Source organism: Scomber japonicus, chromosome 16 (assembly GCF_027409825.1).
Source record: "Scomber japonicus isolate fScoJap1 chromosome 16, fScoJap1.pri, whole genome shotgun sequence".
Classification (NCBI taxonomy): domain Eukaryota; kingdom Metazoa; phylum Chordata; class Actinopteri; order Scombriformes; family Scombridae; genus Scomber; species Scomber japonicus.
The window spans coordinates 5822553-5952553 of NC_070593.1; the positions used below are offsets into that span (position 1 = coordinate 5822553).

General features: G+C 39.0%; 2 protein-coding genes across 3 annotated transcripts in view; both read left to right on the forward strand.

Moving 5' to 3' along the window:
* The first annotated feature begins 18629 nt into the window (after positions 1 to 18629).
* On the forward strand, positions 18630 to 121574 carry slc4a11 (solute carrier family 4 member 11). Of its 2 annotated transcripts, none has more exons than XM_053335673.1 (20): positions 18630 to 18746; positions 53352 to 53402; positions 58413 to 58529; positions 71027 to 71070; positions 74050 to 74278; positions 88347 to 88428; positions 89460 to 89583; positions 95156 to 95365; positions 98471 to 98555; positions 99454 to 99579; positions 101860 to 101973; positions 102679 to 102811; positions 103503 to 103576; positions 107376 to 107604; positions 108109 to 108215; positions 110794 to 110959; positions 114722 to 114895; positions 116185 to 116380; positions 118389 to 118558; positions 120659 to 121574. In XM_053335673.1, the coding sequence occupies exons 1-20, from the start codon at positions 18710 to 18712 to the stop codon at positions 120723 to 120725; spliced, it is 2535 nt and encodes an 844-aa protein (XP_053191648.1). In that variant the 5' UTR covers positions 18630 to 18709; the 3' UTR covers positions 120726 to 121574. The 2 variants fall into 2 exon arrangements, with proteins under 2 accessions (XP_053191648.1, XP_053191649.1); XM_053335674.1 differs by having other exon boundaries at positions 58418 to 58529.
* A 4990-nt stretch (positions 121575 to 126564) lies between these two features.
* rpia (ribose 5-phosphate isomerase A (ribose 5-phosphate epimerase)) overlaps positions 126565 to 130001 on the forward strand; it is an 8580-nt gene continuing 5143 nt past the window's right edge. The window contains exons 1-3 of the mRNA XM_053335600.1: positions 126565 to 126743; positions 128670 to 128730; positions 129363 to 129418. Coding sequence (XP_053191575.1) covers positions 126579 to 126743; positions 128670 to 128730; positions 129363 to 129418 — 282 coding nt within the window. The 5' untranslated portion in view covers positions 126565 to 126578. The remainder of the gene's footprint in view (positions 126744 to 128669; positions 128731 to 129362; positions 129419 to 130001) is intronic.

Sequence of the window (130001 nt, forward strand, 5' to 3'; positions counted from 1 at the left end):
ACCGGTGAAGCCATTAATCAATCAGCTCCGATACAGTCACCTCACTTCCAGCTCCTTCACTCTTTAATTGCTAAGTTGAATAAGTGCATCAGTTTGTTTGAGTTTAACTGATATTGGCTGAATAAAAAAAATATGGTACAGTATGAGACAACAGGATTTTGGTGTAAAATGCAAAATGTCTGGATACTTTTTCATTTAGTTTTCTTCGGCTCATTAGTCTACTTTAGTCTTTTAACTGTCTAAAATAATAAATCCTCATCACAAGTTATCAAAGCTCAGAGCTCTACAGATGATTTACTGAGTGTTAGTCCAGAAATACAAATGTAATCAGTTTACAATGAAATGAAAAATCACATTTAAAGCAGTTTGGAGCGAATATTTGGCATTTATACTTAATCCCTTAACATCAGAGTAAAATACAACAGTATCTGTAACCTACCGACATAAGCTATTACTTCATAAGCGTGATAACTATCTAATTTCTGGCTCATAAACTACTGAAAGCCAGACAAACAAAAGACAATCAAACTCACATAATTCATAAATTATGAAACAAAGACATTTAAAACTCTGTTGAAACTATTTTTAAACCTGCAGTTTTTTATATTGTAAACTTAATAATGTTTGAAACTTAGTTTTAAGCCAAAGCAAACCTGTTTTAATGCTATATTAAGTGATTTTTTTGTCACAGAAACACAAGCATCAAGCAGAAACGGAGCAACTTTAACTTATTGGAGTCTTGTGTTTATCCAGTATTCACTGTGCTGGTATTAATGATGATGATAATAATAATAATACAATTACTTCATACGTGTTTGCTTTGACACATCTGTCTGTATACTGTACAGCAGATTCTGTAGATCATAACTGCATGGTAATTAAAGTGACTGTAATGTGTGTATGTGGCAGTATCAGTCATATTTAATGTACAGATTCAGAGCAGCTTCTTGTTTCTAATTCAGCACATGTATTTGTCTACTGTCAGCTCAACCAATGCACAGGTTGGACAGTACTGTACAGTGTTTCCCACACATTCATTCTTTCGTGGCGGCCCGCCACGAAAGAATTACGTCCGCCACGAATAGATTTTTCGGCTTTTGGCTCGCTCGACCTCGCTCATAAAAGCATAATAATGGGACTCTGTCTGTGAATGTAGCTTGTCGTAACAATTCCGGGGCAGTAGGTGGCGGCAATAAAACCAAAGAAGACGCACTTAATTCACCTGGTCGGCCAGAAGAAGAAGAAGAAGAAGAAGAAGATGAAGATAGACATATGTCTTTGCTAGAGGCTATCTGCTGGTGTGTAGTGTGTATGAAACAGGAGGAGTTCACGGACGTAAACAAAACAGTCACGTGTCCCACAGATGCACGTGTAGGTCAGGAAGTGACGTGAAAGGGACCGTATATGGTTTGTTCCGTGTCGGTTTCCTTACGTGTTGGACTAAATACATGGACATATTGAGGAAAATATTTCGGTTTTATGGAAACGGATTTCATATTTCACCAGAATGGATACTTGGCGAGCTGTACAGAAAGTCCTGAGTCATAAGATGATTGTTGTGGATAAAGAGAAGACTTTGAAGGTATGTAGCATTATAGCTGTTAGCTTACTTTAGCGGAGTGGCTAGCCGAGCTAACCGCTAATACTATTACAGCTGTGAGCAACCATATAATTCATGAGCGGTCTTGAATGAATCAGGAGAATCTAAGCTTTCTAACAATGTACGGCATGAATATATATGTTTAAGGGTTGGTGTTTAAAACATTCAGAAGAACTTGTCGCTACCTCCCAACTTCCGGTCCGTCCCGTAGGCGGAACAGCGTGTTTTAAGTGTCTGCAGTTCCGGTCCTTCATGTTGGCTGAAACAGACAAGTCACCCTCAAATATGCTGAAAACCATGTTGAAGTTTGGCCTGCAGTTAGTCTTCCCTAATGTTTATGTGGCTTTGAGGATGTTCCTTACATTGCCGGTGACAAACTGTGGGGGGGAGCGCTCATTTTCTCATTTGGGGAGAATCAAAAATGAGCTGAGGACCACATCACCACAAATAGATGCCTGTCCTGTGGGAAACACTGCTGTACATAGACATAAATAATCTGAAGAGCAAATTTCATGAAGTGACACCTCAGGTCAACGTGGTCTTAAAAGCAATGAAGGAAATAATGCACCAGTATACACTGCTACTGGAGAAACTACCCTTAAAAGTATGATGTTGCCAGGAGAAAAGAAAATCAGGCTGTGCTTAATGAACCTCTTGGTCCACAAAGTCAGAGGTTTGTCTATTCTTTAAGGGATAGTTGAACATTTTACAACAGTGAGATTAAACTTCACTATGATTTCTTGCTTCAGGGAAGAGCATTGCAAGTTCACACATTGATTAAACCGTTGTGAGACTTTGGGTTTAAACATCAGGCTTCTTTCTCAAAGTGCATTTCATATAATGAAATCTTGACTTTGCTCTTTATTTGATTATTTGCAGGCCGCCATCCACTGTAGGTTAAAACTGAGCTTTATTTAACAACCTTAAAAGAAGCTGGGACTGTTAAACTTTATGGGAATTAAATGCTTTTGAAACAATGATACTTTGACATTTAAGAAACTTAAAAAAAAAACCCCAACCTAGTCTTTTATTCTGAAAATCTTCATCCTTCTAGGGGGTCCTGTAACAATAATTTTGGAGAATATGGATGGATTTATTGGCTAATAGTGAAGCAATTTTTTAATGTTTACTGGTCCTCAGTGTAAGGCAGTATTGTCAGATATTTTTCCTCTCACATACAGTACATGACCGTTTTTTTCCAGTCTTGAATGAGTCATAAGAGTAAAAATAGTAAAAAAAAAAAAAAAAAAAGAATGTATAATCACGATGATAACATCACAACAAGTTAATGATACCGGTGCGCTGATAAATCATTTGGGCACAGATCCAGAGTGTGTGCGTGAGCGGTAGAGTGCATGCATTTTGTTTGAATTTGCCTCTGTGTGTGTGTGTGTGTGTGTGTGTGTGTTTGTTAGTGTGCGGTTTCATGATAGACGCATTTTGTTATTCTCTTTGGCAAGCTGCACTTGGCCAGCATCTGAAAAATGGACAATGTAAGGCAGGAGCCAGTCAGGAGGAGAGGAAATCCCGCCCTGTGTTTGTCCACTAACTGTGTCTTTGCTGTCTTCCTGCTTGGAGCACAATACAACAAGGTGCCCTTTGCAGTTTATTGCAGTGGTTTAATGTGTTCTGTAGGTGCACTGAATTTTAAAGCTTTCAGCACACCGACTTTTTTTTTTTCCTCTCTCTTTTCAAAAGCAGGTCTGTACAAGCAAAAGAAAAGGCTTCTTCTACTTCAAAATAAGATGGGTTAATTTATTTTAATAATAGTGACGTGCATAAAGAAATATTAAATAACACAAAGTAGCAGCCTGATAAAATGAGAAACACTTCTGCAGACTGGACTCTCAATGACAAACATCAGGAAATTATGATTTTGCACAAAAGAGATGGATAGTGGGTTTCAAAATAATTATTTAAGCACACATCAGATAAAGTAAGTACCACATGCAGTATTATTGGATTTAAAATGACTATTAATCTATAGTAACGCTGACGGATTGTTATGGATAGAGTGAAATGTGAAGCACTGCTGATGTCCTCGAGGCTGTTACACAATTTTTGTTTAAAGTAATATTGTCATTGTTCAAGTAGTGCTCTGTTTTTGTAGTGGATTGACCAATAGGAGTTTTTTTTTCAATGGCTGATACAAATATTTAGAGAGCATTTTGGCCATGGCTGATATATAATACAAAGATCATGTAGTTGTTGTTTTTTTTGCATCTGATAAAATACAACAATTAATTAATAACAGCAACAAATGAGACAAAAACAATTCTCAAAACTAACATTGTGTGTGTTTGCTTAAGTGGATCTGCACTCTGTTTGAAGTGCACTTATTTTATAAATGTGCACAGGTCATCAAAAAACTAAACTTGGGGGAAAAAACACAACTATAAAAAAATAAGATGTAATGAGCTTAACAACAGCATTCATCAGCTGATAGCAGCATCCAGTTGTTTCTGAGAGAGATTAAAAAAAACCATTATAAACTTACATTTAATAAATAATAAATAAATAAATATGTTGGCTTGACTACAACAGTGCAACCAGGCCTGTTAACATAAATGTCCCCGACCCTGACTGACTGAGTGATTAAGTTACACTGTCGGTTTGACCAAATGCCACCACTTCTGTGTGCATTTCAAAGCCCTGGTTTCAAATTAAAAGCCCTCCAGTCACGTATTGACCCAATTAATTGGTCAACCCACTACTATTTAGTGTACTCATTTATAATAAATGTCGATTCAAACACGTAAACTCAATTTCCACCATCATGAAGTGTTGAAGCAGTTTATTAGCCAGGGTCCTCTTGTCACAGTTGGTGAGGCCAGAGGGGGCAGGATGGTCCGTGTTGCTGATTTGACCGTTTCACTCGCACACTTGAAAGTTAAAAGTGTCTGTGTCAGCATTGCTTCCCCATAAGGGCTTTTGGAAATGTAAAGACAACAAACATTTCCTGTGGACGGTGTGTGTGTGTGTGTGTGTGTGTGTGTGTGTGTGTGTGTGTGTGTGTGTGTGTGTGTATAGAGGGCATCAGACCAGCATGCCACACAGACATGGAGGGGGGGGGGGGGGCTGAAAGGGAAATGGGAGGTCAAAGGACATGGCCACTATCTTCAGTTCAATGCCACTTCTACGCTCTGCAGACTTTTGTATCCGACCAATCCAAATTTAGTCGAAGCTCACTAAGATTGAGGTTTTTTTATGTTGTACACTGTATACTTAAAATGTTACTATTTTACTGAAGGTATTTAAAACCTTTTTCTAAAATGGTACCATAGAGCAACCAGAGGAGTAAAGATAAACCTCCAGTGGTGTTCCTGTTTTTTAGCATCTGTATCTTCCAGCAGAGGGCAGTGTGTATGTGTCTCTGTGTCAGTGGACATCATCATTTGTCCTGTTGACTGGTTTTATATTATTTAAGATCTTTTGCTTAGAAATCCATTTCCTTTTGGGGATGATTTAGTCTTCATTTGCATGAATAGAAAGATTTTATATAACTGGCAGCCATGTATGAATCAACACACGCTTACTGTGCATTTTGTCAGCAACAAGCCTGAGAATTATTGATTACGTCTGCAAATCTGCAAGATTTATGTCACTTAACAGGCACCAATATATGAATTCTACTTTATCAATTATAGAGAAACTCTGCATTTGCATCAAAGAGACATTCATCCTGTAATGTCAGATTTTATTTGTCATTTATTAGCGTTTTTCTCTGCTCCCTGACTTTGTTTCCCCCCTTGAGGAATGATAAAGATCATCCTTATCACATTTTTATTTGGACATTATGAGGAATATTTATTGGTGCAGTCGGAGCCTCGAGGTTTTTTTTTGGGAGGTGTGTTTGTAACCAGAGGGTTGCTGGTTCAAATCGGAGAGCCTCTGCTAAGAACTAGACGGGGAAAGTCGATAGAAAGCAGTCACATGCCCTTTAGCAAAGCAAGCGTTTGCACTTCGCTGGCGCACATGGATATTATTGGACACATGTGACGATTGATTCTGTCAAAGTCTCTTCGCCAGCCTGGCATCCAGTATTTGGCCGCCTAATGAAAAGTTAACCAAAACAAACTTGTAGCTTGTGATGAGGTATGACCACTCTGGTGCTCGTAAACCAGCTGTGCTTTTGGAGGAAGTGGTATATCTGCAGCAGGAAGATGTTGGAGTGATGACTGAATGGTGTTTGTAGGATAGACAAAGTTATTTAATATCTTTAAAACAATATGAACGTATATTCTGTTTTTTTGTTTCCAGTTTTTCTTTAAGTCGATTTGTGTTCACGGTAAAGAAAAAAATATGGACAGTATGATTTTAATGTTGATACAGAAACCCTAACATCAACATTTCTGAAACAATTCTAGTTAAAGTGGACCCATGTTTGGTTAGGTTATGTAATAGTAACACTACTACTACTTCTACTACTATACTACTACTACTACTTCTACTACTATACTACTACTATACTACTACTATTACTAATTTGTATATACAGAACCTTTAAAAAGAGAATAAAAAGTAAAATAGCATCAAAACATAAGAGATGAAGCAAGATTAAATAATTGAAAGCAATTATAACAAATTCCATCAATTAAGAAAAAGCGGTGAGATTAAATGTTAATTAATAGACTGTAACAGCTTAATATGATGAAATGTTTACTAGTCACAATGGCTGGTTCTGGTTCTGCTTTGGCAAAGAATCAAGCCATTAAAGTTCGGTGAAGTTATTGGTAAAGTTTGTTCAGCCGCAGCAAAAACAGAGTGATAAGAAGTTGCCAATAATGATTCTGCCTTTGACCAAACCGGTTTGTAAAAGTGAACTTCAGTCTGTGAGCATGCTTCCTGTTTTCTGAGTGTGTGTGTGCGTTGCTGCACTCGACCAGCCAACTTCAGGACAATAGAAGGTCAAAGAGCAGATCTGTCTGCAGGAACGCTGTCACCAGACTCCAAAAAACATAAAACACGCTGCAGATAACCATCAACCCACCGTGCAGCAGGAAGAGCTCATCATAATATTAAATTATTCAATAAAGGTTAGTCTTTAAAGTTTGTGTACAGCAATAATAAATATGTGTTCTGCGTGTATCACCCACACAGGAAAATGTGTAAATCACCAAGTATGTAAAAATAGATTATTATTGTATATTTATAATCATACTTTGTAGATAAATGTGGGATTCATCCATAGACTGTATAAAAGAAATGGACGTAACATCCATGTCGTCACCCATTGGTTTTTGGACTCGGAAGCCAATAGTTTAGAATCTGGGCAGCGCCATCTTGAAAATTTCAGGTGCATGCTGGGAAAAATAAAAACACGGATTCTACTTATATGGGCATGAGGCGGGGCCATGGGCGGAGCGGGGGAGGTTGCGATTGGTTGCGAGGACTGTATCTTGAGGACATTGGTTAATCAACCTGTCAATCTCTACGTGAAATATAAAATCAGGGAGGCCAGAATTTCATTACTTCCACTTAACATCTGAGTGCACACTGAGAAGTATGGGAAAATGCAGTGCACTATGAGTACCTGGATGGTGCACTCAAAACAGTGGAAAAGTTGAGTGTGGAACAACGGACACTTCTCGCCCTCAGTGGTCTCCATCTTAGCTACGCAGTGGAAGGAGAGGGAACGCTTTTCTGACTGCTGAGGACGTTGTAATGACGGTGAACATCGCTGCGTTATACAAATGTATTATACATGTGTTGTTTCCACTAAGCACCACTAGACTGTTGTCAGATATAAACCATCAGTAGGTGTATTGTGTAAATTTGGCAGGCTGTAATGATTTAGTACCGTGGACGATAACGTGAATGCTAACGCTAGCTTGCGGCCATTTTTGATTTGAGACAAGACTATCCTGTCGAAATGTACGCACTATACAAGTAAATAATACTGAAGTGTACTAACAGAAGTCAGCCAATCTAATTTGAGACCCATTACCAGTTGTCTGATGGAAGTTTGTAAAACTGCCTGATAAATAGTAACTATGAGTAGTTGTGCCTTAGTGTTTATGTAAAGCGCTCATGCTAGTAAGACGTCTATGTCATCGAGCATCCATTTCAGGCCCACCCAAAAAATCCTGAACACCACAGAATTGGTGGAAAACAGTTTAACGCTCTAACTCATTGATTCTTTTCATGTTTTCAACAATTATTTCTTAACATGTGTCATATGTTTAAAAAGAACTTTGACTTTCCAGATTTAAAGATCGCAGCATCCTATGAGGTAATTCAATATCATGTTTCATATAGACTAGCAACCATTATCAATTTGTTTTTAGCTGATCAACTGTAAATTAATCTCCAACTATTTTGCTAAAGAAATAAATTCCAAATGATTTGACTCCAGGTTCTCAGTGTGATAGTAAACGTAATATCTGTAGATGATGGACTGATATTCAGAACAAGACATTTGAGGATGTCATTGGAAAACTAATTATCTAACTGATTCATCAACATTCACTAGATTAAAATATTCAACTATTAAAGAAAAAAAGACATTTTGCTCTCCTAAAAATTCAGGAAATACCACATTTGTTTGTTTGAGTCAGAAGTTGAGTTGTTTGCCCTCCCACTAACCCTGTCATTTTTCTATCATACGAATTCATACGAGCACAACGAATTATACAACACAACCACAGAGAGCACCGCCACCCTTATGAGCCTTTAATGAGGTGAAAAACAAGCAGTCTTCTTTCACAAAAACCCTAGAAGGAAAAAAATATGTTATCTCGTCGGCCTTGAGTTTTATTCTCTTCTCATTTGTCAGCGAGAGTATCAAGGATTTAGTTTTCTTGCTAAGTGTCCGTAATGATGTTTTCACGAGTTATGAGAATGTTCTTCCAGTGGCGGTGTGACGTCTGGTTCGACTTCATATTACCAGCGATCTCAGATTCATGCTAAACTAGCCAGTGTGTGAAAATGGACGTGGATGAAAGGTCTGCCAAACATGCACACGGTATTGGATGTTGAATTGTGTGTGTCATTACATCCCAGCATTATTGTGTGTGTGTGTGTGTGTGTGTGTGTGTGTTCACCTGTGTGTCATCTCGGTTACATTTCCCTCAGCCGTTTTTGCCTGAGAGAACATAATCAAGTTGTTCTTCTCCAAATTAAATCTGTAGCTAGTTTGTGACCTGAAATATGCCCTCATCCCCTTGGCAATACTTACAGCTTGGTACTGAACGCTGCTCTACACACACACACAGACACACACACACACACACACACACACACACACACACATACACATACATACCCATACAGAGGGAATTGCGGGAGGCTAAATTCTGATAGCTCCTGCAGTGATGTGTGTGTGTGTGTGTGTGTGTGTGTGTGTGTGTGTGGGCACCAGAGTAACAGAACCAGCTGCTCCCCTCATCTTCCTTCTCTTCCTCTTTCTCCTCCTCTTCATCATCTTCCTCATCTCCTCCTCCTCCTCCTCCTCCTCCTCCTCCTCCTCCTCCTCCCCTCGTTTCCTTCTTCGCCTTTCTCTTCCCCTCCTTTTATTCCCGAGTGTTATTATGATTATCACTGTGCCTCTCTCTTCCTGTGCCAGCGTACAGCATAAACAACAACAACAACAACAAAGACGACGCTGACAAGGGGGGTAAAAAAAAAAAAAAAAAAAAGATAGACCTCCCCTAATGCGTGCACACATACACACACATGCACACACACATGCATGCATATAAAAAACTGACAGGCACACAAGCTCACACACACACACACATGCATATAAAAAACTGACAGGCACACAAGCTCACACACACACACACACACACACACATAAAATAGAAAGACAAAACAGACGCCTACACATCGACAGAAAGACAAGATAGATGCCTACACATGCAGACACTGAGGAGTAGTTAAAATACATGCACACACACACACACACACACTCACTCTCTCACACACACACACACACACACACACACACACACACACACACACACACTCACACACACACATACAGTAGACACACTCACACACTCGGCTGCTAATGAAGGTTGTTCCCAGTCTGAAGGTAGGAGCAGGATTCCCTCACTGATTGATGACTCATTGAGGCAATAGCTGTCGCTGTTTGTGCACCATTACTCGCTATGCTGTATTACCTCTCATTCCTTCACTATTGCAGACGCAGCTACCTTTTTTTTTTTTTTTTAAGGAGTCCCTGTGGCTTCTCAAAACAGGGTCGTCAGGCTTTAAAAAAAAAAAAAAAAAAAAAAATCTTAACCGAGTGAAGAATCTTAACACTGGTGCAGAGACACGTTGGCATCCTAATGAGTTGTACACCACATCCTGACATCTGGCACAAGGACAAAAAGGACACCACATACACAGCAGCGGCAGCGGCAGCGCAGTCCTGTACAATACTAGACTACAAATCAGTTAAATCACATCATATCTTGCAAGCATAGATTCATAACGGCTGTATACGGTATAGTGTTTTTAGAATAAGTGGCTGATATTACATGATAGTTTCCTAGTGTGTGGACTGGGCTCTCTTAAATGGCAACTTGCTTTTCAGGGTTTTGGTTGTTTGTTTGTGACAGAGACTGCAGGGGAACAATTGTCTCACCCTGTAGGTCGAGTGTGAAAACAAATCTGAGTCTACAGCCACGCCAGCAGGTGTGTGAGCCTGTATTTAGGCACTGTGTGTGTGGGTGTGTGTGTTTTTTTTGTTTTGTTTTTGTTTTGTTTTTTAGATAAACGCTAACATCAACATGCTAACACGCTCACAATGACAATGCAAACTTGCCTGATGTTAAGAATATATGTATTGTTTAGCACGGGGATCGTTTTTAGTTTAGCTCGTCAGCATGTGAGCATCACCAGCACTCAAACACAGCTGAGGCTGATGGTGATGTCATTTCTTTATTTTAGGTAAAAGACATGACATCACCAGCAGAGGTGTCAAACTCATTTTAATTCAAGGGCCACATGAAGCCCAGTTTGATGCCAAGTGGGCCAGACCAGTAAAACCCATTGCATAATAACATACAAATATTATGTAATATATATACAGTATTATAACTTTACTATAATAAACCATCTATGTACTGTAAGAAATTAGTGCCAATTCAACAATATTACATTATTATATTATTATAATCTCAGATTTTATCAGATTATTTTCCACAGAAGCTGTTTACTGACAACATTTTGCACAATGTTTAATATATGAATGGTTTAAATATGACCATGATATGTATTAAATGTTTTTTCAGAGACATTTATTTTGTGGTGTGGCTAAAAATAAAACCTCTGAAGAAGCAGAAAAATTGGAATTACTTCTGCACTTTTCATATTTTGCAAAGTTATCCAATAGACCAGATTGGACCCCTTGGCGGGCTGATTCTGTACCGCGGGCCTTATGTTTGACAGCCCTGATCTAAAGTATTGGAAAGTCAGGGTCACCAAAGTCAGTAGGTTTCATGCTGTGGGGACAATGAATGCCTGTGCCAACCCTTAAAGCACAATATGAGGATATGCATTATATATAACAACATCATTTTAAACATTGTATTTAAATGTAATAGTTGAATAGATAAAGGGTAGTTCTAATAAAGAAAGAAGACATATAATCATAATGATCTACTGTAGAGGATTTATTATTCAGTCCTCTATCCTCCTCAGTCCTCTGCTGTCTGGCTCACATGAAATGTTTCCATTAGAGCTCTCGGTATGTTTGCATACTCTACAGTTTTATTTGAACTGTGGGAATGTCAATGTTCAGGTCCGGTTCCGCTGCTTAGAAAAGGTTTACACTGCAGCTTGTTGGATTATCTTAATGATTGTTGATTGTTGACTCTGAGGTGTGATGTTATCAAGATGTCTAAAAAAAGTGATTATATATCTACTGATTCCCATAAGGCAGGCCAAGCAAAGCAGAATCCTAGAACAATAGTCACATTATTTGTACGTTTTTTCATGCTGTCCTCTGCTGCAATACATATTTTTGTTTTCTTGTAGTATTGCCACTGTTTTGTGAAGGATGGTTGATAAGTAAGGTCTAAGTCAGCTCTCTGAGAAATGCTTCAGTGATGAGCGACTGCAGAAATGACGTGACCCAAATGAGTCTCTTGAATGTAGGTTGAACCTCAAAGCGCCCCGTTGGCCTTGTGAGTGTTACACCCTATCACATATAAACCTTTACTTTTTCTTATTAAAGCAGCAGGACGTCTGAGAGAGACACACTCACACACTCAAACCATATAGAAGATTCTGGCAGGATTCAATCCCAGACCAGCGGGGCGATACATGTGGCTCCAGCGGCGGGGATCCTAACTGCTAAACTCACTCGGTGCACCTTATTGCTTTTTAGTGGTTAAGGCGGTTCACAAGTGGTGATTCATCACTCACTAACACACACATACCAAGCTGTAAGCGTCCTGGAGGCCATTCCCACCTCCAGCCTCATAGCACCCGCTGATGACTTGCCACAGAGTAGCTGCAGGGTCATTCCAGACGCCTCCCTGTGCACTCGGTATTATCTGAAACTGAAATTTTATCTTTGTTTTTTTAACACACACAGACCTCCCACTCTGGGCATGTGATGGAACTATCTTTTGATGCCAATTAGCTGGCAAGAGCGAGCTGCAGTTTTTACTAGATGTGTCGCTCCGAGCAGAAACAAGAAGCAGACTTGGCTTCAAGCCCTCAGCTGGAGTCTGAGGCACAATGGGATTTTCTTTTTAGAGAGAGAGCGAGGCTGACAGCAGCCTCCGTTAGACTATAAGAACACATCTATATACTGTATATACTGTGTCTGTGTGTGTGTGCCTGGGCTAAATAATATAAAGTCATCCAGTAAAATGACAAATGAGACATGCTAAACATCATTATTATACGTATAATAAATAAAAATGAACCAGGCTGAAATAATTTTAGAGTTGCTGCTCTGCACTGCATACTGTATCTCTATCTCCATACAACATAACATTTTTAGCGCTATCAATCTTTGCTTTTGTGGCCATGTGAACTTTTTATCAGTCAAAAGAGAGACAACACTTACTTTTGTTGTGTGGCATTCACTTCCTCTGAAGCTTGAAATAGTGCTGCTAGTTTAGGCATCTAGTAAACTATTGGACATTGCAGTTTTTATTGCCATGGATTCACAAAGCTTAACACAAACAAAGCAGACATCAATCTAAATCACTGGTGAACTGCAGAACAACACTGTAGCATTCCTGAACCCTACAAATTATATAAACTATTTACAAAGAGCACCTGTCTCATATATTTGTGGACAACATGGCTGTGATGTACTGTAGGACATGTTTAACACATTTCACAAAATCTTAAGTTCACAGAGCCCCAAGCTGACGTGCAACACATGCAGTTCCTGTTATTAAACAATAAGGGAACAGTATTTCTTTTGTATATTTTGTGTGTTTAACAAAAAGAAGATTGGCAGTAAATCAAGGAAGACGCTGCATGCTGCACAAATGGTGCCTGCCAGGTGCAACTTTGTTGTTAGACATGGCTGGGAAGCAGCCTAAAAAGCACTTACTGTACTTTTCCTAAGCAGTAAACATTGACGAAAGCATTGCAAAAAAAAAAAAAAGAATAAACAGGGCAAAACAGACAAAACATATATTGTAGTGAATAAAAGAAAATGCAGTATTTAAACCCTCAGCGTGGCTCTCGTCTCTCCACTATGAGTCAAAGTAAGTAGACAGTAAGGGTCCAGTGTGTTGGACATTTGAAAGCAACATATGGCTGTGGCAGGTTATGTGAAGCCTCTCGTTTCCTCCACTTCGCCCAGTTTAAAATCTGATTGCATAAACCATCACCAGAAACAAAGCCTGTAAGTCTAACTCCAGTCTGTACGGTCCAGTCTTGTATATGTTCTTCACAACCTAAGTTTGGGTGGTGTGTTGGTGTAATAGAAATGAATGGATGAGGTAATGTAAGTTTAGTCTTGTACAAACATGGAAGCTGTTGTGTTTTTAGAAAGCAGCTCTGTACTGGATTCATCTTTCTGGCCACAACGTTGGCGGTTATAATTAGTATAACAAAAATTAGTTAAATATTTCTGTTTACACGACTCTGTCTCCCTGCTTGTGATATTATGGCTGCGACTGCCAACTCTCCTCTTTGATGAATCATTTAAGTTTATTTTAAGCAAAATATGCTTAAAGAGCTCCTCAAATGTAAATATTTGATGTTATGCTAAACTAAATATGTTGGGGATTTGTTAGGACAAAACAAGAGATTTATAGAAGCTGGGTCATTCAGTGTCGAGTCAAAAATGTGTCTGGCTAAGCACTGCGGTGTCGGCCAATCATCTTTACAGACACTTAAGGGCTGACACAGTTGGCTCATTTCTTTTTTAATAGTGTCATCTACAAAGGGTTTTATTTTCTATAATGGCAGAAATTATGCATAATTAGTGCTATAAAACACGCCTGCACTTGTAATGTTGTCAGCGACCTTGCAGATAATTTTTCTTTTACACGAATTTAGAAGAAAAAAACAAATCCTGTTTACAAAATAACAAGGAAATGTAATTTGTTGTATAGCTACAGTCTTTATTCAGGTCCTCTGAGTACAACTGTGTAAGCTGACATTTAAAGTGAACATTGTGGGAGGAGGAGGGGTTTCATTTCCCTTTTACTATTATACTTATTTACTCATATACTTATACAGAGATGCTTTCTAACTTTACTAGCCAATAGTGGGTCTGCAACTACAAGCAGTAACCAGGCAACCGTGGTGAAAACAGGAGTACTGGTTTAGGACAATAGGTAGTGCAGGTTGGACATGACACCAAGCTGCTGACCTCTGTCAGTCACCTGTAGACACTAAGTGGTCTCTCCACTTCAACCTGTCAAGACCAAACGCAAAAAAACATTCGATCTGAGATTACAAATACAGGAACAGAGAACGATGTTTAAGGGATATGAAAAACCTAAGAAGAGTTTTACGTAATAAAAAAAGGCAAGCAATCACATAACTGCACTCTACAGCTTTGCTCTTCAGTTTGTTTTTTCTTTGATTTATTCATGGTATGTTTTTGAGATTTGATTTGAATTATTTGGCATCAGCAAATGAGACTTTTTTTTTTTTTTTTTTTTTGTTTTTGGAAAGTGTCGAACCTCAAGGCTTGATTGATGATGGCACAAGCCCCATGTTTTTCCAGTCCGTCAACTACTAGACTCCTTCCTCCTCACCCGCTCCCTTCTTATTGACCAAGACATGTGACTATGTAGTGTAATCATGCAGCTTGGTGTCAAACTAGAGCAATGCCTGTCACAACACCTGGTTTTGCAGGTTGATGGTGGGTGCGGACTCTTGAATTATCCTTCAGGGGGAATCTTCCCCGGCTCACTGAGTGACGCATTTGCCCTCATAGCGTGTAACAGTTCTTATGCAAAGCAGACCCACTGGCCATACCACACACAGCGATGTTATATTTGCAGGCTTATGCAAATGACTGACCTTTCACAGAGCATTTACATCAGGGTGGGAAATTAACTTTTTGGACCAGCAGACTTTGTTCCAGTTGGATTTATATTATATTATTATAAACCAACCAAACTGCTCATTATTATATTACAAAAAAAATTTACTTTACTTTTTGCAAAATAAAGATATTAGACATTTTAAATCATTGGAAAGTGGAAATTGGAAAATGTTAATTATTTAATGGTGATTTCCCCTCATGACAGCCTTATTCAAGCAATTAATATAGCCTTATTTTGGTAATAGTAGTAAAAAAAATGCATAGATTCATGAATAAACATACTTTTTTTCTGTCCATTATAAATTAAACATGTTTTTGCTCCCTTCCTGCTTTTTAATTATTTAACAAATGGCACTCCTAAAAAACTTTAGATCATGCAGTGGAGTGTATCAGCTGTAGTACAACATGCAGAGTATTGTAAACAAAGCTTAACTCACCGTTGCAGTAGATCATTGATGTGATATAACAGTAGATGCCTCTGTCATAGAGAAAAGACACGGAAGTGATATGCAATAATAACTGTAGTTTATTTTGAGAGAGTTTATGGGCCTAACTATAACACATAGTCAAAGAAGCAGCGAGTTAGTTTCTGAGATGAGGAACAAGTGACAAATTAAGACATGGCTCACACAACCTGCCATTAGTGCTCATGTATTTGTTTTATTGGCAGTACAGCTCACACCTTCTGTCCGGTTTGTCGATATGCTCATGTCCCACCAAATTCTCATTGGTTGGACAATCGCTGGTGTTAGGGTGAGGTGGCAGCTTTAAATATTTTGTAACAGATCTGTCTGTATCTATGCTGACTTTAGATAAAGACCGTGTAAAGTGATTTAACAAACTGTGTTTCAATATTTCTGTGTTCAGGATTTAGTGGACGGGTGATTAGCATAAACCCGCCCCTGCTGCTGTAGAGGTATAGCTACATTCAGCACACACTACTACTATTACAGTCTACAGTTAGCCAGTTTACTGAGTTAGCTGCCGAGCTAGCACCCGAGTTAGCCGCTGAGTTAGCAGCCAGGTTAACCGCCGAGCTAGCACCCAAGCTAGCAGCCTAGTTATCCGCTGAGTTAGGAGCTGAGTTAGCAGCAGAAAGCTCTCAGACGTAGCGTCCATGTTTCTGGTAGAGGTGGTGACTTTGATTGACAGGTGACACTTGGTAGGGGGCGAGGCGTCAGCGAACTCAGAGGGCACCCCCACAGCGTTTGGGAGCAGAGAAAGAGAGTGAGTTTTACACAACTTTGAAGCCTAATTTCATATATTTGGCGATTTTTTTAATCATTCAAATTTGGCAGGGTGGTTAACAACACACTTTTCTGTGGTATGTCAAACTCAGAACACATATTTATTCTTACTTTACACGGACTTTAAACCTTCAATAATAAGTGCAAATTGTCTTTGGTTGATTACAGCTGTAAATGACAGTTATTGTAACCATAAAGGTATCATGGAGGTATGATAAGTAGGTGTAACAGCACTCACATGTAAAAAAAAAAATCAACTTATTAGCTTAATTAGTAGTAACAGCAAAAATACTATGGTTGAAGTCTCATCAGTGTGTAGTGCTTTACTGTGGTGCATTTCATTTCATGACTGTATTTAAATGAAACACCAAAATAGTAACCACACCGATGATTCATCTATAGAAGTGGTTGCAGTTGTGTTAATATGAGTAATACATTGTGCTAGATGGGTTTTTTTTTAAGCAGTGGTATCGTTACTATTAAAAGTTGAAGCAGCTATTGGAGTAGATTGATGTTGGAGTGTTGAGTGTTTTTGGAAAAGGAGGTTATGGAGGAGTGTGGAAGAAAAAGATTTAATGTAACAGTTCAGAGAAAAGAGGAAACTCCATACCTTTTTTTTTTTTTTTTAATTTGTTTGATGCAGCATTTACTAATCCAACATGAAATTTCCAAATTATGCTCGTGTTGTGACAGTCCTAAAGAAAGCCTCGGGTTTTAACAAACTGAACCCGATGTAGAAGTTTCGTGATGCATATATGATCAGATGGCTCTCTTTCACTGCCTGTGGGTCATCCTCTGGAGCCCTATTGAATATTTTCCAGGGTTATAAGCTTTCACGTCAAACCGTTTTAAAGTCAGAGTTACAGTGAAATGCTAGTACACTTCCTGATAGGGAGTCATATAGCAAAAAAAAACCCCCATCTCTGTGTGAGCTCATTTGATGAATGGAGAAAAGCAACATTTGTAATTACAGTAGATTTTGAAATGGGAGGTGAGGGGGAAGTTTGTGTAATTTGAATTGCAACCTAATAATGGGATCACCCTTACACTTCCAGTTTGTTTTTCTTTAGTACAGACCATAATTAATTGATTGGATTTGTGTGTTTGGCTGGTATGAGCTCACAATTAATGCACTAAATCAGGAGTAGAAAGCTCTCAGCAGCGGCTTCGTTTTGTGGGCAGAGTTGAGGTTATCTGTCGTCATGCAAGGCTGGAGATTTTGGGGAAGTTAATGCAGTCACTTTCGCCTTAGTTGGCTATGATGGATTTGTCCTATTTTGCCCTCTCTAGCGCAAGTTAGAAATAAATTAGATGAAATTAGCAACAACTCCTAATGTAGTTTACTCTGGATTGATTTACTGGTTTATTAGATTTTACTGCAGTAATAAAAGTTTGTCACCATCTTCTCACATCAGGGCAAGGTTATAAGGGCCGTAGCTAACAATTATTTTAATTATTGATCCATCTGTTGATTATTTTTGGTGTTAATCGACTACATGTCATTAAACAGTTAAGAATCACATCTTCCCAAAAGCCCAACTTGACACCGTTTTATATCATTTCTTTTATACAACCATCTGTTCAAAACCTAAAGAGTCCAAACATACAGCGACAAAAAGAAAGAAAAATGATAAATTAAATAATTGTTGATTCATTTTCTGATGATTGACACATTTATTATTCATCTAACTATATTTTTTAAAGCTTTAATTTTTAATGTGTTTCATAGTTTGGCTTTTCAGAGGGAATAGATTTATAGCTTTTATTTGTGTGTGTGTGTGTTGGCGAACTAGATGAGAGCTACATGTTATCCTTTAACAGTTCAATAGGTCCCTCATTATGATGGATGTTGAAAACTTTTAGCAGGTCTTAAATGAGTCTGTTTATTTTGTATACTGACACAAGCAAGAGTAAAGGCACAGACGTATGGGAATGAGATCATGGAGAGAGATAAGTTCACATTCAAACTGACTGAACAAGTTTAGTCAGTTTGAGCCTCATAAAGAGGCATTATAGGATCTGGCTGATGATAAGATGACATGTTGCATGTTAGGGTTTGCTGTCTTTAGGGGAGGTGTGTCTTGACGTTCGGTTTGCCTCGCTGCATGCTGGCCAACCATAGGCTGCTGAGCGGTGGGCTGGGATAAAGAAGCGGGGGGCGAAAAGAGAAGGCTCTAGGACCCAGCGGCAAAACCGTGAGTAGGCAGGCAGAATGGGGCTGAGTCACTGCATGTGTCTGAGAGGCAGTCAGAAACAGAGCAGAGCAAGGGAGCAGAGGTGATCTCACACTCATCAGCACAGGATAACACAACCATGATGGGTTGACTTGGGGGGGAGGTGGTTGGAGAGAGGAAGTGTGCATTCGCCACCACTTGCTCAGCTATGGAGACCAACAAAGTTCTTCATTTCGTGCCTTCGGGTAAGTGGATCAAAGCTCTCAGAGCTGCTCCTCAGCTGTGCACGACACAGCGTTCACTGGGAGAACCTTGGGGTTCCCTACCTAGTGAAACCTGAGAACCCCCCCTGTGCAAAACGTGCAACCCACCTCCACTTCCACGCTCAGGCACGCCAGATGTTTGTGTGTGCATGTGTTCTACTGTATATACTTGATGTGGGTTTTTTTTTTGTGCTCGCTCTTTCTGTGTACTTGGAACTGTAGCAATGTTCAGTTTGTGATAGAAAGCCTGTTTTTTGAATTTTTTTTTTTTTTTTCAGGGGAGGAGGGGTTTCAGAAGCCTTGTTGTGGTTAGAAATGCAGATGTTTTTGTGCATTTTTGTGTGAGTGTGCGCTTGCCGTTTTTCTTTATTTTTTTCTTGTTTATGTCTGGTATGCGACAGCAGAGGGTTCCTGCGTCGTAATTCTTCTTCAGTTGAGGAACCGAACCTTGAGAAATGATTGCATTGCAAACCCACCCAGAGAAAGGCAGTATACCTGTCGAGCAGGGACAGCTGGAATGCAGAAGGAAGCTCATAATGCACTTTCTCATGTGTTGCGCTGACGGGGCTTCATGCATGTGCGCATGCTAGACGGGAGAGAGAGAGAGAAATCTACACAAGCACAAGAAACAATTTGTGTGAATGTGTACATGTGTCTGTGTGTGTGTGTGTGTGTGTGTGTGTAGATGTTTTTGTGCATGAGAAATAGGGAGGGAAAAAAGATATCGCTGTGTGTTTTTTGTGCCGGTGTGTGTGTGTGTGTGTGTGTGTGTGTGTGTGTGTGTGTGTGTGTGTGTGTGAGTGAGAGAGATATAGAGGAAGACAGACAGATTAGTGTTGGTGACAGCCACAGGAGAGCTGCGAGTTCTCCCCTTACTGAAAGTCCTCTGAGAACCCAGATCCCATTTGGAGGTGTGATGCGGCTGCCTCCTCACTTTCATTTTGTCTGGGAAGGCAGAGCGGGATACTGCGTCTGAGTGTGTGTGTGTGTGCTTGTGCGTGTGTGTGTGTGTGTGTGTGTGTGTGTGTGTGCGTGCGCGTGTGTGTGTGAGAGATGAGGACGTTTTATGGGATAATGCCAGTGCGGGGAATATTATCTGAGCATGCATGTGTGTTTGTGTGCGTGTGCATGTGGGATAATGTGCAGTAATATCTTGGTGTTTGCATACATTTTTGTGTGTGTATGTATTTTTCAGAGTTCAGTCGTGCTCTGGTGTGATGTGTGAGAGCCTGTGTGTGTGTGTGTGTGTGCGTGTCCGTGCGTGAGCTTCATGCATCGTGCACACTAACTACATCTCTGAGTGTGTGTCGGGGCGTGATGGACACTGCTGTGGCTCGTCCTCTGAAGAGTAATTTGCATTCATTTGCTTAGGAGCTGATTAGAGGCAGAGAGGGCATGTTTGATCCTCACAGCAGAACAATTTGGTCGCGGGAACAGAAAAAGGTATTCAAAAGGTTTGTAACCAGTCACAGAAAAAGGTTGAGGCTGAGGTTTGAAAAGGGTTCGGTAGCGATAGGAGGAAATGTCTGATCTAGTCATGTCTAATCCTTTTTAATTACAGCCGTTTTCAATTTTCTGTGTCATGTAATTTAACCTTGGCGTTGCATATTAAGATTTTACTGCCCAGTAGAAGAAAATGACAAAAAATACATCTGCAGGATGGTGTTATTGATTAACACCAGCGACTCAACAAATACTTTGCCAGAGGATTAGATTTCCCCCCAGCTTTCCAAACTCACTTTACAGCTCTCCGGATGATCAAATAAGGCAGAGGCGAGCTTCTCTGCGCAGCACCTTTCATCATACGTAACAAGAACATGTTGTCCGTCAGAAAGCTCCAACCAAGCTGTCCATACAGATTACAGAAAATGTTTTTTATTGGCCTTGTCATGGCGAGCTTTATCAAACCCTTATCGCAGCAGAGCGCAAGTAATCTTCCAGATCGTGTCATTATCGGTAAGAACCTGCTGACAGGTGAAGGAGCAGCAGGGAGCCGTGTGGGTGGAGGTCAGGAGAAGTGGGATTCACTTTATGGAGTTGTAAATTACCGCAGAACTTTCCATAATTACACAACGGGATGAGATTGCAGTGAGTTGCTGATTTTAATGCTGGAGGTGTGTAGAGTGATTTACCTTTCTTGTTGTGTTATCGTGAAGAGATTTTGTTCTCAAAATTGCTCATCAACAAGACGCTGCCCCTGAGAGCGATTGTTTTAATTATTTATCACATTAATTATAATTAATCACAAGTTCTCTGAGCCCAAGATGATGATAGCTTGTTTTGTTTGTCAGTCCAAAATCCCCAAAGATGTTCATTTTACAATAATGTAAATAAGCCAAAAGCAGCACATCCTCATATTTGAGAAGCTGGAACCAGGGATTGGTATTTGGTATTTTGGCATGATGAATGAGTTCAGTGAATAATTTAGGAGAAGTAAGGAAGGAAGAACGGACTTACAAAATGGCTTCAGTGTTGAATATTAAAGTTTATATTTTTTCCATTAATCCGGTATCTCGATTAATCTCATAACATAAAAGTATCATTCAAAATAGAAATGGACAGTAATTGAGTAGTATTGTCATTAATGACTTTCACTAAACTGCACTGTTATAGTTCTGCTGTCAAAATTAACCATTAAAAGTCCATTTCAATTGAAAGTTAACAAAATTTGTTGCAACATTTTTGTTCCGCATCTCATAATTATTAATGTTATGTCATGTAAATGTGCCATATCGTGATATATTTCAAGGAAAAATGAATCCATGGACAGAAAATGATGCTGCAACTACTTTGGTAATTGATGAATCGTCATTTTTTTAAGCAAAAATGCCAAAAATGTACAGGTTCCTGCTTCTCAAATGTGAAGATTTGTTGCTTTTCTTTGTCATATATGACAATAAAGTGAATATTTTTGGGTTTTGGAAAACATAGATATCCTCCAGTTGTGAGAAATTATAATACATTTTCATTTCTTTTGGAAAATTCAATTGAAAATAATGGTTAGTTGCAACCCAAATGTTATTTAAATTAACTTTGTTATTAATAGTGGCATTCATTTTAACCATACCATCCAGGCCACAGTCTAAAGAGTCAGATACTGTATTTCAGTTATGTAATCTTACTTACTGTCTTTTTATATTGTAGCGTCTTGAAAAACTGTCAACTGAAGATAGAAAGATCTGGTTCAGCACAATCTGTAAAAAAAACCAAAAAACGACAAAAAACAAACACAAATCCAGCTACTCAAGACAAATTTCTTTGTCTTTTTTATTAAAAACAGGTCTGATTAAATATCCTAATCACAACATGAAAGTGAAATGTTGCAGCGTAGTCGTGCTCCGTGCTAGCAGGGTGTCAGTCTTCAGGTGTGACAGACAGCCTGATAATCAGTGTTGCAGCCGTGACCTGCAGAGCCGCAAAATATCAGCATGGAGGACACATAGTGGCTGTGTGAATTAGTAGTTCGACCATGTGGAAGTGGAGGTGTGTGTGTCTGTGTGTGTGTGTGTCTGTGTGTGTGACTGAAGATGGATGACGTGTGCCTGTGTGCATGTGTGTGTGTGTGTTTGTGTGCTGTAGATGTGACAGTGATCTCTGATCAGTATTCACCGCTGGCAACAGATCTCAGAAGCTCCAGCCTCTGAGCACAGCCATCTGGGCAGAGGAGAAACACACATAGACACATACACATACAAATTATTATACAGTACCACACACACACACACATGCGCACACACACACACACACACACACACACAGACATGCACACACACATATACAAATACACACTAGCACTGAAATATCAAGAAAACACATTCATGCAAGACACGACAAGACAGTCACATATGCACAAATGTATCGCACATGAGCATTTTTTTTTGTTGATATTTCACACTACACACACACACACACACATACACACACACACACACACACACAGATAAATACACGCGTGGACTGTGTCACAGATATTGTCCATACACACCACCGCTCTTAATTATATACACAATTCATACTATCTACATAATTTGTTGGTTTACACACACAAAACAATTATGTAGATGTGTCAACACAGACACTCGTCCTGCACAGTTCAAGGAACACAGAATGACGACCACACACTCATTACAGTTACAACTCACACTGACTCACACACACACACACACACACACACACACACACGCACACACTGACTCACACACACACACACACACATATGGTCACATTTGTTTGTTTTTATTTCTCTGTCTGACTATATATTTGTTTTTCTCCCATGCCCATATTGGCATGAACACACACTTTTATCTTCATCCTTCAATTACACACACACACACACACACACACACACAAAATACACACACAAACACACACCTACATCTTTCTTTTTTTTTTTGAAGGTAGAACAGGCGCAAGACAGCACTTAAAAAAAGTGTGCGTGTGTGTGTGTGTTTTTTTAGGCCTGCAGTACTGAAAGTGATGAAAACATTTCCTGTCACCAGAGAGGAGTCGTGCAGTCACTGTGAGACTGGTGTGTTTGTTACGACGTATATTAAGCTTTATCATAATTACAATCTTTTTAATCACCAAGTGGAGCAAACGTACAGCACTTTGTCAAGGTGACACATGACTTGTGTGGCATTAGTGAGCACTGACTTCTTTATGTCACACACACTCCTACGTATGTGAACAGTGTCTAATTTGCACTGTGGCGTCTGACCGTCTCTCAGTGATAAAAGATTTTTTTCTCACTGTGGCATCAATGAGGTGCAAGTAACAAAACAAGCACTGTTGCTACAATAAAGAATGATAAAAGGATTTAATCTATAATTAAAGCTGAAAGCAGTGAGGAACGGGGGCCCTTGCACCGAGGGAGAAGCAGTCGTGGTATCACACACACTGGAGGTCGTCTGACACGGCACTCAATTTTCAGTATTATGGGACTCTGTGTGAATGTGTGAAGGATTATTTCCTGTGTGCAGTGTGTGTGTGTGTGTGTGTGTGTGTGTGTGTGTGTGTGTGTGTGTGTGTGTGCGTGTGCAGAGGTGACATATTTGAAATTCATTTGACGTGTATACATTTAATCAGCTATATGTCATTTAGGCTTCACTTCTCGTCGCCTGCAGGCAATACTACGTAAGTGATATTAATGCGGCAGAACATTTTTCAGAGAGCAGCTGACATGCATACACAGTTTCATGAATATTGGACGTTGCACAAAGAATTTAATTATCCCTCCCTGTTTCCACTATGCGGCGCTAGAGAACACCCACTAATTATATGTCATGTTTGGGCTATTGACATTTAGATGTGTTCATGCTTGAAGTCTTATCAAGTATGAGAAATTTGGGGCATATTGGACAATTTTAAGTTAAAGCAACTTCCTGTTTTATGTTTTATGCAAAATTGACCGTTACGCCACATCAAGGATGTTTCACAAAAAATTCACAAGCTTCACAATTTAGCATTTTGTAGCTCTTTAGATGTCACCTACCAAATTTAAAGGTTTAATTATGAGTTAGGAGTTGCAAACGAATTGCACAGTAAACTCAAAATGGCTGATTTCTTGTTGGACTCAGGGTATTTGAAGGTGGGGGCTTTTACTTTGAAATGCTCTGCAAGACCCATATCAGATATCACATTTCACTACTTCTGATGCATGTGCAAAGTTTTGTGACTTTGAAAACGTACTTGTCAGGCAAAAAAAATGTCCAAAAAACATCTATCATGTTGAGAACGAGGAGAGCAATGATCCCACCGAATTTCATAAACATCAAAGCAACTTTATCCAAATATGTCTCTCTGATTGGAGGCACTGTGGAGTCCGCTGGCTACACCTGAGCCCAGTCACTGCAGACATGTTGTGATTTTTGCCAGTTCTGATGTGTGTGTGCCAATTTTTGTGAGTTTTCCAGCATCCCACGCCTTCAAAAATTCATTAGCAGACAATAAGTTCATAGGCCCTGAATCTTCTGTGCTCAAGCCCTAATTGTATATTCCATATTTTCTGTACATTCAGTATTGGAATATCACATTCATGTAATGTGAATGTTTTTAAAGTGAGAGACTCAGGATGGAAAATGACAAAGAAGGCGGGAAAAATTACAAAAACATTTATATCTACATGTATTTTTTTGTATACAGTCACACAATGGAAAGCGCAGATGTGCTTATTTGTATTTTTGGATTGTTGGGCTGTTTTTATTGTGTAGTCTGCCACCTGCCTGTTTACACCAGGTCAGCAATATGCATAGTCAGTGGTGAGATGTGACTCTTAAATCTCAACCCTCTGACTCCCACTCCCAAAAAAACCATACTACCAGCCTAGCTTACTTAAATGATGAATTACTGTTACATATTATTAGCAGTAGTGGTTTACATGGGAAAACAGTCATTGTGCATAATGGCAGCTGAGTTGGTACATTTTCAGATTGACCTGCAAACTTTGACTGAAGGATGAACCGATCCCGGTCAAAGGTCATGATCACTGTGACCTCACGTCCGTCCCAGTCTCATGAACATGATTTCCTCAGAAAAGGCTCGGAGGGAAGTTCATTACATCTGGAACAAACATCCACTCGGACTAGAGGATGTTTTTTAAGCCATAACTCAAGAATTCATACACTAATTATTACAAAGTTTCCCACATATTTCTCTAATGGGTTAAAATGATGAAGTGATGACATTTTATACCCAAAAGGTCAAAGGACTATTTCACTCTGACATCATAACGTTCTGCAAAAACACTTTTCTCACCATTACTCAACACCATAACTCAGAAGAACAGAAGGAGGGGAAGATTGTGGCCATATTTCAAATTTGGTCTGACACTGAATTGGTGATTGTAAATATCTTTTGCGCTGCTGTGTTGAAGATTTGTGTAAAGCACATTTTAGAAGTTAGTTTCTGAAACACTGTGTAATGTCACAGCTACAACTTTTACAGTTTTATTGGCCAAGCATTTGAAAACATACAAGGAAAATACACTCAATACCTTTTTATAAAATTCTTTCACTACAAATATTATGAGTGTGGACAGACACAGATGTAAACTACAGCTTCATTAGTTGGCGGAGGCATATAACCAGGAGGCGGTATTCCTAGTTTAGCCTTACATTGATGACGAGGCACCCAGACAGACCCCAGCTGTGTATTCACACTTGAATCTCGGCATGTTCTAGATTAATTTCCTCTTTGGAAAAGCTGATCGGGCCTCTCCATGTCATTACCAGCTGTCAGCACATTGAAAGAAGCTGATGGACTGTAATTGGCCACAATTGTCGGCAGCCCCTAAAGGACCAGATATGCTCTGGACACCAGACGTGCCTGGGATTATCTCTACTGTGGGCGTCTGCAAACACACGTGTTCACACATATTTGTTGGCATGTACAATCCATGTTAAATCCTTACAAACAAGCGTCATGCACACCGGATGTGGATGTGAAAAGGATAAATTGGTCCTAACAAATTCTCACATGCAACATATTACTATTAATTCTTCCATATTTCATCAAGTTTCTAAGTATGCTCCAGGTGTGCTTTACACCGCAGCACACCGAAATGCACCTAAAATCATAATCTAATAATTCATTTAATGGTTTCTTCTTTTCTAGGTTGAAAAAGGCTGTTTTTTAGTCTTTACCAACACAACAAATACCCATATTTCTTAAAAGAAGAAACCTTTTTATTGAATTTTAGTTGAATTTGATGTCCTCACTCATCCAGTGTTTTTGTTGCAACCCTATTCACCACAGTGTTCATGGCGCTGTTGGTAAAGGGAATACCTATTCAAGGACAAGACTAAATTGTGCCAATGCCTGAGGACTTTTCTAAGCAGAGGCAAGATGTTAAAGTATTAACACAAGCTGCGCAGTGTTCCCTTCGACCAGGAACCAGGAACCACATCCAGGACAAATTTTAAACTAACTGAATGACTAACGACTAACAGCCAAACGCTGCAATCATAGCTGACTGACAGACCAACCAGATGCAACATAAAAAATAGACAAAAAAAAAAAAAAAACGCATTCAAAAAGCATTCACAGGAGGCTCACTTTGCAAACACTGGCACACTGGTTGCTATGGTAACTGAGCGCTTAGTGCCCCCAGTCCGTTCACTTCAAACAACTGAATGAAAAGTTTTTCTGATCGACTTTAACAATGGATGCTGTTTTTTTTTTATCTGTTAAATAACATGAAGTAACACTGACAGATACACTAGCCAACACTGCAGCAGATTTCAGTGGGAAAAAAGGCTTTTATTCACAAAAAACAACCAAAGAAAGAGTAACTTGGGGGTAAAAGTTACCGAGATCCAGACATCAGGCTTTCACTGTACCTACAATGGTGTCAAGTTAGTTTTATTTGTATAGCACCAAATCACAACAGAAGTTATCTCAGGGCACTTCTTATATAGAGCGAGTCTAGACTGGACACTTTACAGAGGTTTTTTTACAGAGGTAATTTACAGAGGCCGTCCCCTTTTAACAGTAGGACACCTCGAGCAGAGCCAGGATCCAGGTGAGCGGCCATCTGCCTTGACCAGTTGAGTTGAGAGAGACACAGAGAAGCACAGCAACAACAACAATAACAGGAAGAACAATGATAATAGTAGAAATATGATGATGATGGTGATAATAATAGTAGTGGTTGCAGTGGGCAAAAATGACATCATCATAAAGGTCTCCTGCAAGAGGAGGAAGCACAAAACTACAGGGAAGATACCAGGTTAATAACATGTACTACCAGTGCATCATGGGAAATCCCCCAGGAGTCTAAACCAGTTGTCCAATGCAAGCCTGAGCCGGCCCAAACCATAAGCTTTGTCAAAAATTAAAGTTTCACGCCTACTCTTAAACATATAGAGCTAGTGTCTGCCTCCTGGACAGAAACTGGTTTTCAACATCCAGGCTAATTTTTTTGTATGTATTTTAGACAGGAAGAAGCCAAGTAATAAATTTAAGGATTCATGCCTAGAGCTAAATTATGCTGAATAGAGTTGATTGTCAACAAAACAGTCCATTTAGATTGGCTCCATAACATTTTCGTTGTATTTTGGTCGTCTGAGTTGTCCAAATATGCATCACGAATGTTTTTCCCGAAAATTACTAAATTCTATTCTGAATTCCTCCTTAATGTGGAATTTACAAGCTACTCAAACAGCCTATCCCCATTAGCACCATGTATAAAAATAGCCCTGTAGTCCCAACATGGTATTTAACGTGTTACTCTGGCAAACCATTTAATTCCACATGTCCTCATTGCTTTATAGCCCCTCCAGATGTGACTGTATAAAAAGCATCTGTTGTTGTGTGAGGATGCTAGCAAAACTTTTGTCCTCTTTATGAACCCCTCCCAGATAAAATGGGGGTTTAAATACTAGTGTGCTGCACCATGTGAGCAACGGCCAGTAGTCATAAATCAAGACTGAATCCAGTTACACCAGTTGTACGGCTATTTTTAACCCTAATTACAAAAGCAGAAAGTCTCACAGTCATTATTAGATTGTTCCTTTTTATTCACAAAATTGGTCGTTAAAAAAAAAAAAAAAAAAAAAATTCTGGATGTTTTCCGACAAATGTTTTTCCAGCCCCGTTGTATTTTTAGCAACACATCAATTTGAATTCAATAGTATTTAAAATGTTTTCGTTATGGGTGAAAGTGGAAGAATGAATGAAAACCTGATGTTACTTTGGCCCTTTTTTAACGTAGATTCACTCAAATCGGGTTAGGGTTAGGGTCAGGGTCAGGGTTAGGGTCAGGGTCTTATTTTAAATACAACAAATGCTTTTGTAAGGTTGATTGTCAGCTGCCAGTTTCCCCCCAAAATTTTAAGCAGAGTGTCATTCGCTGAGTCACACAAGCAAGAATAAACACATACAGATACAGACAGTTACACACACACACACACACACACACACACAGAAAGATTACGCTAATGTCGCTATTTTTACATACATAAATGCACTAGAAAATACAGAAAACACACACACACACACACACACACACACACACACACACACACACACACACATACACAATGTTGGTGGTCCTCGCCCATCTTTGGTCATGACATGCCTTTGTGGTTTGCCGATGTGTAATTAGGCTAGTTTACCGCTCTCCCCTCTCACACACATGCACAACCATTTGACTGCAGATGAAAGCTTTACACAGGTTACAGTACAGGAAGCAGCACTGCGTACAGGCGCGAGGTACTTGTTTCAGTTCCTATTTCATATTTCTCTCTACAGTCTTTCAAGGCTGCACAATGTTGCCACCACAGAACAATTTGTACAGCGCTGGCTACTTTCTCCCTTTGTACTGAATTTAATTTAAAACCAACAAACAGATCAGAGCAGAGTGGTAGACATGGTGCACTACTGCTGCCTTATATATATCTATATACACACACACACACCCCCCTCCTCAATGTAATAATTATTCCAAGATGTCTGAGAATGCCCGTGTTGATGAATTCCCAACCCTCGATTGGAAGATTGCCTTTTCCATGTGCTAAATAGAGTGTAGCATTACGTATAGCAGGCGTAGCGCACTCTCACGAGGCTGTTGGCACACACACACACTCTCACACACATTTTATCATAATCTCAATGACACACACACACACACACACACACACACACACACACACACGTTCTATCATGTATGACCCACACAACTCAAACAAGATGTAGTCTGAACGGCTGAAACAAGTTGCATCATGTTGTCCGATGAGTCCTGCAGACATTTTCTCCTCCGTCCTGCTCAGACAGTTTTTTTTTTTTTTTACGCCATGCTGCTGTTTCCATATAGCTGTTGAATGTTGATTTTTGCACTCTTCCTTTTAATTTGTGTCTGATGCTCCTTTTTGTCCTCGACAATATGCCGCAGCTCTAAAATTGCCTCCTATAACCCGGGCACATTTAGTGTAGTTGATGTCATTTTCTGAGGTTAAGATGTCAGAGTAGTTTGATGTCAAATGATAAATGGAAAACAATGTGATGCGGTTGCACTGGTGCATTTCACACTGAGTGACATACAAGGGCAAAAAGGATCTCAGCCACAGTGTAAATAGCAGGTTCAAGACATAAATTAGACATAAGACCACACATACCACTTTACATCCGGTGTCAGGTGGAGGATTAAACGAGAATGCCGGCGGTAAGACGGACGATAAGCTTAGAGAACAGTAGCCAAGGTTGCTTAATTTAAATTCTGTCTGTGTGGTGCGTGATACAACTAAGCTAAGCAAAGAGACAGCTACTGAACAGGGCAGGGCAAAGCATAGACACTGCTGAGGTTAGTGGTTTGAGTCTCACACGGACCCCGCATGATATTAAAAAAAAAAAAAAAGTATAAGCTGCAAGGCTCTTTTGATTAAAATGGTCATTAAACTTTATATTTTTATCTATTACTGGAAAGCGTTGCATAGCTCGAGCAGTGTCAAAATCTAAATCACTTTAATCCACATTTTACGTAAGAAAGACTTTTCCATACTGGATACATATAAGGAGCTTATATAAGGTGGAAACGGACAGACTGACACATATAAAGTAGACTGGATTTGTGCCGGCATTTTGTCTCCTGCTGCGTTACATCGATTTTTTTTTTTTTTTTTTTTTTTGCTGAAACTGTGTCTGTGCAGTTCTATGGGGGGACACCGCAAATGAAAAGCAGTGAGATGTGCTGTCGGATGGCGGGCAGGGTGGAGCGATATACAGTAGAGGGCTGCGTGGAGGAACAGCCAGACTTGAAAGGGAGATGGTGGCCTGGCTTTAATCGAGCCAGAGGAAGAGGGGAATGTGCAAGCAATTAGCAGGAATCCCCCAGCACTGGTGTTTTTTTTTTTTTTTTTTCTTTTCCTCCTTCTTCTTCTTCTGCTTCTTCTTCTTCTTCACCCCCGTCTATGAAAATCTCAGCAGCCAATTTCTGCTGCAAGGGGTTGGCGTGTGTGTGTGTGTGTGTGTGTGTGAGTGAGTGAAGGTGTTGTGTCACTACCCGCGCACACACACACACACACACAAACATGCACACGCACACACACATTCACTCACTCACTCACTCACTCACTCAATTGCGCGCCAGCTCATTCAGTCCATGGCTCGCTCACTGTCAAGACACACACACACACACACGCACACACACACACACACACACACACACACACACACACACACACACACACACACACACACACACACACACACACACAGCAGAGAGCGTCCCTGCTGCAGCACCTGAGAAAAATCCGATACCTGTGTTTGACTGTTAGAGAATGAGAGAAAACAGACAAGCAGGAGAGAAAAAAAAAAAAAAAAACTAAGAGAGAGGAAAGTGAATGAGATGGAAAGATGTGAAAATTGGAAAAGGACACATGAAAAATAGAAGGAAAGAGGACTGAAAAGAAGCAGAAAAAGGAAAACGGGAAAGAGAACAGAGGGAAATTATGTGGTTAAGTAAAAAAATGTGATGCACAGCTACATGGAGAGATGACAGAAAAGACAAAAAGAGGGGAGGGGGAGAGAGGGGGGGGGTTTGAAAAGGATGGGGGGGGGGGACGGGTCGGAGGGGTTTAAATTGGAGCATGTTCCTGCGCTAACCTCAGTCACGATGTCTCATCTCGCCACGCCACAGACAGGGCCTGGATTCATCTGTGAACTCACTGTAGCCGGCTCACTATAACTATCAATCCCTCTCAGGTGAAAAAGGACCAGAGGATTACCGCAGAGGCTTTGTGAGTCCACAGACCTGACGCTAAGAGACACATCTTAAATTCTTGAAAGAGCAGAAATGCTGCAAGACTGAATTTTTTAAGAAAATGTAAATTTTACAATTAGACAGTTATTCAAAATGAAAATTACATTGAGGGCAACAGTGGTGGCATTAATTCCTCTCTTCAGGGAGATGTCCTGTTGCTTAACCACCTGTCTGTCACAGTAGGAAATATTTGACATGCTAAAAAAATAATTTAATCAAATTTGCAGCGACTTGTTTTAACTGGCTTGGTCAGGTTGGCTAGTGGCTACGTCATTTTTAACACTTCTGTTCTGTGAAGTTTTTGGACAAATTTCCACATAAATACATGCACAAACAGCATACATGTTTAAACACACACACACACATACACACACACACACATATGCACGCACGTACACATTCAGGAAGAGGAAACACCTGTAGATTCTCAAATCCTCGCAGATAAAAATATGTACATTCATTCAGGGCTGTGTGAAGGTGTGGGAACACACATCAACACACTCTCTAATAAACACATCAACAGCATATGGCTCAGTGAACACACACACACACACACACACACACATTTCTGTCGAGCATCAGTCCACCTGCTCGCCAGACCCGTGATCAAGGCTCTGCCGTGACATCATCAACGTCAGACGCTCCCACCCTGGGACTCAGCTGTCTGTAGCAGAGCCAGCAGCTATTTCTTCTTGCTCAAACAAAATCACACTTTTGAAAATATTAGTACTTAAAGAAGCTCAGCTAGTATGTGAAGCTCTTGTATCAGAATAGCAAGATGGTTACAAGTGACACTGAGTGAACATTTCCAACATCAGTGTAGAAAAATGTCACGGATAAAGCAATCCGTGATGAAAAACTAGCGCTCGCAGAATGTATTCTGCAGAACAAGATTCCCAATTTAATTGTGATATTGTGACATTTTGAGTTTTTTAATTATTTTTTTTCACCAGTCACTTGTCACAATGTGAAGTTGCAAACTTTAAAATGTCTCTGCATTCCCTAGTTAACAATGTGCCGTAAGCATCTCTCATTGAAAGCATGGGCAGAACTTGTGCTTCATTATAGCCTTGAGTTTGAATGAGGATTTCTACCAATCTGTTTTCAAGGAAACTGAAGGACAAAAAGTAGTTATGTTTTTTCCCCTGCTGTTGTGATTTACTTCAAGGTCCTTTTGGATAAAAACATCCATCAAATCATGCAGTGTTTACCTCAGATACCTGGCTGGAGGACAGCAGAGCCTCGTTGAATTTTCAAACAAATATCGATAACCTACATTATGTTTATCGAGGAGCTCTCACATGTGGCACAAAGACGATAAGACATCAAACACGGAACAATTAGTACGAACATTTTTGAGATTTTGTCATGTGTTTCATGAAAATCGATAAAAAAGTGACCTAGAGATACAAGAACATAATTGGATATAATGAGGAAGAGCAATGAGAAAGTAGTGATCATTTTTTATTACAGAGCAATCTGCTAATTATTTTCTTGATTAATCAATCAATTAATTTATATTAATATTAAAAATGCTTAAAAATACCCATCACAAATAACTCAACGTCCAAGGTGACGTCTCCATGTGTTTTTGTTTTGTCAATCCAAAAGTCAACAACTCAAAGATAATCAGTTTCTTATTGATCCAGACAGGAAAATGTAGTAAACACTCACCACGATGAATAAATCATCTAATTAGTTACTCTTCTGTAAATCGACTAATAAATAAATGGATGAATTGTTTCAGCTCTAGAAAAAAGGATTTCTGGTAACTGCTCTGTAATGTAATGAATTCAGTCACTCGGAGAATATTAATGTATTTTGAATGAATGAATGTATTTGGTTGCATCTTATAAATATATTGTGTAGACTGTGTTAATGTTTTGTATAATATTGACACCATCAGTTTGTACTATTGATCTCACATCTCACATCCAGACTCTTGATATTCTTGAAAGTCTTGACTGCTAAAATTGAATTTGGTTGGGTCTACTGTTGGTCTTTGATTTTAGCCTAGGAGCAAAATTACAGTGAACGTGTGAACCTGTAAATCTGATGAGAGACCAGCAAAGACTTGTCCGGACGGATCAGGGATGTGTGACTGTGACCTTGTGAAGTGTTATTGTGATGAGTTTAAGATACAAGTCAAATCATGTTACGTATTACATCATCCAAACCACATTTGGCTTGAAACTACACCTCACTGATGTGGTTTGGTTTTTCAATAGCTCAGCGGGGCCACAAGCATGGCACAAATACAAAATACCTGTAGGATTCTGGGGCGGCTTCCAACCTCAGCAATCAGTTTATGGTCCGCTTATCGGATCCAAGATTATTTGTAGAGCAGCCTTTTCACCACTTCCTCGTGGATCCCGAGGCTTTCCCCAGACAAGCGTGACCTGGCTTTTGCCATCACCTGAAGATGGAAAGGACAAGATTGCGAGCGAGATAGTGGAGTTAACCAGAGCTAAAAAGGAAGAATGACTGATGGTCTTACATTTGTTGGCTGGCCAGAGTCATGAGACCAAATAAATGTTAATGCTGCTGGTTGATGTGTAAATAAGCTCACAGGTTTGCCATATCAATGTTAGATTTGGTTTCTGCAGCAGTCAATGGCTAATGCAGATATAAAGTGGCAGTCTAATACTTACAACAGCTTGTGTCTCCATTATTTGAAGCTCACATTCACACGTTTGCAGCAGTTTATTTTATATAAGGGCGTTACCTGTTGTTGTAGTCGGTTTAGCTGGGTATGAACAGTGTGATGGACACTTTGAAATAGTATACGGCAAAGTCTGCAGAGTCTAAGTTGATCATGCAAATCTATGTTAACATGTTAGCAGCTGTGAACTAGTGTGAGTAATTCAAATATATCTTAAAGTAAATAGTTCTTAGTTCAGGCCTGAGAAAATAAAATGTGTAGGTGGGTCTGCACACTGTACTAAAGCCCTCTTGTCTAACTTTAGGCTCCAGTATGCCCCTCTAAATCTTGGGAAATACCATGCGAAGATGTATTGTAAAATGCCATTTACAATGTGTGTGTAATTAGCATGCCGACTGAAGTTCTTTAAAATTCCTTGGGAATAAAAGCAAGACGAGTAAAGGCCAAATGTGGGCCTGCTGTTTAAAATGTGTATACGAGCAAACAGACTAGCCCGCAGAGCATCGGAGAGGAATTCCCTCTCCGCCTGGGCTCTCTCAACGACCGCAACTCCAGAGAGGACGGGTGCCAAGAGAGCCTATGGGCACAATTAGCCAACAAAAGGCCCGGCCTCCTCCTCAGCGCTGGCCCACCCCTCGTAGATTCCCCTACTAACACAGCAGGAGTACCTTTTAATCTCTTGCCCTCCTCACTTCAGACTCTCAGCCTCACCTCTCCCGTAAATTCCAGGGTTTGTCCCTCCTAGGGGTTTTGGCATCTGTTTTGCATGTACCTGCAGCACACTGCCCTGCAATAGAGCAGCCTGCATGTGGAGGAAGGTTGGCTCAGTTTCAACCTGGCTGTTTTATATATACACCAGGGGTCATATAAGTTGACTTCCTGTTGTCCTGAAGAATTTGAATACACATCAAACACTTTTTTTGATGCAATTAAGGCAGTGAGTCTGCACTGTGTTAGAATAATGAAGAATAATGAGTGATTGTTACCAATAAAGTCATCCACAACTGCTTGTGAATATATTAGGTCCTCCCCTTACACTTGATTAAATACCTGCAGCCATTAAGCAGCAGCAGGTATGTTCAGTGCATTCAATCTGCAGTCTCTAATTTAAGTAACATACGGTGTAATTACACAGGGGTCGAGGGGTGTTGGTGCTGTTTTTAATTAATGCCTTTATGAATTTATCTTAATCTAGCAAAATATACAATTGTCTATGCGTATGCCTGTACACACCACTTAGGAATGTAGTGACTTTAAATAGAGCAGGGTTAGGTTTATATTTCAATATTTTCTCATGTTTTTTTAGTAATTACTTACTAATGGAGCATTTTGAGTTACTGCCATCATGCAGTCAGTATATTACTTTCCTTGCAGTGTTAACATCCACCATTCTGCACTGGGTCTGCGTTTACTGTAAAGATGCATGCAGATGTAGAGACATGACGCAGAAGTGGAAGTCGCTGAGCTAAATCAGTCAACTCGAAGCTTCCGCTAACCTCTTCTCTGTTTATCTTACACACCCTTTATTATCACAGCAGTTTATTTAAGTCATCAGAGCTCTCAACAATCACCCGCTGTGCTGTCAGTTGTTAATGCATATAGCAGCCTCACCTCCACCCAAGCATCATCCACCTATAGGCCCTGAGGGAAAACTTAATGTTATCACTCCACACTGCCTGCTGAGCTTGCTGTTTTCTTGTAGGGAGTCACAAGCACGAAATATCAATGAGTTTTGAGCTCATTAGCTATAGCACAGATATAATTGTTTTTATTTAAAAAAACAAAAAACTAAACGTATTCCTCATCCTGACACACAGATGTGGATTTAAGTGTCTCTTGAAATGTTTTTAGATGACTGAATATAAGTTTTTGGTGGTGTTGCTGCTCTCAAAACTCCTAAATAGTCTGCTGCTTTTAAAGAGGATTAGAGGTGACAGCCATTAATTAAACCCCTCCTGGACTTCACAGAGTGATACTGAGTGTATTTACTGTATATTGCGCCTGTTGGAGCTTCTTTTCCTGATCGTGCCGCACTGCTCTGGCACTGCACTCATCCCTCTGGTCATCAAAATTGCAAAACCCTAGTTCCATCCACATGCTTTTCACTATTGTCTTTTTTAACTGCGTGAAGAGCATTTAAAAGCCTTCAGGGAGAATTCTACCTTGGCTTTTGTTTGCTGAAACAAGCCGCCTGTAAATAGTTTTGTTGGATTGTGCCATACCAGGTAGAGAAGGGGAAGGGTTTCCTGCAATTTTTAAGCTCTAATGGCTCTCTGTGTGCCTCGGTAACAGAGATGGTAAATCATGTTATGTGGGCACTCACGTACACCTACAGGGCCACATCTTAATCTTTGCCTGCAGCGTCTAAATCACTAAAACTATCCCTGAATGTACTTTGTGCAAATATGTATTTTTCCTTCTAAAGGACTGTGGGAAGTCATGCTCCCTTCATATTTTTTCCTTTTGAGAACACAGGGATCAAAAAGGAAAGGGTCGGCTGGTGTTTGAATCTCAGCCTTGGTGCAGCTCGAGTAACATTTCCCTTGCTTGAAACTTTGTCTGTCAGCTGTTACTTGCTGTGTCACTACTAGTCCTCGAACTGATGCAGAAAACCGCAATCGCTGCAGAAGCAACAAGCAACAAGCCAGCTGCCTGCCATCTTTTTAGCAGATAGCTGGTATCAGGCAGAGGTTTGGGTGTATCAGGAAGAAAGACTTTGTCATGTGGCGTGTACTGACAATACATCAAGTGACGAGCTGAACAGATGTTGCCTTGCTTGTGGGTTTGTGTGACATGTAAACTCGGCTGAATGACAGATATTTCCCCTCATGTATATGTTGGACAATGATGAAAGGACTCAGTCTAAATAAGACGCTCACGTACACAAACACCCGCACACACCCACACACACACACACACACACACACACACACACACACACACACACACACTTACAGCAGATCAGTGAAAGTGATGAGATGTATGTGCGATATGATTCGAACCACCTCTGGCTTCCTGTTTGCAAATAGACAGCTTCCTTTTTTCTGCAGAAAGTTATCATGCATCTTTTTTTTTTTTTTCTTCTTTTTAGCATGAAGTGTTCTTCTTAAAGTTCTTTTCCTGGCAGAGCTCCCTTGCGTCTGTCTTCTGTTTATCCAGTTGTATATATATATATATATATAATTATAAAATGAATAAGTATTAGATAACTGATGTGTGCAGGATTTGAGAGGCTTATAAAACCAATCTTATGAGTAAATATAAACACAGACCAATCAGAAAAACAGGGAAATGTTCTCTTACCATCATTTTTCATCAGATTTTGTTGTTGAAAGCAACTGAACCCAGTTATGTAAAAAAATAAAATAAAATGTTTTACTCAGTTTTCCATCATCCACTTAACAGATGAACAACATAACACTACACCGCTCAGCACATACAATCAAAAAAGAGAGAGAGAGGAACAAAAAAAAAGAAGGCACATCTGTCGAACATTGTACATCATTTCAAAGCAGATATCACAATATCACAACATCCACCACAATAGGTAATGTCTCTATTTTCATATAAAAGCTCTAGATATATGCACACTTACATATTCAAGAAAAGGTTTCCACATTTTGGTAAAGTTGCTCATCAAGTTTTCTATAATGTATTTTAGTAATGGAAGCCTGGATCCAGTTAAAGCTCAGTTTATACCACATTGTGCATTTCATACAGGACATTTTTTTTCCAGTATTTCTGTAATTTGAGCCAGGACCAAAGACAATGTGTAAAGCTGTCATTATTTGATTTGCATTTAAGGCACAATGGGGAAGGTGGTGGGCTTAAATTCGGAGAGGCGATGAATGGTGATGAAAGATGATGAATGTCTCTCTGTGTAATACTTTGAGTTGTAATGCCCTGGTTCGGTTACAGATTGTTATCTTTTTTGTATTGTTCCAGATATCCTCCCACATCTCTTCTGTAATCTCTACACCCAGTTCCCTCTCCCACCTCCTGAAAACCAACGGCAGTATAATTCCTCATGATGTTATATAAGATACTGATTGATGTATTTCCTACAGTACAAAAAAAAATCAGTTTTTCAATATCAGAGATGTTAAAGTCAGTTAATAAGAAAGTTGTTTTTTCTTTTTATAATCTCTTATCTGAAAGAAACAAAAGAGGGCATTTCTGGATAGATCATATTCCTGCACTGTCTGATTAAAGGTCATGAGGACTCTATCCTCAAAGAGGTCCCCGAAGGAAGAGATACCCTTTGAAACCTGAATGTAAGACACCTGGCAGAAAGTCAGGGTTAACAATTGTGAGAGTAACAGTGGATGTTAACACAGATACGTTGAACTGCACTCCGAGCATCAACTGTTTTAATTGTTATTGGTTTTATTGCAACATTGATTTCATATTTTTCCAGAAAGAGCAAATTTGGGACATTTAGACCACAAAGGTTCAATATATAGCCAAGCTGAAGAAGTATTCTAATGAACTCAGTCAAGAGGGCACAATTGGTCTGAATTTGTACATCTGGTGAAGCTCAGCTGAAATTAATATTCCAAAATACATAATTTCCTATGGGAGGCATCTAAAGCCGATCACCTAGAGAGGCGTGGCATGATAACTGTGTTCAAGGTATACCGCGATTTGAAAAAGCCACGATAACCGAAATCGCCAAATTTTCTGTCGTACCGTTCCTAAGGTATGAGCAGTTTTATGTCTGGTCAAAGACAGGAAGTGCAGGTCAGAAATCCCTCAGGTGGTGCAGCTGCAGCGTAGAGTATCACGACCCCTCACACTGTCATTACAGTTTATATTCAGGTTAAATTAACATGTCTGTCTTTATTTGTCTTCCTTTTAGGAACATTTTAGAGCTGTAATCGCAATACCGCCATACCGTGAAACTGTGATATTTTTTCATATGGATATCATACCACCAGAATCTCATACCGGTCCATGCCGGTCCATACGCCTAGAGGTGCATTTACACCCAGAGAAAGCACTAAATTGGATAATATTTGGCATAAGGTAGTGAGCTGATGCAGCAGGGTTAGACAGAAATAGTCAAATATCATCAGCATATGAAGCAACTTTATTAGATTACTGGACAACAACTAGCCCTAACTCCAAAGTTTCCCAATCTGACGCCATTAGTTATGACTATTGCCATTGAGTAGTTGTAATAAACTGTCATCCGTTTAATGAAATTGGAGCCTAGACCATATTGCTTCAGGGTAAACAATAGATAAGGCAGTTCGACAGGGACAAAAGCCTTTTCTACACACAAAACCATCTATCGCTCACTGTTTACATATCTGAATCACTTTTATTAATCTTCATTTTAGAGTCTTTTCTCTTCAACTTTCTGTTTGGAGATGGACTTAGCAGGGATCAGGTCCTCTGACTCCTGAGCTGGCCAAATCTAGTCCTACCAAATACTGAATTTCCCCCCAAAAGAAACATTTAACATGAACTTCTCACATTGTAACATTATATATATGTTTAAAATAAGGAAAGGAATAACTTCCCTTTTAAAAAAATACCAACCAAAACATAAAATACCAACGTCATTATCATCTTCATCATCCTATTAATGTGTAGTAGTACTAAAAATAGTGTGATAATAATGATAGTGTAATAGTGTAATCATTTTTAAACACAATCTCGACCAGCCAATAATAATCTATATAATAATTATAATACTAATCGACATCATAATCATCATCGTCCTATACATGTATCAATATTAATAGTATTCTGTTTAAAAATAATAAACCCATTATCATCCATCTCGACCTTACAATGATAATCTCTATAATTATAATACTAATCAACATCATAATCACCGCCTTACAAATTATTACATCACGTTTACTTATCTTCTGATGTTATTACCAGAATTGCGGCCTTTAATAAAGCGTGTTTGATCTTCTTTAATTATGTGAGGCAAAAGGTTTTCCAGACGAGTTGCCAGGACTTTGAATATGACTTTTACAGTGGCGAGACTGTCCCCTAGCATTTTTATGTTCATTATCTAAGTACACTGCATGATTGGATGTGACAATATTTCCAATTTTTGGAAGAAGCAACCGATTTCAACATGGTTTTGGGGGCGAAAAAGTATTCTCGAGTATCACTTCTGTGGACTAGAAGTATATTCTCCACACATCTATATATAACCCATTTCTTTCGCAAAGACCAGCAATATATTTTGTCTGTGGAGAGGCAGACAAAATGTTGAGGGACCGCTGGGAAATCTATCGATCAGCGGGTTCATGAGGCAATTAAAATCACATCCTGTATTAATATTCTCCGTCGGGCAAATCAGCCAGCTTCAACATTGCATCTGCGAGAAAGTAAAAGGGGGGGTGACATGGAGGGCAATACATGTTTAGCATACCAAATTCCTCTACATCAACAGCTTTGATAAGCACAAATCGCCCCATAGCTGTCCTTAATACAAACCATCAGTTTAAAAGATAGGCTCCTCTTGACTAAGATGGCCACTCCCCTGCTCTTAGTAGTGAACCAGGAAAAAATACATGATGCATGATACACATTGGAATATTAAGGGAATTAAGAGCGACTTCCCTTAATATTCCATATACGCAGTCTGGGTATGTTACCAATCGGAGTATCTTATTTTAGACATGAAATCTCCCAAAAGATGCAGTCTTGTTCTTGATAATGTGCCTGAAGAGACTGTAGCTGATTGATTTTCAAAGGGGCTTCACCATTTCCAGGGGACTACCATGCCTCTAAATACACTATCGTTTGCCTCTAAGTTTCATAAATAAATAAAATAAACAGTGAAAATACAGACAAAAGAAAAGTATATTTCGTTCTTCATATGAGCTGAGGCTACACCACTAAAGTAAACGAACATATTGTAAAAAGTTGTGATTGCACCGTAACTACTCACACACACATGAAGTATTGCTCTTGGTTAGCGGAGATGGCATGGAGCTGAAATGAGCCGATGGTTGCTCAGTCAAGTAGCCAATGTTTAATAATGGAGGATTTATGTTAGCTGGTATATGCTGGTATACAAATATCAATGGCCAAAATGTCCAGTGGGAAATAGTCCAATAAATGAATAAATGAATATATTATGGAATAGCCTAATATTGTTTGAGATATGTTGTCAAGGTAACTAAGTTTGGTTATACCTCCGCTTTTAAATCATTGAGAGATTAACTGAGTGTTTGGTCATGTGATTAAGTGGCAGTGTCTGGCTGAGTGGGATTATCCACAGTAATGAAAGTTTAGGCATTTATCATCATTTTTGTTTTGTTGTCTAGAATCACATCCGGGTGTCCGCATGAAGAAAAGACAAAGAACTTAACATCACATCGCTGACAGTGAAAATATCAATGATGAATTCAGTTTTTTAAAAATGGATTCAGATATCCCTGTAAATGCAGTTGGCAAGTTCAAGTCTCATAATTGTTTTATAAATGGTATTGAAACAGCTGAAAGAAATAGCCTAATATGCTCCATAGTCTGTATAGCCCAGTGCTGTTTTATATTAATGAACAGAAACGTTTCAAAACCTCCCTGATTGTACTTTTGGGGCCTACATTTGTCCTGCTCTGTGATTAATTGTAGCCTAGATAATTTAAAAATGGTCGCGTTTTTTCACTGAACTTCAGCAATATGCTGAAAGAGCAATCAAGCCACTGATTGATCATTTTGGCACAGCGAAGGAGACGGACACAGATGCAGTACTACTCTTCATTTGCAGCTCGGATGCCCAGCGAGATGCAGCGCGGATGATGACAGCACTGTGGAGGGTACGACGGGTTTTGAAATTCCACTTGGGTCTGTGGGGAAATCTATCCCGACTCAGCAAAACTGGAAAACGCTGCCAGCACAATTCCTGTGTCCAGTGTGCCTGCAGAGCGTAGATTCTCTCTCCACAACTGGCTAAGAAACAGCCCTGAGAAGCTGCTTCACTGAAGAAAAGGTGACAAGGTTGATAAGAATTGCAAGTTGTGCCAAAGGGTTGGATGGCTTCAACTTTGCAGAAGCAGCAGAGCACTTCTATTCAATTAAGGTGCTTATTCAGTGAAGGTGTCGGGTACCTTCTGCACCTTCAGGCAGTTTGGTAATCCGTATATATTTTTCCTCCTGCCTCTGTTTTTTGAAGTCATCTTTGTGTTCAGCCATGCTTCCCGTCTCTTTTTCTCAAGTGCCTGAATCTGCAGGTGGGCTTAGTCAGAAACCTCCCCAAAAAATTCTTTCCTTGGCCTTCTTGGCTCTCTGTCTAAAGTTTTTCAGCTCTAATGCCTTGAGGCTGAAGCAGTTGGGATAGAGGGGTGAGCGAGCGCAGGTTTGTTGAGGTGAAACAGTCTGAGCACCCAGTTATTTTCTTCACCTCCAGAAGAAGTTATTTAATGCTGCAGTTCGTGTTGGTCACCCGTCTTGTTTCTTACTGCTGGAGGTTTTTTCCACTCGACGCTCACTGTTAGTCACTGAGTGAGTTTTTAGATACTAAGTTAAAAATTAGTGAAGATGAACTTTAATGTGGGTGCACTGTAGGCTGTTTGGGTTCTGCACTGACCTTACAGTTGAGTTCCACATTTGTTCTTTATATTTACATAATTGACTTTTGTGAATTGATACTGAATCATCTAAGAATCAATATTTTCCCCACCTCTACAAATGAATGTACTGTAGACACACCTTTTATCAACTGTTTGCATATCAGTATCAGTCCTTCAGTCAAAATAACGGCAACCACTTTATCATATTAGCAGTGTCTGGCTGCAGAAGACTGTCTGTACAGCTGGTTTGCATATACATGAGCTGCATACTTTCTCACCAACTGTAAGTTTTTTTTAGCCACACTAGCAGCATTGCTCTTGGGGATAGTAATGCTATTCTGTTGTTCGGCCAATTTGACTGACATTTTTTTGCCTGCTATCTGATGGGTTGCTATTAAATTTCTGCACTGATATTAATGGTACCTGGAGAATGATTTTTCCTTTAGCGCCACCATGAGGCTGACATTTCTGTTGTTATTAACCTTTGTGTCGTCTTCCTGGGTCAAATTGACCCCGTCTTTTTTGACTGTTCCTTCTGTCTGTCCTTCCTCCCTCCTTCTCTCTTTCTTTCCTCCCTTCCTTCTTTCCTTCCTCCATCCCCCTCCTTCATTCCTTTCCTCCCTTCCTTCCTCCCTCCTGTCCCTCCTTCCTTCCTTCCTTCCCTCTTTCCTTCCTCCCTCCTTTCCTTCCTACCGCTCTCCTTTCCTTCCTCCCTCCTTTCCTCCCTCCCTTCCTTCCTCCCCCCTTTCCTTCCTTCCTCCCTCCTTTCCTTCCTCCCCCTTTCCTTCCTTCCTCCCTCCTTTCCTTCCAACTTCCTCCCTCCTTTGCTCCCTTCCTGCCTTCCCTCCCTCCTTTGCTCCCGTCCTGCCTTCCCTCCCTCATTTCCCTCCTGTCCTCCCTTCCTTCCTTCCTCCTTCCCTTCCTTCCTTAACTAGAGGACAACAGGAGAGTTAAATGGATTGCAGTTAACTTTTTGCTAAATACATTGATGCTCTGATGGTAACATTTAGCTCAAAGCACCACTGTGACAACCTCTCAGACCTTTTTGTTAGAGCTGGTCTTGATAGAACTACTAGTTTATTTGAGAAATGACGTACGCATGGTTTGTATGCACACACATAGTTTATTTTTAACAGCGAAAACACACACACACACACACACACACACACACACACACACACACACACACACACACACACACACACACACACACACACACACACGTATACACAGAGGTGCAGGCCAGTGTGAGCTTAAGTGCAATCTAACTTTAAACACATCATACAACTCATGTCTAGTACATCAGATCTTATTCAGTTATCCAAAACAAGAATGATGGATTTATATGTTATGAAGCCCCCCCACCCCCCCCATATTCCTTTATTTAGTTTGTTTTTGTCATCTCTTGCTATGAAGAAAAGTTACAAATGCGTAATTAATATTTAATGGTACAATACAATTAGGTATGTATGAGTCACATCTTACTAATAAATTATAAATAGTTTAATAACTAGGTTTAATTTAAAAAGCAGTTTAAAATTGATGAATGTGTTCTTCTACTCTGTAACTAATGTTTGTGCATAAATCTGGCGTTTAATGGTGTTTTAAATTTTACTCTGCGAAGACAGTTTTAAAATTACAGTAACGTAAAATAGGTTTACTTTTAATCCAGTGCAGACCAGTTATTTCCTGTGATTAGTTTTTTTGTGTTTTCAGTGTGTGTTTCACTTCCTCTGACATATTAATTGTTAGTCAAATGAATACCAATGTCAGTATGTCTCCCTGAGCACACTGTTAGAAAAATCTCCTTCTGATTTCACAACAGAATAGCCTTCATGACTGCTAATGAACCTGTCTCTAAACGACTATCGGAGCATGAAGTATGTAAAGGTCCTTAATCAGCTCTAACAATTATCAGCATGTGTGTGCAGCCTGTTATAGCAGGAAAAGACACAATGTATTAATTCAACAACAAAACACAAAGTACAGCTCATTTAACTTAAGCTGCACTCTCTGTCCCCTCTCTGAAGTTTACATTCCCCTTTGAAGAGTGGCAGATTTTCTCTCAATGAACATTTTTCTTGAGTTAGTGTAACCTGTTTGGATGCTTGAATTAGACACAAATCTCCGTGACTCAATAAAATAAGTGGTCTTGCTGTATTTTATTTATTTTTTCATACTTTAATTTTATTGCTTTTCCATTATAGAAATATCTCATGTGTACAAAAATACAAGAAAAAGGACAAACCAAAAATCTGGATTGCCTATATTGCCATTTATCCAATTTCTCTCTACACCGTTGCTCTCGGGCTCTTATCCCATGAGTTACAATTTCCATATCATATATCTCACTCCACACAATTTTCAGCTATTAATCTAGCGTTGGTGTTATCACCTTGTGCCATCTCTCCATAATAGAGTAATAACTTTTCACAGGCTGCCAACAAAACTTGGAGCTGATATCTGTCTTCTCTTAACACAATATATCCTGTCATATTAATTAAGTACAGTACTATACATGACCTGAGTCCAAAACTCTCAGAACCACTTTCCACAATGTCTCCAGCATGGTTGTGCTATAGATGAGTATTTGCTCCTAATTTTTGGTGCGGTAAAGAAACATAATTACATTCTTCCAACAATGTTTTCTCCAAGTACGTGAGGATGTTGTAGACTGTTGAGTTCCCAGACGGGGAGTTCTGGTCCTCTGAAATGAGGCCAACACGGAAGTAACTTAGAACTGCATTCTAGCAAAAGGCCACCAGGGGGCGACCGTTTTGGTGTCAAAAGGACTTCCGTCTCTATACAAGTCAATGGAGAATTCACCAACTTCTCACTTGATTTCTAACCTCAGTAAACGTTTTCAAAATGTGTTTATGGTCTCAATCGCTAGTTTAAAGCCTTCTTCATTGCAGTATGATGTTCATTTGGGACATTTTGGCCTCCCTGATTTTATATTTGACGATAAAGCATGGTATGCATTGGGTCGTGGTTACGTCGTGATTGACAGGTTGATTGACCAATGTCCTCGAGATCCAGCCCTCGCAACCATAGCAACCTCCCGGCTCTGCCCATGGCCCTGGCTCATGCCCATATAAGTACAATCCGTGTTGCATGCAACTGAAATTTTCAAGATGGCGCTGCCTAGATTTGAAACTATTGGCTTCCGAGCAGCAGTCCACAAAACGATGGGTAACGTCACGGATGTTACGTCCATTTCTTTTATACAGTCTATATGAGTTCCCCAAATATACAACCTGCTAGTTCTTTTTCCCATTTCAGCTTTTCATGTTTCCTCTTCTCTCCATTAGCTGCTGATATAATGTAGATATTATTCTATATCCCGCTGTATATTCATTGATCATGCAAAGCCCGTACATGGATAACGTGCATTCTCTTCCAAGCCCTCTAAATCTCTTTATGCATCCGTCGTTGCCAAACAGCTCAATACAAGCAGAGCACATGAATCTTCATGATGCTGCTCCTGATCACAGCACTCAGAGTAAGATGCAGTTCAGAGGCACACAGCATCTACAGGAAGCTGGCATGATATGCCCCATAAATAAATGAGCAACCAATAGAAGAACCCCCTGCAGGATACAGAAAAAAGATATATGCTATTTTTCAATGATTTTCTCTCTGAAATAGTGTTGTTTTCTTTTTTAAACATTATTTCTCTTATTTTTATGTCATTTTTATTTTGTTTAATTGACATAACATTGCTACCTTCAGCCATCTAAGGTATGACTTTTCTTCCACAATGACTCCACTCACACATTTCCCATTAATATCATCATTTATTATTGCTTATTTCAAGTCGGACAATGCATATGTATTAGGTGTGTGTGTGTGTGTGTGTGGGGGGGGGGGGGATATCGATACAGCATAGTATCGCGATATTTTTCAATATTGTATTGATACACGGACGCCAAGTATCGATCTTTTAGTTTTTTTCCTTTAGGTACATCATTTGCAGGTGAAAAAAGGTAATGAATTGCAATATATCAATATATAGCATATCGTAATATATTTAAAATCGCAATAATATTGTATGGTGACACAAGTATCGTGATATCGTATCGTGGAGCCTCTGGTGATTCCCACCACTAATATGCATAGAACAAACTGTAAAGTATTTTCCTGGCTAGTCATCGTTTTTTATCCATTTGGCATGAATAAAAATATAAAATATAGTTATGATTAGTCATTTTATAGATTGATCTGAACAACCCTCAAACTGTCTGGTTTAGTGTATTTAATTGAATTTCTGTCAGTGTTCATGTTTTTCATCATACTTTACATTAACCTGACCTAGAAAGATTACTGTTGTGACTTTAAAAGACTCCACCGCTCATTCATAAATTAGATTAACATGTAAAATTGACATCATGTTTACTTAGCAAGGTTTATGACTGGAAGGGACATAATAATTATAATTATAATGCTATTACCTTCATTGCAGTAGAGAGAGAGACAGATATGTTTGTCTGTCAAAACAACAAGGACAAGAAAAAGAAAAAAAAAAAAACTTGGACTTGAATGCAGAGTATGATGTAAGAACAGTGGATGTGCCTCGGGCTGCTGAGCTTTGAGCATGACTCTATTTATTTAGTTTCTTTATTTGCACATAAAAAAAAATGACTAAGCAGGAACTAGAAAAACATTGTGTAGATAAAATAAAAAGAAAGTCTGCAATGGAAGAAAAGTATAGCTGAATATCCCTGAGCAGATGTAGGTAAGCAGACTGCCTAAGAGGGATGTGATTGACGCTTGTGTGTGTGTGTGTGTTTGTGTGTTGGCAGGTTTGTTCTTACACGACAACTCAGATGAGGAAACATATTTGTATTTTTTGATTTTTCAGGACGCTAGGTCAGTCGACAGGGGGGAAACCCCTGGGGAGTTTTGGTTTGACTGACTCCCTCCAGCAAATTCTTGTCACGAAGCAATAAGATATATATGACAGGAAAATATGTTGTTGTCATTATGTTAGTGTTCCTTGGGAAAACAAAATGGACAATTCTAGCTCACCTTGTGGGATTTCCTCCTTTTTTTTTTTTTTTTTTTTTTTTTACATTTTATTTTGAAAGGATTGTCTGCACTGCACAGTAAACCAGCCATTTTGTGGAAGTATTGTGGATGTTGTATCTTTTATAGTATGACAGGTGTGCGGGGTATCACACGTCCAGGTATTTACTGTGTGAGAGGCTCCATGTTAAAGGTCTTTGACATTTGAAACTGGTTGTGCATTAGTAGCCAGTCACAATGATAGTCGTGAAGGTCATCGGACCACATAAATCAATTTATTCCATTTCAGTTCAAGTCAGGGGAATTCTGCTTAGGAAGATGTCACAAACACCATCACATCATATAACACCACCAACAATATATCAGCAGCAGCAGCGGCAGAAGCAATTAAACTGTATGAAATAACTTTAATTATGCAAAGCTTTCCTTTACTCTTCAGTTAGAGCGCAAAAAGGGGGGATTTAAAATGTATAAAATGCAGCTTGACGTGTAAATATTACCACTCAGATCATGGTTACGTGATAAAAGCGCGAGCCGATAAACAGCCTTGTGCAGATGTGAGTCAGACGGATGACAGAAAAATCCAGCTGTAATGACTCCTCTGTAGACATATTATACTTTATCTAACCAGAGAGGCCTTTATATTACACCCAGAAATCATGTAACACCATTCGAGTGAATTTCGGTCAGCTATTTTAACTCACAGAAGAATAGTTTTTTTTTTGCTGAGAGTTAGATAAGAAGATTGATACCATGTTCATAAGGGAAAAAAACCCATCCCAGTAAAGGTCAAAGGTCAGCTCGCTCCTTCTTTTCCTGCCAGCTAAAAGCAAGCTCTGTAAAAGTTACAAAGTAGGAAACTGAAAAGCCTTGCCTTGCAAAAAAAAAAAAAAAAAAAAGTGAATGACGTCTATTTGTGTCAGCGTTCTTTTTTGACCTGGGAAGTGATTTATCTAAAGTCAAGTCCAGCTCATTTGCATATTTGGGATATGCGGGGGCACAGCTGAGAAAACGAGAACACAAACCTTTAATAACTGTTGTCAGTGCCAAACTGTTTCTTGGCCACAAACGGTGAAAATGGTGACTTCCTGAAACTCTGGTTAACACTTTGAGACAATTTTTTTTACACTTCATTTTTTTTCTACAGATAAAACAAATGAGATGTAATATGTTTAATTATACATTACAGCAATATATTACACACGTTTTAACAATTCCTTTAAAAAATTGGAGCTAGGGACATTTGATTTGCAGAAGACATTTCAAAATACAAACATACAAAATACAAACACCATCATAAGCAATGCCAACAAGAGCTGAAGTGGCGCAGAGAGGGAGACCAATAGAAAAAAATCCATTATAGAGCCAAGCAGCTATGGCACATCATTACCTGTGTAGATTGAACAAGCTAATTGTTGTGGGGATAAGTGAATTCCCGGTGCTTTAACTCTGGAGTTCTATTTATTTATTTTATTTTTTTACTGTGTGTGTGTGTGTGTGCCCCAAACCCCCGAGAGTAAAAGACTATTTTGTGTAATTAAAATTGTAAATTGTATTTGTGTACAACAGGTTTTTATCACATCATAAACATCAGGATGTCCTTCAGGAAAGGGTTTTAATCCATTTCAAGACAGTCGATTTGAGTTTCACTTTATTTTCATTAATCTTACTGTATGTCTGACGTTTAGCAGACATTGTTATATTAAGGTATGCACCAGTTTCTGTGTCTGTCTGAGGTGGCTGTGATTTCTTTAGCAATCAAGTCAAGGAAATACCCAAAAGACATGATGTTGATTTTGGTTAAAGGATAAATATATAAACATATTGGCTTTTAATGCTGAAGAAAAGCCTCCACTAAAAGTCTGGAAGCGCAGCAGCCACTCTCTTCTCCCCCCCTCCCCCCCCCATCCCCTCCCTTTCCTCCAGCATGAGCCCACAATGTCTCAATAACCTTCAAAGTAACCCCCCCCCCCCCCCACACCCCCCTCCGCTCCATATCTGCCTCGTCTTTCTGTGCCATCCGCATGCTGCACGCATCCACGGGGCCGCGTGACAAACACTCTGAAATCTTGTACTCTAAATTCCCCTCTCTGTGCATTTGTAGTGGAGCTCTTCACCAGATTAAGTTTAATTCCAAAATGAGATATCCACCATTTTAAAACTGCTGCACCCCGCCATTGCAAAAAACGATTGCTTTGCCTGGAAGCAAAAAAACTCACTATGGATTATCACTGAATGCATTAACAAATTCAAGACCTTTGCTGATGAAGAGAGTGTGTATTGAATATAATCACTGCCTGTTAATATTTTTTTCTACCTAATGAACATGTTAGGAATGAAGCTCTTACAAACCTCTGATAACATCTTTCATACCTTCAAGGGATTTTTTTTTGCTTCCTTGTTGAACTGCATTTTTTCCCCATCCCCAATGAAGCTATTGGAGGAACACCTTCACATACCAAAACCTTTTATTACACACTCTAAATAGTTTCATAACTCTTTACCAAATCATTTAAATCTCCACAAATCTCTGTCAAGGTGATTTAAAATGTTAGAAAAGCCAAAATCTCTCTCTTCTTGAGGTTATTTGCACTTGAAGGTGTGACAGCTTTGCATTTTTAAATATACAAATAAATCAGAGCAACAAGTTGAATGCACTCAGTGTCTTTTAGGTAAGCTGGGAAATAAAGTGACACACAGGTTTGAACATTTATACAGGCATCTAGTAATAAAAAGATTAGCTGATTAGTCCATTGGCAGAAAAATAATAAGCATTTTTCATTGTTTTGCAATCATTCAAGGATATTCAATCATTCACTGGTTCCAGCTTTCCAAATGAGAAGATTTACTTTTTTTTTTAACTTTAATATCTTTCGATTGTTAGTTGGACCAAACAATCAATTTGAAGTCATTTTGGGCTCCAGGAAATTATAAGCATTTTTCAATATTTTCTGATGACAATAGATGACTAGGTCAAAATTACAGCAAAAACAGCTTTTTTCTTGTGCATCCCTGGAATTTTAATGAGCCAGGCTGTGGATACCATACTGTGCATTATTGATGTCTGCTGCAGTTGCATTAAGACCCACAACAGCATGTTATGAAAGAATGCTGTTCCCAGAAAAAAAAAAAAGTATTGTTTGCAGGGTTTTTTTAACATTTAAAGGCGCAATGTGCAGGATTTAGTGACATCTAGTGGTGAGGTTGCAGATTGCATCCAAATGAATAACCCCTGCCTTGTTACCCTCCTCACCCAAGCATGTAGAAGAACCTATGGAGGCTACGAAACTCACAAAAGACCCTCTCTGGAGCCAGTGTTTGATTTGTCTGTTCTGGGCTACTGTACTGTATTGTACTATATCTCTCCCAATGCTGGTATGAAGGACTCATTCTTAAGTAATGACAACACAGCTATTCTCATTTTCATATTACAAACTAATTAAAACATACTTAATAATGTTATATTTAATTTCTGCCAAGTCCTTTATGCTTGATGCCACTTAATTCTACACACTGCACCTTTAAGTGAAGAGGCCCTCTAGTGGCTGAAGGAATAATGACTCCTCCATCAAGCCAAAAGAGAAAACAATGCAATGTTATGTAGTCAAAAAGTCTGCAGAGGGAAGAGGTCGGGAGTGGTTGGATGTGGCAACAGATTGTCATCCTTTGACATGAGACACTGCTGTTTACTTCACATTTCCAAATGACTATGAACTTTAGCTTCTTGTAACCATGACTACAGTTTTTCCCTATCAACAATCAACAAAAACACAGGGATATTTATCATGCCTGGCACAAATTAGGGGGCACAGATTCCCTTCTCTTCTCCAGCAGTTTGTTTTGAAATGTATTTACATAAGATGTGCATTATTAATGAACACCTATGCCGGATGTACTGCATGGCCTCCACCTTCACACCCCACCAACCAGAATGCTACGCTAATGAATAATGCAGGTACCCTTATGCTGTATCTTTACCTGGAATAATGGATGCAAAAGGTAGCAGATGATCTATAAACTAGAGTCTGGTCATGAATGGGGCAGAGGAGAAATGGCTAGTAGACAGTTGAAGTTTTAAAAGGATGTTTTGGAGCAGAAAGATGATGTCTAACAGATCCCCACAGATCTGAAGGCAATGTGTGGTGGTAGTCCGGCGACCGACGGGGGGGGGGGGGGGGGGGGTTGGTTTCGGTAAACCCGGCCGACGGGGGGGGGGGCTGTGTGTGTGAGCTATGTGAGAGAGACGCGTGAGTGACAGAGAGACGCAGGGAGAGCAGAGAAAGGAAAAAGGAAATGCAGCTTAACGAATACGATGCGTATTTTTTAATTAGCGTAAAAAAAAAAAAATTAATAACGAAACGCAATATGTGGCGGCCGGTGTTGAATCTGTGGCGCACCGCCACGAATTAGTCTATGTGTGGGAAACACTGTCTAATGTAATTTTTTTCAAACGTACTGTAGCCGGTGGTTGCTAGCTTAGCGTTAGCACAGGTACATTCCTTTAGTTTAGCAACAGGAAGAAACAATATTTACAAGAGCGCTTGTTATAAAACTTCATTGAAATATTAAAGATGTAAAAGTTTAAAATCCTGCAGCGTAAAGAGTCTCGTTAAGCAGCTGGCAGTAAAATATGCAAAACACACACACACACACACACACACACACACACACACACACACACACACACAACCACTTGCCGATAACGGAGAGAAGATTGAATTTCAGCCATTTCCAGTGTCCTGCTTTGCTCGTCATCTGGCTGCAGTGCACACTCTGACTACAGAAGTTATGGCGGTGGTGGGCTCATGCTAAAGCTTAATAGCATATTTGATTTTGACTTTCTAGCATGTTATAGTAACTGGTTCCGCCTCATCCCGCTTGCTCTTGAGCTGCAAATTTAAAAGAAAAATTAGAATAAGTTAAAAAGACTGATAAGACAGAATTGAGTAATTTTACAGCACAGTAGGGCCCCCTTATTGTCACCCTAATCCTCCCCAAAGGTAATTTTTATCTCTTTATCCACAATAACAGCTCTGTAAGAATGCCTGAAAAATACATAGTGCATAAGCCTAAACATACAATTTTTTTTTTAATGGTGCTGCTTTATTCTATTTTAATAGTGCAAAATCTCACTGAGCCTTTTTCTAAATGAGGAGAAACCCAATTCTGCTGTTAAGTGACTGTAAATCCTTGGAAGTAACCCCCCAAAATGTCATAAACAGGAAACTCTCAGCATGCCTCGGCAGTATCACACACCACCAGCGTGTCATTAGTAGACTTTGCTATGTCTCTTAAAGCCCATTAGAGACCAGATACTTCCTTCATGAGCATGTGAATGAATGAAAAGTCCATGATCTGTATATTTTTATATTTAAAATTGCAGGTCTGTCCATTTTGAACAGCAGAATTAAACACCTAACAAATGTCTAATAAAAAGTCATGGGAGCATTTTTTTTCCCCCACCAACAATTACTGTGTAAAAATAACACACACAAAAAAAAATAGATATTTCAAAATGAAGATTGCGCCCTGCAGGGTTTGTTACTGTTGCCCAGATTCACCTCAGTGATCACTGTCTTTCTCTGTTTTCCTCTCTCCTGCAGAGGCGCCTCCCTCTGGGATGTCCAAGAATGGATACTTTTTTCAAGAAATGGGTGAGTCTGAGCCACCACCAGGATAAACCAGCACACACACACACACACACACACACACACACACACACACACACACACACACACACACACACACACACACACACACATTTTCAACATTAGCCAGTTTTATGACAGCGTATTTAAAAATGGAAAACAAAACAACCAGCGTTAAAAAAACAAAAAACAAACACAAAACATGAGTCACAGTGTGAACACAAGTGCGACTGTCACATCATCACATCCACAAGTGTTTGAGAGATTTTTCTTATTTGAATGCTACCCGATTTAATGCGTGTTGTGTGTACAGTATCCATAGCGGAAGATGTGACCGAAAGATTAGAGCTGCAGCACAGACACAGAAAACTCTCACACTCCACTGCATTTGGATATAAATAATGAACTTTGCTCCGACTGTTATGATAACGGCAGTTTCATTACCTTCAAGCCAAGGAGAGGTACCCAATTAGTATGTGCAGCACAAGCAGCGAGGACAGAATATGCTTGCATTGGATCTCCCTGGCTCCCCCAGCCAATTATTCCCCTCCTGCAACACACCGATTCACTCAGCAGATTCACAGAAGGCCCCCTGCTGCAGCTGAACATAACCGTCTTTATTAGGCAACCTGTTATCAGGATGTAAATGCAATTACATTATTGTTGGCAAGTAAGCATTATCCACTATTGTCATGTCATCTCAGGTCCATTAGTGAAGTTGGGTATGGAAGCTCGGTGCACCTGGCGACTGAAAACTGTGAAGATAATATTTACTGTATGTCTTGAAGAAGTGGTGTTGTTATTATGTTTATAGTTAGTTATAGTTCATTTTGTTTAAATGTCACGTGACTGAATCTGATCACGACCGCACAATATTAGATTAAATGAGAAAGAGAACAGACAAAAATAGACAAAAACAGACCACCCCCAGAAGGAAGGAAGGAAGGGAGAAGAGAAGAGAAGAGAAGAAGGAAGGGAAGATCGGAAGGAAGGAAGGAAGGAAGGGAAGATCGGAATGAAAGGAAGGAAGGAAGGAAGGAAGGGAAGATCGGAAGGAAGGAAGGGATGGAGAGAAGAAGGACAGATGGAAGGAAGGAAGGAAAAGAAGACCGGCAGGAAGGAATGAAGGAAGAAAGGTAGGAAGGACAGATGGAAGGAAGGAAAAGAGGAAGCCGGATTGGACCTCTCGGCGGGCCGGTTCTGGCCCACCGGCCGCATGTTTGACACCCCTGTTCTACAGCAATCACAGTGCTGCTGTTAGTGAAGTGATGCATTAAGAGATTATATATGTATTTTTCTGAGACTTCATAGTTTCATCGTTTGCATTAGACGGGTTGTTTTATTGGTAAATGTGTGAAGTTTAGACCCTTATTTAAATGTTGTCATTATTTTCATTATGGATTCATCTTCAAATATTTGTCTTGAATAATCAATGAAGTGTTTTTGTTTATAAAATGTGAAAAAGTAGTGAAAAAATGCCATTATAGTTTCCAGAGCCCAACATTGTTTGTTATTGGAAACTGTTATTTAAATCAGATCATATAGGTTTTGTTAATTTATAGGAAAGACGGTCTACATTCAATTAATGTTATCATCCCCAAATTTGCCTCACTTGGACTTGGACTTGTTTTTGTTTTTTGCAGACATATTGAGTTGAAGCAAATGTCTTGTTTCAAAGCTTTAACTGCTTAAAACAATGCCAATGAATCACAAAACTGAAAATGTATTGGAAACAACTTTTGATAACTGTTAATCATCGTCAATAGTGAAAAGATAAAGTCATCATTGTTCAAAAAAGCAAAGCAGAAAATACAATAGAGAAGTTAAGGTAGGGTGATGTTTGGCATTTTTGCTTGAAACATAACAATCAATCAATAATCAATATAGTTGCAGTTTACTTTCTTGTTTAATCAACCGATTATTTCAGCTTTATTTTTTGCTGCTGATCCAATAAAATGAGCAGCGTCACTGAGTCTCTGCTGTCTTATAGGCAAATTAACCAAAACAAAACTCGACAGAAGAATCTATAATGAAAGTGACGGTTTGTTGCACTCCCAGATGGCGTCACAATCACTGCAGTTGTCTTTTTTTTTTTTTTTTTTTTAATGAATTCTCAGAACGCAAAGCAGAATAATTTTAAAGCATTTTTAATGATGCACGTGTTTGTAACGCTGAGGTGTTTTCTGTATGTCACACAGCTCCAAACACACACCTCAAAGGCTGCTGCAGAACACTGCACACTGTTTGAGGAAAATACATCAATCATTCAGTGTTTTCATATCAAGCGTCGTTCCTCTTTCCTCTTTCTTCATCCCTCGTTCTTTTCTGCATGTTGTTGTTCTTGTATGTGCTGATGTCACAGTTACTGAGAGAGAGTTTTGGGTTCATGCACGGCTCGTTTCAATTCAAATGCTGCAAAATCGATGGTGTTCATTATTCGAATCACATTGTGAAAATAATCCACATCGTGATTTTTGATGCAATTGAATTCAAATTTTGAGCATTTTATTGCATATTTAGTTTAACATTGAATACAGTTAAAGAGTTAAAGGTTGCTCGATAATTAAATTCAGTCAGAATCTAATATTTTTTTAAATAGTCCTATGTAATAAACATTTAAAAACTTTTCTAAAATTGGTATTTTTGAGTGAAGCTGTCGATTTCTTCCTGCGGTTCAGCAGCAGCTGCTCTCTCCCAAGGTGATTTGAAAGTCAGAGCCCAGCCGGTGAGTCTGAGGCACAGAGGGATGCAGGCGAGGCGACGACACAGCGAGGTTCAAATAATGTCAAGTGCTGAGGGATGATCCTGATGCAAGACAAACTGAATGAACCGAAATTGGGGGCCTCCTCACGAATAAGGTCAGCAGATAAAGAGCACCAGAGTATGAGATATTGTCCTCGTCGCATCAAAGCCGATCACTGGATGATATTTGGGCGCCCACTAGTTACTGCTGTAGGATTGGATTTAAGGGGCTGCGGTTTCAGGAAGACAGAATGAGATGAGTCATACAAACAGACTCCAGGCTGGGTCCTGCGCTGCTTCCATACAAAATCCTGACACCAAAAAAAAAAAAAAAACCTCACTGCTAACACCTTGCAGTTGCACGTACCTGCTGATTCATTGTCAGACTTGTCTTCAGCTTAAAATGATGACTGACTCAGTTTCTGCAAATTTCTTTCATAATTTGTGGCATTTCTTGGAGGTTATCTACAGTATTGCTGCTCACTGTGTCTACAAATTAGAAAGTTTGCCTGTGTTATAAAATGCTTTGAGTGGTCAGTAGACTAGAAAAGCCCCTATATAAATACAGTTCATTTACCATTTTCACTTATTTATGCTTAGTTATGTTGTTCTTAACTAGGTAGAAGGTTTGCAGAGTGTGTGCTTGTGCTGCTATGAGTGGCATCTGACAGCCTACCTTCTTTTTGCAAAACATTTCATTTCCTGTCTCTATGAAAACAAAGCAAACAGCATTTTTTTACTCATTGTTTAACTAACGCTCGACTCTTAAAATCCTTTGTTGTCAACCCCAAAATGACTCCAGGAAACCAGCTGAAACCCGAACTATTTAGAGCTCTCTAAGCATACTGTGATTAGTTTTGTAGACTAATTTAAGATCCAAATTGGACAGAAAGTTCATTTGCAACTGATATATATATATATATATATATAAGTAAGTAATTATAATTATTCAATCTTAAAATATATATTAAGCAAAAATAGCTGCAAAATCACTGGTTCCAGCTTCTCCAATGGGAAGATTTTCAGGTTTTTATGATCTGCTGGTGATCTATGATGATGATGATTGAATAGCTTTGGGTGTTCAAGATGTCACCATAGGATCAGGGAACATTTTTATAGAGCAACTGATAATGAAAATGTTTGCTAGTTGGATCCTTGATATTATTATATATAGAATAAAGTCCGTTTTTAACTGTAATCTGTAGTTAAAACCTTCTTTACAACCTCCATAGATTGCAGGTATCATTCTTACCCATAATTTGTGGAATAACCTAGAAAGAAAAGCTGGAGTAAAATCTGAGTGCATACTTAACAAGTGAGCTTCATTGTGATATATTTCAAGTGGACCTAAAACTATTTGCATATAATTCTCACGTATTTTTTTGTGAGCACCAAATTGTTGCAGAAATCTATTAATTATTATTGTTATAATTTCCTGTTGCTGTTTTAAAATTTCTTTTAAGTACTATCTTGACAGGATTTTACCTGAGGTGAGCCTTTAATTGGAATTTCTGCATTTGGCTAATATTGATATTGGCATGGTTTGTTTTCAGGTCCATCACTTTGGTACAGAATGAAATATCTACCGAATGGATTGCCGTGAAAATTGAAAACATTTGTCGCCTTAAGGATGAATTTTATTAACTTGATTCCAACTTTTTCCACTACTGCAAAACTAAAGATATTCCCATCAGCTTCAGTTGTATTTGGTTTGTGCTAATTAGCAAATGTTAGCAGCCTAAAGTAAGATGGTAATACATGCTAAACATATGCTAAACGTATGTTAGCATTGTGAACATGTTAGCATGCTAATGTGTATCTTGAAACACCACTGTGGCTAAATACAACCTCACCGAGCTGCTAACATGACTCATAGTGTTGATGCATCAGTATATCACACATTTATTCATATTTCTACTTACTAAAAATGAGTGATGTGTGTATTTGATTAGGATTTATTTTACTGGTGGACAAATTACAACATGATTCAACTTGTAAAGCTAACAAGACAGAACTTTTCTTTGTAATTTGCTGTGTAGCAAAAATGTTAGTTACGGGAAGAAAACTAATAAATATGAATGCTTGCCCTCATCGTCGGTTTCTTTTTGAACCATGTTAAAGTCGTTCATCTTAAAAGTCTAGCTGTCTTGTTAACCTGTTGAATTTTTTAAAGCTACTTTTTAGGTTGAGCATAACAATACTAAACGTGAGTTGGCTGCCCTGTCTGGCGGCCGGTGAGGTCCAGGAGGTGACCCTGTGCTGTTGTGTCCCCAGAGCAGCGGGAGGCAGAGCAGGAAGAGGGCAGCGAGGGCCGAGAGGAGGGACAGGACTCGCCGATCGCCTGCGGAGATGACATCCACCTCTATGACAACCAGATCAGCCCTGGGCCAGGTCAGTACACAGAAAGATGGAGTAACGGAGAGGGAGAGGGAGTGGGGGTGGCTATGGTAAGAGAAGGATGGAGAAGAAAAGCTGGATACAGAGACTGAGAATGAAGGTGTTTGAGAGAGAAGGAGAGAAAGAGATAGAAAGGGGAAACTGTGCTAAAGCAATGATTAAAAGAGTCGACGAGGCAGAAAATATTTGAAGAGGTGGAAGATTAAGAGACGAAAATAGTTGGGGGTGATAAAGAGAAAGTGTGGACAGAGGAGAAAGAGAGGTTAACATTTTATTTTTAAAGTTTTCTCAGTCTTAAAAATTCACATGTATCTCAAAACTGTTAAATTTTAAAGCACCTGACTCTTTCAAATGTTATTCTGTACGATATGAGATATCAGTCAAGAAATAATGAACAATCTTGAATCTGGCTTTGAATGCATTTCTGCCCAATATGTGAAGTGGTCTTCTTAAACTAAAACAGGGATTTAAAGGGTAAGGCTGGAATTATTGTATATTTTTGTCATTGTGACCAAATCTCTTGAATTGAACAATGCCAGTAATTAATTAACTCATCTGGGCACCATAGTTTTTATTTATCTCATTACTCAAGCAGGGATATATTAGATTGGTTGGAGGACTGTTTTTCAGCCAACGATAATACACATTTGGTGGCAGGCAGGCAGGCAGGCAGGAAGACGGTGTATGTGGGAGCAAAGTGAAAATAAACTGCAGTGTGCGTGCATTCGCGGTAATGAAGGAACATGTCACCCAGTGCAATGGAGTGGTCCATTGATGTGTTTTTAATAGCTGCTCTTTGAAGTAAGAAACCAACTTCAGTGGTTGTTCATTAATAAAAGACTCAGAAACATCATAAAAGTCAGATTGATTCTGAGTAAGACAAACACAGACAAAACACGAGGATAGAAAACTGTGCTGTGAAATAACCAAGTATGTTTTTATAGACCCTCAACACTTATAGTAAGAAATGGATAAAGCATCTTAAATGTGTAACGCATCACTTATCGTACATGGATGTTGTTCTCATTTAAAGTGTGTTAGGTTTTTCTTTTTTTTTTAAGTCTGGGAAACTAACAGCTACCTCTCTGAATATGCTTCTGCCATCAGCAATGTCCTCTGCTGTTCAACTTTGTGATCGATATCAGCAGTTGATTTTTTTTTTTTAACCTTGCCCTTCAGCCTAGTTGGAGATGTTTTATATCAGAACATGAAGCACATTCTTCAAAGGGAGGACGTGTCTGCAGTCACGGCAGATCTCCAAAGCAATGTTCAAGAAGCAAGAAAAAGAAGAATTTTCCAGAAAATCCTCAAAACAACTTTAAATTAATTTCTGTGCTGTGGAGGTCTGGTGGGGTCTGAGCCCATCCAGAGCCTGATGGCAGGTGTTGACTTGACAGACAGCTCCTCAGCTGCAGGTGGAGATGATTTTGACCCCATCACCAGAAACCCAACGGGTCAACAGGTTACCGTTACTATGGCAACAGTCACAGGTGCACCACGGGGGAAGAGTGAGAAGGGAGAAAGAGAGAGAGAGGGAAAGAGAGAGAGAGAGATATATCCCTATTTCCTTTCAGGGTGACAGGTGACCATGTCACTTGGGCTGATTCTCCATACATAGTAACACTTAAGGCATCTGACAAGAGAGCTGGAGTGGTGCACGCTGGGAGGGAGAAAACTAAATGTTATGACTTTAACTTCTGTTCCTTGAAGGAGAAGAACAAGCGACAACACATATAGTATAGGGTATCACGCCCCCATGTGGCCTAAGTAAAGACACCTCTTTACGCCTTTTAAGGCAGATGATGTGTGGTGACATACAGTATGTTTGGCTCCGTCTGCACATACATACATACATCCGTCACCACCGTCATCCCTTAGTCTGGTAATCACAGAGACCAGCTGTGCAGCGGGACAACCAAGTGTTGTACCTCGTTCCTCTTCTTCAGGGAACAGAAGTCTGTCATAATATTATGTTCCTTTGCTGTTGATTCTCTTAGTACATTAGTACAACACATATAGCATAAGGCATGTATTCACACCCCACAAAGCAGCCACCGAACCGGAGTTAAACCTCCAGCACTGCAGTGCATCATAGGCCCTGCAGAAATTACAGAATGAGTCACCAAAGGGGCTGTCGCATTCAAACGGGGAAACCAAACACGAGTGTGCACCGATATCATTCACAGATACCCCTGTGAGAGCCCATGATGTTGCCGCGCCACTGGTCGAATCTGCCCTCACACTGTGAGGCATAGAAGACCTCCGCAGTTGTAAGCCAGGTAGAAATCCTCCACAATCCAGTGAGAAAGCGGCTGATTTGACAGCGCTTTGCTCCACAATGGATTTGCAAAATTAGACAAACAACTGGTAAAATAAAGACAAACTCTGGGTGCGGTGTATGTAGGTGCAGGGAAATGTAATCTCCTCTGCTCCTCAGATGCAAAAGGAGGGGGACAAAAGCTCAAGAGCTCAAAAGCCATAGAGCTATAGGCTGCAGGGATAATCTTGGCAAATACGGCGCATTGGGGCACAATGTAACCTTGGAGCCATCCAAAGTGAACTGGTACAAGAGAGATGCCACAGGCGGAAGTCTCCCTTTAAGGATTGCATGGCAAGAGGGTGAGCACCTGGTGTCACTCCATCAAAGCCAACATGATAGGTACATTTGGCCACCAAATAGACCTTAACTGTGCAAAAGGAGAGACGATTACCCAGCAGCTCCTGAAGGAACATTAAAAACATCCACAATAGAGCGCTGGAGTTTGGATTGGAGTACATGGAGTACATTTCCGTCCACTGCTCAAAAAGCCGCCATTTATAGGCGTTTAGGCTTCTAGTTGATGATGGCTCTGGATCATTATCATACTTGGTAGCAGACCCTTAACTAATAAATTGGACTTCTCAACAGGTAGGCATGCAGCCAACTCAGTTTTGGGTGTGGATGTATCACTTCTCCTCCCGTTTGAGCCTCACTGCTAGCCGACTGATTATCAGCATACCAAAACTTTACTGGCTGCTGAGGGGCCACCGGGATCAGGGACTCATCCTGCCAGTGCACACTCTCCAGAACACTCAGTATAATTTCCACCGAGGAAAATGCATACAGGAGCATGTTGGACCATGGTCACACTAGCCCATACATTCCCAGAGGCATGCTGTCATCTGTTATGGCTAAGAACAGGGCAATGGGTATTTGCTCTTGAGACAAAGAGGTCTACTTCTGCCCTGCCGAACACCAATGGGTGCAACCTCCACTCTTTCACAGAAGAGGAGGTCTGCCTTAAGGTTTGAGTGGCCTGGGACATGGTTGACTTGAGAGGAAGTGCATGTGTCCCTCCTTGCTTGTTTATGTTGGAAACCACCATTGTATTAGGGTTAGGGTCTGTCCTGATCAGAACATGTCGGCCTGTCAGAACCAGATGAAAATGCTAGTAGCTCAAAGTGGTTCATGTGAAGCTTGTATCCAGACCCGTCTCACTGCCACACCATCGCACAGAGCCACCCAGGAGGCATCTGTAGACACCACCTTGTGAAAAGACACCCTCCTTATGGGGGAGCCCTGGCAGGGAGGACAGCCTACATGCGAGAAGGGGTTATTGTCAGCTTCCTCTGGAGCTGATGTGATGCACACAGCCACTGAGATCGAGTCCAGCATTGAAAGGTTGAAGCTTTGCAAATTCACCGAAAATCCCAGTGCTTGAATGTGTGACAGAACCAGTGACAGCTGGGCCGCTGCCTGCTCTCTGGAGTTTGCTATAAGAGCCCTATCATCCAGAAATACTAATATGCAAACGCCTCCCTTCTCATACAAATGCCCATACTTGGCTGATCCAACGACTAATAACTCTGTTTTATCACAGAGCAAAAAGTTCATACCCATCCATTTTTTTATATTTCTGATAGATATGCCTCTAAATGTAGGAGTTGGAGAAAGTCATTTGGCTTTACAGGTACATATATCTTTGTATCGTCAGCGTAGCAATGAAAATTAAAGCCGTATTTGCAGTCGGGGAACCATGCCGATAGAAGAAGCTTGGGCCAAGAACCAATTCCTTTAAAGTAATCTCGACATACAAGATTAGAAAGTAATCTGTAATTGTTAATAATATGATGATCAATATAATGCGTTTTAAGCAGCAATACCAAACATAAGACTATTCCTTTAAACTATTAGAAGTTAGGTACTAATATGCTGGTTGTAGGTTTGGAAGCCGTTACCAGGCTGGTGAATGCCTCAGGGGAAATTATTTCAAACTGTGCAGTGGTGTCAGTACTGCAATTATATATATCTGGCTCTGAACTCTTACTTGGAGTACAGAGAGAGAGGAACACTGAAAAATGGGGAGGGATACTATATCATAATATTTTGTGAAATAAAAGACACTTTGTTTGGCTCTACTTCAGAACTATGTGTATTTTTTAAATTTTTTTATTATTATTAAATACACAGTTACAAAAAAGCTTCTTAAATCAAATTAACATTTTTTTTGTGGAATCACCAATATCACAAATAGGGGTCGGCAATGTTGCCTTTTATTGGGAAATATATTGAAAACTTTTAATGGATGAAATGAAGTGCTGATTTAAATATCTGTCAAATCAAGAAACCACATCACGTCAAATGCAAAAATCCAATGTTGCCAGAAATTTGATTTGCCCACAATGATCTAATACAGTCACAAACAGCTAGCACAGTTTCACCAGTATGGCAACATCCAAGATATTAAAAACATTTGTATTGTCTCACTGTATATAATCATCATATCGCCCACTCCTAATCATAAGCCATTGATTCACAGCCTGTGCTTTAGTGAGTACACAGATGAGAGCTGAACCCCCAAAACCTACCAGTGCTGTATCACACTCCTCTCCCTCTATACAGCTGTAATATGTTGAATTCTCAATGCTGTCATCAGGCATAACTCTCTCCTGCAGGTGCAGAATATTTGTCATGCTCAACAGTGTCTGTTCTCAGATTTTCGGTGCATTATTCATTGACAGCACAGCTGAATGTTGATTAGTGCGTTTTGTTTTGATTCCAGGCCCCCCCCCCCCCCCACCCACCCCTCCATCCAAAGTCTAGTTGTCACATGTATTTGATCCCAGTGTCAGTAGCTGTTTGCGTGTCTGTTTCTGCTTTTAATTTATGACACAAATTAAAATGTTACTTTATTATTCCACATCAGCAGGCCGCTGTGGAATACTCTATGTCCACCATATCAAATCAGTGTAAGACTCTGAACGGGACTTTTAATCACATCCTGTCTGGCTAAATAAGCAGTGGTTTGGAAAAGCAAATAGTGTAGTGATTACATCAGACCCAGAGACAGCAGCTCCTACCTAAATCTAATTTCAAAAACATCTGTCTGTTATAATTAATTCATTTCTCTCCCTATATTCAACAGTAGCTTCTTACACAAGGAAATGTAGTCATGCTTTGGATGCTTTTAAAATTGGATATTTAACTGCGCCACACTAAAAATACATTTTATAATGGCTTCCAACATTTGAGTCATTTAAAGAGCATTTTTGATTTAATGTCCCAAATACGAAGTCAGCCTCCAAAGTGCTACTGCAGTAGTACTGAGCAGTGCCATCATCATGCGGAGGAAATCAGTATTCATCTTGGAAGCACTGAATTGTTCTTCCTTGTGTGTTATTAAAATCTCTCTCCGTTCCTACAGAAAGAAGAGGAAATTATTCTTTACTTATCACAATTATTTTCTAGAGTCAATGTGAAAACGTGATTTAATATTTCTTTTCCACTTATTAGATTATATACCTCCCATTAACGACATGTATAGGACACACAATCTGAGTTTCACCTTGGAAACAAGACAAGCAGAGGCACATTTAAATGATAAAGTGGACTATAAATATGTCTCTCAAAACACAGCAAAACACAAGCATGTAGCGGAGGATGAGGTAGGGTTTTGTCTTCCTTCGCTGTCATAATACAGGAAAGATTGCCACAAGACAGGAAGTGTGAATTGTAACATCAATAATGAATAAACAATTTGCAGTAAAACACAGTCGTGGCAATAAACCATATCACTCTAGATACATTTTGTTGATATTACTTCTTAGCGTAGTGACAAATATTTAAAAAAAAACAACAAACTATAAAGCTCTGTAAAAGTGCTCAATGCCAACTTTTGAAAGCAGAATCATTACAAAAAGATTCTCTGTAGACTGAAATTTACTTTTACTGATATTCAACAATAATTCAAGAGGAAACTCATTACAGAACAGGATTAAAGACTCTAGTTTCACCCTCAGCAGGTCCATAAAGCACAGTACCTGCAAACTATTTTACTTTTTGCATTAGGGTCCTGACACTTTCCTGGATTGGAAAACCTCTTGCTCTGCTGTCTCTGCCACTTTCTTAACCACATTTAACACCCCCTCGTCTACAGCTATTACCAAAATGCATGTCCAAAACCATAAACTTAAGTTAATGTAGATGAAGCAGATTCACCTTCACGGGTTTATTTAGCGATATATTAACTGGTCCTCTGCATCAAGCCTGTTGGGAGTGGGGTAGTTTGATCAAAGCAAAGTGAGAGTGAGTGGTCGAGCCTGCATTTAAATTGAACTGATCATTTCTCATAAACTATGCATCAGTGTTTGGCTAAAGACGTCACCTCAGGGATTATTGCTTTATGCATCTGTCGGGAAGATATCTGGCTTTAGAGATGGCAATATCGGCTCACCACTTTGATGCAGATTCAATTACGTCAACAAGTGGATTGCCATGAATTTGGATGCAGGTTTTCATGACCCTCAGTGGATGAATCCCAGCGACCGTGCCTCAAAATGGATTGGTGTTGAAATGCTTTTTTCATCACAGGATTCATTTTAGTAACCCATAATTGCATTTAGCACAATCGGCTGGCCAAATATTTGATTGTGTCCAGTATTTAATTGCATTTCAGCCTCAGCTATAGTTTGTGCTAGCAAATGTTAGCATGATAATGGATAGTGTACATTTAAACGCAAACATTTTGTCAGTGTCAACCAGGCGGGGAGTTCCGGTCCTCTGAAATGAGGCCAATGCGGAAGTAACTTAGAACTGCATTCTAGCAAAAGGCCACCAGGGGGCGACCGTTTTGGTGTCAAAAGGACTTCCATCTCTATACAAGTCAATGGAGAATTCACCAACTTCTCACTTGATTTCTAACCTCAGTAAACGTTTTCAAAATGTGTTTATGGTCTCAATCACTAGTTTAAAGCCTTCTTCAATGCAGTATGATGTTCATTTGTGAAATTTTGGCCTCCCTGATTTTATATTTGACGATAAAGCAGGGTATGCATTAGGGCGTGGCTACGTCCTGATTGACAGGTTGATTGACCAATGTCCTCGAGATCCAGCCCTCGCAACCATAGCAACCTCCCCGCCCGGCCCATGGCCCCACCTCATGCCCATAGAAGTAGAATCCGTGTTTTTATTTTTCCCAGCATGCACCTGAAATTTTCAAGATGGCGCTGCCTAGATTCGAAACTATTGGCTTCCGAGCAGCAGTCCACAAACCAATGGGTGACGTCATGGATGTTACATCCATTTCTTTTATACAGTCTATGGTGTCAATATACTGATGTTTAGCTCAAAGTGCCACATAGCCTAACACACTTGTAGCTTCTTATCTTTATCTTTCAATTGGTAGATCACTTTCTTTTCAAACATGCATAAATACTTGAGCTAGCAACACTATTTCAGAAACCTCACCATCCTCGTTTAAGGGCCTAACAATTCTGTTTGGTGTGTAAGTGACATCAGGCAAAGATCAAACAAAATGATTGATGGCAGTTATCCAAGTAAGTGCTTTAAAATTAGAAATTTAAGAGCTGTTGTCAGCTAGTTATACAAAGAAGTTGTTTGTTTGTTGTCTCCTCTTTGTCTTTTTATCGTTTTGACATGATCTTATCCATTATTCTCTCTTCTGAGAACTGTGCCCATAAAGCTGTCAAATGCTCTCCATAAATAGAATTGATTTCATGATTATATTTCTGTCAGGGCTCGGCTCTTGTCCATTTCAGTTCAATCAATTTGGCAGAATACTGAAGTTTAAAAGTCACGAGGAAGGACAAGTTTCTGTCACACTGGATTTTTGAGCTTGACCAATTTCGTTACCTGACCTTCATGGACACACAGTATACCAACTGTAGATAACTAAAAAATAGATGGACCAAAACTACAGTAGTTCCCTTTTTTTGTTGTGTTTACTTAATCAGTTCCTATTAAAAGGATTTCCCTATTTCGGTTAAGAAATCTACAGTATATGAAACAGAGAAGGGTTTGTACATTTGTTAGTGTTAGTCTGATCCTAAGGCTTTTGTATGTGTAATGATAATTCCATGTTTATTTTATATTTTATACCTTTTGTGGCATTGGTATTGTTACACAGAGCGACTTACAGTAACTGAGAAGGCAACAGTCTGCCGTGCTGAAGACAAGGTTGAGAAGAGGACATCAAAGTGTTTTTGTGAGGCAAAATACTTTGTGAGTGTGATAAACAGCCTGAGAGTAAGAGCTGCCTGAGACGCTGACTTCAGGAGAAAGACAGTTCTTAAAATATTAACATATTTTCAAGGATGTATGTTTGCTGAGGTCATGTTTGTTTTTATTACACAAGGACTTGTAATAGCCTGCGCCTTCGAGTTAAATTATTTTATGCAGGACAATGTGGTGTTTATTGTAGGTGTTTTCAGCCAAATTTCCAATTTGCGAGGATCTTCCCGGGGTTTTTACCTCATGAGGCAGCTGGATCACGATATCATAAAATCATGCATGAATCCATCTCGTCAGGATTCAAGTAATGCGCTTGTGTCTAAACCCACCGGTGTTTCAGACCAATCAGCATGCTATGAAGTTTCTCGCTTGATCTCACAATCTCTTGATCCCAGTGGCCTGGCGAGGTAAGGCGGTGATAGACGGTGATCGACAGATGGTTCATCCAATCACCTGGCAAGTATCTTTTTTTGAAAGTGCTTGCCCTTTTCCAAATAATTTCCAAGGATAACTGCTCAGATGGTTGTGTGTAACAAACCATCTGGCTCGTCAGGTTCCTGAGGCGCCATTCATGCAGGAATAGTTCAGGAAATTAATAAGATTTTTTAAACTCTCTTAAATTATATGTGAATTTTGTTTTTATGATTGCAATTGTAAATTTGCAAAAAGGAATTGTAAAATGAGTAGAGTGAGTAACAGCTGCAGGTATCGCATTAGTTTTACATTAAATTTGCAGGTATTATGTTTCCACTTTATCCACCTCGCTCAATGACCTTATTGGGTGTGATTTCAAGCTGAGGAAGAAGTGTAAAGAAAGGTAAAACTTCTTTCGTTGTACTCTGGATTACAGGGATGCACCAATGCGGCATTTTCTCTTCCAATACTAATTCTGACACCCTCCAATTTCTTGCAGTCGTCTCTTACCTGTACAACACACTGCATAGAAAGTCATAATCCCCCATTTTAATGCAAGGTAAAATGATGCCATGGATTTATGTGATTTATGCATATCATTGCTTCACGAATTTTATAATGACATTGACAAATACTGTATTTAATGGGGATCAGTCACCTCTGGCGATACCTGATTTACTGAATAAGGTCAGATTGGTGCATTCCTGCCAGTTTATAGTGATTATTTCCAAATGGTAGAACCTGGGAACATCAAATATGAGAGGCAGAGTTTGGGAGATGGATTAAAAAGTATTTTTATTATTCATATAATAAAAGAAATATGAACCTTTGGTATTTTGATACCAATTTAAAAACAAATGATTTTCTGTCATATATCAAACCAGTTATTTTGATATCAAACACGTATTGTACTGTTGCATTAATGTCATGCCAAGGACACGGTCACAAGGCTTCTTCTATCATTAAGTAATTCACCCATCCTCAATCAACACCCTGAAACACTTAATTACCGAAATAATACAACACTCCACTCTGAGATTGTAGGTTTTCTTCCGTTGGGATAATTGTAAAGACAAAGAACATTTAAACCCACTTGTGTTCAACCCAAGAATGTATTACGGCCAGGAAGCAGAACATTATGTTGAATACAGTCTCTTCAAATATTCTGAAATACACGGTTCATTTTTATAGGATTCTTCCTCCCTTCATTGCTTTTAAGACATGTTTCATTATTCTAAACTTACCCCTTCCTTATGTTTCATATATTCACGACAAGGCACATATTCAGAGAGGGTCATGTAGGGGTGAGGCTATGGAAAGCGTCCTTTACATGGTCAGCAGATGATCAATACAATACATGCATGCAGTATATCCATCAACTCTTGTGACTGATTGAATATAATGAACAGTTTTCCTGCAAATTTGATGAAATAAGGAACCAAGTAGGGAAACAAGCCTGTGTCACATTTTAACATTTCCTCTCCCTAATTCCTAAACCCTTAAATTCTCCTGGATTACTTTAAGACACACAGTATATTGAGACATACAGAGGCTATTAGAAGGAGGTGATCACTGGGGACGAGGTAATCTTATATGAATATATGAATATCTCCTTACAGCAGCAGCCTGACAGCAATTAGAGCAGCAGCTCCCTCTCCCCTCTGGGAGCGGATCAGCCGAGCGGTGTGCTTTTTGATTGTGAGGCTTTGATGAACCAAATCCACTGCACACGACACGTGCCCCCTGCCATAGGCTTGTCATAGAGGTAGGGGCTGGGGCTCTCTTTCTTCTTTCGCTGCCTGCAGGGTTTTATGATGGCTAGGTGTTTGGTGCGGCGATCAAAGCCCCCCTTTTTTCTGCAGACTCACACTCAGACCTGTTCACTTGTGGTTGGATTATTGATATTATGATATCCTGGCGGTTTCCTAAGGCTTATTGGCTTGTAAAAAAGGGGGGTTTTCTTGCTTTTCCATAGCTGGAGGGGAGGAGTTAAGCGCTGATTGATTTCCAGACAGAGCTGACACAGTGCATCACGCGGAGCAGAGGAGGAAAGCCCATGGTAACCTAATAACGTCCTCCCCACAGTAAACGGCGATAACTGCATTATGTAATGGCGGTGGCGGACTGTTTTATGAGAGTCAGCAGGGTACTGAGTCTGCTAGTTAAGGGACAGAAGTGTGTTGAAAACCCCATTCTCTCGGTTTGTCCCCGTATTGTTTTCCAACATAAAAGGCTTTCCCTCCTTTTTCCTTTTTTTTTTCCAACACTGGAAAATCCAGACCTTTGTACTTTATCTGAGCACTCCCCTCGGCTCCACAGACGTGTGTATTAAAGCCTTATCAGCAAAGAACTTCCAATCCCTGTTCAATGAGAGCATTTAGAGACTTGCCTCTTGACATTTTCATCACTATTAGAAAAAGGGTCTCAGGTTCCTTTTACTTTACCGGCTGCATGGTTGATGCTTGTGATCTTTATGTCACAATTTGCACCATCAATAATGAATGCATTGATGGTGGAATGAATTACTTACAGTGCTTTTACATGCACATAATGATTACCACATTACTAGAGATTTGCATTAAAATGTTAATATGAAACATGTGTATCAATCTGATTTAACAAAAGCAAAATTACATACATGTATATATTATACTGACTACACTAGCCGTCTAGCCTCCCCTCCAATAAAAAGATTAGCTTAAGAAAATAAATGGTAGCCAGGCTGCCAACTGCGTTATAGTCTTTTGCTTGTGAAGTTTGACAAAATGGGCATTTTTAGTTACTTACAGATGGATTAGTATAATTGCATAGCGTAATTATACCACACATTGCATTCATTAAAGCTGAATCCAGAAAGGTTTTTTACATATTTTACACCTAATTGTTTTGCTTTGTTTCTCAAAGACGTACAAACACAAATGCACATGAAATAAGTGGCTCATATTTACCATTAATGCATGTAAATCTTCTGTAGGTCAAATCATGTCTGTAGGCTGTCATGATTTTGAGAGTGAAATCCTAAAAATGTAAAGTACTGTGCAAGGCCTGATACTTTATATGTTGATGAGTGCATTTTGGTCCACGCTTTGCTTTCAATTCATCACCCACACACTCACATTGTGGCTGCCTCTTGTCAAGACTACAGTTGTTATTCTCTAATGTTGAAAGATCATAGATTGCCTTTTTTTTTTTCCTTGCCACACTCTGTTTCTCTTATTTTGCCATTTTCTTGTTTTGTCTTTTTCATTTCGGTGTATTTTACTTTGACAGGTTATTCTGCATCAGCTCATAGAAACATAGGAATAATGCTTTCAAACAGGGGGAAACCCAATGGAGCATATTTGTAAGCCACAATGTGTGCAATGCAGAATCACATGAATATCACCTGTTGGTTGTTAATAAGTGTGGAAATAATATATCTGATGTAGCCGTATGCACACACTACAGCTATATCAGTATGATACTGGTATAAAATATCTCAGTGTGCAGACATACAGTATGTGTAGGTGTTTCATTACACTGCAAACACTTTGTCAAATCATATCTCTTGTTTTTGTTTTTTCCACAGATGCTGACGACTCTGGTTGTGTGTTACTGAACACATCAAGAAGGGTAAGCATCATTATTCATTGAATCAGATGTAGTGGAATATTACAGATGAAATTAAATGATTTGTGGGTGTTTAGATTATTGGGACATTAATGGTCTCAACTAAAATCTTTTCTTTAAGTGGACAAGATTTAACCCTTGTGTTGTCCTCACGGGTCAAATTGACCGCGTCAGTTTTGACTGTTCCTTCTTTCCTCCCTTCCTTCCTTCCTTCCTTCCTTCCTTCCTTCCTTCCTTTCTTCCTTCCTTCTTTCCTTCCTCCTTCTCTCATTTCCTTCCTTACCTCCTTCTCTCGTTCTTTCCTCCCTCCTTTCCTTCCTTCCTCCTTTCCTCCCTCCCCCCCTCCTTTCCTTCCTTCTTCCTTCCCTCCTTCCTCCCTCCTTTCCTTCCTTCCTTCTTCCTCCCTCCCTTCCTTCCTTGACTCAAGGACAGGAACAGGAGGGTTAAACTGTACAGTACCTCAAATCTGGACCAACAGACCACTAACCCATCAAATCAAACCAACCATTAGTTTCTAACTTTGCTGTGGACTTCATTTGAAACTGCTGAAGCGAAAGAAGCCCATAAAGTAGTCATCGCTGCACTTGGTATCAAAATTGAGCCTTGTTATCGATCAGCGTCACCACCAACTTCAGTAAGTGGAATGAACAGCTGGTCGAGAGGAGAAAGACTAAATGGACACGTTGTTGTTCCCAAAGTAGATCAGACAGAAGAGAGGCGGCCTTTTAAATATGTTTAACCCTCCTGTTAACATCGCCTTTGACTGTTCCTTCCTTCCTTCCTTCCTTCCTTCCTTCCTTCCTTCCTTCCTTACTTCCTCTTTTCCGTCCTCCCTTCTCCTTACTCATTTCCTTCTTTCTTCATTCCTTCTTTCCTTCTTTCCTCCGTTCCTTCCTTGACCTGAGGACAACAGGAGGGTTAAACTGACAGCACAAATTAGAGATCTATATAAGAAGAACTTGAAAGGTATAGACCGAACTGATAGGAATCAGCTGAGTAGATTGGATACTTTTTGTAAAGGATATAGTCTTCCTGATTCAATTTATGCCTGAGACATTTAGTATTAAATAACATTCAACACAAAAGTCCAACCCTACTGCTTTTATTTTCTTATGTACTGGTAATAACCTGCAGCTCCAGAGTGCAAAACCAATCAGAAGTAAATTGACTAAACTTGTGTAGCACTTTCCTGCCTTTACAATATGGCTGCAAGCTGCAATGCAAGGCGCTGGCATGACTATTGGAAGCAACTTGGGATTCAGTGTCATCCAAAACAATTAAGATTATCCAGCAATCTAAATTTATTGATGCCAGAAAGCATTACTCATGGTCATTTCTATAAAATTAGAAGAAATATTAAAGGATTTGTGTGTTTTGTGTGTGTGTGTGTGTGTGTGTGTGTGTGTGTGTATTCGGTGTACAACAAATGATATCTTCCACTGGAGATTAACTGATGTTTCACCATCTCCACAGTTCAAGGAGTTTAAAGCCGTACCCAAGGGCATCAGTTTAAACTGGTGTCCAAGGCTGTCGAGAGTTAGACTTCCTCAGCGCGAGCCTGTCACAGATTTCAGTTTGTTGTGCTTTGTTCCTGCCAACAGCTTGCCTGGTTCTTTTCACTAATCTGCCCGTTCTGTACTACAGTTCTGTTTGTTTGCTCTCCCCTTCTTTTTTTTTTTTTTTTTTTTTATCACTTTCACATGGTCACAGCCACAATTGCCCGCCAAGAATTTTTATTATGGATCTGTTTATTTGCAGCGGTCTATAGATAGAATGAATTTTGATAAAGTCATATTTCTTCTACAGCTGCATGCTTTTCACCTTTTTGTTTATTAATAAATCAGGAAAATCTCCTTAGAATTAAAATTTGTTCCAGTGGCCCATCCTACACAGATGAGCTACAGTACAAGACCACACACTATGCACAGTGCAGATGATTTACAAATAAATTAAAGTTAAATGAAGTTAAATTCAGTTTATTGTTAACCTTTTGAATCATTTGGAGATGAAAAAGAACCCAAGACCCTAAAAAAATAAACCATGCAAACATAAATAAATAAATCAAATTTACTTATACAGCTTTATGTACAAATAGCTCCAGAGACTGTAGACATGGACTTTCTTCTCTGCGCTTATTTTATTTTCAAAAAGAGCAGCAGGGAATCCACTTATCTTCAGAATTTCTGTCAATCACACAATCAATGAAATCGAGGCCTGGTGGGTGTCCGAGCTCTTAATCGAGCTGTGCTCATCTCTCTGTCCATGTGTCTGTCTCTCAGGTGATTCTCAGACACCACTGGTCCAGTTTTGACTTGATTATATATTATATTGTTATATATATATATTTTGGAGGGGTTAAAAACTGGTATTTAATAAAGCACACTATTTAGCTCAGTGGGGATGGTGTGTGGAGACACTTTAAGGTCAAACGTTTATGATGCTGTCACACTAGCAGTTTCGGACCGATCTATGAGTGGATTGCATAAAGGTGGAGTAAGATGATTTTTCTGAGCCAGAGTGCAGAGAAACCACCACCTGAGTGAGGTGGTCAGAAGTACAGAATTGCAATACCACATGAAGAAACCTCAAACCTTAAATCACATTTACCAGTTAGCTAGAGCCAAGAACAATGCCATTGATTTAGAACTGAACTGTAAATGAGCAAAACTTAGATCAGGAGGCTAATTTTCTACAAGTGCAGTCTCACAGAAATTACAGCCATAAAAAATATGTTAGCCTTTTGGGGCTGGTATAATTTTAGCTTAAAAATACATCTGAGACAAACTGTCTTGATGGAGCCAACACCAGCAGAGTTATTACTATGTAAAATTACCATTATGATGCATGTCCAATTCTGCTGAAAATTATAGGGTAGAGGCATTTTAACAAAGTGTTTAATTCTTTATAATTACATTTAATGACAGCACAGAAATATGAAGCAAAAAAAATCAAACCCTGTAAGAATACAAAATTTTTCTGCAGTATGTGAAGCTGATGAACTTTGAGGAGGAGATTCGTGCACATCGGGACCTGGATGGCTTCTTGGCGAGGGCCAGTATCCTGCTGGACGAGACCGCGGCTTCCCTGGACGATGTTCTGAAGAGAATGTTGCACCACGTGGGCCAAGACAGCAATGCATCTGAGCCCAGCTGCAACTTCGAGGAGGTGATGAGCATGCTTTTCACAGATGCAGGAGCTCAGGAGGTCAACGGTAAGCAAGGGAACCTGTCGACTTTGTATGTGTGGGGGGGGGAACGTGTGAAAATACACATAACACAAGTATACAATCTCAGGCACAATATGACAGAGAATATCTACTTCTGCCAACAATCAGACCAAGACCCATTACATGTGACACGTGACCTAAAAACATCCGACGTCTGCACAAACACCTACCTGTAAAATATCTTCCCCTCAGGCTCAGGAGCAGAATTGTCAGACAGACCTGGGAATGGTTCAAATAGCTTTTAAGACCCAAAGGAAAGTTTGTGATGTTGAACCAAGGCTGCCTATTTGCCCTGCGGCTTCTTCAGCGGACACAAATAGAGCTCAATGTGAGGAGTCTCGTTGGCAACTATTTACATGTGGAGACATCAAACGTTTCCTCGAAAAACTGTCCGCTGGATATTTTAATGCAGAAATATATTACACCACGCATACATATATACAAGCTCAACCTAACAAACTCCAGCTGACTGCATGTGTCTCAATACTTCACAGCAATATTTTCTATTATTACTGAAACTGTTTTTGAAATCTTGTGCTTTATTTCTTTCACCAAAAGCCTGTTGGTGCTTTTTTGTGACTCTCCAGCCCAAGTTAATTTTAATTTCATATTTTTTTCAAGAAAAAAGATGAAGGGGTTAATTTAAAAATGTAAAACTAATAGACTTAAGGAGATTTCCAAAAGCTAAAAATAATATATATATTTTATTGAAATACTTATCCTAGCACACACACACATATATAGAGTAATCTTCCTATTTGGACCTGAAAGGTATAGCTTAATTATACCTAAGAGTGTGTAAGATGTTCTTAGACTTTTAAGCACACTCCTTTTTAATGCATATATTCATTTCTGAAATATGCTGTAGTTTCTGCAGGTTGGGTGCCTTTTTGTCAGCTTACAGATCCCTGTCATATTAGTTCAGTCCCTTCAGCACAGGTCCTTTTGGCTGAGTAGCAAAGCCTCTTGGTTAAGGCGAATCTCCTCAGCCCATTAGAGCAGGAGAAATCCGCCCTCTTACATAATACTATGGAGCTATTGTTGAAACCCTGCTCTCTGCCGCAAGCTGTACTGAACGCTGCATTCACAAAAGCAATTGTTTGGAAAATCAAACTTTGCTTTTATTCTAATAGATGTCACAAGAAATGAAAAGCGTATTTTTTTTCAGTACATACATTTTTATCAGGATGTGAAAAGGAGATTCCTCACACAGGCAAGAAAAAACATGTGAGGGGTTTTTCTACAGTGGTTAACACTATAAGAGCCATGTGGAGGTAATGGCAGTGTAAGAGCCGACTGTCATCTACTCTGTGTCCAGTGTTTTCCTGTCTGGCTGGGCTGCTGTCCACAGTTGTCGAGGGGTTAGTCAGAGGTGGGTGGTGTATGATGCTCACCCTTCACAGCCGCCTCTGACAGATCCGTGAGGTGATAATTGACTTCTGTCATCGATCACTCACTTAGCTTTTCGAATGGCTCTCTGAGACTCTCAAGCTGTGGTGGCTGCTGCTACTTGACTGTTTCTCTTCCATAATACGCAACAAAGAGGCTGAGGAAGAGGCTTATTTCCTTTTATGGCTGCCATCTTCAACAAAAAAGGTTTCCTGTGCGGTTCTTGGCTGTCTAGAAATGTTTTGAAAATCAATGTGAGCATTCTGGGGGTTTCACTGGATTTGGTAATTGCATAAGAAGTCGGAAAATGCTTTCTATACCAGTGATAATTAGAAAGAAGAATATAAGGCTTGAGATAGTTATAATTGCCTCCCCAAAATCCTGCATCTGCATCAAGTTATAGCATTTTCAAAAGGAATATTAGCACAACAAAATATGGTGCTGCTTTGAATATAAATCTTGCCCAAATTAAGAAGTACATACACCGCTGACATGCCAGCAGTCAGCGGTTAAGAGTGCAGCCTCAAAGTTATTAACTAACTGAAGATGCGTATTGGTTGAAACTTTATTTTTCCCTCTGGGGGTGGAACATATCAGCAGTTGCAGTAGAAGGAATAGCATAGTAGTAGTGGTGATAATTAATTGTGCTGAGGATGATGTAACACTTCCACAATTATGCAACAAATAAAGATTACAAAGAATTAGGCTGAAACATGCAAATGAGCAGGAGTATGGTGCAGAAGCTGTTAGTTATATAGACAGATGGATGTGGCATAGAGATATGTTGACAGAAGAATATCATATTGTACGTTCACATCACAAAAACGGTCTGTTTTTTCCCCAAATAGGCTGCGGATTTCAGTTTCCTCTTTTATTCTTAATTTTTGATCTAGTATTATCAATTATTAAATGAGAATTTGCACTACTTCAAATGTTTGATTTCTCATTTTAAAATCTGTCTCTTCTGTGCCTTGTTTTGCCCATGAATCCCCTTCAGAGTAAGAATTCAAACATTGTTGGTGAGATCCCTAAATTAGAAATCATGAACATTCACATGTGAAGCAGTCATGTCAGTACTGAGAGGAGGAAAAATCTCCGGGGGGAAGAACAAAGGTTCCTCCTCGGGGGAATACATTCATATTGCACATAAGTATGTTATCAAAGGGACATATCTCCTCAGGTATTAATTTCTGTCATATCTACATTCACTCCACAGTGGGGTGATACGGCTGGCGAGCGGACCAGCTCATTTGGAGTGTAATACTGTACAGCTGTGAGATAAAGAGAACAGGGCGAGATTATAACAGGCACAGAAAGAACCGAAAATTACAGAAATGAAGAAGATGAAAGCCCACAGAGATAATTAGTCCTGCTCCAGCAACTTGTACAGAGGAGTCGATTTTTGGAGGCCAACTTGTGCAGATTTTTTTGAGGGGGGGTGAGTGGGGGGGGGTTCACTTTTGTCTTGGGATTCGGCGAGGGAACATAGTACACACACATTGTGCAGAGGAATAATTAACGGCATTGCTGGTGATGCAATGCATTGATAATAGTAATACTTCAGCCACTACTGTACAGACTAAATCTGCTTCTATTAATTAGAAATAATATATCTTCCTTTAAGATGCTCAGTATTTAAACCAATGAAATATTATATGATGCTGTAGATGATTGTTATAAAAGGCTCACAATAGTGATGTACGGCTGCCGCAAAGTCACTAATTGTAGCAATATTTTGAGTAATGATGAATTGTATAATTGTATTTTCCTCTCCACTGTGATGCTGTTAGCAGCTACGTTGCTCAGTGCTATATGCGGTGCTGATTGTGTGCCCTATTTGTGATGACTGTACCATAATTTCTCCCTAAATTGCTGTCACCTTTGATCGATCTCGCCGGCTCTCCACTTCGCCTCGATTTGCATAATCCTCCAGTGGGTTTTTTTTTTTTTTTTTTTTTTCTCCTGCTCAAATCAAACTGCAAAAAAAAAAGCTACACATTATTTTAAATCTGCAAAGAACTAGGAATGGGAGGAAGGAATTTCTTTCTAAAACACATGCACATACATGCAAAAGATAAAAAAAATTCTACAATCTGTGAGTTTCATGACCCAGAGGCTTTTGAAACCTCTTACTACCTGTTTAGCAGCTTCAAAAATACATGAGCATCTGTTAAACCAGGAGGATTATTGCTTATCTGTATTTCTGAAGAACCCACAATGTGCAGATACATGATGTTTTTTTTCCCTGACAGCAGCTACAGTACTGTAAATATTCCAGAAATAATTAGCTCTGTTCAACAGGGAAGTTGCTGTGTATTTTTGAATTACCCGACTATGCTTGAGCGTTATAATAATATATCTCTTCCAGGCCGGCGGCATGACTTTTCACTGTGAAAATCTCTCTGTAACATTCTGCAGGAATGATCAGAATACTAAATTGAAACCATTAATTCAAGCTCTTTTTTACTACATGAAAGATGATGACCATACATGTCATTTTTCTCATCTTGATCTCTTCATTGACGTCTTCGGGTTTCTTTGCACTAGCTGAACATATAAATGCTATCAGTGATAAAATCCAATTTTTGGTAATAGCCTGTAGACGGTAATCAAGATAAGATCTCTCTGTGCCCAACAAAGACGAGACATTGAGGGATTTTCTCTGGAAAATTATATTTAATATGCATGAGGTAAAGGAGAGCAGGAAATGAAGCTTCTGTTCAGCAGAGATATTTATGTGCGTGCCTGTTAACCCAAAAGTCTGTCTATCTATATATATATATATATATGTGTGTGTGTGTGTGTGGTGTGTGTGTGTGGTTGGGGTGGGACTGCACACTGTATATTTTCCTATAACTGTAAGATTTTTTGCATGTTTGTATAACATCTAAGACACTTGCCCGCCTATTGATAAGAAAAGGTGACTGAACTGACTCTCTGGTCTCTCCTCTTGGTTTTTCTCCTTCCCTCTCTCCATGCAGACACATCTCAAAGTTTTGTTTTCTTTGATGACGGTAAGCTGTGCTAATTGGATGAAAATGTCAGCATCAGCCGCCGTGAGGCTGTAATCAGTGGTTTGCCTCTGTACCAATCACCATCAGTATGCTGTTTGTGTTCCTCTTCATGCTCGGGACTGGGTCGATCCATTGAGTCATCAAATGATTACAGACACCAGCAATCCCTCCTGTGTCACAGATATCGATGCCTCTTCAGCTGCCCCTCAAATCAACGCCCTCTTCGTCCAGCGGACTCATTGTCCAATCATTTTATGAGTTCTTTTTGTAAAGCCTCATGAAAAAAAAGCTGCTTTTATGTGTAGTAAAATTAATAAAACCCATTTGATTGAGATTGAAAGGATAAAAGTAAAATAATTGAATGGGTGTTTTATGCATTTAAGTTGTGTCCTCCTTAGACAAAATGGATCTTCTATGTATTGGAGATCTTACATAAGACTTCAGATAATCTGGTTATACAATTGGAATTAAGCTCCTACAGTACTTGACTTTGAGACATGAAGGGCGTTGGTTTATTTACCATTAATATAATTTGCTTTTATGCGAGCAGGTAAAAGAAGAGAATTGACAACCTCATTAGATAATAAGATTTCACCATTGACCCAGTCCCAGTGGCCTTCTCATTGCCATGCGACATTATAGTGTTTGTATGCTGCATAGTGATTGGCTATGATGGATACCTAATATACAGTAAGTGTGTCATCAGCCACTGTTGTATGGAGCCGCCCTGTGTTTTAATCACCTTCCTCAAAGTGCCCTCCACAATCCATGCTTTGATGGAAACCAATCATTTCCCTTTCTGTGTGTATGTGTGTGTGTGTGTGTGTGTGTGTGTGTGTGTGTGTGTGTTTATGTGCGTGCATGTTTTCACTGGCAGGTCTACTAGTGGTTGAGACCACTTAATCTTTTCGGCAGCATAAGAATTGGGGGGTTTTCTTGAGGTGACCTCTGAGTATAATAAAAGGACTTATGGCCTTTTCACACACTGAAAGAGAAACCATGAATCTTTTTACCTCTGCATATCTCTGTAGGTTTTCTCCAGTTGATGATAGACTGGCACTTCAATCAACGGAAATATTAACATCACTGTATTTTTTTGACTGGTTTAGCATATTTATTGATTCGTCTCTCCCTTATTTGTGACAGACTGCATTATCCTCATGTGATTTACAGAAATTGCAATCTGTTTTTCTCCCTCAAACCAAACCATGTGGATAATGTAGTTAAAGAATTCACCAAGAATCCCAAAAGATCAAAGGGAAGCCATACAGCCATCCAGTCTTGCCGTCTTCATATTTTTTCATCACTTTCCATTGAAGTTTGTCACATTTGATATGCTGCGTGTGTGCATCTGCAATTTTTTTTCTTTTTTGTGTGTGGAAACAGCAGTGTTTGCATAGCACAAGCTGACGAAACTGTGCAGAAATCTTCACATAACTGACAAGTATCAAATGTGTATGTCTTAATTAGTCTCCCACTTGATCACACCACCAACTGCCTTTACTTGCACACACATCCTTTCCTCTAACATTCAAGTCAGGTTTGTTCACTTCAGCTGGTGATGTAACACACGGTATATTCCCATGTTCAATACATGAGGAGAACAGAGCTGCTACAGGAACAAAAAGAAGACAAAGCTTGCTGGTGTGCATTTATATTAACCATGTCCCCTAAAGTGATAACTAATTTGCATTGGCTGGAACACTTTGGAAGAAATGAACCACTGTTAAGTGTTAAGTTAAGGTTATTGAAAGAAAGGTCTTGGTTGAATATTTAAAAGAAGATGGAACACATTGAGTTTTTCATCATTAATATTTTACCAAGACTACTAACTACACCTATAACACAAGCTCCCTGGGAAATGTGAGGTCACCTCTTCCCTGCTTTAGGGTGAAACTGTTGCCAGATGGCATATTTCCTACAAAGTGTTGGAAATTTGCAATGCAAATCAATTTTGTACAAATTTAATTTGGACAGGATTGTGTATAGCTACCCCATGAGAACAAAGAAGTTGGAAGCTGGCCCAATTTTGTGTTTGAGTCTTGTGTTTAAGATCATGTCTTAAAGGTCCAGTGTGATGATTTTAGCATCTGGTGGCACAAACTCGGGAGAAATGGAAATGAGTGTATACTGTAATCCCAGGAAAATAAGAACTGTTGTGTTTTTATTACCATAGAATGAATTAGCTCTTTACATCTACATAGAGTTCGCCATGTTGCACCACCATATTTCTAAAGTAGCCCAGAACATACAAACCAAACACTGGCTCTGGAGAGTTTTACTGCCAATGTACAGGAGGAGTGAGAGAGTATATGGACTGACTTTACAGACATTTGCTGAACACAGCTTCAGCAGTCACACACATGATCACACAATAACGTTAATGACCAGTAGGGGAAGTAAAATGCATTGAAAGTCAGAGAGTGCAGCTAGTATGAATCACAGCTCTACAGATCATATCACTTATTGTAGTAGTGGTATTTTAACCCTGAACACTGGCCGTGTCCATGCTGTGCTCTGGCTGTTGAACTGCTCTCAACACTAAAATATTCCCGGTCTCATATAAAAGACATTTGTCACTAAAAACACTGAAGTGGATGTAATTTGCTCCGGCATTGTGTTTGTCCTTCAGAGACATGAATTGACATTTTTATCTGGATTTTTAACCACATTTTCACCCTACACTTTTAGACCCTGGCATGTTTAAACAATGTCAAAGATTGAAGTTACTGGACATTTCATATATTTTCAGACATTTCAGAGAGAAACTTTACCAGCACACTTACAGTACTAGAAGAGAAACTACAAACAGCACAAACATACCGAAGCCTGATCTTTGCAATGGGCCCACTTTTTGGGCCTGTATACGACTCTGTCTTGAGATTATTGACAGTGTGTCTGATTGAGTCTCTCCATTGTGATTGGTGTAAAAGCCAACTGTGATCTCCTGTTACTTGCTAACGCCTAGTAGCCTGACAGCTCTAGTCACACTATCTTACCCTGCTAGTCAAGCCATCTACTACATTATTATTGCTAAGCTTCCCCTTCCCTCCTCTCAGGGCCTTGTGATCCCCACTCAGCTGAGACAAAATGCCTTCACCTACCTCTCCTCCCAACTGTGCCAGCTTCCTTAGTCTGGAGCTTGAAGGTAGAATTCCCAAACAGGGCGAAGTTCTCATAAACTCCCTTTTCCTGGCGATGTCCTCAAATGTAGCTGAGACGGAGACAGCTATCCCATGAACAAGCACTAGCATTACTCACGCCTTAGCTGCAGCTCGGTGCAAAACCTAAATCTAGGTCCATCATTTTCTCAACACCCACTGCTGCAGTCTCATGGACCCTTAGTCAGGGCAAAAAGCAAAAAAGGAAACATTCTCCCAGCTTATATCCACCTGAGCCTCTCCAACTTGACAACCGTCTCCAAATCCTTGATGAGCCTGCAAAGCCTCCCACTCTGATCCGCTAAGAGTCTCAGCCCGGCCTCTCTCGATCATACACTCCTAGAGGGCCATCGACACTCTGGTATCAAGCTCCATCTCATTCCTTTCATGGCAGGGGGTTAACCAGAGAGACGTCAAATGCCGTCTTCACCTCCATCAGCCAGCTCCTTTCTTAACCCCAGTCAGATAGGTCCTGACTTAATAAAATCCCACCCCGAGACTGATAAAATCATCATCCACGTCAGTACCAATGACATTCGGAAAACAGCAGTCAAGCTAGTATATGTATGCTGACCAGTCCATCAAAGTTTGATGACTCCCAGATCCTAGTCTCCATCATTTTAGTTCCAATTTGAACAGTGTTACTTTTTTGCGTTTTTTTTGCCAGACTTGGACAAAGCTTGACATTTTTAATATCTTGGCGCTAGGCCTTCAAGATCTGCTGTGTCATTTAATTTATTAAGCATTCATTTGTACCATATACTTTTTTTTTTTTTTTTTACCTCCATCTACCTCAGTTAAGTATCTTTTTACTGTTAGAACTCTCTTTATTAAGACGTATTTTAAATTATTTTATCATTTCTAATCAGCTTGATTTTACGTGTTAACAGAGACATGATTGCAATCTGCGGATGAACTCTGCCCCACATTTTATGATCAGTTCAGTAAGCCCAGACAAATTTGTGTGGTGGCGGTTTAGCTGCAGTGTTGCAACCAATGATTCAAATGCTACTTCATAGAGGTGACTGATGTTTGTTTGTAGTTTTTAGGTACTTCTTTTTAAAACGAAATGTGCAACCTCCACCTTCTGTGCAATTATTTATTGTCCGATTTGTTACCTGAATCTTCAGATTTTTTATCATAATTGTTCTTACTTAGATAGATAGATAGAATTATTTCAGCTGGTGGATGAAGCTGGATTTTCGATATCCATGTTGATTCTTAATATCACTGAGTTTCCTACAATAGGTGATTAATTTGGTCTACAACAACATATTTTTGGGCCTACATATAAGCACTGACGTACCTTGGACCTGGTGTTTATCCAGGCGAGGAGTTCCGCTCCTCTGAAATGAGGCCAACGCCGAAGTAACTTAGAACATTCTAAAAGCATTCTAGAATTCTAAGAGCATTCTAGAATTCTTAGAGCATTCTAGCAAAAGGCCACCAGGGGGCGACCGTTTTGGTGTCAAAAGGACAGCCCTCGCCCTCCGCCCATGGCCCCGCCTCATTCTCATATAAGTAGAATCTGTGTTTTTTTTTTTATCCCAGCATGCACCTGAAATTTTCAAGATGGCGCTGCCCAGATTGGAAACTATTAGCTTCCGAGCAGCAGTCCACAAACCAATGGGTGACGTGACGAATGTTACGTCCATTTCTTTTATACAGTCTATGTGTTTACCTATGGCAGAAGTATTGGACCCATATTGATCTTTCAGTAGCTTGCACATATCTTGTATTTTTTATTTGATAGTATTTTCCAAAGTGAAACAGTAAACAAGACTCAAACAAAACCCTCATGTACTTTTAATGAGGAAACACTTTCAAAACTTTCATCCATTTTTCCTCCCAGCAATAGTATACCCAATTTTCCATACACAGAAAAACTGATGAATGACTTCAGCCTCCTTTGTACATCCACTTCAGATTCTGTTGCACCTTTGAAGGCAAGAATTAAACGTTGTATAGGATTGACACCCTGGGTTAATAATGACATTCACATTCATTAAAAGTGAAAGTAGAAGGGTGGAACGGAGGTGGAGGAAGACAAGGCTTCAGGTACTTGATCAACAAATGAAATAAAATAAATCATCAAAAGCTGATCTCTTTTAATGAGCAGGTTAGGAAGGTGAGGGCCAACTATTTTTCTGTTTAAATTCATACTATGAAGTATAGCCCCAGAGCTTCTTTTTTTTTTTGCTTGTCTTTTAAGTCTTGTACGTTTTAATCAGTGCAAGTCATCTAATGAGGAATGTCTTCGATTTTAACCTTTTTTTTATTGATAAATTTAGTGGGATAAAATGAAAAATTATGGCTCCTGATGCTTTTATAGATGCCCCATGCCACAACCACAGTATTTTATTGAGTTTTATGGCTCTCTCTCTAAATGAACTTACGATCACTGTGTTACACCTCAAACGCTCTACAGTACAAGCTCTGTATCTGCAATGACCCCTAAATTTCTCAATGATGTACTGGATGTGACTGGCCCTTGGTTGGTCTATAATAATTACCAGTTCTTTATCCTCTGGCTCCATCCCAGTATATTTGAAGACGGCTTGTGTGCAACCACTCATTAAAAAATGTGGCCTCATTCCATCACAATGTAGCATTTACAGACCAATTTCAGAATTACCTTTTTTTTCGTGCAAAGCTCCTTGAGAAGACGGTCTCTCTACAAAATCCTCAAAGCATTGAGACAAAACATCATTTTTTTGAAAAGTTTGAGTCAGGTTTTAGACGGCATCGCAAGTACTGAGACTGTGCTTATTAAGAGTGACAAATGAGTACGGAGACTGTGCTTATTGGAGTGACAAATGATCTATACTGATGATACTGGTGAATGTTCCAGTTTTTTTTTTTACTGCTAGACTTAAGTGCAGCTTTTGATACAGTTGACCACAAAATTCAGATTGAGAGGCTGCAGTGCTGGGTTGGTGTATCTGGGACGGCTCTTATTTGAGACACCACATTTTTCTTGAAAATTGTGGAGGTTGATACTGGGACAGATTTTATTTTTGCCTTTATATATTCCCACTTAGCCACTTCTACGCTGATGATATCAAGCTGTATCTCTCAATAAAGCCCATTAACAAACTTGGATCAAACTGAAATCTTTATCATTGATTCGGACGATCTGCATCCCAGTATCCAGTCCTCTCTTGATTCCTTATCAATTAATATTAAACCAACTTTTCAGGAACCTGGGTATGCTTCTTAACACTAACCTCACTTTTGAGAAACACACTAGCAAGGTAACCAAGTCATGCTTCTACCATCTGAGGAATATCACTAGAAATAAGTTTTAATGATACTCAAACTGCTATTCATGCTTTTATTTTCTCAATCTTGCACTGGCTGCCCATTTATTTTACAACTGATTGCTTATTACTTTTAAAGCCCTTCATGGCTTTATATCTGAACTGTTGTCTGAGATCGTCAGGTAGGAACTTGCTGACTGTTCCCATCTCACATTTAAAAACTAAAGTAGACCAAGCATTTACTGTTCGGGCTCCATGGCTATGGAAAGACTGTCTGAGGAGTATTTTCTTTTAAATCACTTCTGAAGAAAGGCTTTCTTATAAATTTACTTTCATATTGATGTTTATTTTTACTTAAGGGAACCTATTATGCTCATTACTAGCTTCATATTTTTATTCTCTATTTTACAAGAGTAGCGTTGCATGATTCACACCTTATATTGGTACTTTGGCCCCTCAGTTCAGCCTCTATCTCTTAAGAGATTTTTAATTTCTATCTCTTCAAGACTACCCCTTCCCGATGAGCCCACTCTGTTCTGATCCTCCAAAATTAGTAGAGCTTATTTAGCAACGCTAAAAACTGGCCAACACAACAACATATGGACATATTTTGAGCTATCTGTCCAATAGATGAGTTAGAAATAATGCAGGGAGGAATAGTACAAGCAGATAATGATGACACTGATAATGATGTTTGATAAAGAGCTGCAGACGACCAGCACAGCTCCAACTACTTGTTTTACTTTGCTGTACAATGTTATGAAAAAACACTGAGAGCATGCCAGCTTTACTCTAGTCATGACTTGGCCCCAAAAATATGGAAAAATGCCTTAATGCTGGAAAAGCAGAGCAGTAAACTCACACACTGTGCGTGCAGCTGATGACCATGTAAAGAAATGTGTCACAAGCTGATGTCATCTCGAGCTGAGAGTAGAAAAAACATTGGAAACAGAGCGTGCAGCGCAGTCTGAGGTGGTGCGTAATGGACTACTTATACATATATTTACCTCATTATTTGACAATTAAGCCATGTTTAATATGAGCATCTGATATTTTAACATTATATATGTATGACTGAAAATAAGGAAAAAGCATAATAGGTCTCCTTTTATTAACTATTGCTACTTTATTCTTGACATTGCACTAACGTCTTGCACCCTGTTTTTATTCACCCATTGTTTCTACATTTTATCTTTGGTCTTTTATTTCTGTATTGCTTGTGCCTGCCTGTTCATTCAGACATAACTGTGTGTTGTATGTGGTTTTTATAAGCGCTATACAAATAAACTTTATTATTATTATCATTATTATTTGGAGGCAGTCAACTTCTCTGATGGTCGTCTGATTTCGTCCACCTGTGCTGTTAGTATGGATGACCACAGATTGTCTACTGTCTTTCTTGTCTTCACTTTGCTCTTCTGTAACCTCTGTCTCCCTCTTTTTCATCCTCTTTCTCTCCTCTGTTTATCTTCTAATCTTTCTTTTGTTCTGTTTCTCTCTCTCTCTCTCTCTCTCTCTCTCTCTCTCTCTCTCTCTCTCTCTCTCTCTCTCTCTCTCTCTCTCTCTCTCTCTCTCTCTCTCTCTCTCTCTGTATCTTTCTCTCTCTTCCGATTACTCTCTCTCCCCTCTTCTCTTTCCTGACGTCAATGAGAAATTGGATGGTTTTTGATTATTACATGGCTGTCAGGGTTACTGCTATTAATTGAATTGAATCCCAGTCCATCTCCTTCACCTTTCACTTTTCTGTCCCTTCCCTTCCTCTCTCTTTCTGTCTCTCTTTTCTTTCTATGTCTCTTCTTTTCATCTCGTCTCACTCCCATTTTCTCTTTTCTTGTTTGTCAAATTCTTTGTTTTTTTTGTGTGATTTTTTTTCATTCCCTTGGTCCTCCTGTGGCCCTGTTTCTCTTGCTTGAATTTTTCCTTTCTCTCTTTCAGTCTCCCTCACTGCATGTCTCCCCCCTTTAGTCTCTCTTCCCGCCTCGCTCCTTTCTTTTATTTTTCTCTACCCATGTCTCCCCCGTTTCCTTTTTTCCCCCGCCTCTCTCACTCTCTTCCACACCATGTGCCAGATTTTTCTCTTCCTTGTCATTCTCTTTCTCCACAGACTTCATCCTTTCTTTCCCTCTTACTCTTTATCTACATGCCCCCCCCCTCCCTCTCTCTCTCTCCCTCTCCCTCTCCCTCTAATTTCTCTGTCTTTCCCGGCTGCCCTCCCCTCCTCTTAGTCTCCCTTCCCCTGCCTCTCTCTCACTCCTTCAGCACTGTGATACTGTTGTCATGGTGACGCCCATCATTTTCTGGCATGAATGGAGGATACTTTATTGATGAGACGGCATGGCATAGAGAGAGAAAGGGAGAGTGATGGAGAGAAAGACAAAGACAGACAAAAAGAAAGCGAGAAAACCACTGGCAGTGAAAATCAGAGTGATATGGAAATTATCGTCCCCGCTGCTTACGATACCAAACATTTCCACCCTGTAATTTGCTCGGTGCTGATGAGTCAAAGAAGAACGTTTTCAAGCCAAAGCACGCTGAATTTTCTTCAGGGGTTTGGGATAGTCGGGGCTGCAGAAGAATATCCCCCCAAAAACACTATCATTCAGCATGAGAAGTCGGAAGGGAGATTCCTCTTATGCAACGAGCTAGCTTCAGCAGCGCCCCTAGTTGCACATCTTTAATGATTTATACTGTGTAAACATGAAAGTGTAATAAAATATGTTTTTTAATTGTGTAGCATGAGCATTGGTGTTTTCTGGGGGTAGGATGGACATCATTATCAGCTTGTCATGGTGTGTTGTTTGCACACAGAGCAGACTGGCATCACCATCTAAAGCAGAAGGCGAGCTCGTTAGACACTTCTGATGTAGACATCATATTGAGAGGCTTGGCACAACAGATAAGACTGTAGATTTATATTGAATATTTTAGGTATTTGGCAGACATCATTAGAATGGATAAATAAATCAGTGCCAGGTTAATTTTTAGATACACACAAATGCAGAAATGTTCTATAAATGCTCTTAAATGCTGGTATATTTTTTTTTTACCACCAAAGTCAGCTATAATAAAAGGATGACATACATTGCAGGTGCTGTTAATCCCACACAGACCAGACGTAGTTCAAGACTGCATAGCAGGCAGTGAAAGTGTGTGTGTGTGTGAGGGTGAAACTGGATGTGAGGTCAGTCTCAGGTAACTTGTGTTTGACCTCTGACCTTTTGCCTTATAGTCCACCTGCTGTCTGAGACGATCCAGGGGGTTACAGCCACGGCCACCGGGATCCAGTACCAGCAGTCCTGGCTCTGCATCCTGTAAGTTAAGCTAGAGTGTGTAAGGGTGTGTGTCTGTGTGTGTGTGTAGTAGATGGATAGAGGTTTATGTCTTAAAACAATTAGTTAATAAGTAAATCTTTTTATCAGTTGACAACTTTTGTAATTGATTTGTATTCACTTATCAAGTAAAAATACTAAATACATCATAGACTCTTAAATGTGAGAATTTTCTGCCTTTTTCTGTTTTATATCTTTATACATTTCATATATTTGGGCTTTGAATTGTAAAACAAGTATTCTGAGGAGATCACATTGTTCTCTGGAAAATGGAAATGTTACAAACTGACTTTATTAATGGACTAAATAATCAACAGATAAATGATGAAAAAAGTGAGGATATGTCCTATGTTGCAGAGCTCACACTTGAAATAAAGGACAAGTATATAACAATAATGCAGAAGATAAGCAGGTTGTAATCTGAAGCATCATCACTAAAATGTCCAACTAAAATAACGCTATGTGATAACGATATCTCCAAAATATAAACATTTCAATAAAAAAACCTCTTTTCATATTTGTGAAATTTACATTGTCCACATACCCTAAGGGTTTTTTAAAATGCTAAATGCTTGTGTCATGTCATGAAGAAACACTAAATGCTTCAGTTCATCTGAGAAATTTAAAATCACATAATTTGGAGATGCTTGGTTTTCATTGGCCAGAGACAATATTTTAACTGCAGTATTTTGGAGTGGTGGTGTTTTTGTTTTTTAATGATATTTAAATTTTATGTAAATTAGACTTTAATTCAATGTTTAGAACTGCAGTACAGGAATTCACATGTCAGTGTGTCTGCAGCATATTTGTGTGCATTGTCATATACTGTGTGTGTGTGTGTGTGTGTGTGTGTGTGTGTGTGTGTGTGTGTGTGTGTGTGTACAGTACATTTGAATACTGTCTAACTGTTGCTGCAGACAAAGAGGTTAATCTATGGAAATGAAGGGCACTGCTGGTGAGGTTGAGGGTGTTGACATTTATGAAACCTTCTTCTTTCTCCCTTTTTGCTCCAGCTGCAACGTGAAGCATCTCCAGAGGCGTCACGTGTGCATCTCTCGCCTGGAGAGGCCGCAAAACTGGGGGGAGAACTGCTGCGAGGTCCGCTATGTCATCCTGATACTGGCCCCGCTCAAAATGGTAACTGCCGCACCCTGAGGGAGGAAATGATACGTGTGATTTATCTGTCTTACTGGATTACTGTGGCATTTGTTGATCCACTTTATTATCGGATTTATTCATTTATTTTATTATCTATCCTTCATTTCATCATTTATCTCTGCTCGTTTGTGGCTGACCGTTAAATAAGCTTTAGTTATCCAGCTAAAATATTACATTTCTCAATTGATTTCTTTTAGTAATGTGCTTCGAGGTTCAGTTTGAGGAGGTGACACAGTCCAAATATAGTCATTTAAGTCAGTTATTTGGCCTTTTTATCACTCATCTGTGCCTGAAAGTAGAGTCAATTCTGTGAGGTGTTTTAGCTGCAGGATTATGGATTAGTAAAATTCAACCCATATGATCAATGGGAGCGTCCCTCTGCTATGATTCACTAGCTGATAATTTTCATGCCCCCGTGGCTCTGCTTTCAGCTACGATATTTAAAAGGAGACATATATTCAATTCAACACTTGAAACTTTTGAAAGTAGTCTGCTCAGTCAGCCCCCCCGCCATGAGTCCAATTTCAAATTCTTATTTCACCCTTAAAAGCAAACTCAGTTCTGGGTGAACTTAGAGAATAAATATAAGGATGATCATTTACTCTTTTTACATACAGTAGTTTTACCAATAAATACTCAATGTGTTAGAACAGGGTTGTATGTCTCCATATTTCCAAACACCTGCTGCAAAAAGCTGCTGATCACCACAAATTACAGCAACCAAGGTCCTGCTGTAACAAGGAAAGGCCAATAAAATGTACTTTGATGTTAATTCTGTAATTTAACATTATAGAAACAATTGGTGCCATAATTATTCAAGTATTAAAACATGAATGAAACAAATGGGGCTTTTAAAATATGATTTTCACTATGATTTCACCTTGGACTTTAATTTATTTAAAAAAAATCCAGTCTGATGGTGGGATTTAAATGATATATCCATATAGATATTTCTTCAAACTACACACTCAGAATATTGACTTTCCTTTTAAGATCATTTCCTACAGTACCAATTTTCCCTCTTGTTTTTCTGCTATATTTGAAACACCAGTGGTACAGCTGCAGTGCCGCCAAATGTCTGCTGAACTGAATTTAATCCAAGGGCCTCTCTTGTATCTTGTGTGGGCACGAGTGTCCTTTTGGCTGAACCTTTTGGGTCACTGTCATATGCAGGATTGCTGTTTTCTTCAGCTCTGAAGAGCTCGCTGTAACCGGTGGAGAGTGCCACCTGTCATGTAATACCCTTCCCTTCCATCAAAACGTGAACTCTTTCTACTTCCCGTCAAACCACTCAACCCCTCCTGTCCTCTACTGCTTCATCCTGAGCATTCAGCACACACACACACACACACACACACATGCACACACACACCACTCACTTGTCTTCAGATGGCTCTGATTGTTGCCCCACTCCAGATGGAGCCCTAATCCTCTAATCCTTAGCCCCGTTTCTGCTGTATAAAAAAAAGGAAAAGAAAAAGGGAATTCTTCATGCTGCCCACATTTATAGCATGGTATCCCTCCACTTTCTTATCCAGCCACAAAAGCACACCATGTACATCAAACTGGAACCATCATCGTGGTGGTGGGGGTTGGGCGGGTATTTGGGATCGGAGTGACCCTGGCAATCAGCGATGACTCAACTAACAGCATCATGTTTTGTATTTGTTTGTTTTGTTTTAGTTTCTATCTCTTTTTTTTTTCTCCCATGAACCCTCCTTTTGTGATGGTGCCTCTCCGCAATGCTTGGAGCGCCCTCTTTGCCACTCTTACAGACAGCAATCACAACCACTAATGGCATTCTCAGAGGCATTAATCTGAGCCCCAAGTAAACATAAAGCACTATTATGTCTCAATTATCCTTGATGGGGACTGCCTCTGCGAGAACAAATCTTTGAAGGGGCATGATGATAATGATAATAGGAATTCCTTTGGTTTCATCAACCACCATTTAGAAAGCTTTACTGCATTTGTGGCTTTTTTTTTTCTCCTTTTGCTTTTGCCCACAGTGAATGTGCTGAACAGGCATGACCTTTCTTAAAAAATGCTCCGTTTCTTATTGACTCGATCAAAAAAATACCTGAAAGCTCTTATCATCGCATTTATGTGCTGGTGCCCTCAAAGAAACTGTACTGAATATTGATGACTCACTTTCTGCACCCACATTTTCCCAGGCGGCTTGGTTAATCAAACTAGCGACCAAACTTTAAAAAACTTTAATAATCCCCGCTACTGAAAATCTGACTTTTTGAGTATGAAACACCCCTCGCAGGCATTAAGGTGGCTCTGACGTTTTTATTGCTCCTTGCGTTATAGAGGATTGCGGCTGTAGTTAACTTGGATTAATAGCAGTTACAAGAGATTCAAATGGGGACACAGAGTCACAGGGAAACACATCAAGACAGCTTCTGCAGCATAATCCACTTCTGTGCCATTAGTTTCACCATGACCTAACTAAATGCGCTACCTCTGTGTCACATAATTACCTCCTCGTAGCTCGAGCAACCTCATGCTCCAGGAGTAGTTTGAGAAAGTTTCTGTGGATGCTGTGATACTTTACAGCTATGTGGGTGGCGTCGATCTATGGATGTCTGTCAGTCGGTCCACCGCTTCGGTCCAGACTGAAATATCTCAACTATTCAATGGATTTCCATTAAAATTTTGTGCATTCATGGTGTCCAGAATATGAAGCTTACCACTTTTCCAGTTTAATATCTCAACATCTATAAGATATATTGGCATAAAAAGTTTGCACATTTATTTTTCTCAGATGATATATACGACTTTGGTGATCCCCTAAACTTCCCTTTTAGTGCAACCATAAGTTTTACATTTGTGGTTTTGAGTGAAATGTCTTGACAACTACGGATGGATTGCTTTGAAATTTAGTATATTCTCTCATGTTGGGGTTAGACTGGTGGCGTAATTGTCAAGACTCATACCACATAACTACGATGTTGCATTTCATACCCTTAAATCTCTCTCAATGGGTTTCCTGTCTCTCTGTTAAATAAGACAACACGCAATAATAATAATAATGATAGTAATAATGATAATGAAAGGCATTTCTGTTGGATGAATTAATGATTGACTTCTCGTCTTGCACCATCATGATGTCAAAATTTTAATTCGTCTGATACTTTGATTTATTTGTAGAAGAATAATGACGTTCCCATCAGCCTCAGACGTATATTTTGTTTGGTGCTAATCAGCGATTATAGGCGTGCTAACACAGTAAATTAAGATGATGTGTATATATAAATCAAAAATGACCAGCTAAACATCAGCATTTATTGTCTTTGTGAGCATGCTAACGTTAGCATTTAGCTCAAAGCACTGTTGAATCCAGTTTAATGGCTGAGCTGACTACGGCTGCTGTTCTTCGTGAAAGTTGTTATTTGATACTCATCAGTTAGATTTTTGATTGATTACTCCTTTAAAATTTTTTTAATTTCTCTTAGATATTTGGGATTAATGCGACCTGACAAGTATGAAAACTAGCATCGTCCTCATATGGGCACAGTGAATTTATTTTACTGTATAACACAATTAATTCACCAGTATATAAAAATATTCATTTCCTTACATTTACACCAACGACAGTAAAGTCCTAATGTCCTTGAGTACTTCCTGATTAGTAGTGTCATAGGGTGTTGCTAAAATTCATCAAATTTGGTATATCAGAATATCAAACTATGAATATTATCAAGCAAAAATAAGTTTCAACCATAAACTTTGATAAGTGCGGATCAGCTGTTGATTGACTTGGCCAAGATACTGCCATCCTGTTTCCACACTGATTTTTATACTGTAATGTGCTTTTTCTGCCACTAGGTGGCACAAAAAGGTATGTATGAATGAGTACAACAGGTCAAGGATAAATAAAATGAAGTATAAGGTCCAGCAAACCCAAAATATAGGAGGTTAAGACTGCTTCTCAAACCTGTTGTCTGACTGTAGGTAGGGTTTATCTCATGCTTTGACATAGAAAGAGGGCCTTCAGAATAATTAAGATCTGTTCTCTCAGCTCTTTCATCTGTGGTTGAAATTCAGTCACCACTGTGAAAAAGCTTAAGGGCTTTAGTTATTTTGTTTGCCGCAGCTGCTGCTGTATGCACTGAGCCTGGCTATGTTGGTATCATCACCACCTGGCTAACAAGGCTTCCGTGTCAACACGTGATCTCAGAGCCTGCCAGCACAATATTACCATCACTCTGTCACAATTTGTGACTTGTGACAGAATTATTTGTAACAGATGTGGGATTATAGTCCTCCAAAACACCCAGCTCCAAACTGCCACCTACACAACCTGCCTTGGAAGTAGTAATGTTAAGATATACGGGTCCATTTGGCTCATTTTGTAAAAGATGTTTTGCAACTGAGAGATATTTGATAAAGACAGCATCATTTTTAGCTGTGAAAATTAAATTGTAGTGTATATATTATGTCGTCAATCCTAAAAACATTTAAATCTGCCTTGTACAGAAAAATCATGTATAATTTTGAAATACTGGTATTTATACACCTTTTACATATGATGCATTTTGGAATAAAAATGTAAAGCTTCCTTAATCCAATTTATTTTTCAATATAATGGTCATGTGAATCCAGTACCTTACCTGGGCTCCCCAATATGTTTGTATTAATGTAATGTGAAAGGGGTCTCTCATAGTGACAAACCCCCAAAGGTGCTCCAGGTTATTGTTTTGGTTTCATCAGAAAAAAATGCAGGCTTTAACTCAGTATCAAAAACATTTGACACTTGGAGATTATGGGAATTGTGCTTTTCGGCAATTGGATGACAAGAACTTCTGTTCTGGAAATTGCTTATTGTCAGTATACCTAAGAAAGCCATACATCATCTGAAGGGGCAGGGTCTGTAGTTTGTGGTTGTAATGTTTCATGAGGCTGTGATTACTGTAGAACTCATTTTATACAGTAAATGGTCTCAGTACAATAAAATGGCATCACACATGAATAGACTCATTAAATCCACAAGAGTCTCAGCTTTCTAGTCATACCCAATTTATGCAATTCCAAGACTGTTTAAGGACCCAAGAATGCAAATACACCATTTTTAGAATAAGTGGAAATAATGCATTTAAACTGAATTCAATCTGCACGGGATTAGCATGAAGTCTGTAAAGGGGAGACTTTTCATTCAGATATCTTGAAGTGAAAGATCAAGGGACCCCCTTTTGAAAATGGTTATACCAATTTTTCTTTTGCCAACATTTAGCTTAACTTTGGAGCATTACTTAGCCCCATTCCCAACAAGCGAGCATGACATGGTTGGTGCCAGTGGATGCCTGAAGTCGTCTGATTTCATCTGATACCAGAACAGAATCTTCATCTAGCTTTAAAACTGAGCCCACTGCAGCCTCTGAAAGACAGCAGTGTTGGCAAGGTCATGGATGCTGATTAGTTAAAATATTTATATCAAATAGAAAAAGCACTAAAATCCATCACTTTTGCAGCTTTTACAACCCAAGCCATCGATTCCTTCATTAGTTTAATCTTTAACCACTTCGATTTTCTTCTTCTTCCACAGAAAAGTACGAAGACGGCGATGGAGATGGGCAGGACGTTCGCCACCCTGTTCTCTGACATCTCCTTCAGGCAGAAGCTGCTGGAGACAAAGACGCAGGAGGAGTTTAAAGAGGCGTTGGTGTTCCAGAGGCACCAGCTGACAGCAGCCAACCAGCAGCCCACCATTCTAGGGAAGGAGGAGATTGACCCCCGCGGTCACAAACCACTCAAGGTGGGCAGCAGTGTGTGTGTGTGCATCAGCTGTACATCCCATGTGGATAGCCTTTCATTGTCAGGCTATTAGGCATATTTCCACACATTTTAAAGCAGCATGTATTCATAAGACAGCATTATGAGTCATTCTCAGTGCTCCGAGCGCTCCCTAATTTTCCTCTATACGTGTTAAAGTTGGGGTATTATCCAAACGCTTCTTTTCCTCACCTTCCGCTCGCTCCCCGTCATCTCATTTCTTTACAGCGGTCTGTAGAGAAATAAGACTTATGCACATACATTTACACATTTTCAACCTTCTTTAAAAAATTCTTTTCAGTCTCCTTTTTTTTTCCTTACCCCCCACCACTTCTCCCTCCCCGCCCAAACCACCCCCCCCCCTCCCCTCCTTCCTCTCTTTGCTCGGCTGGCTTGACTGTTCCATCTTTTCTCTCTCCCCTAATCAATCAGCATCAACTCCTGCCAGGCCTCCTCAGTGGGTAAATGACCTTACATCTCTCACAGTCCTGTCAGAACTCCCCACCCCTTAGCTACACGTGCATCTACACACACACACACACACACACATACATATACACACATATACACAGTCACACACATTAAAACACACCTCCAGAGGGGGCTCTGCTCAATGCCACGGACCAACATCTCCTCCTAATGTTGCCGTTGACAGGCCAGGGCTTGCAGACATTTCCCCTTGTGTTTTTTTTTTTTTGCCTTTTTTTTTTTTTTATAGCAGAGGATTTTGTTAGGTGTTTATCCGAGGGCTTGAAAGGCTCAGTGCCACTCAGTGAAAGAGGGATATATAGAGAGAGACAGATGGAGAGAAAGGAGGGGGAAAAGAAGGGATGGGAGAGCAGGAGAGAGAGAAAGAGAGAGAGAGGGAGAGCAGGGGGAAATCAAGAGGGAATAGAAAATGATAAAAATGAGAGAGGAAAAAAGGAACAGAGAAAGAGAGAGAGAGACCCCCCGCCTTCTCCACTTCCTTCCCCATCCAAAATTGACATCAGACCACCTGCAACAAAACACCGCTTTGCTATACTTGCACAAACGAGGCCATATTGTTGTTGTGTTTTTATGTTTTTACCTTCCCGTTGCCCCCTCTCCATCGACCGTACAAAACGAATGGCAAATGGCCAGACAGTAATTCCTCTCTGACACTTTTGTTTATCGAGCCTGAGCCAAAAGCTGGTGATCAACACACACACACACACACACACACACACACGAGCACACACAATACACTCAGCGGCTCCTTTGTAATAATAAATGATTCCATGATGTATAGGGATTTAATGGATGAACAGTGCTTGTCGAACAACCGTGTGTGGCTTCATAAAACTAACCAGCCTCGCTTTCAAGGAGAAGGGGTGAAGGAAAAAAATGCTGATGCTGTTGTTTGTTTTGATGTTGTTTACGTTGAAGGAAATCGCTTTGTTGTGCCAAAAACCGTCAAAAGTTGGTGGGTTTTTTTTAAGATGACAAATGAAGCTGGAATGATTTTCCCAAAGGCTTTTCCTACTCGTGCATCCCTCCGCCCCCACCTTGTCAAGTGCTCCATTTAATTGCGTAATGCTATGTTCAACAAGAAAATGAAACATTGGATAATTGGATAATTTGCTTAATAAGCTCTGTCAGGACTGCACTTTTACTCCCCTGTCTTCTGTATAACCTGAAAGCTCATCTTTTTTTTAAGAAGCTCTTTGTGTCTCCTTTTGGGATCACTTGGTTCTTTTCCTTCTCCTGACTTCTCTAAAAATACACGATCTTCTACCCCTCGCTGTCATTCTTTATCAATCCAACACACACAGAGGGATCTTTAGTTAATGTACATCTAAATGTGACCATGCTCCTCCGTTTATATTGTTTTGGATTACGCAGCTTTTCCAGGACTGCTTCGTTAAATTTGATGAGTCAAATCATCTGTCAGAGAGCTCCCTGTGGATTTCAGCATCTTAAGCTGAATCATCAAATGGGCATTTTTTTTTAATCTAAATGTGTCATTTGTTCACAGCAGAGTGAAACATAAAAGATAAAGTTGGGTACAGCCTCAGGTCTTACATGGTCTGGCTTTTTTTCCACCATAGATAACACAAGCTAAACTGCCTTAAACTCAAATATTACATTTATTAATGATTATTAGGATTATTATTATTAAGGATACAATTCAGTTGAGTATAGTAGTTTTGTTGCAATGCACCTCACAGAACCGGCTTGTTATTCACTCATGAACTTTTTTACTTTAAGCTGGTTGTAGATTCTCCTTTTCGTACCAATATGCACCATTTAAAGGTAAAGACACTAATAATATAAGCAGCAGTGATGGCTCAGACGTGGTAAAATAAATGTTTCCCACTTGCACTAGCAGACATTGAGTGTTTTTCAGGTGTGTTTGTTTTTGAGGTTTTTCTTACTTTTTCCACCTGTTAGATTAAATCAAATAATAATTATATCACACTAACCACCATCAGTTATTAAATACATTAAATTACTAGTTTGGAATTTAGCTTGTGTCTGTAAAACATGTAAATATCACTTTTGAAGATTGTGTACTCTATATAATTTATTGACCTCAAACCATTTGTCCATCTGCTAAACATAGGTGTTATTTGTCTAGAAAGCTAAATATTTTACCAATAAACAACAGATATATAAATTATTAACATCTAAATTTACCATCATTCATTATAAGACAGAATTTAGCCAACCTACATAGCTCATTTTCATTCATAGTGTTTTTTTAGGTCTTGGCATCCCACCCCATTTTCCCATTTGGACACCTTCACTTCACTCCAAAGTAACAAAGACAAAAAAAAAAAACACCTGACAACACTCATTCTAGTTTTCAGCAGAATATACCCTCAAATTTACAGTATAACTTGTCAAACATACACACAAAAGCAGTTTTTAAGTGGCGTTGCCTGCAGGTGGCACAAATGTCAAAATCTCAGCAACTGTTATTTTCCTTGCTAACTGTTGCTGCGGTTACTCATGCTGGCTATAGGTGACCAGGTTGGGCTGAAGCTGATCCTGGTTCATTTACTTTGCATCAGTGAGTCTGTGTGCCCTTGTTAAAAAATCTAACCTTTTTCCCATCTGTCCACAGTGTAAAGATTTCTTCAAAGCCGGCCGGGGGATTTATGAGGACTTGTGCCGCAGACTGCCTCTCTATGCCTCTGACTTCACAGATGGTAGGCAGGACCTGGACTTGTAGTGAAAATGAATCATCTCCCTTATTATGCCACACCGGGGTGCCTCTGGCAGCTCCTCATTTGTCTGTCACCCTTCGCCTAAAGTACATCTGTGCTGCATCTGTGTCACATCTAGGGTCGTCTCTTGCTAAAATGACTCAGATGTCTTACTGCTCCCTTATGTTCCCTGTATGTCCAATATTATTGTAATTTCCCAAGTCATCAGAGCAAGGACATTGCCGTATACATTCCCATTGCAATCTCAGCAGGCTGGTGGTTTTATTGACTCATCAAATCATTCTGTTTATCAAAAAGATGTGTTTTAAGCTTTCTGCAACACCACTGCCCCCTCTCCAGTAAATGTGCACATGCAACATATGATCATAAGAATTTGGTGTTTTTCCAAAAAGATTTAAAGCCTAGAAAATGGATTCTCCTCCTCGGCTTCTCTCCTTCAGTCCTTTTCTCATTTCATAAAATCCAAACACATTCATTGCGCCGTAACAAAATCAAGATATTTCTGTCTTGTGAGTGTCATCAGATAATAATCATCAGATGAAGGTCACAGGACCAAAATCATTGTGATCGCATTAGAGCCCAATTAAAGTGTTTTATTCCAAAATGAGTTATCCATCATTTGGATAAAACGGATAACTGCTTTTACAAAATGATGGATGGCACAAAAGTGAAACAAATGACTCGTGTTTTTTAGTAGGTAGTGAGTGTTAAAGCCCTTGTAGAATAGTTTTGCTGAATGCACTGGATGGTCCATATTGTCGAGGCGCTGAATGATGAACTCTGTTAATGTTTTTGTCATTTTGAAATTAAAGTGTTGAGCCTCCTCCGCTCCATTACGAGGGTGAATATGACTCATGTGTTTGTGTTTGCCTCCCCTCAGGTGTTGTTGGCAGTAATAAAACCCTACTGAAGTACATGACCACAGCCATCTTCCTCTACATCGCCATCCTCCTCCCCGCCATCGCTTTCGGCTCCCTCAACGACGAGAGCACACGTGGGGAAATTGGTATGAGGACATAATCGAATATCACTACCTGAACACCTTTACTCAGCAGCTCTGGTTACTGATTACTCTCAAGCAATAGAGTTTAACACATAGAGTTTAAAGTTTTGATCTAACAAACTACTCATTTTAATGTTTTTAGGAGGAGAGGTTACCTAATATAGTCTAACAGGGTTGTGCAGTATTTTAATGGGAATTCAACATTATTAGTTGCCAACAGTATTATTGATGTTAGATAACAGGCTGGTGGTTTTATACAGTCCCTTTTTCATTATTTTACAACCTATTATTATTATTTAGTCTACCTTAAAGCTCCATCTATCGATTTTTTTGGCCTCTAGAGGGCAGATGCATCCCCAAAAATGAACAGACCCAACACTCCTGATATAATACTGCCTGATTAAGTTGTTATTGATTCAGTTCACTACTTCATTTATCCAACAGGTAAAGGGCAACACCTGCGCCCCTACACCTGCGATACACTGCCTACATCTAAATGAGCAGCATGTGCTTGCGATGATTCACTGCTGCAGCTTCTGCCTAGAGTTTGACTTTGAAAGTTTAATATCATTTCAGTATAAATTTCATATATATTTAGTTTAGATGGGTTAGGGTTAGGGTTATGAAATGTGCTCAATTGTAAAAAATAATAGTATGTGAGGTGAAAGCGGCTTTGTTTCTGATGTCACCACAACTATCAACAGATCATTTTCACTATTATCTATTTTAGCTGTCATGTAGAAAAATCATTAGATCAGCGGTGTCAAACTCATTTTAGGTCAAGGGCCATATACAGCCAAATTTGATCTCAAGTGGGCCGAACCAGTAAAACCATTCCATAATAACCTATAATGATATATATATTATATCTTTACTGTAATAAACAATCTATTTACTGTGAAAAATGAGCAGTTTCAACAATATTGTGTCAGATTATTTTGCACAGAAACTGCTTGCTTGCTCTTCAGAGAGAGGAAATGTATTTATTTTAGGTTTTACACTTCTACTATCACATAATATCATCATCCTATTTTACCTAAGACATGAAATATACCATGTCTTATGCATTTTATTGAAACTGAACATTACAAGAACTTCATGAAACCATAAAAAGAAACCCTTATACCTACTTATAATATTAATTATAACATAACAATCTTATTAAACTATTTCACAAAAAAAGCCCAATAATGTAGAACAACTTTACAAACGTGTAACATAATATTTTCATTATTTTGTGCATTTTTGGGCCACTTCAGGAAAAGCTGTCAAATTTCTGAAAAATTTGAATTATTTTTCTCTAATATTCATTCTTTGCAAAGTTATCCAGCAGGCCGGATAGGACCACTTGGCAGGCCGGTTCTGACCTACGGGCCGTATATTTGACACCCCTGATCTAGATGATGCGCTACTGCAGCCGTGCAGCTCTAACCTTTTAATATGGGCACCAAAATAAACGAGGAACACGAGCTCCTCATACAAGCAGTGTGTCCGTAGCCTTATCATCCCATCAGAGTTGTGTACGAGCTCCTAGCCTGTAGATGTTTCATCAGCAGCTATTTACTAACTCATGTCATGTAAAGTGTGTTTGTCAGAGCTTGTTTGCTTTTAAAAAAGGGCCATCTGTTTGTCTGGAAACATTTTGGTGAGAGCACAGAGACAAAACCTCACAGTAAATGTTCTATAAACCCTAAATTATGAGTCATATGGAGCTTAAAAGATTTGTGTGATGAGTCCCGCCACCTAAAAAAAAAAAAAAGAAAAGTGTTTCGCTTTGCTGAATGATTTATGTACAAGTTGTTTTCACATCCATCTGCTGAAGTAGTAAAGTTTTTATTTTCTAGTCTTAAATATCAGTTTAACACTTAGCAGGACTCGCTTGTAAGACTATCTTGGTCCAATATGCAACTTATACAATTGTGATATGAGAGCTTGAAGCCTTCAGTGCACATTCATTTATAATAAAGTGAAGTAGAAAACATCTTTTGAATCCAATAAACTTTTGAAAATGTCTCTTGATTATTTAACGAGGAAGGAATAGATGTCATTTTCACTTTTTTTTGGTGGGAAAATCACATTAGACACTAATTATAATTCAAAGCAGAGTACCTCATAAAACATGTCTAAAGGGGATCGTAGAAAATGTTTTGCCTCGTATTAACATTACCCTGTTTAAAAAATGATTAGAAAATTTGCTCCAGTGTCAGTTCAGCTTTTAAAAAAAAAAAGAGTATTAATCAGAAAATGTGAGTAGTATATCCTCCTGTGTTCTTCTCTCTTCAGATGTCCGGAAGACCATCATCGGTCAGAGCATTGGTGGGGTCATCTACTCGTTGTTTGCCGGTTCTCCTCTAGTCATCCCTCTAACTACAGCTCCCCTCGCTATCTTCATCAGTGGTAGGCTTTCCTTTCCTTTTCCTTTCCTTTCCTTTTTTACTCAGCTCAGCCAAAAACATACTTATCTCTTCACACTTCCTGCCAACGGCCATTTGAAAAGGAGGCTAGGGGTAGGTGGAGTACTAAGAAGATTATGTCAAAAATCAAAAGGAGGAGGCACCCATCCGTGTAGAACAGCAGCTAGAAACTCTCTCTCTCTCGCATCCTCATCTGCTCTCTTTTTTTTTTTACCAGGAAACAGCAATGTTGGAGTCATTTAGCTGTTTGTTCACACATTATTTGCCCTTAACGAGTGTTCCCAGTGAACAATGAGAACATACATATCTCCGGAAAACTTGTGTTTTTTTTTCCGGCAATGAAGAAAATAACTTTTTCCTTTCTCTCCCACTGATCTTACATAATAGTTTCAAAAGGCCTACGGGTCAGGACAAGCACTCGCTGCATTCACAAACATGTAAACTCTATATTCAGTTGAGAGAGACAACTACACATAAACTGTTATATGTTTTTACCCAACGGCAGAGCTCCGCAGTTTGAAATTTAAACAATCGTGACGGCTGGAAGTTACAGAATCAGGCAGTGATGAGGAAAAAAAGCAGCGAGTCCAACGCCAAGTTTTAATAGCAAAGCTGTTTGTTGGGTTGGTGGTGTGATGATATTTGAAGTATTGGTTATAAGGTGATGCATATCCTAATAAACCTGCAGTGATCCGAGGAATCTGTGATGACTACAACCTGGACTTCCCCGCCTTCTACGCCTGCATCGGTCTGTGGAACTGCCTCTTCCTCATCCTGGGAGGGATCTTCAATGTCAGCCTTGTCATGAAGCTCTTCAAAAGGTCTTTCTTAGACACACACACACACACACACACACACACTCACACTCACACTCACACACACTCACACACTCACACACTCACACTCACACACATGCACACTTTTAATTGAACTCACCTCCTTAATTCATTTTATTGGAGTAAAAATCCAATTTATTGAATTAGTTCTTAAATTTTCTCTTATCTGTCGCTATGCTTCCTTCTCCGTCAGACTGAGAATATGTTTTAAATTGGACGGTCATGTCAGTGTGTGCTGCAAGAATCGCTGGCACTCAAAAGAAAAGTCTGTCTGGTTTTGTACGACAAACTGTTTTTAAAGAGTCCCTTGTCTTTGGTGGATCCTATCCTCTCGCTTTAAATATTCTGGATGCCTTTTTAAAAGTTTCTGTAGCCAACTTGAATAGTTTTAAGGGCTCTCTGATACTAAACTAAACTAGCAATGTGAGGAAAACTTAGTATGTTTTATTACTTACAGTTAAACTTATTCTTAAATGTATAGTTATTATAATACAAACAATATTTCAAACTTCAATTTTCTTTTCACGAAAATGTTGAATTTGTATGGTTTTAATTATTTAGTCATATTTTCTCATTCATTTTTTTCAGTTCATTTAACACCTTGCAGTTTTTTTACACCTTGTTTTCATACGTTACAAACTTTTATCTCTTCTATAATGTGTCTGTGTTTTTCCAGGTCAACCGAGGAAGTCATCGCCCTGTTCATCTCCATTGCGTTCGTGGTGGACGCAGTCAAAGGCACAGTCAAAAGTAAGTCACTGACGCACATGACAGATGTCTTTCCTTTTTGTTTTCACAGCTCAGCTTGCAGCTTATCTCACATTGCCTTTTTTTTCTGTGGCCTCTCTTCCTGCCATGTTTCTGGTATTTTTGCAAAAATCAAGAGCTTCGTCGTCAGCTCTGATGAATCAGAACCGGTACTAACACGAGCATCGTACCTTCTGTCACATCCACCACCAGACCTGGCTTAGAAAAAGTGTCAGCTTGGCAGGGAATTACAAGCTAACGTCTGATTTTTAAACCGCTAATTTCAGTAAAAAAAAAAAAAAACCCCAAAGTATCTAAATGAGCAGCTCTCTGATTAATATGCCTGTCCCGACCAAAGAATCCTTTGTTGACTCATACTCATAAGATCTCAACTCATCATTTAGTAAATTTAATTAGAACCTGTCAAATAGCTTTTCCCTTTATTATTGTTCTGCAGACAAATGAAGTCACACAGAAGGAGAAAGTCATATTTCTTTATATTAGTGTGATGCCAGAGATAATATATATTATGAAGTCGATTCCATAAAAATAGACGATAAAAGACAACAACGACATACCCTAATGACTGATTAACTATTTAACTAATTAACTATTTATTAGTTCGCTAATTTAATGTAATAAAAGGAATCCTTCTCATGAGGGATTTGACCTGCAGTGGATTTTGATGAGACGCAGTTTAGTGGTGGGAAGAGAGAAATAAACACATAATGTCCTGTGTTGCTCTGGTGGGACGTCACACTGAGACACTGAGAGAAATACTCAAATTAATCAATTCAGATTTCGAAACCCAGCCTGCAGCCATATTTCACCACCCCTGCATTTACTGCACCTCGTCTTAGTATATCGTAAATATTCTACACAATTTAATTTTCTCCAAAAAATGGGACGATGATAGCAGAATGTAATTTATTTTGAATGCGTTGTTGCCCTGTTTTGGAGATTGCCAGTGCAGTAGTTCAATTTTCAGAAATCATTTGTAAAGTACGCTCTGAGCTCATATGCCATTACCATAATATTAACCTATGCCATTTTGTTGACACTATTCATCCCAAAATATGTCCCGGGAACATGAATGAGTACGTTTTGAGTTTGTATCGAGTCTTCTCTGGAGAAATTGACTTGCCCCATAATTTTCTGGCACTCTTATAGACAAGGTTGTGCCCTCTTCTTTTTTTTAAATAGTAGGAGAAACATTACTCTACAGAATTTAATTACAGCCTTTAATGACATAATTGCTAAAGAGGCAGGCGGACGTTGAGATTTTGGGGTTGATTTAAGTTCTGAAGTGGTTGCCTGGATTGATCAGGCCAAGTGGGAGAGATGAAATTAAGGATCAAGGTTTACAGATTCTTTTTGTTGGCGCTATATATGGACGGGTGACAAATTTAAAGGAAAAATTGAGATAAATGTGTGGAGAAACATAACGGACGCAGAAGCTTCCATTACACTGCATGGTGCAATTGACCTATGGCTAAGTTCCGCCTTCAAACGCGATGAGCCAATCCTAGCTGCGTTGTTCATCATGTCACTTTATTTGCTTGGAGTTAATTGGCCTATTTTGTTGTAGTTTTTGTACTTTGGTGCTTGTACATCATTGTTAGCTGTTGTCCAAAGGGCTCTAGTTAAACTAATGTTAACTTCTGGAGCTCAGCTTCATTAACTTATCTGTAATAGCTGAAATAATAAAGCTAAGCAAAACTAATGGAGAGACACTCTTGGTAAAGAGATGGTAAAAAGGCTGTTATATTTTTCTCATATTCTGAGCCAAAAAACTTAACTTCAATGGTGATGGCAACGAGATGCAGTTTATCACATTTGCACTGGGACCTGTACATTTTGGCTTGTAACTGAAGCTTTTTATCGATCTTCTCAACAATAAAATGATTAATATATCCCTCCAATACGTAGTTTAGGCCCTTTTGGTTACTTCTAGATGATATCTGATCTGTCTGTCTCCAAAAATCATCAATGGCCTCCTGTGAAATGTCTCCTACTGTGACACCTGCCATAGCGCCTGTCACTGAATGTTGATTGTTTGTCCGAGTGAGTGAAGGGGGGCGGGGCTTAGCCATAGGTCAATTAAGCCACTAACATCCAATCATGCTCTGTTGCATGTTTAAAAATGCTGAGTAGACCTAGTTGATTCGTATTTTTATATCAAGATGGCAAGAGGAAAATATGTAAGTGACTTTGAAAGAGGGTTCATTGTTGGGGCTGGCTGCTGTTTCAATTGAAAGAGTGACTATGCGGGACATCTGCATTTAGATGTATGGGGAAGACATCAGTAAAGAGGGTCGTAAATTGTGATCAATGGCACACATTTGATGACCATGATGCTCGTACATTAGTGTGATATATAAGGAAAAAAAAGGAAGAGGAGCAGCACTTCCTCAATGCAGGACGTGATGAGACTGTGTCTGCAAAGAAGAGTCCGTCGACATTTACACACAGAGGGATATTAATGTAGGGTTGCATTTCATAAACCCCTCATTACAAAGATAAATGCACATTTGAGAGTTCGGTGGTGCAACAACCTCAGACACTGGTCTATAGAGATGTGGAAGACAGTGATATGGTCAGATGAGTCATCCTTCACAGTGTTTTTGATAAGTGGGCGACTGCATGTGTGGCAACTAACTTTATATGTTGGTTTTTTTTACGCTTCTGCTCTGGCTTGGACGTGTGATGTTTTCGGGTTGTTTGTCCATCTGTGCCATCTCTCTGAACATGAAATCTCAGGAACGCCTCGAGGCAATTTCTTCAAATTCGGCACAGACATCCACCTGGATTCAGGGATGAACTGATTAGATTTTAGAGGTCAAGGTCCGTCCCATTCTCGTTGAGCGTGACCTCACAAAACACGTTTAAGGGCCGTAATCACTAATCATGACAAAGTTTCACACAAATGTCTAATAGGATAAAATGATGTGGAGTGATGACATTTTATATCCAAAAGATCAAAGGTCAACTTCACTGTTCATGCATCATAATGTTTGGCACTTCAACATCGTAACTCAAGGAACAGAAAGGGGGAGATTGTGACCATATTTCACTTTTCGGTGACATTGAAAGTGTGGAGATTGTAAAGATCTTCTGTGCTGACAGCTTGAAGATGTGTGAAGCCTCAGAAGTTGCAGCAACATCCATATCTGAAGCATTTGTCTGCTGTCATGACTACAAATTTGAAATTCTTTTAAGTCTTCACTACGGATATTATGAGTCTGGACAGGCTTGGGTGTAAACTGCAACTTGACTGCTTAGCAAAGACATGTAACCACGAGGCTGTTAGCATGCTAATCACAGTATTGTTCCTTTAATTTCATATGTAGATACATCTTAGCATGCCTGTTTCAATCATCTATACTACTAACTAGGGGTGTGACGAGATCTCATGCCACGAGATCTCACGAGACGAAATATATTATAATTTTTGATAATTGGATACTTTATTTAATTTATATTTTTGTATTAGAATTGTTAAGCTAATCACAGTATTGTTCCTTTAATATAAAATATCTATCTATATGTGGAAACCTTTTACAGTGCTGCATGCTGCATATGATAGTTATATATTTAGAAAGTAGAACTGAAGTGATTCATTACAAGATGATTGGTTAAAACATTTCAATTCAATTTCCATTTTGTGAATTTCAAATAAAAGAACAGTCATGTATTTCCTCATTGAAGTTTTCTTATCTCGTCTCGTGAGCTGAGTGTATCATCACACCTCTACTGCTAACTATTCCCAGGTGAACTTAACACTGTGGTTATGTGATTTCAGTCTTTCAGAGGTACTACCACGCACCGACGATGGCCAACAGAAGCATAGAGTACAGTCCCAGAGTTGGAGAGCTGGCCGGGGGGAACAGGAGCGATATGGCTGTAGGGTTGGTGCTCAACACTCTCCCTGAATCCCTCATCCAGTGCAGTCGAGAAAGGCCTGTCCTCTGCCTCCTGCTGATGATGGGAACATTATGGATGGGCTACACCCTCTACCAGTTCAAAAGAAGGTACGGGCAGCACTGCGGCGCTGCACCACTCTTAAGATAAATCACTGGAGAAGTTTAAATTGTGTTTGGATGGAGGCGCTGCTGGGCTGGGATGAATACTGCTGAGTAGGGGCCTTGACTCTAAAGATTGTAAGGAGTGACAGAGCTTGTGGGAACTTTCCAGACAGGCTTTTTACAAGGCTCCCTTTTTTCCTGTTGAAGCTTCTGTTCTTCCCTGTGATTTAATAAACATTAATATTCTACTTCTGATTGCTCCCTGTAATCAAATCAACCTCAAAGCTGGATTCAATTGTGTAAGCAAAAGGCGGACCAAGGTACTTAAGCAGTGTCAGGATTGCAGCCATTGTCCTTGTCTTGTCCACAGTAATTGTATTCCTCTATTATTTGTCTCTCCCCACTCTCTCTCTCTCTCTCTCTCTCTCTCTCTCTCTCTCTCTCTCTCTCTCTCTCTCTCTCTCTCTCTCTCTCTCTCTCTCTCTCTCTCTCTCTCTCTTTCTCTTTCAGTCCGTTCCTGCATGCCAAAGTGAGGGAGGTGCTGTCGGACTGCGCCCTGCCGATTTCAGTGCTCTTGTTCTCCTTCATCGGCTCCTACCTTTTCAGTGATATTGAACGTTAGTACCATTCATTGCTTCCCTGGACAGTTTTTCGTTGCACAGGATCATTACGGTGTGGCCACAATATTATACTTTCATACATGCATTTACCTCATTATTTGAAAGGTTGGCAATATGACAGTAAATAAGGAAAAGCAAACTCATATAATACGTTTAAACGAAGTATGTAGTGTGTTTCAACTGCGTAGTATGTGATTTAGAGTATGTGAGTATGTGAAGTTCCTGGATGGTTTACTAGATTATCCAGAAATGCAGAGTATGCATCAAGAGCTGACTACTCACACTCAAATACCCAAGATGCAACGTAACTTCTGAAAAAACCCCAAAATACAAACGTCACAGATCACCACCGAGGGTATGTTCGCTTCCTGTTTTCAAAATAAAAGCACCAGTTCTATCGTTATGGTTTTCTTAATAATAAAAGGTAACAGGTGTTTTATTTTGTGAAAATGACAGGAAGTGCGTTACTTGCTACGGCTAACTCTGAATTCGCAGGAACAAAACTTTAAACAGGTGTTATTTGGACAAATTAGCGTCACATTGTGGATCTAAAGGGCTACTTTACTTTCTCGCATAAAAAGGTTAGAAATGTGGATAAAGTGGTTTATTTACAGAGTTAGAGCTAAAATGAAATCCGCTTCAGCCTGATGATTTCAGCTCGGGTAGGGACGAAATGCATTGTGGGTTATCGTGTAGTTTACTACAGTGTAAACGGTCTGCTTACTATCTGGTCCTTTAGTGTGTAGGATGGAAGTATGTAGTATAGAAGTATGTAGTATGTGCTTTCGAACACAGCCAGCCATTATGTTTTTGAGGCGGCCATGTTGCACCACCATGTTTCTACAGTAGCCCATAATGGACAAATCAAACACTGACTATAAAGAGGGCCTTTGGTGTTTTTCGCAAACACTGCAGCAACTGTATGTTCTCCTTAAGGCTTGAAAGGAAAAAGCAATCTGCAACCTCACTGCTAGACACCACTAAATCCTAAACACTGGTCCTTTTTAAAAAGCAAAGAAAACAGTGTTAAGCTTTGTGAGGAGTCAAGATGCAGCTCATAATGCATTAGAATTAAGAGCACTTATTTCACATGGTATCACTGAAAACTTGGGATACTTCGGAAAGGCTTCTACCTTTGACTCTAAATCACATAGACAGATATTTTTATAACACAGTTGCTCATCTTTTGTACTGATTCATCCAGGATAGCCTCATGCCCATCCAAGCCTCCATAAGTGCTCCAAATGTCACCAAAATTGTCCATGCAGAAAGTGAACAGTATTTTAACTTCTTTGGATGTCTTACTTTACTCCTCCTACTTCCACGACTCTCGGCAACATGCACAGGCAGATTTGTTTTTTCTCACAGTCTTTTAATTAATGATGAAGTTATTAGCAGCTCTCTTGGTGTTAACTGGGGCAAAGAGGACCGAGGGAATAGAAAGTTGATATCTGACACCTGCAATATTAATTATCAGTGTTCTTACAGGAGGTTTGGTTTATTGTGAGATTTTCTTTTTTTTTTTTTTTTGCTCTAAAAAATGTGCACTACTTAAAAGAAAATCTAATTTACGAGTGAAATGAAGGAAAGCAATCATAAAAAAAGGCTGTTAGTGTTTACTAGTCACCTATAATTTTGTGACACTGCAGAGCTCTTTGGGTTATATTTATATTTTAGGGATTTAGAGTCTGTTCCAAACCTGCTGAAGGGCTCACACTTATGGCCTGTTTACGTAAAAGACAGGCTTTCTAACTGCGAGGCCACTTTTATTTGGTGCCTTTATTGTCTTTTTATCTTTCTTAATCAAGGCATAGGCCAGAGCATATTGGAGATGTTCAGTTTTCATCTTCTATTGTTTAGCATCATTTTGAGTCTCCATTCATTGTTGCCAAGGCAGCAGCTGTTCTCCAAGGGTCGAGACAGAAAGCCAGAGATGAGCGCCAAACCCTCAAGCGAATTTAAATTTTAAGTGCCTGGACAATTTTCTGTTCCTTTACCTCCGGAGACAATAAGTCATAAGATAATAGAGCCATTATTGTATTGTCATTTCTTCCTAAATTTAACCAAGTGCACTTAATTCAGCAGCATGTAGGGGTCTATACAGTCCAAAATTAGACAATTACACAGTAGTAGAAAATGATTGTTGTGAAAATATTTCAAATATTTGAGAGACAGTAATGTTTTTGAAGATTCCTATTAAAAGATTTTAATAATCCACTTGAGAAACTTTTATTTTTCATGACTTGGATATGCCAGCGATATAATCAAGTATAGGTCAGGTCATTTTCTTGGTTACTTTATTCATTATTTTTTCTATAAAACATAAGAAATACTGAAAAATTCCTATCATAACTTCCCAAGAAGCAAAAAATGGCATCTTCATATTGCTAGCAACAATCCAGACTCCAAAGATATTAGATTTAACTTCATATAAGACAAAAAACTCTACTAAAACAATCAATCAATCGACAAATGTTGGCCATTTATTTTCTGGCTATTGAATCATCAGTTAATCAACTCATCCTTTAAGCTCTGGTTGTAATTCTTCTTCTTCTTCTTTGTCTTCATTGATCAGTTCCAGTCTTTAAAGTTCATGACCGGCCCGTCTTCAACGTGGCTCCGTTCGAGCGGCTGTCGGCCCTGAACGTTGTCAGCGCCATGGGCCTCGGCTTCCTCTTGGCTCTCCTCATCTTCATCGACCAGAACATCGTCGTCTCGCTGACAAATGCACCAGAGAACAGGTAAAGACTAAAGATTATCAGTTTACAAGACCATTAGAAAGACTTCATGTGTGCATCCTTCACATCTCATGATCTGTTTTCATCTTTAAGTACAAGACTTTGGTAATATTGTATTTTTTGAGTGATTTGCAGGTATTTAAAAGCTCATTTTTGGGTGTTTTTTCCAGAGAGGCAGGTGCAATTTGATAGAAATTATAAGAAAAAAAAAGAAAAATGCCTGTTTGTTGTATTTTGATTCAATATGTAGTTGTTAGTTTATGCAAAACGTAAAAAAAACTGTCTACTCTAGATAGATAGATAGATAGATAGATAGATAGATAGATAGATAGATACGAAGGATGGATGGATGGATGGATAGATAGATGATACTCTAGATAGATAGATATGATAGATAGATAGATAGATAGATAGATAGATAGATAGATAGATAGATAGATAGATAGATAGATAGATAGATAGATAGATAGATAGATAGATAGATACAATAGATAGATAGATAGATAGATAGATAGATAGATAGATAGATAGATACGAAGGATGGATGGATAGATAGATGGATGGATAGATAGATAGATGGATAGATAGATAGATAGATACTCTAGTTAGATAGATAGATAGATAGATAGATAGATAGATAGATAGATAGATAGATAGATAGATAGATAGATAGATAGATAGATAGATACTCTAGATGGATGGATGGATGGATGCATGGATAGATGGATGCATGGATAGATAGATAGATGGATAGATGGATGGACGGATAGATAGATGGATAGATGGATGGATAGATGGATAGATGGATAGATGGATAGATAGATGGATAGATGGATGGATAGATAGTTTCCTGTGCACATCATCAGTGTTTTGGTTCTAGTAACTGACTTAAACTCTCCCTTTGAATCTTCAAAAAAACCCCACCAAAGACCTTTGGGGATCCGCTGACCCTACCTTGGGAACCGCCGCAACCAGATATGTTTCCGGTCTGTTAGGGAGAACACATTAACTGAGCCAGAAACTTGACATCTGAGTCAAATCTTCACAGTCAGGGAGCTCTGACGAAGCCTCAAAGCCAAAACACGATGTTGAGCTTTTACCCTCTTATTCTAAATTTGCATTAGACAGACCAATTTAGAGCTCATCCGTCCCCCATAGATTTACCATTAACCAGCCCCACAGTTAAAATCTACGATGGAGCGGGGGGTAGGGGGGTAGGGGGGGTAAGGAGGGGGGGTATTTCAACCCTTATCTGCTAAATTTGTTGGGCAGAAATTAATTGGATCCAAATGTCTGTTGCAAACAAGGAAGGATTCACTGAAGGGCAAAACAGTGACTAATATGGCATAAGAGTGTTTTTTGAGTATCGATGTGTTCAAATTAAATTAAATTACATTTCAAAGACTTTAAGTGGTGACAGTAAACTAATAAGAAGAAGTCAGTAAACACAATTTACTTGGTTTCACCTGAACTTCATCCTCAGCTACAGTACAGTTGTGGCTATTTCTGTTCATTCTTTCATCCAGCGCTTTTCTTTATTTGCCTGACATCTCGGTTTTTTCCTTTTGTCTTCAAGTTAGTCTTTTTTTTTTTTAACCATCTGGAATTTTTTTTTTCTCCACCTGCACAGATCTTCGATAGCACTTGTTGTTTGTTTCCTGTCATCATTTATTTATTTAAAACCTGTCATCTCTCTGTGAATAAACATAGACTCAACAAACCTTTTTAATCTAATACATCTCAGCTGAAGGGAAATGAGTGAAAATAAACTACGATGATGAATAAAACCTGCTTTTTACTCACTAGATTTATAATTAATGCTTTTTTAAGTTTTTAACCAGAATGATTTATAGTGATCTGGTTTCAATGTCATGCTCAATGTCATATCAGCAGGACACACGGCTGCTAAACAGTTTGATTCCTCTACATTTAGTTTGTCTTTTGGTCTGGACCAGTGATTCCCAAAGTGGGGGTCAGAGCCCCTTCTCTAAGGGTGTCACAAGATAATCGCCAGACAATTAACAGGGTAGGAAATAAACATTAGCCGCACACTACGAGGATTTATTCTTAAGACATTACTCTTATCTTTTCTTGTGAAATATTGGTTAATAGTGTCTGTTCCAGCTTTTTTAGAATTAATACAATAATTACTTTGTCGCAGGTGCTGCTTTATCTTCAGGGGGTTACACACAAAGCCATAAAGGTTGCTCTACGATAGATTAGAAACAACATTATAGGTTTTAGGATGACCCCCACTTTCACACACACACACACACACACACACACACACACGCGCCCAATCATACCCCCCCCCCCCCTTTACAAAGTCTGCTGAAAAAGCAGGAACGATGCATCCCCTCTTATGTGCAGAAAAATGTTGCACAACATCATAAAAGTGGCAGCTCCTTTGATGTAAAGTTACAGTAATGTCATGCTCGATCTGTTATGTCATCATCAGTGACATATTGCTTTATATTTTACTTCGTATAAAGGCACGAGAGAGGGGAGACGCACTGCATGCACATGAGTTTTCTGGTAGAATTAGTGAAACGTACGAGCGAGTTTATTCAAGTAGTGTTGAAGGGCACCTCAAGGGAATGATGTTCTTTCTATCTGTGTGATCACTTCTAAGTAACACTTTATGCTGTTCACATTGCTGTGTGTCTCTACTGACTCGACTACTGTAACGGCCTTCTGACTGGACTTCCACAAAAAAAGCATTAAACAGCTGCAGCTCATTCAGAACGCTGCAGCTCGAGTTTTAACCAGAACAAAGAGATCAGAGCACATTACTCCAGTTCTAAAGTCTTTACACTGGCTCCCAGTCAGCTATAGAATAGATTTTAAAGTTCTGCTACTGGTCTACAAATCACTGAATGGTTTAGGTCCAGAATACATGAATGACATGTTAGTAGAATATAAACCCAGTAGAGCTCTGAGATCTACTGACTCAGGTCAGATAGTTGAGCCCAGAGCTCTGAGATCTACTGACTCAGGTCAGATAGTTGAGCCCAGAGTTCAAACTAAACATGATGAAGCAGCTTTTACACAACTGGAACAAACTACCAGCAGAACTGACATCATTTTAAATCCAGGTTAAAAACTCTTCTCTTCTTCTGTGCTTATGATTGAGCTCTTTAACCCTCCTGTTGTCCTCAAGTCAAGGAAGGAAGGGAAGGGAAAGGAAGGGAAGAAGGAAGGAAGGAAGGAAGGAAGGAATGGAAGGAAGGAAGGGAGGAAGAAAGAAGGAATGGAGGGGGAAGGAAATAAGGAAGAAAAGGAGGGAGGAAAGGAAGGAAGGAATGAAGGAAGGAAATAAGGAAGAAAAGGAGGGAGGAAAGGAAGGAGGGAAGGAAGGAAGGAAGGAACAGTCAAAACAGACGGGGTCAATTTGACCCGGGAGGACGACAGGAAGGTTAAAGCACTTTACATTTTAATCTTTCATTTGCACTCTATGTCCTTTTAATGATTTTAAAGCAAATCTTTATTTTATGCTGCAATCTTATATTTAATGCTCTATTCTAGTATTTTATTTCTCTCTTTCTATTTTTCTGTACTTTGTTTTTATTATTAGTGGGGGGTGGGGGGGGGGGGGTTAATTGTATGTTTTAATGTTTCTCAAATTGCATGTTTTTCTGTTTTATGTAAAGCACATTGAGTTGCCATTGTGTATGAAATGCACTATATAAATAAAACTGCTTTGCCTTGCCTTACTGTTATTGTGCTGCAGTGTGTTGTGTGTAACAGTTGTGTGTCGCTCCTCAGGTTGCTGAAGGGAAAGGCGTATCACTGGGACCTGATGCTCTCTGGGCTCATTAACATACTGATGTCAGTGCTGGGGTTGCCCTGGATGCACGCAGCCTTCCCTCACTCCACCCTCCATGTGCGCCAGCTGGCTTTCGTGGAGCAGCGCGTGGAGGGGGGGCACCTCTATGAGACGTGAGTTGCCCGCCCTCTCACCGCCGGCGCTAATCAGACGCTCAATTAAAGGTCGTCTTTGGAGCGTGCGGTGACTGTGATTTTGTGTCGCAGGCTACTGTATCCTGCTCGTCTCTGATTGCATGATTACTATGTAGCTAACCATCTTCTCTTCGGGTGGAAGAGGTGATGGAGTTTTCGAGAGATGAGAGGATTAAGTTCGTTATTCTAGCCAAACAGGAAATGTGAAAAATTATAGTTAGCATACAGTCGGGATTATTTAAATAGTTAAGTGTGATAAACGGGGGGAAAGGAGATGTAGTTACAAATACCAGGTTCTTGAAAGTATTTAAATGTCTTGAAATTAATATTCCAAATTTACAAATCTAAGGGGGATAATTTTTCTCAGGACAAGAACGACTGATTTAAAAAAAAAAAAAAAAAAAAGTGTTGGAAGAAATATTAATTATAATTATTCTGTGCTTTTGCTTTGAAACTCTCACTCAACCACAATAAGGTGTAAGTGAATGGATAAATGTTCAATAACACTTTTGATGAGACAGAAACTGATTCTACTTTTTTTTTTATCACTGAAAACCACTGATTGAAAATGATGATGAAGATTTTTTTGATGATTTTAATTCTAACCAATACAACCACACGCACATAGTGAATATTTTTATTATCAAAAGGCATTAAAACAGACAAGAGGACATTGAATAAGATGACAGAAACTATATAATGAATAATGATAATAATAATAGGTGAGATTTATATAGCGCCTTTCACAAACCCAAGGACACTTTATGAAGGATTAAACAAACAAACAAAAAGTGTTCATAATATAAGCATTATATACAAAGAGCAAGAGCAGTCATATGTCCAATATTACGCCAATCAGAAGACATTTACGTCAGAAATGAAGTAAGGTTTCTTTGTGTGGGAGCAAGGTCAATTACAATGTCTGTCTCCACTGTGCTGAGTTTTAACAAAAAAACAAGGCCAGTTGATTGTGTGTTTCAATAAAAATAAAAAAATAAAAAAAACTCATTCAATAATCAGGATATTAATTCTTTGGATTGTTATACGCCCACATGGAGAAAAAGTATACATTCCCCCTCAAACTCTGACAATTTGGGTTTGGAAAATTCTCAATTTATCAAATGGAAAAAATGTGCAGGAACACTGATAAGAAAATCCTTGAAAAAATATTGTCTGTTGCATTGTACCGAACTATTGTGTGCTGTCCAGTAAGCATTCATTTATGTGTGTAATTGTGCGCGTGTGTGTGTGGGTGTGTGTCTCCTCAGTATCGTCCAGGTGAAGGAGACCCGGCTGACGTCTCTGACTGCCAACATCTTCATCGGCGTGTCGGTGCTGCTGCTGCCCCTCCCACTGCAGTGGATCCCCAAACCCGTCCTGTATGGCCTCTTCCTCTACATCGCCCTCACCTCCATCGACGGAAACCAGATGTGTGACCGCATGGCTCTTCTCCTCAAGGAGCAGGTGTGTTTGTGTGTGTGTGGGTGTGGGTGAGATAATAAGTGAGTGTGTTTGTGACCATATGTCGATCGAAGGGCTCTGCAGATCAAACGGTTGACTGGCTGCCTGGTGCTGGAGGTCCAAACCCGAGTCAAATAATATTTACGAATATAATATTTTTTTTGTCTGTGTTTTTAATCTGCTCAGAATTGGAAGTGGTGGGTGAGGATTAGTAGAATTAGGACAGATCAGCTAAGTAAATACACATCATAATAGCGTTGCCACATCAACCACATGTCTCATTGTTTCTCTGACAATCGTTTTAATGAACACCTTCACCTGGTCAGGCAGATTAAAACATGAAAGCATTAAAATCAGATATTATAATATGCAAATGCTACTTTTCCCAGTAATAGAAAGTGCTAGAATCTTCTTCTTAAGTCTCCTCTCATCTGAGTGTCCGATTTCACCTTCCTACTGTCTCACTAAGAGATGCAGCAAGACATTTTCCTCTCAACAGTACTCAGTAACTTCACACAATGGCGCCCCCAAATGGCCGTGAGAGGTAACTGTTCAAAAATATGTATTTAAGTGCCAAGAAATCCTGTTGTCAGTAAAATACAGAGAATATGATCTGGGTCCATATTTATCAAATGTACAGAAATTGCAGTGAAGAATGCTTCGGAGTGAGCAACAAGACACATTTAGCATAAAATGAAAGATGGTCATTCAAGAGCAGCTATCAAATTATCTCATGATTATTCATATGTATGTATATGAAGAGAAATACTTGACCCAATGTCCTTTATTTATCCTTACATTTTACTCAGTGATGTGTTTTAATACAAGTTCCTTTTATGTGTGTGAAATCCTTAATGTCTCCAGTACAAATTAATATTAAATTATATGTATATAAATATATAAATAGGGAGAAAATTTGCTGAAATGAAAAGAAAAGGAAACCAAATTGGACCAGTAAAGAAATCCTGCTGCTAGTAGTATCAGAAAAATCGTGCAATAAGAAGAATATAGTACCACATTGACAAGTTTAGACAATGAAAATGCATGGTAGGCTTTATTCTCCTCATTTTCATCCTTGATAAATTCAAAATTCAAAAGTGGACTAAATCTAAACAAATGTTCAAATCAAATACAAATAAAAAGCTAAAATGGATGAACTCTTAACTTCTCGAGACAGAGCTCGAAAGTCCCTTTAACTCATTAATATACATTTTAGAGCTATATTTTAAAGATATTTGATCAATAGTTTGCATTATTGTATTCTCAAAAGTTTGCATAAAAAGAAAAAGTGAAACGTTTTATTCTCATATCTACCAGAACAGCTACAAGAAGGAGCCAAGTTATTCTTTTCATCACTTAAAATTACAATATTCAATACATAGAATTATAAAATGTTAGAAATTCAACTTTCACAAGTACAGTCTCCCTCTTGCATTGACAAGAAGTTTCATTTCAGTTCAGTTTCTTTTCTTTGATTTCCAAACTCCAAGTATTAAAGTATCAAAGATGGAGATTTGTTGAGTGTTGTTGTATTTTCCAGATAAGACATGTTTCTAAAATGATTGCAGGTATCATTTGAGATGTTTTTCTAGCCCTGGGTATCTTGTAAATTTGATTTATCAGCTCCTGAAAGCTTGTGAGCTTTGAAAAAGGTTCATAACTGATACTGAATCAGCTGTTTGTTGCGGCTCCACTCAGACTGATAAGAAAGACAGCTGCATGTTTACATAAAAATCTTATCAAATGCAGGTTTAAAATAATATCAGCAGCTTTTATTCTGCGTCTGGCCCCCAAACATCCACACAGGGGAATCCTCATGCTATAAAAGAAGCCATCCAGCTAAGCTAAATGTTGTTTATGCTTTAAACCCCTGTCTGTTTCTTAGAGGTGTGTGGGATGTCCACTTCCCTTAGTCATTTCTTTAAGACATTGGAGGCCTGCGGACAGCGAGAAGAAGAACCTCGGGGGGAGATTGTATTTTAATCTTTCCTGATCCTCTCACCTCCTGCAGACGTCTTACCCGCCCACCCACTACATCCGCAAAGTGCCCCAGAGGAAGATCCACTACTTCACCTTCCTGCAGATGATGCAGCTGCTGGTGCTGTGTACATTTGGCATGTACCCCATACCGTACATGAAGATGATCTTCCCTCTGGTCATGATCCTGCTTATCCCAATCAGGTACGTCTGCGGCCATTTTGTGGCTGACAAGTGTTTTTAAAGCAGAATGACATCCAGCAGCACGCAATTAAGGAGCGCTGTGTTTGACCCAGGCAGGGAGTTCTGGGCCTCCGAAATGAGGCCAACCCAAAAGTAACTTAGAACTGCATTCTTTCAAAAGGCCACCAGGGGGCGACAGTTTTGGTGTCAAAAGGACTTCCGTCTCTATACAAGTCAATGGAGAATTCACCAACTTCTCACTTGATTTCTAACCTCAGTAAACGTTTTCAAAATGTGTTTATGGTCTCAATCGCTAGTTTAAAGCCTTCTTCAGTGCAGTATGATGTTCATTTGGGACATTTTGGCCTCCCTGATTTTATATTTGACGATAAAGCAGGGTATGCATTAGGGCGTGGCTACGTCGTGATTGACAGGTTGATTGACCAATGTCCTTGAGATCCAGCCCTCGCAACCATAGCAACCTCCCCACTCCGCTCATGGCCCCGCCTCATTCCCATATAAGTAGAATCCGTGTTTTTATTTTTCCCAGCATGCACCTGAAATTTTCAAGATGGCGCTGCCTGGATTAGAAACTATTGGCTTCCGAGCAGCAGTCCACAAACCAATGGGTGACGTCACAGATGTTACGTCCATTTCTTTTATACAGTCTATGGTTTGACCTGGATCTGCCCTCAGGATGAAAACAACATGATATCTGTAGCGAACATGAGACAAGTCTAGTTTTATTCATTAATTCATCTAAACGATATAAAACAGTTGAATGTGTCTCAGCTGGAAACATCTGGCTGCTTAGTTGAGATGCAAATGTTTTGTGCTGCAGTTCACCTGTTCAGTCTTATTTTTAACATAATGTGTGAAAACAGTGACGGCAGTTGCTGACAGCAGATGTGTGAAGTACATTTTATATTTATACATTCATAGAGGAACTCATCTCACTCTCCTTGATGTCTTTTGGTGCATTAAAATAGTTTTCTATAAGAAATAATGATTTGAAGTTAAAATAGTCCAGATGTTCACCTATAAAGAAAAATGAATAATAATAATAATAATAAACTTTAATTATATTGTACTTTTTATGGTTAACTTTTGTCACCATTTACTATAATTACTGTGTCCATGAGCCAATTCTGCTGAAGCACACAGTTTTAGGCTCATTGCTGTATAAGTAGCAGCGATATCAATTAGATTATTATTATTAAATAGCAAAAATTTAGTTATTCCATGTTAGAAAATGTGAATATTTCAGTTTTTATATGACCAGAAACTGATAATCTTTTGGTTTGATGCTGTCGGCTTTGAAAAGTGTGTGTGTGTTGGACATTTTTCACAGTTTGCTGACATTTTAAAGACTATGAATAATGAATTTACTGAGAAAATAATAGGTAGATTAATCAGTAATGAGAATAAGTGATAGTAGCAGGTCTAATATTAATGATCCATCACATTCATTTGGTTCCCTTTACCAGCAAAGTATAATAAAAGGTAAACTGAGTACTTTTACTTCTGATACCTTTTAATGTAGAATATTAACTTGTATTAAAAATATCAGTCAGTATCTAAATTTGGTGATAAAATCTGATTAGCTTCTCTGGTTGTGATATCACACCGATCACCATTTCAAATTGATTTGTTCAATTATGTAATTTAATCATGTTAGAGAGAGTTCATGAAGCTTCAGCAGACCTTATCAGACTTTAAGCTCAAGTTGCTCTATTTGTATTCATCATTTAATACTAGAAGATAAGTCACATGCAGTTTGTGCTCATAGCTTCCTCCTGCAAGCCTTAACAGCCTCATTTCACTACACTGAAAGAAAATGAGAAGTCACATAACGTCTGCAGAGTTGAAGACGTAATGTTTTTTTTATGATCACTTTCCCACCCACATCTCCAGCGCACTCACATACTTGCACATCAGCCACCACTGTACTGTATATCGCAGACTTGTGCTCATGTTCGCTGGTACTACCGAAAAGGAAGCGATAAATCTTGTTTGATAAGATCTGACATTTCAATGGTTTGCTTTTTTTCCCTCTCCAATGTTTTCTTCTCTCATTTCTGGCTTAACAAGTAACAAATGTCTGCTCTGCTCTGTGTTTAGGAACAACGTGCTTCCTCATATCATTGAGGCCAAATACTTGGACATAATGGATGCCCAACACATGTAGCTACAGATGGAGACAAGCTGTGTGCATATAAAAAAAAAAAAGAAAAGAAAAGACGTCTGGAATGAAAAAAATAAAAAAATAAAACAACAAAGCAAGAAATGAGGGAGGAAAAAAAAACAACAACATATTTTTCAATGCAAAACTGTATGGAAGCAAAAAAGGAGAAATACCGACTGTTTTGACTTTTGTATCAGATGAGAACATTCTTACAGGTGAAGCACTGGAAATGTGGGAAGTCGTGTGAAGAAGAGAGAGATGAGAAGCCGTGGGGGGAAAATGTTTCCCAAAAACGTGGACAGACAGAATCTCTCTGAGGAGAAGAAGAAGAAGAAGAAAAAAAAAAAGTTCTACCGATTTAAACGGGACCGTCCAGAACTCCCTGTTTCACCTCCGTTTGACCCTGTCAGATCGCTCAGTGCCATATACCTCCATGTTCTCCTCTCACACCTTTACTTTGTATGGTAACACTTTACTATATCGTTATTGCAGTGTATTCATCTGTGTTTTAACCTGTGGGTAAGTACTTGAAGTACTCACTAATACTGTGTAAGTAATAAAAAAACGCTGCCAGTGTACATTGTATAGTATTTAGAACGGTGTAATGGCACAATGTAAGTATGAACAATATCTTTTTTGACACTTTGCACTCACATTGTGTTTTTTACACTCATATATGAGTCAATTTTACATACTTACACTGTGTTGATAAGTACTTAAATACTTTTCCATGGGTGAATTAACTTAAAGAGCACTGCATTTAAGCCACTGTAAAGTACATCTTTACCTTTTTGTATTTCTGTCATCGTGCAGTGTTAAAAACCTTCACATTCCTGAACCTTTTAGCTGTGATCCCCCCACCCCCCCACCCCCCACCCCCCACTGTTTTTCTATAAAGGACACTTGTGCCCGCACATATTTAGTTTCTAAGTCATTCCAGCAAACGCCAGTGTTCATTACTTAGAGGAAAAGGAGTTTGTGTGTGTGTGTGTGTGTGTGTGTGGATGCATGTATGTGTGTGTGTGTGTGTGTGTGTGTGCGCGCGCAGTGGACACATAGCTAATCTGTCCTTCACGTAGCTTTCTATCAGCTCTTTAGAAAATAAAACCTAATTTTTAAGGTGGAATTTAAGTGCTCAAACAAATAAAAGAAATACATTCCACAGATATATATGTTATATGTAATAATTTAGAACGACAGCACAAACCAAAACATATAGTTGAATCTTTATCAAATTCTGAATATATTAGAATATATTATTGAAATATACAAAAAAATATTTTAGGTTAAAAATTGAAATAGAATATTTATTTATCATGATGACAGTTTATCTTTTAAGTACAAAATGATAATATTGTGTGTTTACCCCGAACTGGAAAGAGATCTTGTTGCTCTCTCAGCTCCTTTACATTCCACACAGTTGCTGACTCTTGTATTTTGAGTGTTTGTCTTACATTCGGCTTTTGTCGCAGTGTTTACATATCAAAGTCCCTTCCAGCTCCATGTCAAGGTCCAACACAGTTCTGGTGCATTGCTAGTTAAGAAGAGAGCAAGTACAGGTAAAAAAAAATAAATAAAAAAAGAATAAATAAATGACAGCTAGTGGGCTTTGGATCCAATGAAAATGCATCCTTTTTTATTTTTTATTTTTGTGGACAAGTGTTCAAAGATGAGTTTTAGAATAATCCGGTCTTGTTTTTCTATTTAGATGTTATGATTAGATCAATGCTTGCAAACGTTGTCATGTAATAATCCAGACGTCTGGAAAGATTATCTTGTTATCTACAAAAAAAAGGAGAGAAAAAAAAAAAAAGAAAATTTCTAAGCACTGGTTTGCTTAAAAGCATGTCTCATCTGGGTTTTTGATACAATGTGATGCCAATGGACATGTATCCTACACAGAAAAAAATAAAATAAAGTAGCAAGTCAAACAGTAACTTCTCAATAAACCGAATGCAAAGCTCAATATTCAGCAATACTGTGTATAAAACAGACCTTCGCTGGTAAGAGGCCGACTTCCCCATCGAACGCCGACCCACCAGTGAAGCAACAACAGGCCAGCTGTATTTTTAAAGACGGCAACTTTTCAGTCCATCGTCATGGTACAATAATTTAAAAAAAAACAAAAAAACTGCTCTGTGCTGATTCAATTATTGCACACATCACAAGGAGAAAGAAAAAAAAATGCCTGTCAACGAGGCATTGGCAGTGCCGGATTTTATTATGGTTTAGTTGCTTTCCCAATATCAAAATGGCAGCTCCCTCATGCAGTTCTGTTCAACTTTGTCTTTACAGATGTGAGAAAGATGTCCAATTTAAGCAGATGTCTCATACATAGATAGCAAGGCATGAAGGGAAGCTTGGGAGCATTTGCATAATCCTTGGACTAAGCCTTAAGACAGCACTTGGTGAGAGAAGAGATTGCGAGGTATGAAGTAATATGTACAGTTTGCAATGCAAAGTTTAGTTTTTATCAACTATTCATTGTAATCCATGGCAAGGTATTAGTTTCTAACTTTGGACCGAGTACAGAGATTTAACCATTCTTCTACTTATGTGACAGTATTGTTGTTGTTCCTTGATATCTTCTCTGTACTGATGATTTTGGAATAGCAGCAAACTTCTCTCAGAGGACTTAACATTGGATTCAGAGTGAAAGACATATTACTCTGTTTGTGAAACCTTGACTCCCTCTAACCCTCTTCCTCTTCCTTCCCCCTCTTCCTCTTCCTCCTCCCTCCCCACTTCCTCACACTCTTCCTAATTGGATTTGTTTGAAATTGCGTACTGTGGTGTTTTGTTTTGTTCTCTCTTTTCCTGATTTCATATAGCCTACTTTTTCTATTCATGAATGTAAGATGTGTGGATTTTTATATAGCATATTAATTTAGGTGTCAAACAGAATCTGTAATTTTGTCAAAAAGATCAGCTATATTTGTAAGCTGTAATATGTAAAAATGAGAAAAAAATGGTTATCAAACAGAATGTGTTGGTTTACTATAGTATATATAATACTGTACACTGAAAAAGAGAGACTATCTCAAGCTGTTTGCCAAATAAAAAGTAGTAGTGATGTAAATATTCATGTGCACTTGTGTTTATTGAGGTAAAGAAGTAATTATTTGAATTTATAAGAAACAGTGCTGTCTGTCAGAAACTTTGGCTTAAAGCTAAATATTTTAATTATTGTCCAGATTGTTATTATGTTTGTTATATATATATATATATTTATGGCTTTTAGAGCAAGATTTCCAATTATATTGTTAACCACCTGATCTTTTCTCATGCACCAGCCTTTTATGATGTCATGTTAAGGGTTACACATCCAGTAATATATGCAGTGTAGTTTTAGTTCATGTTTTAGGATTATCTGTTGTGCAGTTACTTCATAAAAACATAATAATAATAATAATAATAATAATAATAATAATAATAATAGTAGTTTATTTTTGGATAGGGACAGTGCATATTGATGAACATCGATATTAGACATCTCTGTAAATATGCCGTAGTCCCTAGTGAGTAAAATAAATATTTAAAAAAATACAAGTCGACATACATGCATAATAATAATAATATATAATTTATCCCAGTAAGAGGTTAATCAACTCAGTGATAATTAGTGTTGTGTATTAAACTTTAAAACTGTTTATAGAGCCAACTCAAACGTGACTGACGTTAACTCACATGACTATTATTTGACCATAGTTCCAGATTAAGATAAACATTTCTTAGAACTCGACTTATAATTGTTAAATTGTTAGATACTGTTATATTATCTTTTTATTTTTTTGTTTACTGTATAGGCACATTTTAGATTTTTTAGTGTAAGTGTTGATAAGATGTGACATTTAACAACTTTGTATTTTGTTAAATGAAATAAAGAGTATTTAAAAAGTATTTAAAAAGGTATTTCTGCTCTTAGTATTAAAACTTGACCCCAAATTTTAACATTAACAAAACATCAAAATACAGAGAACAGGGTGTGTACAGAGATTCGAGGTTTACTGAGATAATTCAACTTGTTTCTACCCCATTAAAAACACATCAGAGTAAAACTTCCACTTTTGTTTTTGCACAAGGAAATGTAAAACCTAAAGAGCAGATTAACTGTGATGACATATATTGAGTACATTTCCTGCTTCTTGCAGAATATTAACATTTTCCTCTTTTACCAACCACAAGTCTAAATGTTAACTTTGCACACTGTTACTAGATACTTCATTCACTGATAGGGACATTTCTATATTTTGTATTCACCCATTTATAGAGGACAATACACATTTATCAACATTGACATTTTGATAACAATAAATATAAATGAGCTAGAGTTAACTTAACAGCTCTAACAGCTCATTTATACCCGACTCAATTTAAAATCGACAAATGGATAAAAACCCTTCATACATAGATTTGCCATCAAAATAAAAAGAGATCGTTTGACCTCCACAGAGCTCTGATCTCAACATCACGGAGTCAGTCTGGGATTATATGAAGGGACAAAAGCATCTAAAACACCAAAATCCACAAAAGAAGAAGAACTGTGGAACAACCTGCTGAGTACTTTAAAAACTGTGTGCAGGTGTACCAAGGAGAACTGCTGCTGTTTTTAAAGTCAAAGCTGCTCACATCAAATACTGATTTTAGGTTTCTGCTGTTTACTCTACTCTGTATATGAAGTTTATTGATGAGTAAAAACTATTCAACTGTCTATATCGCTAGGTTACACACATTTCTCCTTATTGCAAAATCAACTGAAAAGTACAATTAGATCAGTTGTTCCATGGCAGGCATAATGCACGACAAGCCACGTCTCTCCAGTGTTAAATGAGGTTTTGAGTGCTTGGCAGAATAAAACATGTTTTTTGGACTTTTTTTTGCAACTCTATAACATTGGAGAATATCCAACTTTTTTTCCCCGAGTAAATTTGTGACTTTATAATGTCAGAGAATACCCGAGTTTTGTTCTCTAAATATTATCCCCTCTCCTCCAGGTCAGTATTTTTACATATTTATTTTACATCTATTTCCTTAATACGCTGTCATAGTATTCAATATAACATGTAAAATATTAAAAAAATTAGGAAAAAAAACCTTCTGAGCAAAATCTTAAAGGTCTGACTTCAGATGTAACCCCCCTTTGTAATCATCAACATTTTCATAAGTAACTGTAATTTAATGATTTTTTTTCTCAGTTACTGTAACGAATTACAGTTACATTTATTTTATATAATTAATCTAGTCATCAGGGCCGATTCTAGGATCAGACCTTTAAGGGTGCTCAGCTCCTATATATATATATAATGAGAATTTGACATACAATGCCCTGCAAGTGTTTAAACCCCCCTGCTAAATGACTCATTTCACTGCATAATATAAATTACAACAAGAAATATTAATACATAGTAGAGTGGTCGAGTATAGAGTATAATAATAATGGTTCTGAATAAACAATGACATATTTCTACAGAGAGGACTCTAAGATAGTTAATGAACCCTGAAGGGGAAAGACAATATTAATGACAGAACTATCATTAAACCTGTTAAAATAAAAACATTTGAACCTGTAGCACACTTATTATTATTTTTAGGGGTGGTGAGATCAAATTAAGAGATGTTCAAGGGCTTAAAATCGCCCCTAACACTGCATCATACATCAAAGTAACAGGTGAGTGTTTGGATGCTGCTGCCAACCTCTTTCTGCGCATGCGTAGATTCAACACCGCTCTGTAAGTCATATGAGCGAACAGGAGGAGGAGCTCTCACACAAGTCAGGAGGATATTTTACAGTTCCTGCTTTTCCTGTGGGTGAAACTTGCCTCTGTGTGTGTGTCTAGTGTGTGTGGGGGCCGGGTCATGAGACTCCAGGGGTGGGTCCTCCTCTTCAGTAAAGTCTCCCCCTGTTTTCTCTCAGCATCCTGGAGGCAGAAACACACGTGTGTGCTCAGTCAGGCTGCAGCTATCATGGCAGAGGAAGCAAAGAAACTGGCTGCTTATGCTGCGGTGGATAACCATGTCCAGGTACAGTAAAATAAACATGTGTCCACTTTAATGTTAGATAGTAATTTATATCCACATGTGTCTACAGTCTGCTGCTGGCTTTAGACTCATTTTGAAGCTATTTATTTAACCTAAAAGCTGCTGCATGCTCTTTGACTGTAAGCTAGCCGGAGTTAGCTAATGTTTAACCAGACGCAACAACTCTGTAACGTTGTCTAACATGTACACTTTAAACAGGGTTTATCTCAGTGTTATGCATGCTTGTTCCGGGTTAACTTTGTCAGGTATTAAAGTGCTAAATATACTAACCTTATGTGGTGTTACAGCATGTGTTAGCTGCTTGCAATAAGGTCAGTTTAAGTGAAATATAAACCAACGTGGTGGATGATTTAAAACGTGCAGCCTCAAATTAGAAAGCCTGCTGCTGTAAATACATTTATTATGCTCATGCCATAATAAATAATACAGCAGGAGTCTTATCTTTGTATTTTATAATAAGTATATGATATGATCAGTGCTGACATGTGCAGTTACTCAAACACTGCACTTAAAGGACAAGTTCATAATTTTTCAAGTCTGTCTTAAAACATCAGTCATGTACTCAAATGAATATTGAAACATGTTTTTCTTGCTGTAATGATTCCTCCTGTTTATACTGACTGATCCTTTAATGCACTTCACTTAAAATGTAGGTGATGAGGGACAAAATCCACAGTCGTCCTCCCACTGTGCAAAAGTGCACTTTTCAAAGTTGATCTAAAGCTGATAAGAAGCTTCAGCTGTCCAAATGAGTCAAATTGAGTCTTTCTATGTTTCAACGTTAAAGTGTTTTTAGTACCAAAGTCTCTCTTTTTGTTACTATACTTCCACCACAGCTCAACAGGGAAACACTAAGAGGGAATTAGATGCTAAAAAGACTGTAAATGTGTCAGATATTCATTTGATATGACTAACTCAGACTAATGAAGCTGAATATAAGTTTTAACATTTACTTTTAAATGACTATGTGGACACACTGTGGATTTTGTCCTTCATCACTCTCATTGAAAGCACATTTAAAGGTCTTTTAATAGTCAGTATGAACAGGAGGAATGATTACAGCAAAGAAAACCTCTTTCACTGCTCATATGGACACCTGACTGCTGTTGATTTAAGACTATTGCGAGCCTATCCATTTGTACTTTACTTAATATTCCCATTGAAGAGGGAAATCTTTCTTTTTACTCCACTACAAGTATTATACATAGCTATAGTAACTAGTAAAACATGTGATCAGTTAAAAAACTATGTATATATCAGTATCAGGTTTTAAATGTAGCTCTACTTTGACAATATTTAAAATACTGCTTACATACACATCAATTAATCTGTTTTAATACTCATATGATATATATAGATATGATAAAGAGAACACTAAGTTTGACCATTTTGCATAATGACTACAAGTACATTTTGCTGAGAAAACTTATGTACTTTTACTTTTTTAATTGAGTGTTTTTTTCATTATGGTATTGCTACTTTTACTTCATTAAAATATCTCAGTAGTATTTCAGCTACTGGTGATATCTCAGAAATGTAATTGCCTTAATGAGAAAGTTGAACTAACTCCAGGTTGTGTAATGACCTACTTGAGCAGAGAAAAGGTTTCCACAAAGCAAACATCCCGACATACGCTACCCCTTGTAAAGCATATATTATCTGTTTGTCTAAGATAAGTGCTTATAATTCACTATTTGTATTATATGATAAGATAGTTAGGATTGTTTCCCTTTCTTATGTCACTATGTATGAATAAAAACACCAAGAAAAGGTAAAGTACAATACTACCTAGCTTACAGTTACACAAATGTCAGCTTCTGTCAACTTCCTGCTCCGAGCCTCTTTTTGAACCTGGTGTGAAATGTTGCATGGTTGCATCATTTTGGGTTCCTCTCTGTCTTTTCATAGAACAACCAGGTGGTGGGAGTGGGCAGCGGGTCAACCATCGTCTATGCTGTGGACAGATTAGGTGAGTAAAACCCTTATACCCCCTCATAACTCTTTTATATGTATTTTGTGTTGATTGCCTTGTTGACTAACTTCAGTTTTTTAGACAATGACTTATCCAAACCTCTCAAAAGGAAGCTCAGAGATCATTTACTGATATCTATTTAGTCTGTTTTAGTGTGTATAAGGCTGTGACTAATGGTTAAGGTAATTGATGCTTCATTATTTGTCTATAAAACATAAGAAATTGCTCCTTTGTAACATCTCATAAAGGGCTTCAAATGTCTTAATTTGTCTCATAAACAGTTCAAAACAGTGAAATATTAAGAGTATTAAAATGATTGATGACAAAGAAAATCAACAAATCTTCTAATTTGAGAAGCTGGAACCAAGAAATCTGGAAATTCTGCTTTAAAAAAAGACAAAAAGGACTATTTGATTGTGAAAACATCAATGAATTGATTATTATTGTGTATGTATTAGATATCGGATGCAAAAAGCTTTGTATTGAGCTCTGACTTTGAGGTTCAGTGCATGTTTCTGCTCTTACAACAAACAAACAAATGAATAAGTGAATAAATAGAGCAGCAACATTTGAGTGTTTATTGCCGAGATGTAACGGCACTCATGAGACATGTGTGTTGTTTATTGCAGCGGAGAGAGTGCGTCAGGAGAAACTCAACATCGTGTGTGTGCCCACGTCTTTCCAGGTTAGTTTGACTGTTGTTAGTTGGAGACGCTTAAATGTGATTTTAATCTGATTTAACCCTCCTGTTGTCCTCCAGTCAAGGGAGGAAGGGAGGGAGGAAGAATGAAGGAAAGGAGGAAGGAGGAAGAATGAAGGAAAGGAAGGAGGGTGGGAGGGAGGGAGGAAAGAAGGAGGGAAGGAAAGATGGAAGAAGGGAGGGAGGGAGGGAGGGAGGAAGGAAGGGAGGAAACAGAAGAAGGAAGGAAGGAAAGAGAGAGAGAGAGAGAAGGAGGAAGGAAGGACAATGGAAAGGAGGGAGGAAGGAAGGGAGGAAACAGAAGAAGGAAGGAAGGGAGGAAAGTGAGAGAGAAGGAGGAAGGAAGGACAGAGGAAAGAAGGAAGGACAGAAGGAAGGAAGGTAGGAGGGAGGGAGGAAAGAAGGAAGGGAGGAAAGAGAGAGAGAATGAGGGAGGGAGGGAGGAAGGAAGGAAGGACAGAGGAAAGAAGGAAGGGAGGATGGAAGGACAGATGGAAGGAAGGAAAGGAGGAAAGAAGGAACAGTCAAAACAGACGGGGTCAATTTGACCCAGAAGGACGACAGGAGG

What these genes read in the sequence shown, in the direction of transcription:
- slc4a11 (XM_053335673.1), top strand. Translation starts at nt 18,710, where the DNA reads ATGGAGACCAACAAAGTTCTTCATTTCGTGCCTTCGG. An exon ending in CTCTACCAGTTCAAAAGAAG is followed by an intron (nt 107,605 to 108,108) that starts GTACGGGCAGCA and finishes TTTCTCTTTCAG; the next exon opens with TCCGTTCCTGCATGCCAAAG. An exon ending in ACAAATGCACCAGAGAACAG is followed by an intron (nt 110,960 to 114,721) that starts GTAAAGACTAAA and finishes GTCGCTCCTCAG; the next exon opens with GTTGCTGAAGGGAAAGGCGT.